This window comes from Cheilinus undulatus, linkage group 2 (assembly GCF_018320785.1).
Source record: "Cheilinus undulatus linkage group 2, ASM1832078v1, whole genome shotgun sequence".
Lineage (NCBI taxonomy): Eukaryota > Metazoa > Chordata > Actinopteri > Labriformes > Labridae > Cheilinus > Cheilinus undulatus.
The window spans coordinates 9,402,611-9,546,789 of NC_054866.1; the positions used below are offsets into that span (position 1 = coordinate 9,402,611).

At 38.8% G+C, this 144,179-nt stretch overlaps 4 protein-coding genes across 6 annotated transcripts; 2 read left to right on the forward strand and 2 right to left on the reverse strand.

Annotated features, from left to right (window-relative positions):
- Positions 1-4,947: 4,947 nt before the first annotated feature.
- Positions 4,948-17,668, reverse strand: LOC121525390 (sodium- and chloride-dependent GABA transporter 2-like). Its single transcript, XM_041811376.1, has 12 exons — positions 15,329-17,668; positions 15,116-15,250; positions 11,534-11,674; positions 11,329-11,416; positions 11,101-11,233; positions 10,886-11,020; positions 10,707-10,810; positions 8,791-8,915; positions 8,027-8,139; positions 5,684-5,821; positions 5,382-5,484; positions 4,948-5,023 (listed from the first exon to the last, which is right to left on the reverse strand). The coding sequence occupies exons 1-12, from the start codon at positions 15,486-15,488 to the stop codon at positions 5,013-5,015; spliced, it is 1,386 nt and encodes a 461-aa protein (XP_041667310.1). The 5' UTR covers positions 15,489-17,668; the 3' UTR covers positions 4,948-5,012.
- Positions 17,669-18,330: 662 nt separating this feature from the next.
- vwa7 (von Willebrand factor A domain containing 7) lies at positions 18,331-33,699 on the reverse strand. Its single transcript, XM_041795879.1, has 16 exons — positions 33,454-33,699; positions 33,053-33,286; positions 32,758-32,854; positions 28,080-28,214; positions 27,773-27,968; positions 27,463-27,632; positions 24,773-24,885; positions 24,534-24,650; positions 23,698-23,919; positions 23,142-23,274; positions 21,443-21,595; positions 21,041-21,133; positions 20,653-20,933; positions 20,435-20,571; positions 20,163-20,322; positions 18,331-18,861 (listed from the first exon to the last, which is right to left on the reverse strand). The coding sequence occupies exons 1-16, from the start codon at positions 33,697-33,699 to the stop codon at positions 18,331-18,333; spliced, it is 3,018 nt and encodes a 1,005-aa protein (XP_041651813.1).
- Positions 33,700-44,076: 10,377 nt separating this feature from the next.
- On the forward strand, positions 44,077-64,380 carry LOC121515727 (von Willebrand factor A domain-containing protein 5A-like). Its single transcript, XM_041796662.1, has 21 exons — positions 44,077-44,455; positions 47,591-47,669; positions 48,317-48,519; positions 48,612-48,834; positions 50,635-50,810; positions 50,905-51,019; positions 51,144-51,319; positions 52,231-52,319; positions 52,431-52,575; positions 53,625-53,704; positions 53,797-53,911; positions 54,010-54,168; positions 54,246-54,349; positions 56,738-56,958; positions 58,200-58,253; positions 58,325-58,363; positions 58,444-58,497; positions 58,585-58,644; positions 61,232-61,383; positions 63,571-63,694; positions 63,805-64,380. The coding sequence occupies exons 2-21, from the start codon at positions 47,624-47,626 to the stop codon at positions 63,882-63,884; spliced, it is 2,415 nt and encodes an 804-aa protein (XP_041652596.1). The 5' UTR covers positions 44,077-44,455; positions 47,591-47,623; the 3' UTR covers positions 63,885-64,380.
- Positions 64,381-78,503: 14,123 nt separating this feature from the next.
- LOC121522373 (von Willebrand factor A domain-containing protein 5A-like) lies at positions 78,504-114,641 on the forward strand. Of its 3 annotated transcripts, none has more exons than XM_041806645.1 (21): positions 78,504-78,609; positions 80,530-80,605; positions 85,249-85,451; positions 85,545-85,767; positions 90,001-90,176; positions 90,306-90,420; positions 90,545-90,720; positions 93,517-93,605; positions 93,687-93,831; positions 94,898-94,977; positions 95,070-95,184; positions 95,292-95,450; positions 95,528-95,631; positions 98,191-98,411; positions 99,830-99,883; positions 99,990-100,043; positions 101,413-101,472; positions 104,885-104,947; positions 106,244-106,395; positions 113,870-113,993; positions 114,076-114,641. In XM_041806645.1, exons 2-21 carry the CDS (start codon positions 80,560-80,562, stop codon positions 114,153-114,155), a joined length of 2,439 nt encoding a protein of 812 aa, XP_041662579.1. In that variant the 5' UTR covers positions 78,504-78,609; positions 80,530-80,559; the 3' UTR covers positions 114,156-114,641. The 3 variants fall into 3 exon arrangements, with proteins under 3 accessions (XP_041662579.1, XP_041662597.1, XP_041662588.1); XM_041806663.1 differs by having other exon boundaries at positions 106,247-106,395; XM_041806654.1 differs by having other exon boundaries at positions 78,510-78,605.
- The last annotated feature ends 29,538 nt before the right edge of the window (positions 114,642-144,179 follow it).

Below are 144,179 nucleotides of genomic sequence, written 5' to 3' on the forward strand. Positions count from 1 at the left end.
AACCAGTGACTGGACCTTCCAGACACGTGTCTTTAGACTACAATCACTTGAGACACATTTGTTAAATTGAATTATTGAAATGTTTTATTCTCCACCTTGTTAGATGTAATTTAGTCTGTTTCATTAACAAATCCAGGGACATCACACATACAATGTTTTAATATAAGTAAAGAATTCAGCACTGACATCAAAAAATGCATTTGCTTTAAATCAATCTGATTGTAGGCTAGTTATATTAAAGTCTATAATAAAGTAAAATGCTTTTGAATCTCTCCTGATGGACATGACAGAACACTCAGAAAGGTCTCCATATCATTCACTGCTCTGTATCAACTTGAGTCAGACTGCTGCAGATCTTCCACTCCAACTTGTTGAAACTCAACTTTGTTCTTTCTGCTCGAGGAGTAGTCGGGGTGGGGTTGGCACAGATGAAGAAGGCGCTGAAAAATTACGTGAAAAGAACAAATTTTATCAACAAAGAGTTTACAAACAAAGCGTGAGAGAACCTCTATGAAAATATAGTTACTTGTTAGTTGTGCATTGTACTGGCATTGCTTTAAAATATGACAATAACTAGTAATGAACAACACAGGAGAAAGGTGGTAAAGTGCAATACAATAAAACTGACAACATGAATAAATAAAAGCTAAATAAAGAACTCAATTAAATGGACAGTGGGTATATAAAATTAACATTCTGTGCAGACAATAGCAGTTAAAGGGAGAAGCATCACACAACTCAAACTCACCTCATATGAATATATTGATATGTCTCTAGCCTGGTCTTCGCTGTGGATGTTTTTGTAATCAAGATCTATCTTAATGCAATTTTATTTACACCTAACCCTTATTTACATTTAGAATACACTTCTAAATCATTTAAGTCATTTTGGAAATAAACCTTACATTTAAGGCACACCCAAAATGACTTCACCTTGAGAGAAGAGGAAATTGCCAACTGTTAGCTAATGGTAATACTGCCTTTGAATATAATCATACATATCCCCCCCCAAAAAACTTAAAACTGTCTTGAAAATTGGATGTGAGGCGTTTTTATGCTTTTTTGGAGGCTTTAACATTTTTCCAGGTTTCTTTAAGAGCAGTAGAGTGGATGGCTAAGGTAAAACCTGTTTTCTTTAATTGGCATACACTGGTTAGTCTGAACTTTGATATCAGGTGGCATGTCTGTCTGTCTGTTTTGATTTGCACACCACACCATTGTTCCAATTGTCCTTGATATTTCTAAGAAGATGTCTTGGGTGTACTGGTTCAAAACTGGTGGAATAAAAAATCATTCATCTGTACAGCACATTGTTACGCCTTTCGCTTCAGTTTGCCCCCTCCCTGTTCTCTATAACATCACTTCCCCTGTATAACAAATGCGCTCATATTGCATTCCATGTACCTTGGATGTCCAAGGGAATGACATCGCACCCAAGTTTAATGTGTTCCAGTTGCTAGAAATTCATAACTGTTTTTTTTTTTTTTTTTCTTGGGGGGGGGGGGGGGTTGCTCTGACTTTCTAAGTAGGAATTTTCCAGTTCAGGCCACATTTTTTAAGACATATCCAACTGGTGGCTTGGCATTTTAGAGTTAGGAGATTAAATGGAACCTGCTATCACTCCACCACAATACGGAAGAGAAGACAGGCTTTGCTCACAAACTTACACAAAGATTCCTGAGTCCATTTTTTCTTTATAACTAAGAGAGAGGGTGACAGAATTGAAAACAACTAAACTTTGTTGAAACACACCCAAAAGGAAACATATATGGCACGCCTGGATCTGATGATATACCTGCTCCATGACCCCTGATTAAAGTAAGCTTTTTCAAAGCTCTTCTCCATACTATTAAACAAGATAACAGGATTTGTGTCATACGTTGGTGTTAAAAATAACAGTTAATTTGTTATTTGTTGGTTGTAGTCGGCTGTGCTGCCTAATTATGTGTGAATATGTCTGTCTCAATGCAGCCGAATGGTGTGATGCTTTATTCAATCAACACAAAAAGTACATGCTCTAAAACTTTGTAAATAAGTCAGAAGGGACATTTTAATGCTTATCTGCTTTAACTTTAATGCAAATGCTAATCTTATTATGTTGTAGGCGAATCGCCACTAATATGCACAGGTGCGTGGACATGCTGAGCCATTATGCAGTTATTTGGGGGTCAAAAACCCCCTTTCCATGCAAATTGGCCTTACTGTATTAAGCATCTCACAAGGCTGGTCATGAGATGATTAACAGCAAGGCATAAATGGAGTAAAGATTAGCCTACTGACTGTGAGAGCTGATGAAAGTGCACTGCGGTTTTTATGACGCACAAACTTTCTAGAGATCAGGAAACAATTTCACCTCTTTAATGACTTCGAAATAACAGTTGATAAATGATATGTAAATAAGTTTGGTAACTAGTACTTTGACATTGCAATTACTTTGCCATAACAAGGAAATAAACCAGCGTGTCATTGTTACGCATTACAAGGATGCAGATGTTGCAGTAGTTTTCTAGACTTTTCCTTAAATTAGGGAGGGTTTCTTTTTTTTTATTTAAATATGATCTCTTATTCTGAATATTTAACATGGATTGTCAGAATCTGTGTGGGATGGGGGCGGGATAGGGCAGACCTTTTACAGGTATGGGTGGTAGTGGATGGCACGCTGTAGGAGCAAGTGGTAATGGTCTGAAATCTGACAGGAGTGGGATTCAGGATAAAGTCTTGCACAGGGCTCTGGGCAATTTTTAGTGATGTTTGATGAATGTTTAATGACAAATTTATATTACACTGCCTCCCTTTTTTCATCATATTACCTATACCCCATGCCATTTCCTGAATAAATCAGCCACTTAGTCATCCTACCTGATAGAGGTTTCCAGTCCCAGTGCCCAGTTTATAAAGTGCCACTCCTGGGACAAGCAATATGGAGGAGAGGGTCATCATCCAACCCAACACGTATGCCCAGACCGGATACACGTACCAGCGGTTAAAGGTTAAAGGCTTATACCAAACTAATGAAGCTATGAAAGAGCCCTGGAAAGAGAACAGGAAGAGAGATACTGACATGGAAACTTTAAATTATATAGAACTGAATATGCACAAGAGATTTATTAATTGCTGTGAATGCTGAGTAAGCATTCAACGAATTTCACCTGATTCAAACCATTCAAATGTCAAAATGTTTAGCCAAATTAGGACATTCCTGCTTTGACTTTTCTGAGACACATACAGTAAGTATACTTTCAGAGATATTCATCGATTTTCAAAAAAGTTGGGATGACTGAAATAAATGGGAAATCAGGCTTCAACTGCCAAATGCACACATTTTCTTCATCTTCCTTCAACTCCTAATTCATTGATACTTCCACTTAAAAACTTTATTCATACTTTAAAACATTCACAAACTATTCAGCTATTTCAGAATGACTCTGCTTCTTCATATCATTCATTGTTTCTTCACAGTGATCTTTCAAACTTAGATAACTGTTTTTCTCTTGTCACTTCTTCTCCCATTCATTTCAATGGGATGAAGCGTTTGGAGGTAAGAGTGCGCTAGAATGGAGAAACAGCAGGAAGAAAGAAAAACTTTTCCCCAACAAACTGTCACTGAAGCCACAAATCTAACACCACACACATAAAGTTAATATAAAAATGGAGGAAATCTTGCCCTGCTTCTGTCAAACTATGAAGCAAAGCCACAGATTTGGTGTCTTAGGACAAAATGTCCCAAGAGGTTTGAAATCTGCTCCATCTGCCCCCTTTATAAATTTGGGAGAAATTTCTCTGAAGACTAAGAAGGAAAGTTTTTTTTAGATTGCTCTCCTGGCCACATTTTTTTGCACAAACAACACCAGAATAGTATCAGAGCTTCATCAATGTCTGTTGATTCTCATAGTGAAATCTGTTTAATTATAGCATGTACAGGATTGGCCTGCAGAAAGGAGAAAGAAACTATGTTTTAAAGGAAAAGTACACCTAAATGTGAGCTCGGCTGCCACAGCTGTAAACTGATTGCTTTGATCACACCTGCAGGCTGTGATCACACAGGATTATCTCAGTTTAATCTCAGTAAATCCAGTAACTCCTCATTTAACCTGAATCCTTTTTTCCTCACTCACTTTAGCTCTTCTAAAATCAAGTTTTCATATTGTTAGCTATTTTCAGATGAAACATTAGCAGTTGGGCTTTGGCCTTTAAATAGTATATTCAGCTGGTTTCAAGCTGTTTTTTTTTAACCTTCTCCACAGTATTTTCCATTTAGTTCAAACTTGTATTTCTCCCATTTTCGAAACCAGCATAAGCAGTTTGGCGTTTGCCTTTCAACATTACATTTAGCTTCTTGATTCGATTTTCTAACTCAGCACTCAGCAACTCATTCAAATTTGCATTTAACTTCCTTCAGAGATTTTTCATACCCAGCGTTAGCAGTACGGCGCAGCCATTCAGCATTCACAGCACACATTTCATCAGAAATTGCATTCTCTAGTTATATAAAGAAAACCTATATGTAAAGCCCTACTTACCAAAGAGACCAGAGGTGTGAGGTAAAGCCAGCTAACTTTGAAGAATGAGTTGGCGGTCATATCTGTCATGTCCTGTATGATTCCATACAAACGGTCAGCTCCTTTATAGGATACACAGTAAAATCACATGAACAGAATATGTAGCCTACTGACCACATGAGACAGTAAAAGTGAAAGACATTGATTTTAAAGTGAATGTCAGTTATATTCTTCTTTAAAGGTTATATATTTGTTTTGGGGGGCTTCTAAGGTATTTCTTTGTGCTTTTTTCAGATCCTAAGGATGTCGTCATGGCAGACAATTAAACAAAGAAGCATTGTTACAACAAGGAAATAATCTACCAAAAACTAATTTCCTTACTTTTTGTGCTAAATTTGAAAAAGCTATCTTAAATAATAAGGTCAGGTTTAAATCAGGCTTATACACACTGTCATGGGACTGGCCGGGCTGGAAGTGAATGTGTACATTCTTGGGCAGGGTTGGGTTGGAATTTCAGATTATGGCTATGGAGTGAAAAAGATGACAAGATAAAGCAAACTGAATACTGAATACTTCATTTGACTGAAACATATTGGTTAAGAATACAGTTTCTTTGTTTCTGTCAGTTTGTTGTTTGTGCCCGTTATCATGAGTACTGTCATGCAGTTGTTATTGTTTTCCATGTTTGTTGGATTGCTCTAGGTGGATTTTTTATGAACATTTTTGTGAGACTCTCGTGAAGTAAGCTTTTGCTTTCCCTATTAGCATCTTTGTTTTGTCAGAGCAATATTATTTCTTCATTTAGGTCCAGCTCCTTATCTTTTAATTTTCTGACAAGCTCTTCTTAAGTTCTTTTTTTAAAAAACAGACCAAAGTACCTACCAAATATCCATCCCAGTGCCAGGCTTTCAAACACACAGAGAAAAAAGATGCAGGCTCCGTTTACAGCATAGTAGTCAAACATCTGAAACACATACATCCCTGCCTGGAGACAACAGCAGAGACTGTTACTTAAAATATCAGTTCATTTATATGACTTGTATAATCCTTCATTGTAAAAGGTATGGTCCTCTATATTTCACATTGCTAGAATAAAAAACAAAATCACAGTGTATAAATAGTCCTATAAATACTCTGCCATCATAGAATAAAGATCAAATATGAACATAATAGTAAACACTGACCTCAGTAATCATGACAAGCTGAGAGCAGAAACAGAGGAGACAGAAGGAGAGAAGTAACAGCTCTCGTCTGCCCGCTCTTCTCAGGATGGTGGGAAACATGTCTATGATCGACGTTATCACCACCTCTATGGAAATGAACTGTTTGGAGAAAAAGGAGGAGGCTGAACACATTTTCATGACTCTCTCTCCCTCCATATAAATATTTCTGTACAGTATATATAAAATATCTAAAGACACCAGAAAGTCAGAAGTTATCTAAGTTCCAGACTTGCTGGAAAATGTTTTATAAGAGCTACAAAGGCATGGATAGCGACATTACAACGGCACAATGCAGGGCTTTCAGAGAAACAAACAAGTAAACCAGTAAGTGACTACAAGTTATGGTTCAAAAGTTATTTAACTCTGAACAACACGTCTCTTCTTATTGTATCAAGAACGCTGGTCTCAGAGGGTTAAACAGACAAATTTAAGCTTGTGGACTTCATCTGGGTGATCACAAACAATGCTAACATATTCCACCAATGTGGACATACATATCTGCTAAAACAAGATAAACATGGTTGTCTTTATCATGTTCTTGTCTATGCCTGGTCTGAAATAGATTCCAGTTTTTATACTTAGAATGGGACATGTCTTGTCACATTCAGGCCGCCCACAGAATTGGTTGGGCCCCTGATAAACCCAGAGAATGGGCCCTCCCCAGTTTTGATTTATTTATTGCATCCTTGTATGTGTGATGAATCAGCATTGGTGCTAGCATCCTGGCTAATAGTTTCCTCATTTTGGAGCTGAAAAGTGCGTCAAGCTATTAATAGGTTCTGATGGAATAATTTATTTGCGGTTCTTTTAAACCATTATGACCAATTTTTTCATCCAATATTACCACATCTTTTTACCCAGTTTATTTTTTAACTCTTTGCCCCTTTTTGCCACATTATTAATTTTTCACCCATTTCTGCCACTTTTTCACCACTTCATGCCCATATTTGCCAATTTCTTTGCCACTTTTGCCCATTTCTGCAACATCTTTTGCAACTTTCCCTAGTATGGCCCCCCTTTTGCCAATTTTTTGCATTTTTTTTCAACTTCTTGTCTATTTTTGCAGCTTTTTTCCAAATTTTTTTCATTTTCTAAACTTTTTTGTCATCAATTATCCTGCTTTCACCCCTTTTCACGTATTTCTGTCACTTTTTAACTTTACCTCTTTACCTCTTTCTGCCCATGCAACATCTTTTGCATTTTTGCCTATTTTAGCTGCTTTTTGCCACCCTTTGTCTATTTATGCCAGTTTTTTTTGCCACCTTTAACCTATTTGTTGCTACTTTTCACCAATTTCCAGTTTCTACCCAATCCTTGCCACTTTTTCTCAATTTTTTTGCCACTTTTGGTCCATATTTTGACTTTTTCGCCACTTTTTGCTCATGTCTGCATCGTCGATTTGCAACTTTTCCTCTACTTTACTTGCCCTTCTGGCAAGTAGCAATGTCTGCATGATTTTTCCGCTTTCTGTCAATTTTTACCACTTTTAGCTGCATTTAACCAATAAATTTCTGCTTTTTGTCCATTTTTTTGTCATTTTCTGCCCATTTTTTCCACTTTTTGTTGATTTTTTCCCCTCAATTTTGCAAATGTTCTCCCTTTGAACCCATTTATGCCACATTTGGACCATTTTTTGCCACTTTTTACCCATTTTTAAAAAATTTTTTTTAGAATTGTTTATACCCATTATAGCTACATTTCACACCTTTATTTTTTATCTGTTATCCCAATTTTTCAATCATTAACTGTATTTCCAAACAAGTTGTCTCAGTTTCTTCTCTGTTATTTTCTGGCATCTTGACATTTTTGCACATCATGGCCTAGTTATAAAGTCTGACATTGTTTTCCAAATAATTCAGTGCGACCATCCACATTGGTAAATATAGTAATTTTACCAGTGAAAAGGTAATTCTGTTTGAATAAAAGAGGTTTACATTTTTGAAAAAGGCTATATTGTTCTACAGCATAAATACATAAAATTCATGTTTTGCTGTTTTGAGAAGAGTGGTTATTATTCTGGTTCAAAATGAAATACGGTTATCACAGCTTAACTTTACAATAGACTTATTTCGTTGACCTCCATGGGTCCCCAGTTTGGCTGGGCCCCAGAAAGCCTCTCCTTTATCCCCCTTATGGGCGGCCTTGTTCCTGATGGCTGTTAAAAAACAGTCATGCAACCTGTCGTTAACCAGGAAAGCCACTTTCAACAGCTTTTCTCCCTCATTATGTGAAATTCACAACAAAACAAAAACAGTGGTTAACTTTTTTTGTTTTCTGCGTGTAAATAGTTCATGTACATCTTACTATTGTGTCCACACCCAGGAGAATGAGCATGACAAAGAAACAGACGGACCACAGCTGGGGCAGAGGCATCAGGGCTACAGCCTGAGGGTACGCGACGAATGCCAACCCCGGACCTGGAAGAGAACCACAGAATGAACATTACTTTAAAGAGCTGCGCAAAGATGGTGACGCAGTGGACATCTCAGTCCCTTAAAATGGAGGGAAGTGCAAAGGGTTAAAAACACTGGAAAGCTGAGGAAAGAGGAGAAGCAAAGAGCATGGTATCATTTATGTAAGGTTGAGAAAATGGCTGGGGAATCATCAAAAAGCACACAAACACAAGACTATGGTTTTATTTGCCTGATGTTATCTTGACTACAAAACTTTCATTGTTTTTTTCAGAATGTGTGGTAATTTTCTGCATTTTTATGATTCTCTCCGGGTTATTTAGAGGGTTGTTTGACCATTCAGAGCAGTGGCTGCAGCTCTCTTTCTCTCTCTTTCTCTCTCTTACACCAAAATTCCTCAGTAAACACCCTGCTGTGCCCAATTCAGGTTACTGTACTTATATATTTTTTTTCTGTTTATAGGATGACAAATCCAAAAACGCACCCAACAATAGACTGTGCAATAATGGAGAGTGCAAAGACCTCTTCTCTCCACCTTATATCAGAGATATTCCTTGAAGGATATGTCAACATAATATATGAAAACAGTAGTGTTTTGCTGATTTATTGATTGTAGATGAATGTATCTTTCCTTGTATCTTACGTTGCCTGGATTACCTGACTCGGCCACCTGACTTATTGGAACCCCCTGCTCATGGGCCATGAATCCCAGCACAGAGAAGACAGCAAACCCTGCAACCATGCTCGTGCCACTGTTCAGCAAAGACAGCCAGAGACAGTCCCTGAAACCAGAGAACATGGGAGAACAGTTCACAGCTGATCATTTTAATATTACAGTAGAGTGTATGCAGCGCTCAAAGAACACCTGCCCTGGCATTGTTGACTTGGCTCAGACTGTCTCCTCAAAAGCAGACCAAACCACAACACACAGGTTCAACCGTATGTCGCCCCCTTCAAAGTAAACGTCAGCCCCTTTTCTCCAGACAACCTGGCTAAAGAGGACTACAGGCAGGATTTAAACCTGGACCGCCCGCACATACTGTGCCTGCCTTAAACCACTGGACCCCAGTGTTGCCTCTTTTTACCCATTTTTGCCACTTGACAGCAGTTGTGCCACATTTTCACTTGTTTTTATCATCTCTCCTCACCATTTTTGACACTTTAATCCAATTTCACCACCTTTTCTGTCCATTTCTTCCACTTTTAAGATATTTTCGTCACTTTTTAACCCTGTCCACCACTATTTTTGCTTGTTTTGCTACTTCTAAGCCAATTCTTTCCACTTTCTGCTCCTGATGCCTCTGTTGACCCCTACTGCCACTATTAACCCCCTTTTATGCCATTTTTTTTCCATTTTACCATACTTCACTATTTTTTATGCCCTTAGTTGCCAGTTAAACCCATTTATGCCAATTTCATCCTAATTTCTTTGCCTCAGTTAACTTATTTTTTGCCAGTTTAAACCACTTTTCCCACTTTAAAATCCCATTTTAAAAAAGTACAACTTTTTTCGCCACTTTAACACATTTCTGTCCCTTTAATTCCTTTTTTACCATTTTATATGCCCGTTTTTGCTACTTTAACCCATACCTGCCACTGTTTTCCTATTCTTTGCCAATTTTGTCTAATTTTGAACCTATGTCTGTAATCTTTAAATCCTATTTCACCACCTTATCCTCTTTTTTTTTTTTTTTGCCATTTTAACCCAGTTTACTTCTGTTTTTAGAAAAATGGATTTTAATTTTAAAGATGGCTGGATACTACAGCACAAATGAATATTAAAAGATAATTTTTGCTTGATAAGAGTGGTCATAATTCAGGTTTGAATAAAATATGGGTATCACAGCTTAAATCTACAATGGAACATAATTTTTCTGACCTAAATGGGCCCCAAGTTTGGCTGGACCCCAGAAAGCTCTCCCCTGTATCTCCCTTATGGGCAGCCTTGTCTCCACATGACTATTCTTGAATGTGTATGGCTGAGTTCAACCACCTTCAGGTACAGTGGGGGTCCCCGGTCTCTAGCACCTTTATTCTGGGGGTCATGAGAACCCCTGCACTAGTGAATAGTACAAACAGCTCTGTAGACTTGAGTCTTTCAACAGACTGATACTATGTCATATAAAACCTGTACTGTATCTGCTGGTAAACAGAGTGGATCATTACTGCTCTTCATCATAAACAAGACAACAAGTCTTGTTATCATTTTTGTATCACCTGTAGTCAATACATCAAGAATGAAATTTCCTCAATATCAAATGAATTACATTAAAATATGAATTTGCACAGACTGTGATTTTCACAGGATAGATCCCGAAGATCTAAGATATTTGTGCATTACTGGAATAAATGATCAGAGATGCACTCACTGTGAAAAGGCAGATAAATAGCAAATACTTGTTTCATGTATTTCAAATTAGGTTTGTCTCTTTTTCACCCTCCTTTTCCTTGTGCAAGGCACACTCAGTCTCAGTCTCTCGCTCATATGTCCCCTTATCTTTTTTCTCTCTCTCTCTCTAAAGCCCCAAGTCACACTGGGAATACAACAGCTGCACTCATAAACCAAAACTTACTTATAGCAGTTGTTGGTGTAGGAGTTGTAGCTGCCCAGAACAGTAATGCAGCCCACACCCAAGCTATATGAGAAGAAAATCTGAGCCCCCGCCTCCATCCACACCTGTAAACAGAAATTAAAAGGTAAGTACATTTTTTAACTCAAGATTTACACTGTTACAGTAGGTTCAACTCTTACCTGAGGGTCTGCAAGCCGCGAGGGTTCAGGCATGAGATAAAATAAGACCCCCTGTAGAGCCCCAGGAAGAGAGAGTCCACGGATCAGAAGGATGAGCAGCATCACATAGGGGAATGTAGCAGTGAAATACACCACCTGGAAGAGGAAAGCACCATTCATAGATGTAGAGATATAGTGTACTTATATGAACATAGTTTGAGGGAAGATACAGATACCTTTCCAGTAGACTTGACTCCTTTCCAGATACAGAAGTAACAAATGATCCACATGACAATCAGGCACAGCAGTATCTCCCACCTGATGCTTCCCATCTCCTCAATCCCTCCTGAAATGGCGAGCACTCGTCTTCTACAAGTAAAAGATATGGTATAAAGAATTCATAAGTTGGACTAATACGTACTAAGAAGAGCGTTGAGGGTTAATTTGTGAATGTACTGACGTACTCCCAGAACTCTGTAGCAGCAGAGGTTGCATTTGTGTGGTTGGTCCATTCAGCAGAGCTATTATGAGCTGAGAAGTCGACACAGTCATCTGAAGGGATATTAGCAAACATGTCTGATGATATTAAAAAACACAGCCTGAACATACCATTCAGATGTTAGTACCGTGTTATACAGGTCAGTCTTCAAACATGTGACTTCCTCTCACCTGTGTTCCAGTAGTTGTTGCAGCTGGCCCAGGGGAGCGTTGAGCTGAAGGAGAACACCAGAAAGAGCAAAGCCCAGGACAGAATAATGGAGTAGGTCATACAGCCATAGAGGAGGATCAGCAGGCCTCCATAGCCGATACCTGTGGATCCAGATCATTCTGTTACTGACAAATATATAAAAAAGACTTTCTTCATTTATTCCATCTGTGCTGCATCTTTCCGTCTGTCTGATCATTCTCGTCTTTGAGGATTATTTCAAACTTTGGACTAATGCACTCAGTCAAAGATGAACTGGCTGGATTAGGGAGGTCAAAGATCAGGGTATTTGAACTTGAGGGTTAATGATCAGATTTTGGAGGTCAGAGGTCACTGGAACATACATTTTGAGAGGTCACATTGACTTGTTACCCTTTTGTAGCATCTCTAACCTCCTGAACCACTACTAAACTTTGTCTGTCCAACAATTGTTATTGTGCCAAACTGCCAGGTTTTAGCTCTATTAACATATCAAGTAGTACACACCAGACATTTACTGCAACTTTCATGAAGAAAATCATTGAAACACAATTAGGATTCAGTGCAATTACTGAAACATTCCCCACAGCTCTTGTTTGAAAATATTCATCATTCTTTGGAATGAGAGTCACAGCAGCTATAGTTGTTATTCTTGCTAATGTTTACCTATATGACTGAAATGGATGGTAGAATGTGTGTGTTCATGTTTGTGTTTGCTCAGGTCAGTTTGAGAGTGTTAATGTGTTACTGCCACACATACTGCTTCTTAGTTTGATAACCTAAAGAAGAAACAACAGAGGTCAAGGAGGACAATGGAAATAGAGATGTTTTTGTTTTTCATCTTACCATATCCCCACCATGGCCAGGGTCATGTGATGTCACGCTCAGGGCTAGAAACTCAAATATTATCATATTACACTTCCAGGTCATTATGAGACACTGGATTTATGACATTTTTTAAAATCTCTTCTCTGATAGCTTTTCTGATAATCTCTTCTTTGAAAAGGGACTGAAAAGACAACAGATACTTGCCGTGCCCATAGAAAGTATTCATCCCCTTGGATTTTTTTTTTACCCTTTAACTGATATTATAAATCAGTCATGGTCAATATTATTTGATTATTTGACCAAAAAAAAAAAAAATTCCAAATTAAATTCAACTGAATAAAACTATGTTAGGTAAAAAAGGGACATCATAAATATAAACCCCCTTTAAGCCAGTATTCAGTAGAGTCACCTTTGGCTGCAATCACTGCACTGAGTCTGTGGATAGGTCTCAGTCAGGACACTGCAATTTTACCCCATTCATCTGTGCAAAGCTTCTCAAGCTCTGCCAGGTTACACAAAAATCAGGCATAAACAGCCCTTTTAAAATCCAGCCACAGATTCTCTATTGGATTAAAGTCAGGGCTTTGACTCGGCCACTCCAGAACATTCACCTTGTTGTCTTTTCTGTGTAGCTTTTGCTGTATGCTTGGGGTCATTGTCTTGCTGGAAAATAAATCTTCTCCTAAGCTGTTGTTCTCTTGCCTACTAAAGATGATTGTCCTCCAGGATCCCCCCCCCCTTTTTTTAATGCATTCATTTTTCTCTCTGCCTTTACAAACCTTCCAGGGCAGGAGTAGCTGACACTGTCAGAGTTTGTTTAAGTTGCCATGACAACATTAAGGGTTAAAATACCTAACTTTAATTTACATGGTTGCCAGGTTGTCTAATTTTTATATGCAGTCATAAAAAAATGTCTGCTTTGGTAATGTTTGTTACATTATTAGTGTCAGCAGTCGGCTATAACTGCTGCCTACATCATTAGTAACCAGCAATGAATGTATGCAGTCTCTCCCCTCTCAGCTGTGAAAGCTTGTAACTCCTTCAGAGTAGTCATAGGTGTCTTGGTGTAAGATAAATCTTTTCCCAAGCCGTAGTTCTCTTGCAGACTGAATGAGCTTGTCCTCCAGGATTTTCCTACGTTTTTCTTATATTTTTGAGAGACATTCACTGTACTCAGGGGATCCCCATTTCAGTCATTGTGAGACTAGTACTAATTGGCTGGACCTCTGTTGAATTAGGTCAGTTACTTTTAGGGGGATGCAGTCAGTTATTTTACATGACATTGTAACCCAGTGAATTAATTTAAATGTATACAGATTGTGCCATCCTGCCTGCCTGCAGGAGTGACCTTGTGCCCGCCATAACAACCTGGTTATTTTATTTTTTCCCCAAATTAATTTACTAATTTCCTTAAACTGTTTATTTTGTTTACAAACCGTTCATACCACACCCCAAATCCGTAACTCATTATCCAATTCGAGCTCGTCCCATAACACATAAATATCCGGTGCACAAGGTCACTTCCTATTTGGCAATCTCCTCACCTGGCGGTGACGCAGGCAGCACAGCTGGTTGGCAGCAGAAATTACGCACTATCTTCACTAAACGGTCGATTCTAACATTATAGAGACTCAGCAGTGAGTGTTGTTTCTTTTGTTATTTTCATAATATGTTCTAAGTTGATTTAAAACTCCCGCTAGTGCCTTTGTCCCTCCGCGGGACTGGCGGAGATTTCTATGCCAAACCTCATTAAGAAAACAGCTAATTTAAGCTGCGTGCGGCTGCACGCCGTTTTGTCTTTGACTTATTTGTATGTATATTTGTTAAAATTATTTGATATGTTAAAGTAAATCGGCTTTGCCGAAATGTTAGGTACATTCCATTGAAAATGAGAACTTTATTTTTTTTAAGTGAAATGCTTAATGAGATTAATTAATTTGTATATTGGATAAATTGTGTTCTCTCGTAATGAGAATTGGATGTGAAGCGCGGATTTTGTGATGAAAGAGTTTGAATTAATGAAGAGTTGTACAACAAATGTTTGATAAAGAATAGTAATTGTTTGTATTTTACTGACCCCTTTTTAGGTCAGGTTTTTTTTGTTACCCCTTCCTTTCCCTGGATTGGATCCGTCGTAAGACTGGCGAGCTACCCAAGGAACTCTGACCCCCCCCCCCTTTCCCAAAGAAGACTACCACGGTTAGGATAGGAACAAGGACTCTGGAACATAATGAACTGAACCGATTTAAGGGCGATTTAAAGAAAGAGCAGAACTTTAATTTTTTTGTATTTTTTTTAAAGGCCTCCCTTCGTTATTATTGTTGGTCTAAGGATCGGGGCAGTATTTTTGCTCCTGATTCAACTGGCTTATTGGCAGAGACTAAAATTTTAGGTGCTGGGAGTTTTGATCTCTAAAAACCTAGTTTAACGTCATTTTTCATGTCCACGCTCACACTTTAACAGCTGTTAATAAGAATGCAATTGTGATATTGAGACCTTGTGGATTTTATTTTGTAGTGACTCTGTATTTGTGATTTCTTTGTAGAAAAAATAGCCAAACTTTTCATGTATTGCACATTAGCTCAAAATATTACTGAGAAAGGATTTGTGTGGCAGACTGACTTCAAGTCATTAAGGGGAGTGCCGGCACCTCTTTCATGCTTAAAGCACTGATGATGTTGATAAATGAAACTTCTATCTGACTCATAAGGTTCTCAGTGAAGTCCTCAAGAGTTTACCTTCTGCCAGTGGACAGAGTTTCCTCCAGCAGGTGATGCTTCCCTCCTGGGTGTACTGACCCATGGTGGTCTCCAGCAGAAACAGAGGTACGCCACACGTCACCACAAACACAAGATACGGCACCAGGAACGCTCCTGCATTTACAGATTAAACGACACTACAAGCCAAGCACAGACTCCATGTATTGATTCATCTTCATCATATTTGCTCACCTCCTCCATTTTTGTAGCACAGGTAAGGAAATCTCCAGACGTTACCCAGACCGACGACGTTACCCGCCACTGCCAGGAGGAACTCCACCTTCTTTTCCCAGTGTCCTCTCTCCTCCACCTCCACATGCTTCTCTTTTTCTGCACATATTTTATTCAGCATATCCAAAGCCTCTGTCTGGACCAAATTCACCTTTTAAGCCCATGTGCTCTGTTGTCAGATGCTTTTATATTCACCACTTATGTGTCATGTAATGAACAACTGCCTGAGCAGTTAATCAGTTCTCAGTGGAAGTATAAATCATCTCCAACGTATTCATGAAAACTAAACAAGTGATGCAAAATTTAAGGTTGCTTACTTTCACAATGTCATGGGTCATGGAGGCTGGAGCTGATCCCAGCTGTCTTTTAACCAGAGGACAATCAAACCCTGGACAGATAGCCAATCAATCACAGGAATGATTCCCCATTGTATGTCCACTTTAAAGACTTACAATGTTCTGCTTTGACCTATTTTACAAAAGTATGTGCATTTTTACCAATTTAATGCACATATTTGAACTAAAGATGGACCAGTCTTACCCTGGCACTGGTCACTGTCCCGTACCAGACTCAAACATTAGGACAATGGACTGATCAAAAGGGTCAACACTTGATCTATACAGCTGTTCTATGATCTGCTGTGATTACAGCTAGCATATGCACATGCAGTGTCATTGCATGAAGTTCTCCAGTTTAGGATTGCTTGGTCTATATTAAAGTATTGTATGTGGCCTCCAAAATCTAAGAAAATATTTTTGTCATTGAAACAAACAAAGAAAAACCTCTCCAAAGGCTAGTCACACACTACTCTATGTTAAATCCAGATTTACCTCCTCTGATGATCACTGGAGGGTATCCAGAGTGGAGGTTCATCACAAACAATTTGTCTGAATACTCCTTTTGTGTGTCATGCCAACATGATTATTTAACTGTCCCAAATTGGGCCAAGAGACCCATAAACATTAATATCATACACACCTGATATTCATGAGGTTATGTTTTAATGCCTCCAATGAATTACCCACAACAACCAATGAGAGCGAGCAGGCCAGGTCGCAGTACCAGTCTTCTGATTGTCTTGTCTTCTGATTTTTGCTGCAAAACACGTCAGGACAGCCAGCCGAGGATTTCAATAGTCTTCCATGTTTGTTTTTCTTTTGAAGTCAAGTTTCATCATGTGAGATTCTGTGAGATCTTGTGTGTGGTTTCACAGTTCGGCTGAGTTATCTAGAGTGTGTGCTCAAAGGATTACAGTGCCTATAAAAAGTATTAACCCCCTTGGATGTTTTACCCTTTTATTGATTTTATAAGTCAATCACTTTAATAATATGTGGCAGCATCATGTAGTGGGGATGCTTCTCAGAAGCCCACTCTGGAAAGCCTGAAAAGGTAGAAGGTCAAATGAATGCAGCGAAATAGAGGAAAATCTTGGATGACAATCTTATGTAGTCTGCAAGACAACTATGGTTTGGAAGAATTTTTATTTTCCAGCAAAATGATAACCTGTAGCATACAGTGAAAGCTACATAGAAATGGTTCAAAGACAACAAGGAGAATGTTCTAGAGTGGCCGGGTCAAAGCCCAGATCTCAATCCAATAGAGAATTTGTGGCTGGACTTAAAAAGGGCCGTTTATGCACAATTTCCATGCAGCCTGACAGAGCTTGAGCAGTTTTCCACAGGAGAATGAAGCAGTGTCCAGTCGTGCTAGCTTGACTGAGACCTATCCACACAGACTCAGTGCTGTGATTGCAGCCAAAGGTACTCTACTAAATACTGACTTGAAGGGGGTGAATATTTATCCAGTCACTTATTTTACTGCACATACATAATTTTGTTTAGTTAACATTAATCTGACATCAAAGGGCTTTTTTGACTAAACACCAAATAATATTGGCCATGACTGATTTATAAAATCAATTAAAGGGTAAAACATCCAAGGGGGTGAATAATTTTTATACAGACACTGTAACTCAAAAAATGTGAAACTTGTTACTTAACTATTCTACATTGGGCCCTCTTATTCGTTTTTACAGCGCATATATAGGAAAGAGTGGAGTCAGATGAGCCAGTTTTGCCATATTATATCCTTCAGGTAAGCAAAATATGTCAGGTGAAAATGGCGCAAGTGGAGCTCATAAACATCAATGTAATAGAAAAATAGGGTGAAAAATGCATTGAATTGAAAAAATCAGGTGAAAAATTTATAATTTATTTTACATTTTATTCATCATTTTGTCTTTCTTTACATGATTTACCATCTACAGCTCAAAAATGTTCACTCAACATTTAAGGACAGGGCCTCAAGAGTGGAAAAAACAAAAAGTGATGATTAAAAATGAGGCGATGAAAATGTATTTAAGTTAAAATATCATGCAATAAAATTTGTGTATATGATTTGAAATACTGAGTAGTGAAAATTTTTAAGAATTGAAAAGAAAGTGATAATCCACTGATTAGATAATCCTTATTTATTACATCTAACAGACATAGTTTACAACATTGTCATTACTTTTACATTTATGGTTTATAAACATAAATGATGCTTCAATCTCCCATGCTGATGGGATCTGCTTTTACTTTTCTGTTGGCTCTTTTCAGCAGGCCATTGGGGTGGTTCACAGCCAAGTGCATACTGACTGGGATGAGGGTCAGCACCTCCAAGACTGACGCCACAGTTCTAGAACATGATGGACTGCTCATTTCATGTGTGAGTGATTCTCTGCCTCAAGTGAGGGAGTTCAAGTATCTCAGATTGTGTGCCCAAGTGGGAAGACAGCCCAGGATAGACCAAGAACTTTCTGGAAAGACCTCTGGATCTCCCAGAAGGAGCTGGAGAAAGTTGTTTGTTAGAGGAAGTCACCTTATGCTTAGTCTTCAACACTGGGATCTAGCCCTGGATGAGCAGAAGAGGATGGATGGATGGCTGGATGGATGGCTGGATGGATGGATGGATGGATGAACCTAAAGTAAACAAAACCACAGTAGACCCAAGAAGATGAAAAAGACCTCTGTTAGGGTCTTCCGTCCAGCGCTATTGGCGTCTGTGCTCATGTCTCTTAATTGTCTCTGCTGTCCCGATGTTAGATGGCAACGTTTCATATTTCCAGCTGTATCCCAAATCAGAAACTCTGCCTGAGAAGAGCAACAGCTTGAAGTGTACCTCACCCAAAGTGGCTGAGATGAACCCAGTGCCCAATCAGAAACATTCAAAGCAGGGTCTCCTTTCCGTAATCTGGCCTTGTAGATGTTGTGGTCTTCCCTGGTTGTTTGGTTCTTGTTTTCCTGTTGCTGGTCTTCACTTAAACTGTCTTCAGTAGATGGGGGAAATAGAGTAAGAATGCCGTCACCCTTCTTCAGCTGGAGAGCAGCAAGGCCAGAGCGCCCCCTGTCAGACACGACCAGGGATATAGTCCAGTTTGACTGACTGCAGATAGAACCACAGGTAGACAGCACCTGTGCTGCAGAACACGAAGGTGGGGAGGTGTCAGGATCCTACAGGTGAAAGAGAAAAGAAGTCAGTGTTGTAAAAATAAAATTCAACAGCCATTTGATCTATCGAGCAGAGATGGGCACAGCTGAGTCAAGTCAAGTCTTTGAGGGCAAGTCCAAGTCAAGTCTGAAGTCTTTTTTGCAGGGATCATCAACTCCATTTGCTCAGGGGCCAGCTTCTTCTTAAGAGGTGCTATGGGGGCTGGACATTGACATAATTAATATTAATATTTTGGTAATTTCCTTTCAAAATTGATGCAACTTTGAGCCCTTAACTGAGAGATCAGTCTCTATCACCTATACTGCAGCCAGCTACAAGGGGGCGATCAAGATATTTGAGCTACATATTTCTGGAGCCCTCATGATGCCTTCCACTGAGTTTGTTGCTAATATGCTGTGTTGTGATTGGCCAAAAACACAGCCATAAAACTGATCTTCTGTGTAGATTTTCAGAGAGGAAAACTGCACTCTCAAAGAGACTTATGTAAAAAATTGCTCCAAAAAAAATGCATGCTTTAATCAAGATAAGAACGATAAATATGCTGTGACCATGCCAAATTACAGAAATACAATAGTTTTTATTTGAACTTTAAGGAAAAAAGTTAAAATTTAGAATGCCATATTTTCCCTTCTCAACATTTTTTAATTTAATAATTCTCTGAGAGCCAGATAAGATGCCATGGGGGGGCCTAATGTGGCTCCCGGGCCTCCAGTAGATGATCACTGTTTTATTGGCAGCCATATATCAATGTCAAGTCTCAAGTCCTCCAGGGGAAGTCCATTTTTGTATCAATTCCCTGAAGGGCAAGTCAAGAACAAGCCAACATATCCATGTGGGTCCCATATGAGTTATATTCATGCTACAAATATGGGCTCCAAGTGGGTTCACCCAAAGGTTCCATGGTGGCCCCAGCTGTGATTGCCCATTTGGACTTCAAGTGGGTTTTGGATTGGGGTTACCTGGACAATCCATATGAGAGCCATTTAGGACCAATCTCTAGAGATCCCAGCTATATCCCACTTAGTCTACATGGGGAATCACAGGTGGGGCCACCATGAAACCTGCAGACAAACCCACTTAGAGCCCATGTTTGCAGACCTCACATAACTCATATGGGGTCTACATGGACACACTGGCCGGGAAGTCTAAGTCAAGTTTCTTAGGTTCATGTCCAAGTCAAATCTCAAGTCTTTGAGAGGCAATTCAAATCTAGTCTCAAATCTCTGTGAGTGTGACTGATTCTGATTCTCAAACTAAAGTCTCCATCTCTGCAGAAGCAATAAAATCTTAAGTTAGTACTCACTGGTGGGACCACAGTCAAGTAGACCACTGCATAGTTTGAGTCTGGAGAGTCATGGGCATGGACAGTCAGTGTGAGGGTGACAGTAGCTCCAGCCTGAGCTGTGGCAGGAGTGTGGAGCTCCACCTGACCATGGAAAGACCCCTGCTCTGCAACATGGAACCTAAAGGAGAGGCACTTACATTTAGGAGCTAGAAAGGTTTCTTTATTGCACAGTATAACCAAGTATGAAATCAAATAGCATGATACAACCCTCACTGTCAAATCAGCTCTACCTGTGATGTCCTTTCTTTTGAAAATATCCAAAGTCATCTTCACCAGTGAGACTGAAGAGTCGGGCTGGGCCATGGTTCAGGATGTTAAATTCCACCATGGTGCTGTGACCAGGTACCAGACATGGGGCGGTCAACACCTGAAGAGAAAGAAACACAAACTGTAAACTCTGATCAGAGCAGGTCTGGTGGGTTTGAGGTAAATGACAGTAAGAGCCTACCTGTATCTGAACATGAGTCGGATGGATCATCTCTGTAGAAGCTCGCTCCAGCTTGTTTCCTCTGCTGTCTCTGCCTAATAGTCGAACACTGAAGGGAACTCTGGGAACAGACTCCACCCGTCCCACCAGCTCCCCCACAGAGTAGGGTGATGAAGAGGAGGAGTTCATCTTCACATGCTGGATGCTCTCTCCATCAGCTCCCATCAGCATCACATGACTGAAAGACACATCCTCATCTGGAGAGAGACCAGTCACAGCCAGCACCAGAAATGCAGGGACACCTGGGAAACCAAACAGAAAAAAGATGACAATTAAAAATGGTTGGAAAGCTCATAATTACACAATCAACACACTATGACTTTAAAATCAATTCAACCGAATGCCTTACCAGCTATTGGGCTGCCCTCCATTCTGGACAGACCTGGGTGAGTCTCATTGGTTACTGTGGCAAAGTAATAGAGGAAATCTACACTGCTGTCACCTGCAGAAAAAGACAGCTCTTTTATCCTCTCTTACCACAGATGCAGTCATTTTGATTAAGAAAAGGATAAAAGAATAACCCTTTGGTAGCCAACTATATCATACACGGCTGACATGCATGCCCCCTTCGAGTGAAAAATTCTTTAGTCTAAGAATGTTCTAATTCTGTCATCTGACGTAAACAGAGAAAATAACAGAATATCTCAAAGCTATGCCAACAAAAGTTGTGAAGGAGACTGCTCACATTCCCATTATTCCACAGACCATAGCTGCAGTTATGCCATCAATGTCATCCATTCTTGCCTTTTACCTATTACACTGAATGTCAGAGGTCCATCACTCTTGGCTTGTAGTTTCCACTGGCCTGGTTGTACAGGAGAAAGCAGGGTGATACGGTAAAGACCCTCAAAATGCTGCATCTCAGCCAGAGATGCCTGATCCCCCAACAAAGACTGGCTTTGGCCTGACAAAGAAAGGAAGCTAATTAATGTGAATATTCAAATACAAAGCATTTTAGGGGCAACAGGTGTAAGAAAATACTAAGTGCTTTTCCACTGATTTCAAAAAAGAGAGAAAAATAATGTCGCCATTGTCAAGACAGGGAGATAAAGGGGATAGCTTTCAGGGGTCCAGCCAGCAAAATCATGGTCCTTGGTAAGGTTAAGCTGTGATAACCATATTTTATTTTTAACCTGAATAATAAACATTCTTATCAAAACACAAAACATGAATTAAATTTAATTCATTTATTTTCAAAATGTAAACCCCTTTTATTAGGCCATTCTGTGAGCAAATGTCAGAATGCCAGAAATAAAATAGAGGAAACAGAGACAATGTTTTTATTTTTAATTTAGTGAATAATTGGATCATCAAGAAAAGACACAAAGTGGATGAAAAGTGGTGAGAATGTGTTAAAACAGAAACAAAAAGGGCATGGGTTAAAAGTGGCAAAAAAACTGGACAAAAATAGAGTAAGGTAGCCATCAAAGCGTTAAAAATCAGCAAAAAGTGGCTAAAAAAACCCCATGCAAATCTGCGAAAAGTGGCAAAAAGGGAAACATTTGCTCAAAATGATAAAATGTGCAAAAAGTGGGAAAAAATGACAAAAGGTTACAAAAACATATTGCAGAAAATGGAAGGGGGCAAAAAGTGGCAGAAAAAATAAATGGGTAAGAAAGAGCAAAAATGGGATAATGGCAAAAAAAAACGGACAAAAAAAATAGGAAATAATGGATGAAAAAGCAGCAAAATGGGGCAAAAAAAGGCATAGAGTGGCAAATAAGTGCAAAATAATGGCAAAAGGCAGCTAATTTAGTCAATAAGTTGCAAAAAGATGTTGCAGAAATGGGCAAATGTGGTTAAAAAGTCATAAATAGGAGGAAAAGGGGAAAAACAGAATAAAAGTGGCAAAAAAAAGTTTTTAAGAAGTGACAAAAATTTAGGAGAACAGTGGAAAAATGGGTGAAAGCATCAGAAAGTGTCAAAATAGACAAAAATTGGCAGGTGGGATAAAGAAATTGTCAAAAGTGTGGCCAAAGTTGCAAATAAATGTTGCAGAAATGGGCAAAAATGTGCAAATATGGGTAAAAATTGTTTTAGAAAAGTTGCAGAAATGGGGCAAAAAAATACAAAAAATGGGATAAAAGTGGCAAAAATGGGCAAAAGTTGGCAAAAAGCAGCAAAAAACTTGATTAAAAATGGCCAAAAGTTTTTGCAATAATGGATGGAAAAAAGTTCTAAAGTGGATAAGAAGTACTTCAGAAAAATCATTCCAACATGAGAACTGAATAATAGCTTGCCACACCTTTCAGTTTCAAAATGAGGTAACTGTTAGCCAGGAAGCTAGCACCAAAGCTACTGATCAAACACACAAACACTGATATCATCAATAAATCACTGCTGGGGAGGGCCCGTCCTCTGGGTCTGTCAGGGGGCCCGGCCAGATCTGTGGGCGGCCTGGCTATTGTGAAATGGTTGTTAATCAACAGGTTGTGACGAGCCTTATGTACCTGATGGATTGGTAAGGATACATCCAGTTAGAATGCCAGCAATGTGAAGGGTGATGTTTTTTACTGAGCTGTCGACTCTGAAGGAATGGGAGGACATCGGCTCTTCATCGCTTTCCACATGGAGGAGGGTCACCTGGGGGGAAGAAGAATAAGTGCCTGTTTTGACTTCAGAAAGATTCAAAACATCTCAAATTAAACTTTCTGTATTAAAAAAAGTTACATGGCATCTTGCATGACAAGTACATGTATGATTATTTCAAACTGTTTCAAAGTAGGACTGTCATCAGCAACCTCAGACCACTATAACACTGATAAAGATAAGATGAAAGATCTGTGGGGAATATGAAATTCTTCTTAAAAACTGCTTTAGTGGGTTTAAGAACAACTTTCTTCCAACAAAATGTTGCTTAAGACCTGATAAGTGAATTATGTATCTGTAACCAGAGAGCAGGAGTCAGTGTGTGCATACAAATTGTCAGAATCCATAAACATTCAGAAGTGCTTTTGCCTAGAGATGTCCCTTGATTTGGTTCCTCACAGCATCTACCTGCCGTACCTTGTTGACAGCTGTGTTATCCTCCACTACGGTGGAGACTCTGTGGATGTCAGAATTGGTGGTGAATATTGTCAGTCCTCCTGACAGCGAGGACAGGGAAGAATAGAGAGAAAATCGATCAGGAGACTGAAGCTTCCTGCTCATTCTCCTCCTCCTCCTCCTCCTCCTCCTTCTACTGATCTCTTTGGTGTAGTTTGGGTCCTCAGTCAGCAGAAATGTAATCTGTGGGAAATAAAAACCAAAACATGAGGCTAATGCTGGCTGCACACTGAACAGTTTTAGGCCTGATTTGGAGCCTCCCAGATCTGTAATCATATCAGACTTTTTCATAGCCACTCTAACATGAGATCATAAACAATTCAGTCAGGAACACTTTTCATAAATTAAACCATTTTATTGCAAAATGGATACACAGTTCTACTTTGGGGAGAAGCTCTGCTTAAAAGATGCTTCCTGAGTTAGTCAAGCAGTATGCTTTGACCTTCCAGGGACCACATGGCAAGAAACACTCCTATTTATGACGATGCATACTGAGTACAATAAAATTAGTTCAAAATCAATTAATTCATAGTATCATGAATCTGACTATGAGGGTGCAACAAGCTTTTTGCTATGAAGGAGGAGGCTGGGGGGGGGGGGGGGTTACACTTTGCCAGCAGCAGCAGCAGCAGCAGTGTGGTGCATCAGCCTTAATGCAAGCAGGGATTAGTGAGAAGTAAGTCATATGTAAGTACACTGCTGTGTTGAAAGAAAGAGCTGTGATTGGCTGTGGGAGCTGGGAGATAACTGGACATTTGAACGTGCAACCCCGTTGAGAGCAGCAGAATCTCACCTACCTTGCTTTGTTTCTCCAGTGCGAGAGCTTTTACCGCATCAAACAGGTGGGCGTCTTTAGGAGAAGCATCAGTGAACACAAATATCTCTGATAGTGGTGGACTGTGAGTTAGGGCCAGCTGAAGAACAGCAGATTGAGTAGTTAAAACAGCATGTATCTGTAATTCACATATGGGACATGCTCACAGACTTATTCATGTATCTGATGACAGCCAAGAAAGAAAACAGGACCTTAAGTTACCTGAATAGCTGACAGACACATTTCTGGTTCATCACCTCCTCCCAGTGCCATCAGGTCCTCCATGAAGATCATGAACTGGTCTGGATCCTCAGTCTCAAACACGGGTCCAAACTCTATTGAAGGCAGTAGATGGAAAAATAAGATAGTAAGCAAAGGCTCTTCTTAGAGATCTGGATCCTTTTTCTCAACTGAGTCATGACTGAGTCTGAATGCGTTTTGACTTCATATCTTATATTACTTTTTTCTGTGTACAGCTGTTTGCCTCTGCTGCCTGTCTTGATCATGACACTCTTGAAAAATAACTTCTAATCTCACCATGTTTCCCTCCTTGTTAAATAAAGGTGAAATAAAAAGATGAGGGGCGGGCTTTCTGCTTCCAAACAGCTCTTCATTTGATAAGCGTTTTGCCTTTTTTACGTCAGCCCTTGCTCAGTCTAAACATATTGTTTATCCACCTAAGCTGGATTTTAAAATGAAAATCTCTTTAGATTAAAAAACAAACATTCACAAACTTTGTGATTATCCGAGCATAAAGCCGCAATCACAGGCTAGTGGCCTGAGGGCCACATATCTGCCCCCCACAGCTTCCTGTCCCATAAAAGTCAGAAACTGTGAGGTGGAAAAAATATGTTGCTATATTTAGGGTATCATGTTGTTTTAAATCCCTACAACTGTTACAGAAACCTCCAGAATAACCAATACTAAAGCGGATTTGTTAGAAACAACCTAACCTTTGGGCCTGAAATCAACCTGTCAGCCATACTATAGCTAAAGCAATCGAAGCCATGTTAGCTCATGTAGCTAAAGCCAAAGCTGATGAAGCTAAGTTAGCTTATTTAGCTAAAGATAACAAAAATAGCCATGTAGCATTGCATGAGGTAATGTACCTACATTTCTTATGTTGCTGTCTTAGCTATATAGCTGTAACCATGTCTTTCTAAAGCTTACATTGCTAAAGCTAAAGCTAACATAGCTAAATTGGCTTACTTAGTAACACTGCCTATGTAGCTATGGTAGCTTTAACTATGTAGCTAAAGCGAACTTAGCCAAATCATAACCATTTCTAGAATGTGAAATGTGAAGTTGCCAGCAAATTATATCACTTCAATCCTGATGGAGATGGAATCTCATTGTAATGGTCTGGAAGAGGAATTTTCTGGCTCTCTCGTTCATTAAAGGTCGATCAGAGCAACAATATCGTCATGGTTTGCATGCTCAGCTCCAGAGTAAACTCGCCATGGTAGCTGTTCCAGTTGCTACCTATTGCTGGAGCCAGTTGTTGAAACTAACGTGCAAGTACTCACCGTGTGCCATAAATTAGATTGCAGTTTCAGTCTCACTTTTACCCCACACCTCCTTTATATTTATGACTGCTGGTTCCCTAGCTTGTGGTCAGTTCATTTCCATATTGCCATGTGGCTGCACCAGAGTTTATGTTAGCCAGTATTTACTGGCTTTTGGCTGGTTTACAGTCAAATATCCAACAGATAAAAATATTAACGGACAAAATGGTTTCCAGTTAAGGCCCAAATAAAATCAGCGGTATGGAAAGATTTTGAGTTAGTCATCGCTGCAGGTAATAAAGAAGGGGAACTGCAGCTTAGCGGTTTAAACACCGATGCAGCAGCCAGGACAACGACGGGCCTGGGTTGAGCAGAAAGTTGGAGTGGACTTCGATGAGTGGGTAAGTCTACCTATGGCTATCCACAGTGGACCATTTTGTCTTTCTACACAACAGCTGGTTGGATGTGAATGTTTTAGCAGCAGTTACAGCTGGGTTCATCCATTTAAAAGGACTTGGACAATTCACCGTAAGACTCGATTTTTATTTGTAATGCTGAGCTTTAAGGTGGTGTGTGTTGTTTATGGAGCACTGGTGTTATTTGTTTGGAATATTTGTGCTCTTAATGGTGGATGTTATTTGGCTGTTGTAAGCTGCTATGTTATGGTAACAGCTAATGTACTAACAGGCTAACTTAGGGCTAACAGAGCCAACATGACTCTAGGTGCTGTTGTTTACATGCTTTACTGTAGGCACTTGTGCAAGGAACTGCTTACAGCTTATATTATGTTTGTTTAAACCATTTACATTAAAACAAATAAAAAATGTCTTTTTACAGTCATTTCCCAGGTCCGGTCATTTGTTACATGTGTCAAGCAGGCTGTAATAACAGGGAAACGATAACTCGGGTTTACTGTGGGGCTTGGTTTCTACTGTCTGGGACTCGGGTCAATCTATTTAGGGAAAACATAAAGCGGTATCACAGTGTCTTGGTTTTTGTATGTTTCATTGCTGTTAAATGCTGCAGTCACACATGGCTATCTAGATTATATGTCCAGTAGTTGTTTGAAATGGGTGGAATCCTGGAAGACTGTCTGCCATTTTGGCTGAAGACAAAAAGTCTCGAGTAAACTCTGGGTTGCACTGCACACAACATGCAGAGATTCCTAGCTTTAAAAACTCGGACGCCTGTTATTTGAATGTTTTGGGCTAATATGACTCCATAGAAGGCCATTATTGAATGTGCATTGTTGATACAGAGTGACTTACTAAAGTGCAGTCAGCTTTGTATCCAGAATCTAAAACAGGTGTCAAAGCAAAATTTAAATGGGGTCAAAGACAACATGGATTTTTCATGCACTGATGGCAAAAATTTCCAAGGCTGTAAATTTGAGATGTAGACCAACACCTGGGTCATGGAAAGGCACAAGGAGAAAAGTGCCTGGCTGTCCAGGGCTGCGAGCTCGGCTCTGGATGATCGAATGGACCCGTAGACGAGCGGCAGTTATCTCATCAAACATGCTTCCTGTGGTGTCCATGACAAATACCAAAGCAGGGACCTGCTTCACACTGAAGAGCCTGTGAAAAGATTGATATTTACAAGGCTACTACAAAGCTGAAGATATTTTAGTAATGAATAAAAATCTTTGAGGAATCATGAGAAAATAACCTATAAAGTTCAGCTCACTGTATTTTCCTTATAACCTGTCAGAACATACCTTAGAAAGGTTTTGTGGCCCACGGTGTCTCTGAGGTCTCTGAGTACGCTCAGAGTAGCTTCAGTAGCCAGAGTAGCTGCTTCCTGATGAAGGTAATGGTGAGGGGAGAAGATCGGAGAAGTGCTGTCCTTGTTGATGCCCCCTTTGGCCCCAGTAGAGCGGCTGCTGTCCAAAATACCTCCATGACTGCATTTGCCTGTGAAAAGCAAGTTTTGAAATGACATTTAGACCTGATGACCTTTTGTATGAGTCTACTGAATTGTGAGCTGGGTTGCAGAAATTTAAAGGTTACATTTCACTGACACACCCTGAGGTTTGTGAGGAAAACTGCTGAAGTAGCCCGTGGTGAGCAGCTGGGAGTCTTGCTGTGTGTTTGTCAGTCTGGGCAGGAGGTTTCCTCGACAGGTTATACTGAAGCACTCCATACAGGTAGGAGTGTCACCTGTGGATACAAAGAGGGGTGGGTTTGGAGTGTTGTCGAGTCCAGAAGAAGTGTTATAATTTATAATCACACAAAATACTTTGCTTTTATCAGTAGTGTGGAGATTGTTTATGTTTTTGGTAAATATTTTAGTAGCTGGTGTATATGTCAATCCTACTAAGCTGTATTGCAATTAAGTGGAGGTTTTAATGCTTCCACTCCAGTAATAATAATCATAAGAGCAGAGGCATAGTATAAATTTTTCCATCCACCCATAAAAACATCCATATACAGGTCATTTTGACATCACAAGAGGACTTTAAGAGGTTTTCTTCAAACTTTCCACAGATTTCCACTCTGACTTAAGGATGGACTGATTAGGGTTTGAAGGCAAGAGTTTTTTTCTAGACATTTTTGTTTTAATCTTGATGATTATGGCCTACAGCTAATGAACATCAAAAATTCACTCTCTCTTGTGGAAAAGTCCAATTTGTGAAGGTTTCCTGATCCTTCAGTCTCTCCTCTTGGCTCAGTACACACAACCACAATCCTGGGGAAGACTGCTGACTTGATAAATGTCCATGGGACAATCATTGTTGTCCTCCTCAAAGATGGTAAGCCACAGAAGGTCACTGCTGAAAGGGCAGGCTGTTCTCAGAGGCTGTATAAAAAAAAGTTGACTGGAATGGAAAAGTGTAGTAAGAAAAGGTGCAGAAGAAACTGGGATGAGCTCAGGACTGTCAAACAAAGCAGATTCAAGAACTTGGGTGAGCTTCACAGGGGGTGGACTGAGGCTGGAGTCAGTGGATCTGGAGCCTCCATACACAGATGGGTCCAGGAAATGGACTACATGTGTTGTGCTCCTAATGCCAAGTCAATCCTGATGTTATGAGTCCCACCTGAGCCCAGGAGGAAAAGAACTGGGGCATCGCTCAGTGGTCAAAAGTCCTGTTTTCAGATGAAAGTAAATGTTGAATTTCATTTGGACATCAAGGTCCCAGAGTCTGGAGAAAGATCAGAGAGGCCCAGAATCCAAGCTGCTTAAAGTCCAGGGTTGCATATGAGCATAATTTTCCAGAGGTCAACATATTCTCTTAAATAAATCCTTTTTGGACTGATGATTTGTGATATTCTAATATTCTTAGAGTGTAAACCGTAATCATCAAGATTACAACAAAAAGTCTTAAAATGTTTTACTTTATATGAGATGAATGTAGAATATATGGAAGTTTCACGTCTTGAATTAAAACATAGGAATAAAAGCTTTTCAGGATATGCTAACATTTTAAGATGCACCTTAAGAAATCCTTTCAGTGGTTTTCCTCAAACATTTTCATAAATACCCACTCTGACTTTAATTGAACATACTGAATACATTTGGTCGTACAATGTTGGGATGAAAAACTACGTGAGCTCTTCTTCTTGACCCACAATGGTGCTTTCACGGTCTTGCTATTGTATTTTGGAAGCATAAAGTGACTCCAGGCTGTGGTTGTAGTTTAACGGTGCCATGGTACCATGTAAGTCATTAGTAAAGAAGAAAACATGCTAAGTGAGTAAGTTGACATTTGTAAAGTTTCCTTCAAAGCATTCTTCAGATGCTATTTCAGAAGCAAGAGATGAGCATAAGGCCCAATGACCTTGACCCCTGACCTCAGGATTTGTGCAAGGTTTGACAAAAATTCATCATTCATTTTTTTTTTAGTTCAGTTAATTAAGTTGTGAATCATGAGTGATCTACAACTATTTACAGCACACCTTAAACTTCAGGCTTTAGTTTTGAGCTTGAAAAGTCAAACCCATGATTGGTTCTTTTTCTCTGAAGGGATGTCGACCATCTCAAACGAGACTGCCTGTATTCAAAGACATGAAGTGAACTGTTGAGGATATATTCTGTAGATAAGCTGCCTTCCCACACATCAGCTATCCATTTATTATTATAAGCCACCCTGTACAACTGTTTAAATAGTAAGGTTTTTTGTGTGTTGGCGTATTGTATATGTTGCTAGGTGTGGTTGTGTAAGGAGGAGTTCCCTCTCTGAACTCAGTGGCATGCATACTGACCGTTGTTCTAGCTGTCTTCATTGACAAATTACTGACCTTCTAAGTCTGTGGTTTAGCCCTAAGTCAACCTACTTTTCCTGTGTGCCTGCATTCAGGCTCACATTCTCCACAGAGAAAAAACAAACGACAAAAGCTCTAACAAGCTTGGTTCAAAGAGGATTAACCCATGCGAGCAGGTAAAACATCACTGCAAAAACAGTACCTGCTATCCCTGTTTCATCCCTGGTAAAACAGTGCTGTATTCAGAACCTTATTTTAATATTTCCTATGTCTAAGCCACCCTTTATCTGTATTGAACTACCTTAGTAAACTACCTAACCAGACTACCTTTGAATCACTGAAAAACTCCATCAGACTAATATTAGCTTCTGTTGCTGCTGTACAGTAATCCTCCTAAGTCATGGTCAAAGTAGCATGATTAAAAAAAAAAAAATTCACAACCTTGTACTGTTAAAAATATTTATCAAAAGTTGCAATCCGTGTTAAAATCGGCGAGGCAAATGCTAATTAGTGAGTCAAAAAAAGCAACAACGTTTCATTATGATGTGTTTAAAGAGGCTCGGACTTTTGGAAATTCAAGGAGAATAAAATGAACTTATTGTGATTTGTTCAATGTTACATGAAGTGGAATTTTAGTTTTAAGCTAGAAATCTGAAAAATGTGGTCATATAAAGGAGAAATGTTTGTTTAATTAGTAATATAAAATAGATAAAAGTGAGATCAGTTAAAAACATATCTAATTTTTCCACCCCAAATGCACCAATGTTCCTATTAATGTTACCAATGTTATCAATAAAGAGTTTGATTATTAAGGCACATTAGTTAGAGTTCCATTATGAATAAAAATGTTATCTAATATTTGTTTGTGTTTTCATCAGTTTATTTCAGATTACTACCTGTAGGCTATTAATTGTATAAAATGAGTGTTTTTTACAGTTTGGCTTTTATTTTTATTTTTTTTAAAGAAAATATGATGTGACTAAAAGTAAAGACTAAAATATAAGGACTTTTTATTGACTAAATCTAGACTAAAACTATGATGGATGAACAGGACTAAAATGTGACTAAAACTAAACTATTTTTGTCTTAAGACTAAAACTTTGACTAAATCTTAAATGGGCTGCCAAAATGAACACTGCTGGACCCTGCAAATTTACTCAACTTTGCATTGCTTAACTGCTCTGTTCTGTCATTGGCATGAACAGCCCTTTTTCAAATCCAGTCTCAAATTCTCCACTGATTTGAGGTCTGATACGGCCACTCCAGATCATTTCCTGTGCTGTCTTTAAGCTGTTTTTAGGTGGCTGTTGCTACATGCTTGAGGTCATTCTCTTGCTGGAAAGTTCTTTTGCAGACTGAATCAAATTGTCATCCAGGATTTTCCTATATTTTCTACATTCCTTTTACCCTCAACCTTTACTGGACCGGCAGAGTCCCCACAGCATGATTCTGCCACCGCTGTGTTTCACACTGGGGATGGTGCACCTGTGGTGATGTGAAGTGTTGTGTCTTGGTCATATCAGACCAAAGAATTTCGTCTCTTGAACATCACATGCCTTTTGGTGAACTCTAGTCCAGATTTAATGAGTTTTCTTCAACAGTGGCTTTCTCATTGCCACTCTCTCATAAAGCTTTGACTGGTGAAGACCCCAGGCAACAGTTGTTGTATGCAGAGTCTCTCCAATCTCAGCTGCTGAAGCTTGAAACTCCTTCAGAGTAGTCATAGGAGTCTTGGTGGCCTCTCTCACTAGTCTCCTTTTTGCACGATCACTCAATTTATGAGGACGGCCTGATCTAGGCAGATTTACACATGTGCTATATTCCTTCCATTTCTTGATGTTCAGAGCCTTGGATTTTTTTTTATATCTATCCCCTGACTTTGAATGACTTTTTCTCTGAGTTGCTTGGAGTGTTCTTTTGTCTTCATGGTGTAATGGTGGCCAGGAATACTGATTAACCTGTGACTGACAGACACAGGTATCTTTATAATACACTCCCTGTAGAATTGTGCAACTACTAGCACCAGTTGGCTGGACCTCTTTTTATTCAGGTCAGTCACCTTAAAGGGGGTGAATATTTACACAGTCACTTATGTTACATTACATATTTTAATCTATTCGACATAACTTTTAGAAATCTGTTTTCATTTTGACATTAAAGAGTTTTTGTTGAATAAGCAACATTATTTTTTAACATGATTGATTTAGAAAATTAATGAGAGGGTAAAACATCCAATGGCATGATTTTTTAAGGCATTGTGAGACATTTGTATGTCAAGCCAGCAAAAACAGGTTAATGGAAGGGAATGTAAACCTCTCTCACAACTCACATTATGTTCGGATGCCAAGAATGCAGCAGGATAAGAAAGGATCCCTTCAACTGTTAGCTGACAAACCATGACACAGCAGTAGCTAAAGATATTCAGTATAATGTTCTCAGTCTGTTATTCATTTGCTTATTGAACCATCACTTCAGTATCCGATTAGCAGACATGAATTACCTTTAGCCACAGGCACAGCAGGCTCCTCAGGCTGCAGAAGGTGGAGATAAATTTCCTGCTTGCCCATCTCAACCCAGTTACTGTGGCTGTAGAAATCCTGAGCGGACAAATGTTAAAAAATAATAGCATTGCTTCTTTTGTTTTAAATATAAACAGGAATAAGCTGTGAGTCTTTGCTGTTTCTGCTCTGTGCAAAGCACTCCATTCTTTCAGACCAACATTGATGGTATTTATTATACCACATCTATGTTTGATTTTACACTGTGAGTATTTGTGTAATAGTGTCACCATGTACCTGCAGGGAGTGAAATAGCTGTCCCAAGCTGTGATGAGCACTTTGGTACTTTTTGGCCCGCACTGAGAGCAGAGTCTGAGTCCAAAACTGGCGTAACATCCCGATGGCACTGTCCACTCTCTCTGAATCAAAGTGGTACACTGGATCAGCTCGGGTGGAGCTCAGGAAGTCCATGGCTGCGTTGGACTTCACCACCTCTCCCACAGCTCTCCAAAAGCCACGGCCCAGCCTGGTCTGGAAGGGATACAGCAATATGTTACCAAGTGTTTATTCTCATTATAAACCACTCAACTCTTTTGGAATTCAGGTTTGATATGTCAAATATGTAACCACAGTAAATCCTGTAAAATTCCAAGTTAGCCAGATAAACAACAGATATCTTGACCGCAGCCACATCTCACCAGATTTTCTTGGTTTTCTTGGTGTTTTTTTAAGTCCCTCAGTGTCTCCATGGTGACGTTGAGAATGGCCTGCTCAGTGATGTATTGATGTGTTTGTGAGTCCCAGGATAATGTCAGCACCCGAGACCAGAAGTTAGGGAGGAAGCCAGAGCATGGTAAGGCCAGGAAGAGAAGGTAGGCGAGGAAAAAACAGTACATCCGTCGCCAAATCCCTTCCCAAATTCTTTCTCTGCCTTGTGTCATCATGTGTCGGGACGGGTCAGAGGGTCACATCCTACCTGCATTAAAAACACTGCTGTCACACACTGTTGTACACAGTCAGGAGGAGGCACAGGAATTCAGGAGTCATTAGTAGTTGTGTTATGAATTAAAATACAAAACAGCCTGTATTTCTACCATGTTTTGGTCCTAATGAGCTAATTAACACAAAAGGTACTGTATGTAATAGCTCTGTAGGTTTTTATGGCTCTCAGTGGAGCTGAAGGGTTTTTATTTGTTTTCTGTCTGTATGTAGCTACAGTGCTGTGGAAAAGTATTTGCCCCTTTTCTGATTTCTTGATTTTTTTTTAGCATATTTGTGCCTTGATTTAGCTTTGTTAGCTTTAGCTGAAGCTAATCTAGCTATGCTAGGAATGTAATTAATGTCACTACATAAGCTAATGTAGCTAAGTTAGATGTAGCAACCTGAGCATTAGCAAAAATAGCTGAAGCTTACGTAGCTATGTAGATTACATAGCTAGGTATCTTACATAGCTGCTTTGTAAGTTTAGCATTAGCTAGGTAAGCCATTCAGCTAAGCTTTCCATAGCAAAGTAAGCTTTAGCAATGTGAGTTTTAGGTAACACAAGAAGAAGCTAACTTAGCTATGTAGATAACTAAGATATGATATCATGAAATGGAAGGAATATGGCATAAGGGTAAATCTGCCTAGATCAGGCCGTCCTCATAAATTGAGTGACCGTGCAAGAAGGAGACTAGTGAGAGAGACCACCAAGACACCTATGACCACTGTGAAGGAGTTTCAAGCTTCAGCAGCTGAGATGGGAGAGACTCTGCATACAACAACTATCTTCAGCAGTCAAAGCTTTATGGGAGCATGGCGAAGAGAAAGCCACTGTTGAAGAAAACTCAAATTAAATCTGGACTAGAAATCCCCAAAAGGTGGGAGACTCCATGGTCAAGTGGGAGAACGTCCTGTGGCCTGATGAGACCAAAAATGGTGCTTTTCAAACATTGCACATCACCACAAACACACCATCCCCACTGTGAAGCACAGTGGTGGCAGTATCATGCTGCGGGGATGCTTCTCAACAGACGGCCCTGGAAGGCTTGTAAAGGTAGAGGGTAAAATGAATGCAGAAACATTTGGGAAAATCCTGAAGGACAATCTCATTCAGTTTGCAAGAGCACACAGTGAAAGCTACGCAGAAATGGTTTATCGACAGCAAGGGAAATGTTCAAGAGTAGCCAAGTCAAAGCCCAGACCTCAATCCAATAGAGGATTTATGGCTGGACTAGACAGTCACTGTCTAGATGGCTAGAGCTGTATCTACTATACTGACTTGAAGGAGTGAATATTTATGCAGTCACTCAATTTACATTACATATTTTCATTTGCTTTGTAGAAATATTTTTTCATTTCGACATTATATGTTTTTATATTTTGGCAGAAAAAGCCAAATAATATTGACCATAACTGATTTATAAAATCAATTAAAAGGTAACACATCCAAGGGGGTTGAATACTTTTTCATATGCACTGACCAAGACATTCAAAACAAACATCTTCAATGCCATCCATCGTTCATTTGCTCTACCTGATACCTGTGTAGGCAGCTGTTCTCATTCTTCATAATTAGGAGCAGAGATTAAAGGATTACTTCCCAGTTTTAAATGATTGAAGATTTTTCCCACTCTCTAAAAGCGCCCGCCCAATCACCACCTCCTTTTGAAATATTTTGTGCTAAATCAGCCAGTTCCAGTCATCCATGTGCTCCTTTTTTGTCATTTCCCACTCATTACTCCCCCCTCTCACATTTTCTCAGCCTTGTCTGTACACAGAGTCCCATTGTTCCCTGTCATCCTTATTGAGATACAATACTTTGCTTTTGTTCACATAGTCTGTGCTTTCACAAAGGGAGGGGGCTCAAACAAAGCATGAGGCCTATAAATACTGGTCCCACCCCTGTGCCACGGTCTCCATTTAGCAGAGCTGTTTTAATTCAACACTGTTTGTCTTTGAATTTGAGTGTACAACGAATCAGTATTTCAGTCATAGAGGCATCTCACACTCCAACAATCTTTTACGTCACATCTCTTGTTTTCCTATTTGTACTTTGGTTCAAGTCTTTGAAAAAGTGTTGACTCACAGTAATACCTACAGTGGTTATTCTCAACTGGTTGTTCAAGACCTGCACGGGGGTTACAGAGCTGTTTACAGTGGGTCACAAATGCGCCACAAGTGTATACAGTACATACACTCCAGGCAGAACTTTCCAAATCATGTTCAATCAATTTAATTTAACATAGGTGGACTCCTGTCGAAGTGTAGACATACCTCAGCAAAGATCAAGAGAAATGGGAGGAACCTGAGATAAATTTCAAGTGTTGCAAAGGGTCTGAACACTTATGTCAATGTGACATTTCAGTTTTTAATTTTTAATAAATTGACAAAAAAATCTGTTTTCACTTTGTCTTTGTGGGGTACTGAGTCTAGATTAATTAGAATAGAAATAAATTTAATCGACTGTAGCATCAGGCTGCAACATAGCGCAACTAAAAAAAGTGCAGAGGAGGAGAAAACTTTCTGAATGAACTGTACATCCTTTTTTACACCGCGTTCCACATTATTATGCAAACAACGTTTTTCTCTGATCTTCTAAATATCAATGCAAATGACAGTCATAATATTTTTCAAGTCATCAACAGTTAGAGTATAATTCAAATGTTTTTGAACAAACTTCATAATGATAACTATTATTTTTTTTAAAATAAAAACCTCAAAATGCACTTTTCCACATGTTCTACATTATTAAGCAGGCCACAGGTTTCAGCAATATGGGAAAGAAAAAGGATCTCTGCTGCTGAAAAGTGTCAAATAGTGTAATGCCTTGGACAAGGAATGAAAACATTCGATATTTCAGGAAAAATTAAGCATGATCATCGTACTGTGAAGAAATCTGTGTCTGATTCAGAGCACAGACGGGTTTGTGCAGATAAAGACATAATGAGGAAGGTTTCTGACGGACAAATACATCAGATTAAGAGAGCAGCTGCTAAAATGCCATTACAAAGCAGCAAACAGGTATTTGAAGCTGGTGGTGCCTCTGGAGTCCCACCAACCTCAAGGTGTAAGATCCTCCAGAGGCTTGCAGTCGTGTATAAACCTACTATTCAGCCAGCCCTAACCAATGCTCACAAGCAGAAATGGTTGCAGTGGGCCCAGAAATACATGAAGACTCATTTTCAAACATTCTTGTTGACTGATGAGTGCCGTGCAACCCTGGATGGTCCTGGATGGAGGAGTAGTGGATGGTTGGTGGATGGCCACCATGTCCCAACGAGGCCGGGACGTCAACAAGGAGGGGGCGGAGTCATGTTTGGGCCGGAATCATGAGGAGAGAGCTGGTAGGCCCCTTCAGGGTCCCTGAAGGTGGGAAAATGACCTCGGCAAAGTATATAGAGTTTCTGACTGACCACTTTCTTCCATGGTACAAAAAGAGAGCTGGGCCTTCTGCAGCAAAATTTTCTTCATGCATGACAATGCTCCATCTCATGCTGCAAAGAATCCCTCTGTGTCATTGGCTGCTATGGGCATAAAAGGAGAGAAACTCATGGTGTGGCCCCCATCCTCCCCTGACCTCAACCCTACTGAGAACCTTTGGAGCATCCTCAAGCTAAAGATCTATGAGGGTGGGAGGCAGTTCACATCAAAACTGCAGCTCTGGGAGGATATTCTGACATCCTGCAAAGAAATTCAAGCAGAAACTCTCCAAAAACTCACAAGTTCAATGGATGCAAGAATAGTGAAGGTGATATCAAAGAAGGGCTCCTATGTTAACATGGAACTTGGCCTGTTAAGATGTTTTTGATTGAAATAGCTTTGATTTCAGTAAATATGACCCCCTGATGCTGCAATTTTTACAAATGACCATTTTCAGTTCTTTACAACCTATAAAATGTTTTAAAAAGCTGTTGTGCTTAATAATGTGGAACAGTGCATTTTGAGGTTTTTAATTTTTAAAAAAATAATTTTTGTCATTATGAAGTTTGTTCAAAAACATTTGAATTATGCTCTAACAGCTGATGAGTTGAAAAATAATCTGACTGTCATTTGCATTAATATTTAGGAAAATCAGAGAAAAATATCATTTGCATAATAATGTGGAATGCGGTGTATTAGGGATGCACCAATAGTAGTAGTTGGTATCGGTGCTGAAACCAAGCCAAAGTACTCACTGTCATAAAACATAGCTGCACTCTGTATCATGCATCTTTGCATTCATTAATAGGGAAGGCAGGCAAAGTTAGAGCTGTGTCCACAGTTTGATAACACAAATGATGATGACAAAAATAGAGCAGACTGCAAACTATGCACTGAGATGAGGGTGAGGAGCATCTGATGAAAATAAAATAAACTTCTGAAATCATTTTCAGAATTGTAAAGCTATAACTGAGTATCCTACCTTTTCTAAATAACTAATCTAAGTACAAGTCTTGTACTTCTGATCTGAAATAAGTAGTGCTGGTGCATCCCTACATTTCATTTTTCTATTGCAGTGATAATGAGTAATGAGTTTACTCTGCTGGTTTTCCCCTGTGTTGATTTCAGGGTGTGGGAACAGATAGTACTAAACTGAACTCCCATAACTATTACTCTCTGAACTCTGCAAAAAATTAATGGAAGTTACATCAGCTTTAAAAGCTTTGAGCTGGACTGACCAAAAAAGTCTGGCTACAGATTATAGATGTCATATTTCCTCTTGCAGACTGTTACTGTGAGACGCCGTCTCTGTTAGAAGTGCTGTAATCTTCCTATTGATAGAATCAGTGCAATGCTACTTCCTGCTCTCCAGAGTGACCACGTTGTGTCTTGAGCAACAAATAGTTAAAAAGCCATAATTTAACACATGGTTGTTTTATCCCTAATTGACAAAGGAGAGTAAAAGAAGAGCTCTGTGTCTTTATGCTTAAACTAAAGAAGACTACAGCAGTCAAATGTGTTATAATGACTTTAAGTCAGCGATCACTCTGTACCAACAGGAGCTGATGTCTGCTCCACTTCAAACAGATTTTTCACACATTCACCAGCATATTAATGACAGTTTAAAAGTTAAGAATCAACTCATTTAATAAGGTTAAAATATGTATGCATAAGGTCACATGATGGGGCCATCTCCTGTTAGAATAGACATCCATATACACTTTAAACTTTGTTTCATAGTTCTAAGAAGCCAGTCATCACTCTGAAATGACATATTTTTATGCATTACCCACTAAGTATTGGATTTGGGCTCTCCATAACTGCTAAAGCATACTGTTTCATGTTTTAAGCTTAAATCTCCAATGACCCAATCTTTCCAGTTTACTTCAAATTTTGAAGGAACATTTTCACCAAAAAAGAGGCAGGACCACCATCTTCTGAGCAAAGTATCTAGATAGGTTCAAGTTATCAGTATAATCATATGGTTACATTTGGAATTTTTAAAAATGAGAAAATTGATGAATTTTTATGTAATAGTATTTTTATTATAGGTAAATTCTATATCCACAAATGTGGATTTTTTTTAAAGTTAATCCAAATTTTATTGCAATAAAAATGACTTGAACATATTTTCTCTGTCTTTGAAAAAGAAAAAGAAAGTGCCTTAAGACTGGATGAAATTATTGATTATATATCAAATTAACCCCTTGCAAATGTATTCATTTATCTAATTTTACTTTTTTTTTTTTTTTTGTCAGCTGCCCATGCTGCTTGGAGAAATGTGTAAAATGTTCAATGCCAATTTGCCTGTTTGTTATTTGGAAAATGCTGAATAAAAGATTTTTTTAAAAAGTTATCAATACAATGTATTTCCCATTGTAGATAAAAAAAATATTCATAAACAAAGTTTGGGAGTTACAGTTATTGAAATAAGTAAATTGCAAGCATTACAAACAGAGCAACATTTCATATATAAAACAGAAAAGATCAGCGGTCTTACCCGGAAGTGAAATATGTATAAGCCTGTTTCAGAATTACACCAACAGTGTCTCGCTTTAGCTTCATTACCTTGAGCTAAAGCTAACATAGCTGCACTAGCTATGCAGTTAACATAGCTACATAAGCCAATGTAGCTTTAGCAATGAGCAAACATAGTTAAATATAACAGAGCTTCGTAAGCTACATTAGCATAACATACATAACGTTAGCTTCATTTGTGTAGATACACATGAGCATGTTGGCGTTTGGCTTTTGCTACATAAGCTACGTCACCTACATAGCTTATGCAGCTAACAGAGCTATGTAAGCTAAGTTTTCTCCATTAGTGTGCTTTCATGGAGGATGAGCTATTTTCCAGTAAGCAGACTTTTAAGTCAGATTTATTAAACATTTAGAGATCAGGTTTTGAAGGTCAGGTTTTTAAATCTTACTGTTTGGTATCCTAACTCTAAGGCTACTTGAACCCTTATCCTATGAGTGTAATCTTATTTCATTTTTAACCTTTTAAGGCCTTTACACACTGAGTCGTTTTTTTTTGGTCCAAATTTTTTTGCATGTTTTAAATTAATATCGATTTAAAATGCTTATCATATTGACACAGAAACTTTTGTCTTTCTTCACATCAGTCCAAGTCACTCAGATGGATGATTGATGATTCCAAACAGCACCTGCTCCTCACTTCTCTCTCTTCCTCTGGCTATTAGTGGATAACGTCCATGTAAATACAACAGATAAAGGCGGGAGTTTTTTCCCACAACCACCTAACGGAGCCACAGGAGGAACCAAACAAAAAATCGGCTGGCTGACTTATTATTAATAGGTGGATTATTACCAATCAAAAATAATTGCCAATCTGCCAAAACTTTTTTTGAAACTTTGTGATCAAAGATCTGAGGAAAAAAAAACATCTGATAATAACATACTCAGTGTGCTTAGACCTTAAGTGTGTGTTTCTGTTCTGACAGATGTGGTGTCTTATAGCAATGGTCTGTGAGAGCGGGCATCTGAATGCTAGTGTCTACAGTCAGACCCCTCTTGGACCGTCAGTGTGCTTTCTCTTTATCATGGTTATTTACACAACAGCTGCTTGTATGAGTGCCATACAGTGTCATACAACTCTACAAAGCCATGATTCTTGTGATTTCAATCATTTTAATGTCCAACCAACACAACAGCAGCCATTTATTCTGTACAAAGATTAATCAAGTCATTTAATTCTTCATTTGAAGCTCTGCTGTACTCTCCTGATCGTAATAAAAATGGCCCAGTTCCATGGGAAGTTCCCTATAATCCAAAACCAGTTAACAATTTAACCTAAATTCTTGTCTGCTAGGGTCTCATTTATGGAGGTGGTGGATGCTGAAGCTGGACTATAAAAGTAAAGCCACATTGTATCATCCTCTCTCTCTGTATGTGAAAAATACAGAAAGTTATTCTAAATAAATGCAGAGTTTCTGTAGGCTCAAATACAGGGGACTAACATTTGGATCTTACTCTAACAATGGAATTATGTTGGACTTTAAGTCTGCTTTAAGTAATTATTCTGGCAATATTGTTTTTTGATTGTGTGATACTGACATGATAAATGAACAAAATGTAAAGAATCTGAACATTAAATTAAGACATTTGTAGCATATTTTCTACAAATCAAGCATTTTGTACAACTTTTAAAACTATGCTCGAGTGTCAAGAGAATCTCAAAAATGAGACTGGCTTGTGTACTGTACAAAACCTGAATGATAAATTATTGCTTGTGTGTATTCCTCAACTGTTTTTATTCTGTGCAACATATTCAGGCTTTTGTCTTTTATTGCGGAAGCGAATATTTCAGCTACATACTTGTGATTTATCGTGACACCCCAGTGTGAAGTTCACGGCTTAATATTCTCAATCATGTTCCTTAACAATTCGTTTCATAATTTACCATTTAACTGCAAACGGACACCCAACCGCTCAAATGATTTCAAACAGAATATGACTGTTCTTACCTCAGTTCATCCTAAAAGTTTTGTGTCTGGATTTTGTTCATAGACTGCAGCACAGCAATGAGAAGAGCCTTCAAAGTCCAGTAGGTACAGAGAAACCCCATGCATGTATGTGGATATGCAGACTTTCACAGCAGCAGCTCAAACGGGCCCAGAGTCTGAAATTCCTCTCAGTGAATTAAAGTTATTGAGTCTTCATGCTTGAGTCTTGCCGGCTCCTTCGTGTAAGACAGATAGGACTCCAGACTTGAACGGTGGAGTCACTTGTTGCTGAGTGCATTTGGTAAGGGAGCAAACCATGAGGCGAAAGACATCTCGTCATGGCTCCCCTACAGCTTTATGCACCTCCTTAGCCCCCATTATTGCACGGGGCATTGATTCACCACAATAGGGCTGCATATATTACCAGTCAGACTGTTCAACTGAGGCCCTTCCCCTCCCCCTGCCCCCCATCTATCACCCCCATCTCTCTTTTCCTCACAAGACCAAAGAAACATTGCTTTAAGGAAGAGCAAACACTAAAACTTGTCCTAGTTACCGCATATCTTATGGAAATAGGTCATCGGTTACAATTAAACACTGAAGACAGAGCTGGGGCCCAATTTAAGAAGGAGGTCTAACAAACTCTCAGTCTAACCCTGAGCTTTGAGTTGATCAATGCTCAAATGAGAAAGTCTGAATTTTCAGTTTCACAACAGGAGATTTGAGTTATTGAAATCAACTCTGAGTAGGTTAACTCTGAGTTGTGCATGTTTAAATGTCATGGAGTAATTATTATTGCAAAACTCAAGAGCATGGCATTGATTTTTGCTGTAAAATTGTTTAAAATCCCTTTAAACTGCATTTTGTGCTCAAAACTAATTTTCTCTGCTTGTGCTCAAAATGCCTGATTGCTTGCAAATCTGTAGTCTCTTGCTCAGATTTCTTGTGCTCATTGTTTTTTTTATTTTACTGGGGAAACCGCTTCCACATTACCTCTTTTTTGCTGGAAAATAAATCTTCCCTCAAGACGCAGTTTTCTTGCAGACTGAATAAAATTGTCCTCCAGGATTTTCCTGTGCTTTGTCACATTCACTTTAACCTCAACCTTTACAAGCCTTCCAGGGCCGGCTGGCAAGATGCTTTCCCACAGCATGATGCTGCCACCACCATGCTTCACAGTGGGGATGGTGTGTTGTCTCATCAGACCAAAGAACTTTCTTCCACTTGACATGGAGTCTCCCACATACCTTCTGACTTTAGTCCAGTTTTAATGCATTTTCTTCAACAGAGGCTTTCTCTTTGCCTCTCTCCCATGAAGCTTTGACTGGTAAAGGACCTAGGCAACAGTTGTCTGCAGAGTCTCTCCCATCTCAGCTGCTGTCACTCAAAACTAGCAAGAAAGAGTGATTAAAACTTGCAAGAATAAAATATAATAAAATATAATATTTATCTATCTCTTTAGTTTTCATCTATGACAGAAACAAATCAAAAGTTGAATCAAATGAACTGATTTTTTTCTGGTTTTATTGAGGTTAGATAAAGATAAATTGCTCAGAAATGATGCACCTCTCGGCTTTTCATGAAAACAAGTGATTAGCATGATCATAGTAGATCTAAATGTCATCTTCACTGAATTAAACTATAATTTACATTCAATCAAACGTACAATTCATGTGGAGAAATATATAGTAGGAACAGAGGCTGAGCAGCAAAATACTCTAAAGACAACCTATCCATATCACATGTGATAACTTCTCTAAATTTTTATCCCTAATGCCTGTCAAACATTCAGTCAAACAAGTAAACTGGATCTGTGCCAGTATTTGAAATGTATGAAGGAGGATGAAGGTCTGTGGAAAAAAAAAAAAGAAAAAGATGAATAATTTTTCCCCAATTTTGAGAAAAAAAGGGATGAGTTCTGATTTTAATCTCAGAATTCTGTCTTTGTTTCTAATGATTTGGGAAAAATGCTTTCAATTTTTCTTTCAGTAACGATAATCCTCTTCTGTATATTACAGCTTATCGTGGTGAAAGTTAATAGCATAAATTCTGCTGTTTCAGTTCCAACAAAAATGTTTTTGCTGAAACGTGTTCATTGTTTTTATAATGAAGGAAAAATAGCTACTGAAAGTGTTTGTATAGTAAAGTACATTTATTTGTCTAAAATAATTCACACGTTCGTTTGACTAGGGTAATGATATTAGCAGCGTAAAACGAGAGGAAATTAAATACAGAGTTAATAACGCAGAAGTAAAACAAGAATATTTGCCACATAAAAAATAGAAAAAGAAACATGAAATCGTTTAAAATCAAATAAAGATATACTACAACGCACATAGCCTTCCTCAGAGACCATCAAGCAATTCGCTTTTTGTAGTCCATTCTCGCTCATTTGTAGTTTTTACACCGTAAACTGACGTCATTTCCGTTGCTAGCTATCTAGCGTCAGAGCAGTCGGATTCAGTTTCCACCACGGTTTTCCACATTTCCTTGACTCAGTGTTGTTAGTTATCGATGTTAAGGAGGGGGAATATCTCTTGACTTGAGTTTATGAACAGTTTGGCTAGCTACGAACACTTCCGGTTGCAGGTACGCCCCCTTCAGTTTAAGGCCGGGTAGTATTTTTTAGTGAAGTGTCATGCTGAGTGTTTGCAGTGTCTGTGGGTCTGTAATCTCCAGAAAAAAACACGACAAACAGCGGGGACTTTCACTTCTCAACCGTGTGACGACTGGGCGTGGCTTGACTGTAACCGTGTTTTACGCTGGTTTTATGTCGGCTGATGGCTTCCGTGTCTGACTTCTTCTGGACCCGTGTATTTTTTCCCCACTAAAGGTAGGGGGGCATTTGGTTAAATAATTAAACTGCTCTGTTTAATTGGGCGTAGAATCAATTAGGATCAATTCCAGCATGAAGGGTCTCGTCATTCGCCATCGAATAATCAGATTGGGGATTATATGATTACTAAAGTAATAAATACAGCCTACAGCGTTTAGACTTCACCTGTGCATCACACCTCAGAAAATGAATGCTCAGTTTATTCTGTTGCTGTCGCATCTCCTATTACTTTCTCCTGTAAATGCTCTCATTGTTTTTGGGAACTCCTCTGTGAAAAATAACTTCTGCCTTTATATGAAGTGAAGTTACAGTAAAAATCTGTAAAGTTTGGCACTGCCTCTTTACCATTTTGATAAACTTCTCTTGCACAGGTCCCCTGCTGTAAAACCAGACTGCAGGTGTGAACTTACGTTTTATGCTGATTTGATAAAGATACTGTTTATAAAGTGATTTACTAAAGCAGGAAGACCATCAGGGACAGACAGAGAGAGAGAAGGAAGACAGGTGAGCTGCTTTGTATGAAGACAGGGCAAAGGTGTGTCTGTAGGTGTTTGTGGTGTTGCAAGAAGAGCTTATTGAAGGTTTTGAGCCAGGCAGCTGATTAAATGGTATTAATATTACAATGAAAAGGGGATAGACACGTGGAAATTAAAGATATAACATTCATTTTTGCAAGAAGCAGGTAACCTCAAAGATCTTTCTATTAATGCGTTTGTTTCAGGTAAAAGTAACAAGACGTGAGTCTGTACTTTATATTGTAGTTAACAGCCTAGTCATAACTCAGAATTACGTCTGACATTTGTGTCTTGTCTCAACAGTTGCGCACTGTATTTATTATTAAAGTGACTTTCAGTGATACTCTGATTCGGGCTGTGTCACCAGTGTTACCAGATGTGAAAATGCTTGGCCCTGCGATTGGTGACCAATCCAGAATCTAGAAAATGGATGGATAGAAAATGGGTTTTGTTGCTTTTTTCTTCCAAGATTGCAATTTGTTGTGTGATTTTTTTAAGTTCTTCATCTTATGTATTTTTTTTAACAAACACAAGCATCATTCTATATTATAACCAACACTGGCTGCACAGTTGAGATCTGAAATATTTTCTGGCCATTAAGATTGGTTGATTCAGATATGTGTGATTTAGCAGAAGTTCAGTGTCATTTTCTTTGGCACTATATGATGACATAAGAGAAGTACTGCTCCATGAAATGATCTATCAAAACCCTGAAATACTGCAGTTGTCTGATGAGCAAAAACTGGAATGGCTATTTTAAATGAATAAATAAAAACAATTGAGGAGAGTATGTTTTGAATAGACTCTGTTTACATTATGTGTAAAGCATAACATCTCTACTGCACATGAAACTGGTATTTTGACACTGATCTTAGGTTAAAGACGTGTCGTGCCTTGGTGTGATTTGTAAGTTGGTGATTGAGTAATGATAAGTAAATAGAGCATGGTCTGGGGTGTGGTACTTAAAGGGGCCATATACAAGACATACTCACATACTCCTTGTGAAATGTCAGTGGGTAAGACACTTAACCCTACTCTGTTCCCGCTGCTGCATCCGTGGTGTTTAAATGTGAATGGATGCAAACAACTGGGATTTTCTTACACAGAATGGAAAATAAAAAATCTTACCCACTTCATTTCAAACACAACATAGCTTTGGAACATTTTTAAGAGGTGCTACTGGCAAAATAGGAGACCTTATATTTTGTTATGGTAAAAGGAGAGAAATATGACAAGATAAGTAATGTCAGCATTAAAATATACTCAAAAAAGTATAAAACGCCAATGCAAGCCTGCAGTGAAAGTATAACAATCTGCTTTTAAAAAATGATTTAAAGCCCTCCCATTAAAATGTGAAAACAACTCATTAGTATGTTGTTACATCAGTGATTTAAATGTTTTAACAGTCAAGGAAGTATAATAAAACTGTAACAAATTAAAATCAGTCATTTACAAAGATTCAGCATTTTGTCATTTATTCAAGAAACATGAGGCAATTTATTTTAACGATATTCCTAATAAAGAGCCAATGCATTAACTTGGGCTGAACGATTCCAGAAACTCACCTAATTGTGATTTTTTCCCCTAATATTGCAATTTGTTATGTGATTATTCCTTGATGATTATTCCTCATCTTCTGTATTTTCCAACAAACACAAGTAATAAATCATTATGTATTATAACTAACATGATATTAGATAAAACTAGGGCTGAACAATTTTATCTAATATCTAATTGTGATGATTTTGACTCACATTGCAAATTGGATATGAATTATTGTATTGAAGGGAATGATTATTGTTAATGCCATCCTCATATTAAATTTGATAAATGAACAAAAATAAAGAAAGTAGGATTTCTTGTAGACTATTCTAAAAAAATGTTTCTTGAATAATTGCATAATATGCCACGCATAATATCTCTGCTGCAAAAAGAAGTTTTAACCAGTATTTTGACACAAAATTCAAGTTAAAGAAATATTGCACCTTCTGCAATTTGAAAATTGCAGCAGGCCATATTGCAATTTAATCTGATTTTTCATTATTTTCCCAGCCTTAGCATTAACCTTGTACCTACTCTGCAACATTTAAGTATCCTCGGGAATAAAAAACATTACAGACCTAAAGACTTAAGACTGAGCACTTATTGAAAGTAATAGACTACATGTCAGAAGAATAAGAAATGAAGCTAGGAGTAAAAAAATGTCTAGATATTTTTTTCCTTTTAAGATACCACCTCCATAATGCCTCTCTTTGTCCTTCTGCCAATAAGAGAACAGCGCAAAATTCTAACACATTCATTTAGAGGTATTCTAAGTAATCCTTGAAAGATACTACTGAAAAAACATACCTAGCCCAATTTGACAAGTTTCCCATTTTACCACCACTCACCCTCTAACATGTAGACATGTAGGTTACATGTAGGTTGTTGTAGATACAGAGACATGTTGATATATCCCAGACTGTGACTGACAGAAAACTCATCTTTTTAAAACAATATTTTACCTTATTGCTTTCAGTCACGTAATGACAGGATTGTTACACAGTGTTCAGTGATTGCTTTGAAACTTCTGTATACCAAAGTTAATGATTTGATTTCTGTTATTGTCTTCCAACAGCTGCCTTGACTGTGTAAACTGTTACCAGGAACCATGGTGAACTGCTGCTGTGGGCTCCTGACTTTGAAAAAGGAACCAGGTACAGCTCTTAGAACTAATTTCTAACATGTGTTACGTTGAACTGAATACAAAATGTTGATTTCACTACTTTTACAGAGTTCACTTTCTATTCTAGAGATCATTTCCCTGAACTTTTTCATTTACATTCTAGCAAGCTCTATGTGCTCAACATATTAAAAGAAGAACTGTGAAAAATAAGGCATTAGGATTAAACTACAGGATTAATTAGTTGTTTTTTTAAACATACTTAATGCATGCACAGCATGAGCCCTCCAATATATCCCACAGTTCCATCCAGTCTGCACCTGTTGCTGCTTTAACACACTCAGAGGATATCAGCTATCCAAAAAACAAAGACAAACAAACGCCATGCTGAGGGGGCTGCTGTCATGAGCTTTGAATTTTAAAAAAGTTACAGCCAACAAAATAAGAGATAATAATCCCTTAACTTCAGCTACATGTAAAAGGGGTAAACATAAGTTTTAATATTTTCTTTTTAAACATTTGATGGTTTTAATTGTGTCTGATGTTGCTGCTGCAGCACAGAACGGTTTAAACAATAAACTTCAGATTGTTTCTCTTCACTGATTCCCCCTAGAAAGAATAATTGAGCTGTTTGTAAACTCTAGTTCTCCCTGTCCTTGCTCATTGTGTTTTCTTGTTCAGTTCCTCTGAAGAGCGTGGAGGTGGAGGTGGAGGTTCGAGACCATGTGGCTACAGTGGTCTCCACTCTGAACTATGAGAACCAAGAGGACAAACCACTAGAGGCTGTTTTTGTTTTCCCTCTGCCTGGAGATGCTGCTGTCTGCCATTTCAGCGCTAAGATCGGGCAAACAGAGATTGTAGCTGAGGTGAAGGAGAAGCAGAAGGTGAGTTACACAGTCAGGACTCAGCAGAGACAACGGGACGTAGAGAATAACAGAGTGAAACAATAAACACGCATGTGTAATCCTTCTTCCAGGCTCGTGAGGAGTACGATGATGCTTTGAGCTCTGGCCAGCAAGCCTTTCTACTGGAGGAGAGCGAGCAGAGTCCAGATATATTCTCTCTGAGTGTTGGCTGTCTTCCTCCAAAAGAGAGCGCCTCAATCAGACTGGAGTATGTCACTGAGCTAGCTGTTCAGGCTGACGATGGGCTGAGGTTTTGTCTTCCTGCTGTGCTCAACCCACGCTACCAACCTCAAGGTAAGAAAGCAGCAAACACATTTGTCAGGACTTACACCTTCACTTTCTGATAGTGAATGCTGCATCAGTATTAACTAATCCCATTCACAAGCATCTATACACATTTACACGCAACTGATGCAGCAATGGGAGCAAATTGGGGTTAAGTGTCTTACCCAAGGATACATTGAGATGGGGATTGAACCAACAACCTCCCAGTTAAGAGAAGACCAAGGGAGTCATAGTTGCCCCATATTTATCTACAGCATAGCTCATCTTGGGACTAGCCGATTTTGAATAAAACCACATTTGCATCTCAAAAAAATAAATCATCATGAAAAAGTTATTTCTTAAATGTTGATGATTACAGCTTCCAGCTCATGGAAAGAAACAGTATCTCAGAATATTAGAATACGTCCAAAAGGAGGTTTCATTTCATAGAAGTTTACCGTGCCTTCAGCCATAGCACTTAATAATAGCCATGTGAAAATGTCACGGTTTTTCCTCAGAGCAGACTTCAGGAGATGCATTGCCCCTCAGATTAGGATGGTGTCTGATCAGCCTGGAGAGTTGGGACTCCATAAATACTACTATAACAATAAAGTGCATTTTTGAATCGAAAAAAAAAAAAGGAATATGTCCAGTTTATTGTCAGTTATCCTTCATTCCCTCAATTGGGTTCAGTACACACAACCATAGCTATGGGATGACTGCTGACTTGACTAATGTCCAAAGGACAATCATTCACATCCTCCACAAGGAGGGGAAGCCGCAGAAGGTTGCTGCTGAAAGGAGAGGCTGTTGTCAGAGGCTGTCTCTTTTTGTGCATTTTCCCTTTCGGTGGTCCTGGCTCAACTCGTTTTGTTTTTATATTTTCCATTCGGGATTGTACCTGGTAAAGGTTAGAGGTTGAATAATATTGTTTTTTGGAACCGATTGTTGCTCACTAGGCCAACAGCTGATATTTGAAACCGTTACTCATTTACAGCAAAAATGAAAATCTTTCAGTGAAAATTCTGAATTTGAATTGGTATAGATAAATAGATAAACAGCAATAAGGGTGATTTTTTGTCTCTGAAGACTGTACACCTTTTACAGTTCATGTGTGTGTTAACCTGTAGTATAAGTCCCCCCAACTTAAGTAAACGCAGCAACACCACTGTGTAAAAATGCTCTAATACAGGTATAAGTGTTATGGAAGTGAATGTTATTATTTCAAACAAACTATACTTACTGTAACAAAAGTATAACTGCATTTCATAACAATAAATAGTACAATTTGATTAAAACTACTGATGCATTAATATTTCAATCATTTAAATGTTACAGCTTGATAAGTTGGAGGTTATTCAGTTCAACTGCTCAATCATGATATCACATGGTTAAAGTCCACGTTTTTGAGCTGAATATCATCACTCATCACTTTATTATAAGTGAGTAAAATCTGACACAGATGATTTTATGTCCAATTTCTAGATTAAAACTGTGTAAAATTCATGCCGTTCCCACAAGAGGCTATTGATGCTTTCCGTGGAGCGTTGTTTACATCAGGTTAAAGAGAATTATGGCACGAATGATCAACTGGATCTACAGTGGCTACGAGTGGCGGGCAGCTTCAGTACAGTTTAGACAACATCTGACTGGGAAAATATTAATTGTCACTTTAACTGACTTGTAATTCTGGTGCCAGGCAAAGAGCTAAAGCACATCTGTGCCGAAGCTCCATGAATGAAGCTGCAAGCTTGACATTAGACTTTGAGTTTTCTTTTTCTTGTTCGAATGTGACCAGTATCTAACTTGAGCATTTCTGGACTGCTAAAGGAAGTGAAGGTCAAGGAGGCGGCAACATCCAAGTGACATCGATTCCAGCCTCTAAGGTGCCCTACAGTCTGTCTTTCTGTGCCCGGGTGTCGTCTCCTCGTCCGGTGGTTAAAATCGAGTCCAACTGTTCCCTCGATCCTCTTCAGTATCTGAACACAGAGCAAACCCAAGCCACGGTAGCTACAACACCAATGTGTCTGTGATTGTTTCTAATACAGAGAACAAGAGTTATTGTTAGTTCATGTTTCTAAATGTGTTTTTGATCTTTAGACCAAGCTGGCTGCTGGACACAAGTTTGACAGAGATGTTGAAGTGCTGATTTATTACAAAGATGCCCACCAGCCCACTGCTGTGATGGAGGCTGGAGAGGCCTCTGCCAAACCTGGTGAGTGCATCAGTAAAGCTCCTATTTTACATTTACAAAGTTTGTCATCCTAATCCTCCATCAGATGAGTTATAGATGGTGGAGTAATCAGTAAAAGCCAGATTTGATGTTTGTTGTGTCTCAGGCACTCTGATGGGTGATCCAGCTGTGATGCTGAGTCTGTATCCTGAGTTTCCCCAGTCTGTGATGTCTTCAGTCGCTTCATGTGGAGAGTTTGTGTGCCTGCTGGATCGATCTGGGAGTATGAGTGCACCCATGAACAACAGCAAGAATCGTCAGAGTCGCATTGGCAGCGCCAGGGTATTACTGTGTATTACTTCTTAAAATCATTTAAAGCGTTTCTCTCAAAAAGTCGCTACATTTACATGCCCATTTAATCTCAGCTATGGTTTCAGTGCAATAAGGCTGTTTCACTGGACTTCTGTCCTTGTCCCAGCAAGAGCTGTAACATAATTTATATTTTATATTACAATTATCATGACCTAAAATTTTACCCTGATCAGTAATATCACTATAGGTTAGCATTGGTATAATTTTGCATTCGGGTTCAGGTCCAGCCTGTGGTACCTTTCCCACATGTCTCTCTCCCACTCTCGCATCCCTGTTTCTGATTCTTTCCACTGTCCTCCGCTATCAATAAAAAGCATGAGCTGTTTTTTTTTTTTTTTTTTTAAAGGTAGTTTGTTTAAAAATCATCAAAAATTTAAGTACTGGTACTTTGTTGATTTGCTAAAACATGCTTTAAACATGGAATAGATATTTGTATCTTTGATTTTTAAGTATCAGAGTCACTAGAGAAATAAACAGATATGCAAATCATATTTTAAATGAATAGCTCCTTATCAATCCCAGTCCTTATTGATACCATCAGTTCTTTTCTTTTGTTTGGTGGGAAAAAAAAAACACAATCTTTTTTTAACTCAAGAGTTAAAGTTAAATCTTCTGTTTTTTTTAAATAATTCTGAAATTTCTTAAAAATATAAACATGCAATCAAGCATTTTATGATGGTTTTAAACATCAGTTTGATTTTTGAATAAAGTTTATTTATTAAACCACTTGTTGCCCACCAGGGGGCAGTGGCCTTCATTTTGGGGAGTACTGATCTGTACTGTAAATGTAGAAACTCATACCTACAGCTGACTAATCTTAAATGCTGGGAGAAAACGTAGCTGGCACCCCTTAAACAAAACCTTTTCCTCTCTCCCTGTAGGATACTCTCCTCCTCCTGTTGAAGAGCTTACCGTTGGGCTGCTATTTCAACATTTATAGTTTTGGGTCCAGCTATGAACACATCTTCCCGTAAGTCACTACCTCAAATTCAGTCAACCGGATTTGTTCCTGTCATTGTTGTAAATCTGTCTACATTTTTATGTGCTCTAATTATGTGTCAATTTACTGATGTGGTGGTAGGAAGAGTGTGGAGTACAGCCAAAAGACCATGGAGGAAGCTCTGAAGAAAGTTGGAGAGATGGGGGCTAATCTGGGAGGAACGGAGATCCTTCGGCCACTTCAACATATTTACAGCCAGCCCTGCATTCAGAATCAACCAAGACAAGTAAAACACACACCCACACACAAAAAACATGTTAAACAAGTCTTACATTACATGCCACTAGCATTAACAAACTTTTCATTTACACAGAGAATCCTTTTTACCTCTGCTGGTAACTCTGAATGTGCTGGTTTGTTTATTGTTCATTCCTACTACGCCTTCAGTTTGTACTTATAAAACCATTCAAAGAATCTAGCAGTAACAACTTTGTCAGCCAATGGTTACAATGTGAAACATTTCTTTTCAGTTTCTTGATTTGTGAATCAAATTAATGCAAAGAAATGTACGTTATGATGTTGACTTTTAGATTAAATATTTAAATGAGTGCTGCACTGCTACACCAGTGTGGTCTGAAAGCATGACTTAGGCCACCCTTAAGAGGGGATAAATTGGAGCACTTTCTGGGGCCCAGCCAAACTTGAGACCAGTGGAGGTCAACAAAACCATGGTTTATTGCATAGTTGAGCGTATTTTAACCTGAATAATAACCACTTAAAGCAGCAAAACACAAATTTCAATTATTCATGCTGTAGTAAAATACAGCCTTTTTTCAACATGTAAACCCCCTTGTATTAGAAAATAATTACCTTTTTATTTGTAATGGTAACAATTTGGATGGATGCACAGAACTATAAGGAAAATAATTTCAGACTTAGACTAGACTATATCTAGGCGATGATGTACACAAATGTCAGGATGCCAGAAAATAAAATAAAAGAAACTGTGACAACTTCAGTGAATAATTGAATAGTTGTGAAAACAGACAAAAAATGGGTGAAAGTGGCAAGAATGGGTCAACATTATAAAACAGTGGTATAAATGGGTTAAAAGTGTCGAAAAAGGCAAAAAGTAGCAAAAATGGGTGAAAAGTGGCAGAACAGTGGCAAAACAATTTAATAAATTATTCTTTTAAAGGGGGGAGCCAGCTCATATGGATGATGGAGGGAATATAATAATAATAATAATACATTTATTTGTATAGCAATTTAAAAGGTTGCTTTGACAAAAGAAGACAAAAAAACGTTCAGTGACATGAACTTTCTCTCGACTAGCTCTTTGTCTTCACCGATGGAGAAGTGGGAAACACCAAACAAGTCATCGATCTGGTGAAGAAGAATTCACATCTGCACAGGTGAAACCACAGACACTTTACAATCACAGTTTATAGAATATTTACCTTCATCTCCTGATATCTGTTCTAAAAACTAAACTACTGCATTGTAGATGTTTCTCTTTTGGGATCGGGGAAGGAGCCAGCTCTGCTCTCATCAATGGGCTGGCCAAGGAAGGAGGAGGTCATGCTCAGTTCATCACAGGCACCGACAGGATGCAGCCCAAAGTAAGATAAACATTAAAAAATGAAGCTGTCAAGTGAAACAATACAACAGAAGATATTTCTGAATCAGAGTTTTCTATTTTTTTTTTTTTGATAACCAGGTGATGCAGTCACTGCGATATGCTCTGCAGCCGGCCGTGATTGACGTCTCAGTCTCCTGGGATCTGCCGAAGAACGTGTCTGTCTCAGTCCTCTCTCCACCAATCACAGCAGTGTTCCAGGGTCAAAGGTCGCTGGTTTATGCCCAGCTCAGTGGACAGGTAGGAGCCCATCTTTTGATTGTGAAATGATTTGTTTCTTTGTCTAATGAGGTTTATAAAAGTGTGATCCTGTTCAGATTCCAGAGGCAGCAGAGGGCTCTGTGACAGTGAAGTACACGCTGGCTGGTCAGCCCCTGCAGAACCGGTTTAACTTCAGCCTGAAACCTGCAGAGGACTCTGGGTAAGATAGGGTTTTTTTTTGTTTAATCTTATGCTTATAGTCTAGTCAAAACCCACTGTAACCACCATTTAATGATACAGTTTATCTGTAACCTGAGTCCAAGTTAGTCTTTGATGTTTCCCTGAGAATATAAATCTCAGCTGTGTCATTTTTTGCTTTTCTTTGACTCTGCTGCCAAACAAATGACTTCATCAAAGGTTTTGTACAAATGCTCAGTGACAGAAGTCAGTGCTCTAAATATTACCTAACTAGTGCAGCTGATTAATAGAAATTGGAATAGAAAAATTAAAAGCTGTCTGAATATATATTAAGATAATTTGATGGATAAATATTATAAACTTAGCATAAAAGTAAGGGAAATTTGTGTTTGGTAGATAATACATTGTTTGAAACAATGCTTCATGCCAGTAAATATTATACCGTTGGAAAGTGTATTTCCCTTTAGATGGTGCCACATTTTTCAGGAACATGCATTTGTGGGATGAGCAGCAGCTGAGTATGTGGGTTGAGTCCACGAAAAATTTGAACAGTCTTCTCTGCCAGTGCCACACAGTTTATTTTACTTATGCTGTTGACTTGGAAACTCTGTGACAATGCCATTGTTACAACAAAGAAATAATCTACCAAACACAAATTCCCTTACGTTAGAGCTAAGTTTATCATTTGTTCTCAACATTCATGCATACTGTTTAAAGCCTTCACTTAGAGTTTTCTGTAGCAAACTGCTGATATCTAAAGGCCAGACGAAGGATTTGATAAATCTGCAGCCTCTGGGTTTGCAGATGAAAGTAGAAGACTGCAGTTTAGTTTTCATTAACTAATATTCCATCATTTTGCAGCCTCTCACATAAATTAACCCCCATCTTTATGTCAAACCCTTTATTTAGTGTTTTACCTGTTTACATCAAAGACATCAGATAATAAAGAATCATCTTTGTGGCATAGCTTCTATCCACTTAAAAAAATGTGTCGTTGGAATACTTAAGAAAACCTGCTGCACTAAAATCTAATCAGCCAATCACATGGCAGCAACCAATGCATTTAGGCATGCAGACATGGTCAGTGATCTGCAAAAGATCAAACCATCAAAAGAACAGAGAGGTAATTTCAGTGACTTTGAATGTGCCATGGTTGCTGGTAGTCAGCAAGACTTTTATGGTTTACATCAAATTCTGACCCTATCATTTAAATATCCCTGCGCAAATGAAGACTTATTTGACAAGGACATGTTTTTCCAAACTTCTATTTTCAAATTTTCATGGCTGGCTGTGCACCTTAGCCTCAGTTTCATGTTCTTAGCTTATAGGAGTGGCACCCTGTGTGGGTAAGAAAGCAGATTTAAGACACGTTAAATTATGATAAATTGTTGTGGGTAGTTTGGCAGGCTTTCATGTTGTTTCTGCCAAAGAATGACCCCACAATTTCAATGATGCAACAGACCAGGCAAGGTTTTTATTCCCCTTTCTTCCCAATTCTGACTTCTTGACCATGCTTGTATGTATTTGTTGATCAGCTGATTAGATACTTCCTTCATGGACATGTTATTATTTAATTTCACACACAGGAGTCAAACGTAAGGCATATTAAATTTTAGAAAAACAACCAAAAAAAGGAAAAAACATTTCTGGGTACAATAGAAGCCTGTAAGTGGCTAATATGAAAAAAAAACATCAAGGAAACATCTAGAAGGCAATATAAAAACCACCATGACTAATGTTCAGTTATCACTTATAAAAAGCAGAAATTAAGTTTAAACAAATATGAGAAAAATTTAAACAAAATAAATAAAACATGCTAAGATATTAAGGAAGAAAAAAATGAGAATGAGAATTGACGAAGAAGTTTTGAACAACTAAAAATGAAGATTTCTTGAGTAGTTAATTAATTCTAATAGTTTAAATTCCTAAAAATTATTTCTAAAAACAAGCAAGTCTGGATGTTGATTTAAAACTCTAAATACAGATTTACACAATGGGGACGGCCCAGTTCAAGTCCCTTCCCCACACTCTCACCTATGTTTCTGTTTGGACACCCGGTCCTCCTCTCCCAATAAAGGCATAAAAGCCCAAAATATATCTAAAAATGTGTTTTGAACCATGTCTATAACAACAACTACAGTACAGTTTTAAAAAAAAGGGAATGAAACAGTTGAACATGTGTACCTTATAAAGTGTGTGCACATACAATTTGACTAGATGATTTCTTCACTAGACTCATAAACATAAGCAAATTCCTATTCCTATTCTCTAAATAATAAACATTGTAAAAGGGCCCAAGTTTATAAAGGAGGAAAATGTTAATAAAAGTAGAAAAAATATTATACATATATTTTTTAGCAGTTTTTCAAATGTGTATACAAATGTAATGTTATCTCCCTCTCGCCTTCAGACTAACAGTTCACAGACTGGCTGCTCGGTCTCTGATTCGCTCCCTGGAGATGGAAAACCGAGAGTCCAAAGACCAGCAGGATGAAAGTGTGAAGAAGAAGGTGGTGGAGCTCAGTGTGCAGTCAGGAGTGAGCAGTGCCTTCACTGCCTTTATCGCTGTCAACAAAGGTGATGGTGAGGCAATACAAGGACCTCTGGTGCGCAGAGATGTGCCGACACCCAGTGAGTATTTCAGGTACCCTCAAAATTTTCTAACTAGGCTGCACCCCATGAATAGAAGCTGGTCCTCCAGGCAGGGCAGGTCTGAGTCCAACCTGTGGCTCCTTTGGAGCATGTCATTACCAACTCAACCTGATTCCAACACTACTGACTTTCCTGTCTACTTCAAATAAAGGCAAAAGGGCACTCCCACCTCCTCCACAAAAATGTATATGTAACTACAACTCTAACCATCCTGTCATGCAGTGTCATGTCATGTTACAGCACCACCTGATCCCTCCTTGTACACTGTATTTCTTGTGGATGACCTCTTGTTAATCTTTCCAAGTTTGTTCAAACAGTTTTGATACACCGTTGCATTCATACAAAATCGCTCCCACAAATGCTCCACTCATTAACCCCCTGAACAGTTCACCAGTTTTACCCAGAGAGCTCCAGCTCTTCCAAACATTGGGGTCTTTTTTCCTGGAGCAGCCTTGCTCACGAACAGCACCACATCCTCTGTTTGAAGGACCGTACCGGCCCAACTATAACATGGCAATTTTGCTTGAGAGACGAAGGAAAATTGAGGTTATCATATTTAAGATGCAGACTTTTAAATACCATTATACTTCCAATTAATCCACAAGGCAGCTTTAACAACTATACTGCTTATGAAGAGCAGCCACTCACAGCTGCAGCCTCAATCTGCCATTAGGTGTTACAATAAATACGTGGGATGTGGCACAATGGAGTCAAAAATAAGACTTTTTAAAGATGTGCTGGAACATTCACAAAGGAGAAAGGTAAAGAGAGAGGAGGTGTGTGGAAATGAGAAATCATTAGACTAAAGTTTTCAAGTAACCCTAAAAGGTATGGGTCATATATTTGGCTGATTACAGCAATATTTCAACTCATGACCATCTGTCAATGAAAATGTGAGCCCATACACCCACACAGTCTTAAGAAATTGTCTGAAATACCAAAATAAGCTCTTTTTAACAATATTTTCTCAAGTTGAATGTTTATTTTCACTCAGAAGGTTAATGACGCATTAAATAATGGAATTATATTTGATTTTTAAAATATTTTAAGTTAATTCCCCAGATGATTTCAGGCATGCTGCACTGTTTTTACAATGAGATTATTCCAACTCATGCATTTCAAAAATCAGTTCTATTATGCCATTTTATATGAAGAAGATAATAGAATGAAGTATTTCATGATTCTAGGACGATTTGTAATATGTCTTTTTTATTTTACAGGGTTCGTGGCTATGAACACTTTATGCCGCAGTATGCCGCACTTTAGGTCTCAACGTAAGTAAAAAACTTTAAAAAATATTCTTTGATTTAAGCACAATTTAAAACATGTCTTTTTTATTTTACAGCGCTTACGGCTTGCAGGATGTCATCATCAAAGCCTCGACGTAAGTAAAAACCTTTTAGAAATATTTGTTGATTTAAGTACAACTTTAAACATGTCTCTATTTTTTTTTCTATCACACAGTGCTTATGAAAAGCTCTGGTTCGTCAAAAAAAAGAGTCCTGGGTGGTGGTCCTAGTAAGTACAATCTGAAAATGATAAAAAAAAGTAGTTTTATCAAATTTCTTCTTTATTAATTTTCCCTTTTTTTTTTTTTTTTTTAAGGGGTGGAGGCCTGTGCAATGCCTCCACCAGATATAATTGAATGTGATTTCGGCATGGCCGGTGAGTGAAGAGCACAACACAACTGTGAAATAATTACATTTTTAATCACAATTTATCAATGAATTTCAATGATTTGTTGTGATTAATGAGATGTTTTAATTGCAGTGTTAAAAGTTGCATTACTCTGCACCAGTTCAGTTGTGTCTGAACTAGACTACGTCTCTATTAACACGCGCGCAGAGAGCTTTCCATGACAGAAAAGATGTTTTCGCTCTACTCCCAGTCTGCTTTGGTATGGGTTTCCAGTAGGGCTGTAGTCAACCAAAGAAAAAGGTGGTTGACCAAAATCGCACTCGCGACTCGCCAACCAGGGTGATCTTGGTCAAACAAAATCTTTTCGACCAAACAATCGACCAATAGAATGGAAGCTGTCAGCCCTAGTTTCCAGGGCCTGCTAGCGCGGTAGCGGTTTGCTTGGATGTGGCTTTAGGAACGCCTGGACCATTTCTCTTTTTAAAACCAGAGCAAAGAGCCACACCAAAAAGCTTTTGCATGTCTCCTGTAGTGACGTGTCCCTTCCCCACAAAAAACAGCATAGAATAAAAGCAGGCTATTTCCTCCTCACTGTTCTGCTAACATCAGTGCTGTGCTTGACTAGACGTGTCTGTGTTGTGGTCACATGTTTATGTGTAGCCAGTCACATGTGATAAAAGACAATCAGAAAGGGAGGGGGGATGACATTGCTCAGGGCCCAGTGTACCATTCAGTCTCCACACAGACAGAGAGAGAGATGAGAACATGTAGCCATATAAATTTAAGTAACCAGAAACAATAACTTCCATATTAATAAGGACGGTACCTGGTTGTGTAATATTATTTAAAATGTAGTCATTCTTTCAGTTTTATAGTTTATTTATTGTCCCCATGCTCCATTTAGAGTTTTATTTTTTGAGAAATATTTATTATTATTTTTATTTTTATGGAAATCACAGAAGATTACTGACACTGTTTTAGGTTCGGTAAAAATAATTCCAGCATTCAACATATTAAAAGTCATAGAACTGGTGCTTGATAGTCTAAAAAAATGTAGTATTACATCAAGCAAAAGCTAAAATTCTTGCTATTCTGAGAATGAAATGATTTTGTCCAACAGTTTGGGGGAAAAAAGGTAGCATGCAGTTAAATCAATCATGGATCAAAAATATGCTTAATTTCTGTAATTTCAAAGCTGTACCGAATTAAGAGCCATTTAGGAGCTGAAAGAGCCGGCTGTTCTTTCTAAAATGAACTGAGCAGGAATTAGGACCCTTCAATTCTCAACCCACAGACATTAGGGACAGCACAGTTACAACTGAAGTCCCCCTGCCAGAACACACAATTCAGTCTGGCATTTCAACAGACATCCCAGACAGATAGATACTAGGATTTAATCTAGTGTTGTTAGATTTATTATTTAAAAGAGTGGTGCACAGCCAAAATGGGATTTATAATACAGAAATGTTGACCTTTTGTGAAATGATGCTCATTTATGCACTCAGAATTGGATGGAGGTCCTTTTACACATTTACTGCATCTATGTGATGTGTCATGGAGCCAATCAGTCTGTGGCACTGCTGAGGAGTTATGAAGCCCCAAATGCTCTAAAAGAAGCCTTCAGCTCCTCTGTATTGTTAAGTCTGGTGTCTCTCATCTTCCTCTTGACATTTCACTATTCTCTATGGGGTTAGAATAGAATAGAATAGAATAGAATAGAATAGAAGCCTTTATTGTCATAGCATAAATACAACGAAATTGCATATGCGCCTCCCAGCACCTGGGTTCAGGTCAGACCAGTTGGCTGGCCAATCAAACAGTGTTAATTTTGGGAGCTATTTTTAATTGTAGTCTTAGTTTTAGTCTTCAAATGAAGTGCATTTTAGTTTTAGTCACATTTTAGTCATTTCTATACTTTTATGTTTTGGTCGATCAAAACTCAAAACATTTTAGTCTAGTTTTAGTCCATAGAAAGTCCTCACATTTTAGTCTTTACTTTTAGTCCAAGCATTTATTCTCTTGCCTAAATCTGGTACCAAATCATGGTGGTGTGTTCTGTGTACACTGCCAAACCTGGGGTCCCTGCTTTCTACAACTGAGAGAATAGATACAAATGCATTGTTTTTTGACAGATTTATCCAAAGTGGAGAAATATCACGGATTTTGAATGTCTAGTGAAAACTAAATTACATTTTAGTCTAGTTTTAGTCATTTTGACAAAACTTTACTTAGTTTTTGTCAGTTTTAGTCATCACAGATCTATTTTTGTTTGTTTTAGTTTAGTTTTTGTCATGGAATTAAAGTCTGTCGACAAATAGTTTTAGTCATAGCTTTAGTCAACAAAATTAACACTGCAATCAAACATGCTAACACCATGGTCAGCAAACCCCTTTCTGGTAGTTTTGGCTTCACTGTGGGCAGGTGCCAAGTCCTGCTGGATAAGGGGAATAAAGCTTATCAGATTATACTGTTTACGTGACTACTGAATGATCAGGAATCCCAAAGTCAGATAATGATTTGTTTATTAATGTACATTTAAACGTAGACAACCAATGCTTTAAATGGATATAAATAACCACAATAATTATTTTATCTTTTATGTTGATTCTCTTAGTTGACATGTCTGAGCCCAGTGAGCCCCCCATGGACCCTCTGCTCCAGCTGGTCTCTCTCCAGAAGGCATCTGGCTGCTGGGACCTGGCTCCAGATCTTGCTGCTGCAGTGGGCAAAACCAGTGAAGAGGTGGAAAAGCAAAAACCTGCATCAGTGAGTAACATTGAAAAGAAATCATTACTATTAATATAAGCTAACGTAGTTATTAAAAAGCAGACAACAAAACATGAAATTAAAAAAAAACAAGGAAATTAAAATTATTTATATAAACATCTTTACATGGAAGAAAACGGAAAAAAGCTAGAATCAAAATTTTAGCATTTCTCTGCTACGCTGCCAACAATAGATCTAAAGAGAGTAGATCTGACAATAAAATTCACTTTTACTTTCTCCTTGGCAATTTTGATTATAAGCCATGATGTCATAACTACTTCTGAATGTGAAACTATGGTACAGTGGCAATAAGTCTACACGTTTAAAAATGCCACATTTTTGAGATGTATAAAAATGAGTAAAAGAGAGTAAGTCCAAGCTTTTTTCCACTTTAAATATACCCCATAGCAAATGCAATTAAATTGAAAGAACCAAAAATTTTGAGGGAGAATCTATAAAAAATTGGTAAAAACCAGGTTGCATAAACACATCCAGCCCTAGACTAAAACTTAATTGAAGCATTTTTTGATTTCATTGCAGCATCCACTCTTTAAGCGGGAGTCTTTCAGCGTTGCCTCTGTCAACTTGGCAAAACTTGCCCGACCTTTTTTTCAAGAGCTTTCTAAATCTAACAGATTATGAGAACATTTCCTGTCCATAGCCCTTTTCAGCTCAGTTTACAGATTGTCAACAGGATTCAGGTCTGGACTCTGGCTAAGCCAATCCAAAACTTTTAGGCTTCGTCCACACAGTTGAAAACAACCTACTTCTTTTTTGTTTTGCCCAAACCTAATCTATTTTTTGTACATTTTTTTCAGTTAAAATACGAGAATAATGCACTAACTTCTTAATGCTTATGTCAGTCATCACCAAACTTCACAAAGATAATCACACATTGATCCTGAATATATTCATTTATTATTATCATTACTCTTGCACAGCGCACCCTTGTGGCAAGTGAACATTTCCCTACAAATATTCAGCCCCACACACCATTTAGCCTAGGCCTATGATTTTGGTCTACATGGGTCATCATAAGACCTACAAAAAGCCTCTTGGACTCATACCAAAATCCAAACAGGGAGTCCATGATCTTCATCTCTATTTCAAAACTAGAAAAGCACTTGGAGAGCACAGACCTCCACCATGAGCCCTATCTCCCAATAGTGAAGAATCCTTAAAAAAAAATCCTGGATCCAGACGGTGATCCGGATCACTCCCAAAATCTAATCAGTTCTTTCTTATGCCATTTCTGACATTTTCTGAAAATTTCATCAAAATCCGTCCACAACTTAACGAGTTATGTGTCTAACAAACTAACTAACTAACAAACTAACTAACAAACTAACTAACAAACAATCCCTCCCAATCACATAACCTCCTGTAATAAGAGGTAATAAGACATTTTTGATGGTGCCAACTAACTTCAAGCTGTTGTAACATTTTTAGACAATATTCTATGTTTGCCAACATTGTCTGGCAACACAACAGTATCACACTGGACATGCCTACATATAAAAATCCCATTATAGTACCGCGTACTGGCAACAGGAAGTGATACAAATGGGTCATATGGTCATTCCTATTACTGTCTTTAATCTTTTAAGCTCAGATTTTTAAGGAACGGCTTCAATAATATTTCACAACACAAATATGTTGCAGTCATTTTAATACCTCACCAATATGACAGTACAAGCACTATGCCATGAAACAATATGCTGTATACACAAAATACAATGTATTACATCCTAAAGGTGTCATTAACAATGAATTAATGGAATCATAATGGATTGTGGGATGTGTAGTTCCTTCTACCTTTGTGAAAGAAAGATGCAGTCTTGTGCCTGTGCCTTTTTTTGAACATTGTTTTTGCACCAAACCAAATGTTTAACAGTCATTGATTTTCATGTAGCTAGTTGTTTTGGATCCAGGACAAGAAATACTGATATAAAGATTTTCTGAACTGTCCTTTGAGGATATGAATGGGAAATTTACTACAGGGGCCAGAGCTGATGAAAAGGTGGGCGGTCACTGTAGTACTGTGCAAAAGCCATCAGACTTCTTAAGTTAAAAGTCTATTAAGAAGTTTTTATTTATCATGCAGCAGTATTTTCCCCTTAATTTTTATACTTCTTAAAATCCTCAAATCCATATTTTATGTCATTTTCCCTGGTTTCAATGATTTAGGTGAGCCAGGAAGTATGGGCCACCATTCTGTCTCTGATCTGGCTTCATGGTTTCAAGATGGACTCTAAGGATGAGTGGGATCTTCTGGCCATGAAGGCCGTGTCATGGCTTCGTGCACAGAATGGTAATTACAATAAAGAGCGCTGATTTTAGCTGTGCTTGCTAGCTTAAATCAGCTTTTTGGCCACACTAACTCTCCTGATTTTTTCTTTGTGTTTTTTCTTTTTTTTTTAGCATCGTGTGTGGAAGAGTGCGTGGACGCTGGAAATGCACTGTTGGGCTGCAAAGTGCAGAAAGATGCCCTGGGTCTTTGACAGTTTCTTTACTGGTTTGTCCTTTAATGGGATTGCATTTGCACCAGTAGCACTATGCACCATGCATTTATACTTATCTTTGATGGGCTGCTGTTGGTCCCTCGTGCTTTTGCCAATGTTTTTGGAGATTCTGGTTGTTCGCTGTGTGTGTGTGTGTTCTGTTGGTCATATCGTTAGTTTCCAAACACTTCAGGAACAAAATCAGTTCAGATGTTTAGAGTCTTGTAATATGTGCTAGGCTTTACTTTTCTTTATTTCTTCTTAGAGCACACTTTTTGGTTTGGTTGTGCTTAATCTGTCAATTGTGTTCATAGTAGATCTGTGTCAGTTCCTTGGCTGCCTTCTCTAAGCTGACTACCATTCATCACAGCAGATAATGCCTTGACTATGTTACGTACTCTGACAAACTCACTTTAAGGAATCCTAACTAACCCCAAAGGGAAAAATGCCTTTTTTTGCCAAATGTTGCAAAAACAACTGACAATTAAACTTTGAGCTTTAAGCAAAATAAGTGTTAATGCCTTTATTTGATACACCACATGTTCTTTATTCATTGTTTTGTAAAAACTGAGTCAAACTGGCTAAATTTAAGCAGATTTTAACCTTTAGAGACATTTTCTGTTTTCTCTTTTAAATGATTTTGCCTTTGTTAATGCTAAAAACAGAGATTTTGGAGGGCAAGTTTTTTTTTCATCAAATTTTGAAATTTTACTATCAGAACCTGTAGGGGTTCAATAATAGGCTCTTGACACATTTTGTGTACACTCCTTTTTTCGCATTAAAACAAAAGGATTTTCCTCTGTTTAACTGGCATTTTAAGGGTTAAATTTCTGAAAATGAATCAAAATGTGATATTTCTTATTAGGTCTCATGTTGATGAAAAAATCATGCAAAAAAGTGTGGTATGTATGTATTTATACTTCTAGAAATATTTCTAAACATTTATATTTTATGATTATTTCTATTGCCTTTTTATGGTGTCTATTTTTGGACACAAAGACATTAGAGCATTAGAAAACCTGAAAGACTCCTCTGCCAGTAACCATGACAACACAAAGACTTCATTTAGTAGTGAGATAACCTGTTTTTGAACTGGCACTCGCGTTGGTCTATGAAAACTTGTCACATACAGCTTTAGGTACCTGGAGATTGTTTTTACTACGGAGGTTATTTCAATTTTAGAGTTTCCCTGTAATCTGCTGTTTCCCAAAGCTAAGGGAGGATCCTGGGACGGCTGGTTTTAAAGGATTCTGTCTACTTCATCCACTGCTGTTGGAGGAGTGTTCCACTGAAGGATCCTCCAAGGACTGAATTTTTCCAAGGACTGAGTCCTTCAAACAGATGATTTCCAAGGATGCACATATGTATTATCCTCTTGCAGGAATTACTCACAATCCAATGCACAACGCTTTCCTTCTCTTCAAAAATAAATAAATAAAATATAGCGAAATACCAGGAGGAAGCTGGGTCCTCAAGCACTCAGTACACTTTTAAATTTCCTGTTTCCACCCTAAATATAATATTTTGTGACATCAAAGTCAAGCTGGTAGGTAAAAGTAGTGTCATTAGAATGTGATTATGAGTATATAATATAATTATACTGTATGATGAATATGATTATATGATCAAATTATTACATAGATATCTGGACGGGTAAAAGTTGTACAAGTTGTGCCCGTCCCTTTTTGATTTCTGCCACCGCGTATATGAGCTCAACCATCCCCTATGACGTGATCACGTCTAGGATCACGTACACTAGCCAGCCTGTTCCAAATGTGTGTTCAAGAGTTTCCAGAGAGGACTCTGGCCTCCCAGCAGAGGAAGGATCCTGGACTTTGAGAAACAGCTTCTGTCTATAAACATGACAAGCAGCAGGAAAACTTCCCCTCACAGCCATGTGACCAATGGGCGTGGCTTGGGTTTGACTGTGTTTATCAATGGTTTTATGTAGGCTAATGACATCAGTGTATCTTTTGGACTCTCTTGTGCAGGACAGATTTTCTCCCCTAAAGCCAGTTTCAGACTGCCTGCATGTGCGTCGCGTCTCGTGCAGCTGACACGCCCGGCTCAGGCACGGAGGGTTGAGAGATTTGAAGTCTCACCTATTTTTTCCATGCACCACGTGTGGCTGTGGATGATATTAGACAGGTAAATGGAGAGCCATATTTACATCGTTGTGGCAAATATGCACATTGAACATGTTTACAGTGTGTTTCTTGATAACCCTGAGGAAGGCCACAAGCTTAAATGCACCTGTTTGATTAAGTTGTTCTCTAGAGAGCAACTAGTGAAACTTTTTGTCCTCACACTGGTTGATTATGTCACAGGAAAGATAAACACCATATGAACGCTTTTCTGGTGTGTGCAAAGTAAAAGCCCAGTTTAGCATTTCTATAGAGAAACTCCTTTCACTTGTACAGAATGCTTTTATTGTGAATAGTTGCCAACAAACTTCCACTGTACACTGAATCAAGTCGCTTTTAGGGGGGTTTATTGAGGTAAAGCTTACCGTAAAATACCAAATAATAGCCCGGGCATTTATTTGTCTAAATCACTGCACAGACCAGGCGTTTATTTGGGACCAGGCAGCTATTTGGAACAGGCGTTTAATTCCTTTCTCACAAAAATCTTGCTGAGCAAAAATTGGAAAAATATGGTAAATTTAATCAAACTAGTTATTTACACCAGTATCAATATCACTTTTACATTTTTAAAACAAGATTACAGTACCATAGTTATACTTTTGTCTTCTTCTGTCAACTCTGAGGCAGCAATGATGTAGAGGTGCTTCGGTGAACGTCACAGCAGAGCCTGCCCACAAGTCCATCACAAGCCCCCTTCCCCAGAAACACACAGAGAACCTCACAGTCTCTGTATATTTGAGACACCTGTTTGACATGTGAAATGTGAGACCAGAAGAGGAGAAATTCCAGGTTGGTTTAGATCACTGGCTGTGTCTTGGTGAGAACTGCTGGTTTAGACTGGGCTACAAGCCTGAAGATATTGTGTGTGTGTGTGTGTGTGTGTGTATACTTTCAGAGAAACTGATTGGTTATTGATTTGGTTATTTCAGTCATGTCTACACCATGCTGAGTATTTTGTACTAAAAAACACTTGATTTATTGTTATTGTGGTAATTCCTTTGTTGCCATGGTAGATGATTTATTTCATATTCAGTGTAATATCTTAAATAGTGAACATGGATTCAGATACTCTCTAAAACTCTCTAAAATTCTCTAAACCCAATTGATTTTAAATGCAGTGCAGTAGAATATAAATAGTCACATCACATTGCCCCATTTGTTTTTACATCAAAAGTATTCCTGTGTTCAAAAGTATTTTTCTTGTGTTTATGGTATCCTTAATACAGAGTAATATATGTGCTGTCCAGATGTGCACTTAAAACTGAAGAGACTTGATGCAAGTTACTTGATATGCATAATTTAATCTAAAGGACATTTAAAAATTTGATTACATTTAAGACTTTAATATTTTTTAATGAAATGTTCTTCATATTTTCTTCATACGTTCATTGTGTGTTTGAAAAGGCATAAATAAAGAACTTGAAATGTTTTAATAATTTTGTGATTGCGTGGATGAATGAATTAACATATAAATAATAATTAATATAATTTATTTTGAAAAAAATATTTTAATCTGATTACAGCAGTATACTGTAAATCTAGTCTTTTTACAGTAATGGTACCGTGTTACAGAGGTTTTAGGATTCTGTTCTGTGGAGCAATGAAACAAATCTGGAACTTTTTGGCCCATAGGATCAGCGGTATGACTGGAGGAAGAAGAATGAAACATTGATGAAAAGAGCACCGTGCCCACAGTCAAGCATGGCGGTGGTTCGGTGATGCTCTGAGTCTTTGCTTCCTCTGGCACTGGAAACCTGCAGCGTGTGGAAGGCAAGATGGAATTGTTGAGAGAATTGACTTTGTGGTGTTAGTAAATTACTTTCTTGAAGCTGAAAGAACAGTATCATGGCTTAATGCTCCTTTATTGAGACTAGTTAAACAGTTATCCTAAGGTGATATAACATGTATAGTATAACATGTCTTCAATCTGCCCTAGCAACAGGCGGGTTTATTTTTGTATGTTGTTTTAAGTTGTTGTTGTTTTTTCTCTCTCTATTGTTCTATGGCAGTAGAAGGGTATGCAAAAGTTATCCGCTTTATTAAAAATAAAAAATAATAATATTAATGATAAAAAATTAAAAAATAATGGAGACAAGTCAAGATGAAACCACAAGAGACCTTTTGGTGAACTTCTTTTACCTCGGCAGGTGACCTTTTGGATGAACTTTGAGTTCCAGTAAACTATAGTGACCTTCTAAATACTAAACTTAGATTCAACAAAAGGTTTTCCCCTAAAGTCTGGTTTCTAAAATTAATATAAAAACAAAACAAACAAAAGAAAAAAAAAGCACATAACATGTTATGGATGAGGCATCTGTATTGGTATGTGTTTAACATCTGTAATTGTATTTCACAAAGTTAAGGCTGATTGTATGATAATTTAATTAATAGTTTTTATTTTTTTAGCTGGAAAAACTGCAGATGCTGGGACACAGAGCTGTGGTGTTTGTTGCCAAACCAGGCAAAAAGTCTGCCACTTAGGTCGTGCAACCCAAGTGACAGCTGACGGATCAGGCTGCAAAGTGCCTTGACTGAATGAAGGCCTTATATGAGGTGCTGGGCACTGGTAAGCCTGTCTATCTGCAATCATTTTTAATTTCAGCATAGATCTGATTCTATTCTTAATACTCATCAAAAATTCATGAAAGCTCGATGATATGACAATGCATTCATTATTTGACACTTTAACTCTAGATAAAATACATTTTAATGATAAGAAATTGTCATCTGTTTACAGTAAGTAAATCCATTTAATTATCTCAAATAACAATGCTAGCATGCAAAACAACCTTACTTTGCTCATTTTGCCTTTTTGTTCCATTAAGGTTGGATGAACCAGCAGCCCTCCACTGCCATTGACCCCTCGACCACCTCTGCCATCCTGCCCTCCACTTCCCCTGTCATCCAACCTTCCACCTGTCCTGGCATCCATCCCTCTGCCATGCATCCTGGAATTCAGCCCTCTACCAGTCCTGTGCCTGTGCACACAGTAGCAAAAAGAACCAGGGTATGGTGTAGTGACATCTTTAAATAGTGTCTGTATCCACTTAGCAGTGTAGTTTTGGTTTATCATGTTATTTTCTGTAGGAATGCCAACTTATGACATTTTAATATTGTGGTAAGAGACTCCGTTGCCGTACAGGTTGCGATGACAAAATCTTCTCACATATAAGGAAATGTCACGTCAAAATGACATAGTTTTGGTTTGATATCACACTGGACACACCATCAGCTTCAATGAAATGATCACCTATTAGATTATTTGAAATCAATCCAGTCCAATCCACTTTATTTATATAGCCCATTTTAAAAATATTCAAGTTTACCAAAGTGCTGCACAGTAAAATCTAAGAGATCAAGCTCTACAGAAGTAAAAACATTAAGAGAAAAGAAATAAAAGCAGGCAAGAACAACATAAAACGATTAAAAAAAACATATAAAAACATGAAATAAATAACAGCCATAAAACACAGGGGTTAGGACCATAAAAGTCATAAAAAGATAGAGATCACACAACTCTCAAGCTGAATTAAAAGCCAAAGAGTAAAAATGAGTTTTAAGATGCGATTTAAAAGTTGGTAGGGTGGGGCATGTTTTAATTTCAAGTGGCAGTTCGTTCCACAATTTTGAAGCCACTGCAGAGAGGGCTCGATCACCTCGAGTTTTTAATCTGTTTGTTGGGAAGACGAGGTGAAGCCGATCAGTCGACCTCAAGGACCAGGAAGGGGTATAAGCATTTAAAAGATCAGAGATGTACTGGGGTGCTGATCCGTTTAAAGATTTAAAAACAAACAATAAAGTTTAATTTTTAGAATTTTAAAATGAATTCTAAAATGAACAAGAAGCCAGTGGAGGGACACCAGGATCGGAGTGATGTGGTGCTGTTTTCATGTACCTGTTAAAAGACGAGCAGCAGCATTTTGGACTAACTGTAAGTGTGCGAGGGAAACCTGGTTAACACCAATGTAAAGAGCATTACAGTAGTCCAACCGTGTAGAGATAAAAGCATGAGTTACTCACTCAGAGTCGTTAAAAGATAAAACCGATTTAATCTTGGATAAAAGCCTCAGATGATAAAAACTGGATTAAACAACTGAACTGATTTGTTGATCCAATTTAAAATCATTGTCAACTTTTAAACCAAGATTTAATACTGTTGGTTTAAAATAAGGTAAAAGAGGGTCCAGGTCCCTGAGAGGTGCCTCCTGGGCTCCACTGGAGCCAAAAATGATCAGTTCTGTTTTCTTTTCATTAAAATTTAAAAAGCTAATAAATGAATTATTACAGTATTTGGTCCAAAATAAAAATAAAGCTAAAGGAAATCTCTCCAATATTTATAAAATATTGCAAAAGCAAAGTTTTATAGAAAATAAGGTAAGAGAAAAATGGGAAAAAGAATTAGATACTAATATAGAGGCAGAAGAGTGGAAAAGGTTTCTGCAAAGAAATTCAAAGATAACATTTTCTAAATATTGGAGAGAACTGGTATGGAAGGTAACCATGAGGTACTTTATTACACCCTGACAATATGGGAAGTACTCCGCCTGAGGTGCCAATTGCTGGAGAGGGTGTGGAGAACAAAAAGCAAATTATATACATATGCTTTTTATGTGCCCTATTGTGAGCAAATTTTGGAAAGAGGTTGAGAAGGCATTGATGAATATTTTTGAACTTAATGGAAATCTGAAACTAGAAATCCTTTTGGGCATTAATTTACCTTTGACAATGAACAAAGCTGATATCCCTCTCTTTAATGTTATGTATTTTATGTTATGTTACAGCCATGAAGCAGGTGACAAGGACATGGAAACAACAAAACCCACCTAAAATAAATATTTGGTTCAAAACAGTAGAACATACATTAGATGTGGAAAACGTAACATTAAGAATTAGCGACAACTTACAAAACATGAATAAGATTTATCCTGAAAGTAGACTTGGTAGACTGTACCATAACATAAAGGCATCAAAAGATGTGGAATAAAAAAGCAATTATCCTGTTCACCTACCCCCCATTTTGTTTTATGTATATTATATATATGTGTATATATATATATATATATATTTTTTTTTTACCTTTTCCTTTCTTTCTCTGCTCTTTTCCCCTTTCTGAATGAGTGTGGGTCTGTATGTTTTGTTTTTTCTGTAATTATCTATTTGTTTAAAAATGCAGTGTACTCTTAATGACAGCTGTCTGCTATAATTTTTTTTTTTTTTAAACCACTGAAATAAAGTATTAAAAAAAAAAATTTAAAAGCTCAGGGCCATCCAGTCTTTAATGTCTTTAAAACTGTCTAGCAGATGTTTCAGAGAGCTGCCATCATTTTTCTTAATTGGCAGGTAAATCTGAGTGTCGTCTGCATACAGATGGTAAGATATGCCCTGCTTTTTGAAAATCAGGCCAAGAGGAAGGAGGTAGAAAAAAAAGTTTCCCTTTTTTAAGGTTTTCTAGAGGAATAATATTTCAAATTAAGACATAAAAGAGCCACAAATCATCGCTAAAGAGCCACATGTGGCTCAAGAGCTACATGTTGAGTATCACTGATATAGAGGGGCTGTAGCATTGGCACATCTCTCTGTTTCAATCTCAGATTTCTGCGCTAAAGTCACTGTCAAAGTGCACTGCTGGCTGTAACGTGATCCACGGTATCGTGAGTTTAAAAAACACGCTATTTCTTCTTTCTGTGTGTAGATCAGTGATGAGAAATGTTAATGTTTGCGTGCCGCAGCAGCAAAGTCCAAGAGTACCTGGATGCAGTGGAGGACCTCGACCTAGTAACCCTCAATGCATTACTTCATCGTCACCTTTGATGTCATCACGTCCGCTTTCAAGAAACAGGAAGTAAACAGTACGCTACGAAAATGATTCTGAATGGATATTACTCATTTAAAATAAAGATTTATATATACTTTTTTGGTTAATATATGGATATAATTCATGTTTTAGTTGCTATCATCTCCACATACAGCATCAACATGTTTCACGTTCAAACATGCATTTTCTTTGTCTTTAATCATTGTATTCTCTTCAGGATAACTAACAGGCTAACCAGCTAGCGCTGTAAGACGTTTGCTACTAATGAACAAAAACATTTACTGAAGTTGTTAGCATTTATCTTCAAAAATCTATTACACTATAGTTTGTAAGTGTAACACACTCAGAGATATATTAATCTGATTTTGTATAATCAATGATTAAAATGCATTTTTTATCACATAAAATTCAACTTTTAATCTATTCCACTTACATTGTTGTTAAGCCTTCAGTTATGATGATTTTTGTCAGACACTCATTGTTCCATTTAGCATTTCTAAGTATTGTTTTATCGGTGGGTTGCATGCTATCTCTTTCGGTGCTATTTTCCTCATACTCCACAGGTTTCATCAGAAGGGTAAGGCAGCGTTGAGTGGGTGATGCCCAATGTTGAGCATCGCCCACATTGGGCTCCACCCCCTATTGCACACTGCATTGAGGGGCTTCTCACCTTAACCCCATACCAGAAGTCAAGCAACTTCCGCCATATCTTGTCTTCTAATACCGGAAGTTGCTTGAACTGAACGTCTTCTTCGTTGTTTCCTCCGTGTTGCCGCCATAAGTCCACCAAATAAGGAAATACAAGTAGTCGAAAAATATGTGACTTTTCAGACTAAGAAGTACAGCGATTACATAACATTAATTATAATAAATTAATTTATGGTCCAAATTCAAGTATCACTGAGCACAGACATCATATAAGACGGGTGATTGGCTGCCTGGCCAGACACCGATGTCGCTGCCATGTTGCCAGAGGCAAGTCTCTACTCATTCAATACAGTAGACAAGGATCATGCAAGTTTTTGGAATAAATAGCTCAAACAACAGAATTACATGGATTTTAATTAATCATTTATTATAAATGATCCATATTTAAATAATAACTGATAGTGAAACATAAAAGCAGAATCCTCTTTCTTGTATTTCACAGCTAAATAAAAACATGTCATCCATCCATGATTTAAAATAAAACTATTGTATATATAAGACAGTTTCAGTGTGTGTATATATATAAATATATATATGTGTGTGTGTGTGTGTGTGTGGGTGTGGGGGGGGGTGTGTGTGTGTGTGTGTGTTAACCAAATATTCTCTGTCTATATTTTTTTAAAGGATGACGGAGAATTTTAAAGGCTGTCCGTCATTTTAATGGACTGGAATAATGAGGATGAACCATAGACTGTAAAAAGAAACCCTGAGTGACGCCATCTGCTTACAATAGGCAGACTCAAGCGGTTCTTGAAGCCAATTCATGGAGGCTTCCATATTGAAATTGCGGTCTCAACCGAACTTTGGATCAACCTAACAGCCCGCCCACTAAGCATGACTTCATGTCAGCCTGCTAGGTAGCATTCTGGTTGATAGAAATGGAGCCTCTGCCTGCTGAGCTATCAGTCAAATGAGACACGCTAATCGGCTTTCATCCTAAATATAATCCAAACAATCGTGGTACAAATAAATTCAGCCATGGGAGCACAATAAGACACTAGCTAATGAGACACTTTTGGTGTTTTCAACCAGGCTGTAAACCAGTTTATTTCTAGAGTAAAAACCGGCTGTTTAGCATGTGTCCAGACGGGACTTCAGGTGTTCCTGCAGCCAGCCTCAAGTTGACACCCGCGATATAGCAATTTTTTGCACTTCCGCATTGGCTTCATTTTTCAGGACCGGAGGTTGCAGCTTGTATAAAACGGAGGGAAAAATACGGTTCCGTCATTAATATAATTCCCCCTAGAAAATACTTTTCATTGGTTGGTTCCGGTTTTTCCTGTGGTTGTCTTTGTATGAGGGTAGAGCCTTGTTTTAGAGCTCAGAATATTCAGGATACACCAACATTATGAGCGCCTCCATTGTTTGCTTAGACCCATGAAGCCTGCTTTTTCCGGGTTCTCTCCCTCCTTTGAAGTGATTGGCAGCTGCCAGGCGGCTGCAGCCAGAAAGTTCAACGCAGTGAACTCCGAGCAGCAGGGCAGAATCTGTGCTCGTTTTCGTGGGCGGCAACTGCTTCTGGGTCCAACCGCCGCGGTTAAAACCGCTTCCTGTCTGTCACCCGTCCCTCATTAAAATGACTTGAGGCGGTGAGTTGCCGTACGGCGGTGTGAAAAGGGCTTTAATCAAATTCATGTTTAGGGGTGTCCTGTTCCTGCTATCACTGCTTTCTGCCAGCAGATGTCACCATTTCAAACGTTTCTCCCAGACTGATGGATCTGAATAAATTCTTTATCTGTGAGCAGGAAACCAACTTTGAAATTCTCACAGAGAGAGAGAGAAATAAAGTTGACTCTCACATTTGTTTTGATTTTTTCTGAATTTCATCTTCAAATCTATTTTCTCTGTTTTTAAAATACTGCCCCCTACTGGACAGGAGGGTGGAGCACTCCAAAGCCAGATAAAATGTTCGCTCTGAGAACACTGAGTTAGATTTCTGTTGAATTAAAGTTTTAAAGTTGAGCTTTACTCGGCTCTGTCTGCCGTGTTCATCTTCATTTTAGAGGATTAACCCAGAGAGGGATTTTCTGTTTAGAAGATGCTCACAGCAAGTTTAAATGTCAGAGTTTTCTCTTAAGAACTTCCAGTTTGGTTCCATGCTTGATTATTGATTTATCTGTGATATTACTGCTAAATCTGGCCAAAACAATCCAACAATCGACCCTATAAAAACGTCCACTTTGAATGTGTTTTCAACAGAAATCCTCACCGGGAATCTTTCTGTAAGATGGACAGCCCCAATTATTTTGTCACAAGACTATTTTGATGCCAAATCCACCAATCTCAGTTTATATGATGTTTTTTTATATTTCAGAGGATGACATGTTTGTGTAGACGGGATTTATGTGAGCAGAGATTTCAGAGAGAAGCTGTTAAAAATATCCTTTAATCCGTTCAGCTTTAACATGAACATGTTTTTAACATTTAAAGATGAAAATGTATTTTATGTCCCGTTGAGGTGTGGTATTTGTATTTGTATTTGTGGTATTTTATCAGGATTAAAGTGGTTTAAATGTGTTCTCAGATGTTTAGAGCTGATTTGAACGTGTTTTGAACCAAATGTTGTTGAAATCATGGCTAGTGCTCTTTGGGTATGTGCTCCACCACATTAGTTCAACAGATGATCTCAACGTTACCATGAGATCAGATGAACTCAGGGTTTAAGAGAGGCTGCTTTTTGATTTCTACTCTTGCTGTAAACCCAAACACACTTCTATTTCTGTGGTGTTGTACATGTAGCTGTGGCGCTCTCTGGTGGTCAGGAAAGACACTTTACAGCTTGGACAGCCCTATCCCCCATGGTGGAGTTCAGTCCCAGAGGGATGGAGATTGAGTTTTTGGAGCACATGGACTGAGCTGTTAAAATCCTCAGAAATAAAGACCTATTCCTCAGATATTTGAGCTGTCTATCAACATTATTAACCCTGAAGCCCTCCTATAACCCTTAGGGCAGGGGTCATCAAATAAAATTGCACAAGGGTCAGATTTAGTTTTGACAGAGACTCTGGGGGCCTGACTTTAAAACAAACAAATATTTAATAGATATTTTGGGCTAATTAACATATTAATGTATAAATATTAGTATTAGTATTTTCTTTCAAATCCTGGGGAATGGGCCTTTTCCAATTGTAAATTTAACACCAATATTAACCCATTTGACACTTTTTCATCCCGTTTCACTACATCATTTGGCCATCTCTGCAACATTTTTTGCCACTTTTAAACCATTTTTTAATAATTTTTGCCACTTTTAAACTAAGTTTTGCCACTTTTTGCCCATTTTGCCACTCTCTAACCCTTTTTAGCCACTTGCCTGCCAAGTATTTCCCCTGTGTGCTACTTTTTAACCTCTTTTCACTACTTCTCCTCGCTATTCCCTCTATATTTTAGTTAATTTTTGATACTTTTTCCCTTTTTACCTCTCTAACCCAATTTTTGAAGTTCTGTAATCCCTTTTTACCACTTTTCCTTCATGTTTTATCCCCTTTGTGACACTTTTTTATCCATTTTTGCCCCTTTTCAACCATTTTGCCACTTTTTTAACCCGCTTTCATTATTGTGTTTACACAGTTTTTGCCACTTTTAACCTGTTTTTGAGACTTTTTGCCCCCTTTTTAACTTCTTTTCACCACTTCTCCAGCCAATTTTTGTCCCTATGTGCCACCCCACAACTCATTTTGCTGCTGTCTAAACCCTTTTCACCTCTTTTTCTGGCCATTTTTGCAACATTTCCACCAGTCTAAATCTATTTTTTAAATACATTTAAAAAAATGTACTTATAATGGCTGACAAGTGAATTTCTGTAAAAACAGATCTTATGTTTAATCATTCTAAAACTACTCAATATTAAATGCTGTAATATTAATGTTGCGGTGGGTTTAACAGCTGCAGACATTTAAAGCCAAACAATATCCTTATAACCACAACATCTTCTTTTCCTCCTTTTCTGTATTTAATGATCTTCTGGGGCCGGATAGGAAGCTTTGGGGGGCCTGATATGGCCCTTGGGCCGCCAGTTGATGATCAGTGCTTTAGGGGCTTTTAATTGTATTCTTTGCTTCTTAAATTGGCAGTTCTGCTGAGATGATAATATCTGACAAAGTTGTTCATTTTTATGAATTATGGAATTCCAGCATCCACACTGAGTTGACGATATTTCCATGGTGTAGACAAAAATGCTGAAAGTCCCTTTTTGGCTGCACTGACTGTCATTAAAACCACCTATTTTCAGTATCTACAGCTATCCTATCTTAATAAAGGCAAAATATTCTCCCAAAATCTTCGAAACATTGAGTCACACAGCTTACTTTTAAGCAAATTTTAAGTCATTAGAAAAACTGAAAGCCATAGTTTTTTAGGGAGAAAATTTCAGGCTCAGAAAGGCTCCTCTGCCAGAGAACATGACAAGAAGACTCCCTTTAACAAGTGTGAGATAATGACCTGTGTTTGAGTTGTCGTCTTGACACTGGTGTTAGTCTGTGATGAACTGTCCAAACAGCTTTAGGTATCTGGAGATTGTTTTTGCTACAGTGGTCACATTATTGTTGTGTTTCCCTCACATGGACATAAATCAGCCCAAGTACATTTGATGATACAAAATGAGACGTTCTGAAGAGCTCATTGACTTCAAGCGTGGCACTGTGATGGATGCCACTTTTGCATTAAGACAGTGCATGAAATTACATCCCTGCTTGATATTCAACAGTCAACTATAAGTGATATTAGAAAGTGGAAGTGTTAGGAACAACAGCCACGAAGCAGAAGACCATGTGCCAAGTGTCAGATGGAGTAGTGTAAAGCACTGGACTGTGGAGCACTGGAAACATGTTCTGTGGAGTGAAAAAATCATGCTTCTCTGTCCGATGGGTGAGTCTGTGTTTGGTGGATGCTGGGAGAACGTTACCTGCCTGACTGCATTGTGCCAGCTGTGAAGTTTGGTGGAGGAGGGGTAATGGTACTGGGCCGTTTTTCAAGGGTTGGGCTAGGCTCCCTTATCTAGACATTTTGGACAATATTTTGCTTCCAACTTTGAGACAACAGTTTAGGGAAGGCCCTTTTCTATTCCGACATGACTGTGCCCCAGTGCACAAGCAAGGCCTATGAAGGCGTGGTTTGATGAGTTTGGTGTGGAAGAACTTGACCGGTCCACACAGAGCCAGCCTGAAATATTGGTGAAATTCTTCCAAGAAGAGTGGAGGCTGTTATAGCTGCCAAAGGGGTGCTAACTCCATATTAAAGTATTTGAATGCAATGTAATAACAGTCCCTGTTGGTGTAATGGGCAGGGGGATGAATACTTTTGTCCATACAGTGTATTTCAATTTAATAATTCTGATTATTGGATTTTTAAACACTACATCTGTCAGCTCACAACACTTCTGTTAAAATATACTATTCACCCATCTTTCCATGAAATACTAGAAAATATCAGTATTGTTATCAAAAAGACTAAGGTCATTATGGAGTACTTATAAGGGTATCAGTATAAGAAAAAAATAAATAGCACCATTCCCAGTATTTTGTATAATTTGTTTCAAAATATGTTATTTTCTAATACCTTCTTTGGTTTGAGGCTGCAATATTGCTCAAAATCTTTATCTATCTTAAATATAATTATGTAAAAAAACTGTAAAATAAGTTAGAGCCTTGTAACCAAACACAAGTAAATTGCTTTTTTTTCCCAACTTAAACTTTTTCAGTAGAATTTCCTTCTGAACAAAGCCACAGGTCTGAGGCTGGAAAAAGACAAACACTGTCTGAATGCTAAACAAAACCAGTAGCAAGCAGCTTTCATGAACAGCTTCACATGAGATACTGGCAGTGATTTTAAAAAAAGCTCCTGGATCCTTTCCAACAAGTTGAGTCACTTACATAGAAGAGTTAAAGAAAACCCAGATGAGCACTTTCCAATGAAAAGCCCCCGAGGAGTTCGGCAAACATCGTGTGATAAGTGGGCGTGGCTTGAGTTCGGCTGTATTTCATTTGGGAGGGCGACGTCCCTGTCTGACATCGTCCTCTGAAGGCTCTCGTGCACGAAAGTTTTTCTCCACCAAAGGCAGGTAGGCCTCGATACAAGTTTTCTTTTATGGGGTTGTTCGACGTCGATACACGGAGCAGATGAGCTGCTGTATAAATACTGGAGAGGGGTGTGTCTGTGTGCGAGTAGGAAGAGGAATAGCCCCCAACGTTTTGTTTCTGGGGAAATTGACAAAAAAGCTGATAAAGTGGTAGTAATGTTTTGATTAGAAAAGCTTGCCTACTTTATGCAGTGAGAAACATTTTTTAAAATTTCCAGCCCATCTAGTAGTAGTCACCCAATTTTTTAACCAAAAAAATCCCCTCTTTGGTATCAAAGTAAAAACAGATTTCTACAAAGTAATGTCAGTTAAATAAAAGTATGTAAACTAAGTGACTGCAACCCCCCCAGGCAGTATTTAGTAGAAGCAGCTTTAGCTGCAATCACACACTGAGTCTGTGTGGATAGGTCTCAGTCAGGCTTGCACATCTGGACACTGCAGTTTTACTCCATTCTTCTGAAGTTCTGTCATGTTGCATGTGGATCCGGTGTGAGCAGCCCTTTTCATGTCCAGCCACAATTCTCTGTTGGATTGAGGTTTGGGCTTTCGCTCGGCCACTCCAGAAAATTCACCTTGTTTTCTTTACCATTTCTGTGTGGCATTCACTGTATGCTGGGAAAAAAAAAACTTATCTCAAGTCGTAGTTCTCGTGCAGATTGGATCAGATTTTCCTACAGGATTTTCATTTATTGTGCCACATTCATTTTACCTTTACCTTTTCGGCTGTTGATAAGCATCCCCACTGCATGAGGCTGCCATGGGGTCTCCCATATGCCTTTTGGTGAACTCTACATGAGATTTAATATGAATTTTCCTCGACAGTGCTTTCTCTTTGCCACTCTCCCTTAAAGCTTTGACCAGTGAAGAACCAAGGCAACAGTAGTTGTATGTAGTCTCAGCTGCTGAGGCTTGTCACTCCTTCAGAGTAGTCATAGGTGTCTTGGTGGCCTCTCTCACTAGTCTCCTTCTTGTCTGATCACTCAGTTTGTGAGGACGGTCTAATCAAGGCAGATTTACACATTTGCCATTCAGTGCTTTGGAATTTTTTGTTTTTTTTTGCATCCATCCCCTGACTTGTACTTGTCAGTAACCCTTTCTCTGAGTTACTTGAGGTGTTCTTTGTCTTCATGATGAAGTGGTAGCCAGGAATGTTGATTAACCAGTGGCTGGACCTTCCAGACACAGGTGTCTTTATACTACATTCCCTGTGCTCAGGTGGTCCGCATTTCACTAACTGTGAGAATACTAGCACCAACTGGCTGGACCACTGTTAAATTAGGGGGTGAATATTTATGCAGTCACTTTTTTTTTCATTACATATTTCTATTATAACTTTGTAGAAATCTGTTTTCACTGTGACATTAAAGAGTCGTTTTAAAAATATTTTTGTCAAAAAAGACAAATTATTTTGACAATGATTGATTTGAAATATTATTTAAAGGGTTCACACCTTTTATAGGTGCTGAATAAACCAATCAACAACAGAACGCTATCATTCCACTTACTTCTGTGACTTTGTGCTCTATTGTCTCTTCATGTCATGTCCAAAAACTTGCATTTGATCACACTTATGAACTTTTCTCCTTTTCAAAACTGTTTGTTTTGGGTTATCCTAACTATTTTTGTCAGAAAATGTGCCTGTCCCAGTTTGCCAAGTGTCCCATTCTACCAGTCCTCACATGTAGTAATGTTGGTTACTGATACAAGCTTGTGTAATATGTATGGGCTCTCATATCTCATACTGTAATTGAAAGATAATCAACATCTCATCTTTGGAGAATCAGATTTTACCACATTGCCTACAGTCACACCATAATCATATTGCTTGATCAGTGGTTGCTTTGCTTTTGGTTGTAAGCATACCAAATCCATAATTTAACTTTTGTTATTGTCTTTCAACAGCATCCTTGACTGTGTGAGCTGTAACCAATCATGGAGCGCTGCTGCTGTGGGCTGCTGACTGTAAAAGAAGAACCAGGTACAGCTCCTAGAATTTAAAATGCTGATTTCAGTGCTTTCCCCAGGTTTCTACTTGACAGATCATTTCCAGTACATTTTCGTATTACAGATTAGTCAGTATGACAGCTACACATTGCACCCATACACCGATAGGCTATGTCCCTTTCTGTGGAGGTGTGGTGTCATACACACATGGTACTGCCCCCTGGAGGGCCAGAAAGGCTTCCTTCTGCTGTACTCGGTTGCCCTCTTTGTGTTTTAGCCAGTTTTATTATTTTTTTAAATGGGAGAAAATTGTTGTTAGGAGAGGGCGATAGTGCATTAATACAGTATCCAGGGATATTTAAAAATAGCCACAGTGTTGATTTAACACCTGTCATGAAGATGTGCAATGTACATGCTTGTAATAAGTGTTTTAGGAGTGTGTGTCCCTTTCTAGCAGCAGCACTGCCTGTATGTAAAAATGCTTTGAAACTGATTTCAGAACTCCCTTTCATGATGTCAAACTTATTTCATTTATTGTAGCAGCATAGCATAGCATAGTCAGGCTTTTTTTTATTGAAGGGAAAAGGCATCCAAACCTTCCTGGTTCTTTGTGAAAAAGTTCCCTCCCCCTAAACCTGCTAATTGGTTTTGCCACCCTTGGCAGCAACAACTGCAAGCAAGCGTTTTTTATAACTGGCAATGAGTCCTTCACATCCCCTTAGAGGAATTTTGGCCCACTCTTCTTTGTAGCATTGTTTTATTTCAGCCACACTGGAGGGTTTTCCGACATTAATGGCCTTCTAAATGTCACGCCACAACATCTCAATCAGATTTAAGTCCAGGCTCTATGTCACTCCGAAACTTCTCAGATTGTCCTGCTGACCCATGTGCTCTTGAGCTTGAGGTCATGAACTGATGGCCAGACTTTCTTTTTCAGTATTTCCTAGTAGACAGCAGAATTCATGCTTCCATCAATTACAGCAAGTGGTCCAGGTCCTGAAACAGCAAAACAGCCTCATACCATCACACTGCTACCACCATGTTTGACTGTCAGCATGATGTTCTTTTATGGAATGCTGTGTTAGTTTTACTCCAGATGTAACGGACCGCACGCCTTCAAAAAGGTCAGCTCTCGCCTCGTCAGTCAACAGAATATTCTCCAAAAGTCCTGGGGACTAGGATGTTTTTTGTCAAATATGAGGCGAGCCTTTGTGTTCTTTTCCATCAGCAGTGGTTTTTGCCTTGGTACTCTTCCATGGATGCCATTTTGCTCAGTCTCTTTCTGGTTTTGAGTCATGACCTTTACTGAATCAGCTGAGGCCTGCAGGTCTTTAGATTTTGTTCTGGGGTCTATTGTGACCTCCTGGATGAGTCGTTAAATACTTTGTGGAGTAACTTTTGTAGGCTGGCCACTCCTGGGAATTATTTATTTAAATTAAAACCACATTTTGTATTTACTCTGGTTATCTTGATGTGGAACATTAGAGTGTAGCAAATATGAAGAAAAAGTAAGAAATCAGGAAGGGGGCAAACACTTTCTGCACAACACTGCGTGCTGTGTGACGTTACAAATAGGCTATCAAACTTCCTCATGCAGATAAACGGGAGAGAGAGACTGGTGAGCTGCTGTATGAATAGAGGAAAGGGGTGTGTCTGTGTTGAGTGTCTGGTTTGTGGCAAGAAGAAAAGCACAATGAAGGTTTTTGTCTTGAGGGGAACAGACGGAAAAAGCAGATAGCTAAAGTGGTATTGATGTTTTGATTAAAAAACTATAACTTTATTTAGGTGGGCCCTCATTGTAATTTTATAGTAATAACTGTTATTATCTAGTAATTTCTCAAGATAAGTTGGTATTTTACCAAGTAATAACCTAGAAATATGATAATATTAAGGAAGTATTTACCGAGTTATAATGAATGAGTTATCAAGTTCCTTGTAATATTGTGACAATTCTCTGGTTATTAGGTGGTACTTTACTCTACTGCCCAACCCCTGACCCCTTACCTTAACCATAAAAATTGGTTTAAAATTATTCAGGAAGGACCCACTTTAATTAAGTAATTAAATTTAAAAAACACCTCTTTTGTAAGGAAATAACCACAATATTACGGGGGTAAGGGTTAGGATTAGAGGGTTAGAGTTGTGGTAAAATACTGCCTTTGTTATCGGTGAATTACCACAATATTACAAGGGCTTTCACAATACTGTATCTGCTGTGTCCTGCAGCAGCAACATCTGGCACAATTAAAATAACTGAAATTTTTTAAAAAAAAGCATTTAAACTATGGTTCACCCGTTTTTATGCGAATGTAGCCAAAACTGGCGATTTTGGGTGTCAAAGTAGTCTGTAACTTTTAATAAGATTCCCATGTGAACTCCAGGCTTGACTTTGCCATTGTTGCACAATGCAAAAATAAATGTTTACCATCTATTTTATCTGTTTAAAATCCCTTGAAAGACAACTTTTCACATTCCTAGATCCTGTCTGATATTAATTTGTAGGTTATGTGGTTACCTGTGGTTAGGAGGTTATGTGATCGGCAGGGTTTGTTTTTTAGTTTGTTAGCAACATAACTCAAAACGTTATGGACGGATTTCAGGAAATGTCAGAAATGGCATGAGGAAGAACTGATTAGATTTTGGGAGTGATGTGGATCACCGTCTGGATCCAGGAATTTTTTAAACGATTCTTCACTATTGGGAGATAGAGCTAATGGTGGAGGTCTGCGCTCTCCGAGTGCTTTTCTAGTTGATTATCATAAACACTTTCTTACTTTTTTATCACTCTCTCTTTCTTTGCACCGTTACAAAGAAAGAGAGAGTGAGAAAGATGGTGAGACCAACCTTTTGTTTGTCTGCTCTGATGTAACTCCTGTGTAGTATGAAAATAATAGTGCAACTATTTATCACTTTCTTTACTGGACGTCTTCATTGCTTTTGTTTTACGTTTAACTCTAAGCATTTTGAAAAAGGATTAAATGAAACACCTACAGACGTGCACGCTATACTGGCTGTGCTTGTGCGTACACACCAGCAAGTGCTTGGTCCAACCTGTTTGTTGTGTAATGATGTTTTAAACACTGAATAGTAACACCGTATACCATGGGAAAAGAGTGGAGAGGTAGAACTTATTAAAAAATGACATTGCCCAATCTTAGTTGTCATTCAGCTTGATTAACTACCTCGGCCTTTCCCACCCTTTGTGTGCCACAGCCTAATTTTAAACCTGAAAATCTTCTGGGGCAAGCCAAAACCTTCAGGGGTTTGCTGAAACCTTCAAACAACAACAACACAAGAGTTATGAAATGTCAAGTTTTAACCTCCATATTTTCTTTTCATAAACAGACTTTCTGTTTGAGTGCTTAGTTTTCAGAGACATTAGTGTCACCAGAGAATAATAAACAAGCCTCCACCGTTTTTGTTGTTTTGATCAGGCCTCTGCAAAGCCACCTATATTTTCATTCCTAATATTATCGCTTCAAATGTATTTTGTGACTCCTCAAAATCTCTGTTCACAATCTGGTACTGTTGTCTTGCCAGAAACTGTAGAAGAACACAGAATATTTTTTGCAAAAGTTACAGCAGGTTATAGTCTTTTGGCACCACCAAAAATGGCTTATTTGGAACTGAGATGAAGCTGGTGGACTTCCTGTTAGGATTTGGTTAGGGGTCCAAAATGTTCTTTATTGATCCATGACCCATAAGCAGACCGAAGATCAAAAGCCTGGGTTTGAATATTTTAAGTTGTTTTGGAGGAAAAAGAAAATTTAGAGGAGGAAATTTCAAATTGGCAGAAGGGGGCACTGTGACAAAGTAATAATACTGATGCATGAATGTGTTCAGGATCATTGTGTGATAACCTCTGAGATGTTTTTTGATGAGTGGCAAAAGCACAAAAGTCTAAGTTTGGGCCCTAGTAACAGATCCACTATAATGTTGAAAATTCAAATTTTTGATAAACATTGATCTACATCTTGTCTAGAATGAAGGAAATTCTGGAGTCAATCAGATAAAATCCCTCGGACAAGGTTGTCAAAATGTTCAATCTGTCGATCAGCGAAAACGCCAAAATTCTGGTGGCCCCCCCACCCCCATTACAAATAATAAGGGTAATTATTTATAAAGTCTAGTCTAGTGCATGTTGTCATGTTAAAGCCAAATTCTGATGGAATAATGAAAACGCCTACAGTTTCACCAAGGTCGGTGCTCGGGGCCTAATAACCCAAATGACCTGAAATTGTCATTCAAAGCAATTAAAAAAAAAAGCTCCAGGTGATGTAATGTTGGTCAGTCTTATGTTCCCACCAATGTCACAATTCACACTATGACCTTGATGCCGCCACATTATGTGAGAGGCCAGTCAGATCAAGCACTTTCCAGCCTACATATGCAAGCTCAGATAAGCAGAGTGCACACCTCAATCGAAGGAAATTTATTTTTTGTCCCCACATGTCTGTCTGATCTGCTATTTTGTCCTGGAAAACAGTAGCACCCTTCAACCCTGCAAAATCGAAATAGAATCATATCAAAGTTTATAATTCTGGTGTCATCACAACCATTTTCTTTGCAGAAAAATTACAGATATGCTCAAATAAAATATATGGAGATATGATTTTTTGACCCATAAAGCCCAGCCCTAGTTCTCACTGTCTGTGTCAATTGTGTTTTCTTGGTCAGTTCCTCTGAAGAGCGTGGAGGTGGAGGTGGAGGTTCGAGACCATGTGGCTACAGTGGTCTCCACTCTAAACTATGAGAACCAAGAGGACAATCCACTAGAGGCTGTTTTTGTTTTCCCTCTGCCTGGAGATGCTGCTGTCTGTCATTTCAGCGCTAAGATCGGGCAAACAGAGATTGTAGCTGAGGTGAAGGAGAAACAGAATGTGAGTTATGCAGTCAGGACTTAGCAGATACAGTGGAACTTACCAAATAACAGAGTGAAGACAATAAACATGCATGTGTAACCCTTCTTTCAGGCTCGTGAGGAGTATGATGATGCTTTGAGCTCTGGCCGGGAAGCCTTTCTACTGCAGGAGAGTGAAGAAAGTCCAGATATATTCTCTCTGAGTGTTGGCTGTCTTCCTCCAAAAGAGAGCGCCTCAATCAGACTGGAGTATGTCATTGAGCTAGCTGTTCAGGCTGATGATGGGCTGAGGTTTTGTCTTCCTGCTGTGCTCAACCCACGCTACCAACCTCAAGGTAAGAAAGCAGCAAACACATTTCAGTCAGGACCGCTTTGTCTAGAAACACACTTGATTTGCAGCTATAAGTAAACTTTTTTTTTTGTCAATGAATGATTTTTTTTTTTTTTTTTCACTTTTTGGTCCCCAAGCTATGGGACTACAATGTTGAGCAAAACAATCTCTTAGTTATTATTGTTTATTTTGTGTAGCACATGAAAATCTTTGAGGTTTAATTTCAGTTTAGATTTTAAAAGAAACAGGTCCTGGTGTTAAATGAGGCAAGAAAAACAGCATTAAAGCTCGAATTTCCAATTAACACTCGCTAGTGATGCTGATAAAGCTAAGCTGATTGACATGTTATTTCCAACAAGTTCTTCACAGTTAGTCTGCTGTTGTTCTTTTGCTTGAGTGCTTTTATTGTGAATGCCCACATCAGAAAATATGGTGTCAGTGGCAGCTTAACACATCTCAGTAAAGGAAACTTAGAACTATAGGTGTGATTAGAAAGAAGAATTGAACAGAATTGAAAAGGGCCTATTAAAACATTTCTGTGATCTTCTGCTCAGACATGAGTTCATGGCCATCACAGGCATCACCATTTTCTTCCCCTTATCCAAGGTTGGGACGCGATGGGAGCAAGCTGAACAAGTCAGCCCAGACATCTCTCTTCCCAGAAACATTTTCCAGATCCTCCCGGGGGATTCTGGGGCATTTCCAGGCCTGATTAGATATTTAATCCCTCCAGTGAATCCTCGGTCTACCCCGGGGTCTCCTCCCAGCTGGGTGCACTCAGAAGACCTTCAGAACTAGGCATCCAAGAGGCATCCTAATCAGATGCCCAGACTACCTCAACTGGTGCAAAGGTACAATGGCTCTACTTTTGAGCTCCATCCAGATGTCTGAACTCCTCACCCTATCTCCAAAGCTGAGCCCAGACACCCACCTGAGGAATCTCATTTAGACTGTCAGTCTCATTCTTTTGGTCATAAACCAGAGTTCATGACCATAAGTTAAGGATGAAAGAAAATCAACTGGTAAACTGAGAGCTTTGACTTGTAGCTCAGCACAACAGTCTGATGCAACTTCTGCAACACTGCTGAAGCTGCACCAATTCACCTGTCAATCTACCTGTCAATCTGCCTGTCAGGATGGCGAGCGTCTAGTGACCAAGCTCAACCCGAAAGAGTAAGAGCCACCACCCTGTGGGCCCACCACCTTCAGGGCGTTGCATAGAGGTTGGGTGCACTGCAAGCTTAACCTCGTTATATTGTACTTAAATAACAACTGAGTCAGAGCCAGCCATTTTGATAAGAAGTTGGCACACATCCAGCTTTAGTGGGTGTAACTGGTGCTGACAAACCCTGTGGGAATTTCCATGTAGCTGACTGAAGCCTTGTCAAACCTCGCCCTTCTTGGTTGATATTACTAGGTTAGAAAAAAAAAATTCTGGGCTCTTTTCCATTTGAAATCAATGGAAATACCTTGGAATTTGACTAACCTTTATCTGTGTTTGATTTAGTTTTGTTTAACTTGGCCTCAGTGAAAGAACAAAGACACAGTAGCGAGTATAAGGATGATGCGAAATCTCTAAAAACATATTAAAACGGTTAAAAATATTACCAACATCACGTTCTTGTGACATCAGCTAATGTTAGCTGTCCTTCTACGGCACACCAACAAAGTATTTGTCTTGCAAAAAGAGATGAAAAAGATTTGGTATGCATTCAATCTGCCTTACTAGACGAGCCTTAACATTAGGCTATAAGCTAATGTGAACGCTTGTTCACAGATGTTGTGAATAGCAACATTATCTTTACATTATGCTTGCATCTCCTGTGGTATAAAGTTTGTAAATTTGCCATTAAATAACATTATACTACTTAACATGAGCAAAACAGCTGGTCAGCTGGTTTTCTCTGACCTTCAAGCATATTCTTAAACTGATAGCGTATGTCTGTGAATGGCTATGCACCTACATGTGGGTGTAGCTGTGCCCACAGTTTACAAATCTGTGCACAAAGTTCAGACAAAGTAGATAGATAGATAGATAGATAGATAGATAGATAGATAGATAGATAGATAGATAGAAAGATAGATAGATAGATAGATAGATAGATAGATAGATAGATAGATAGATAGATAGTCGTTTATTGTCATTGCATTGTAAAAACACAACGAAATAACATTTGGCAGTCTCCTCTGTAGCAGCAAACACAGTCGTCCAAGTGGTGGTTAGAAATCCACAGCCTCACGTTATCCATCCTGCTAGCGAAGGAGCAGGCACCCAGGAGAAAGAAGTTTGGTACGGCAGGTTTGTGTGGGGCTGCTCTTAGCCTAGCCTGCAGCCCGGCTTGTTTGCCCCACTTCCGCCTTCTCTCAGAATGCCGTCTCTGCCTCCTACCCACCCGGCTATAGGTTTGCTGCTCCGCGTCATCCTCCTTTCAGTCACCGAGCGCCCCATTCTCCAGATAATCTCTGTCGGGAAAGATGCATGCCTCCTTTGCAGTAGTCGAAGGAGCAGTCTCTTGTACACAGAATGTCAGTTCTGTTATGAGTGTAGGGGCTTTGTTTTGCTGCTAATGATGAAGCGCTTGGCCGCTGCATTTGTACGTGCTGCACCATGGTACCTCAACAGGATTCAGTAGTCTCCTGTTGATCAGGGAGTGTTCCATGGCAGGTACTGGCAGTTGTTGTTAGCTTTTAAGCTAGCCAAGAGTTGTAGTTGAGACTGAGGTCTTCTTCTTTTTCTTTCTTTTTTCTTTTTTTTTTTTTTTTTCTTGATGGAAATTTCCTATTCTTTCTCCCAAAGGTGTCCTGGACTATCCATCTTCTTGTTGTCATAGATTTCAACATATGTCATCAACTTAACTGTGAAATAACACTACAATTCAAAGATATAACTCAAGAGTACATCTTTTCTGCTGCCAACTGCTCTTATTGCCTGGCAACAAGTTGTAGCAATGTACCTACAAACTGAAAATCCTTGTGCTCACAAACACCTTTTTTGCCCTCATGAACCTTTGGAGTGTTGATAAAACTGTGCAGGAATCTATGAATGCAGGATTTAACTAAAGGCTGTTTTGAACTATTCAGGAAGAACTCACTGCAGAGAGTGGAAATCTTAAAGCAAGCTGATGTGATGAGGGAAGCTTAAGCCCCATGTGGCTGATTCATAGTGGTCCCGATCAGTGCACTGTTGAAACGCACTGTCTGCAGAGTGCAAGGTTTAAGAAACTCCTTTGAGGCAAAGTGAGCCATAGGTTTCAATTGCCAAACACAGCTGTATTTTAAAGGTTTGATATCATCAGGCAATGTTTTTGGCAGAAACTTGACAAAATTAATATTATTTTTTAAAATACATACATGAATAATGACAGTGATTGATGTGTGCTGGGACTCTTACAATGCTTTCTATTTGTAATTTAACTATTTTCTCTGATTCTGTGCATAAGCATTCTCAGAGCTGAGCTTAGATTTACATAAAAATCCTTAGTATGAGTACAAATAACAACTGCACTGCTGCCCTTGGGATATTAACAGCACTACCAGTGGCTCGTGGTAACCCGCCTGGATGGTACCCTTAGCTGTGCTTACTCTGCCTGAAAAGTGTGAACTTTGTTATTTTTTCATTAAATTATTTTCCCATTCTTTTTGAAGGACATCCAGGCCACTAATAGAGTTGTGCCAATCCTTGTCAGATGGTGCCTCAATTTTTGGCTCAAACATTCCTAAAAGTTCTGCACAGTACTGTAGCTGTATAGCTGAAAATATTGGCCATACGAAGAAATAAGACGGTGGAGTTTTAGGCTGAACTAACAGACCTACATCTGCTGATGTCTTTTTCTTTATTCATCATTACTTACACTTTAAACTTTTTTTTGTTTTTTTTGTTTTTTTGTTTTTAAGTACTGAAATGTTAGGCCTGAGCGACATTTCAATATCGGTATTGATATCAGTATTGGCTAAAATTAATTTGTGAATATGCGCATATTGGATATCTGCAAAAATCCAATATCCTGCATCCCTAAAAACTATGTAGAGTATCATTGAAATGGTTACCGTTACACTATTAATAGTAAAATGTTATATTACAATATCATTCAAATATTTGTCAGTTTGCTGCTATGAACATGGAAAGATGCAAACATGCTACGTTAGCCTTTATGCTAAAGCACAACTGTGCCAAAGTTCTTCCAGCTGCAAGTTTTTTCTTATTTGAATGTGACCAGTGTCTAACTTTTGTCCAAAGGAAGTGGAGATGAAGGAGACGACAACATTCGTGTGACATCGATTCCATCCACTGAGATACCCTACACTCTGTCTTTCTGTGCCCGGGTGTCGTCTCCTCGTCCGGTGGTTAAAATAGAGTCCAACTGTTCCCTTGATCCTCTTCAGTATCTCAACAAAGAGCAAACCCAAGCCACGGTAGCTACAACACCAATGTATCTGTGATTGATGGTGATAATACTGATAATACTTGATAGTAAATGTGAGTGATAATACTGACAAGAGTTATTGTTAGTTCATGTTTCTAAATGTGTTTTTGATCTTTAGACCAAGCTGGCTGCTGGACACAAGTTTGACAGAGATGTTGAAGTGCTGATTTATTACAAAGATGCCCACCAGCCCACTGCTGTGGTGGAGGCTGGAGAGGCCTCTGCCAAACCTGGTGAGTGCATCAGTGAAGCTCCTATTTTACATTTTCAAAGTCTACCATCCTAATCCTCCATCAAATGAGTCAATGATGCCGGAGTAATCAGTAAAAGCCATATTTGATGTTTGTTGTGTCTCAGGCACTCTGATGGGTGACCCAGCTGTGATGCTGAGTCTGTATCCTGAGTTTCCCCAGTCTGTGATGTCTTCAGTCGCTTCATGTGGAGAGTTTGTGTGCCTGCTGGATCGATCTGGGAGTATGGATTCATCACTGAACAACAGTGAAAATAGCCAGACTTGCATTGAAAGTGCCAGGGTAATAACATGTTTACATCCTAATTTTATTTTAAGTGTTTCTGACACAGTACATTTACATGCACAGTTGATTCCAGCAATGGTTTCAGCTCAGTTAGGGTATTTAAATGGACTTCTGTGCATGTCCCAGTAGACACGCACAGTGGGAGAGTTGATTTATTGATGGGAGCAAGTTTGCCTCCACTACAGAGGATGGCGACCTGGCCTTTTTCAGCTTAATGCTGTGGACTGTCTTCCTGAACACCAGAAACATGGACAAGCATTACAGCTCTGTATATTTTGTACACACTGTATGCTCTACACCATACCTGTAGATTATGGTAGTTAATGATGGCAGATGACATTGTACTATATTTTGTGCTGTTTGACTTCCAAGTCAAGCAGAGAGAACTCTGGAACATGCACAGAAACTCTGATCCAGCCTTGCACCATATCAGATTAACAGACTAGGCACACTTCAGGTGTGATTCAGACCGCTCATCATGTGCCCATGTCACCACAGTCACCACGACTGGGGCAGGTCGAAGAGTGTCAATCATTCTACAACAGAAGTGGTCTTTTGGCTCATAAAAGAGGAAAATAACAAACAAGAAACAATTATGGATTATAGATAACAGTTATGGATTTATCAAGTGGAGGATAATATAGACGAGCGTTTCTCAACTGGTGGGTCTGGACCCAAAAATGGGTCGCGGAGCAGGTTTCAGTGGGTCCTGACAAGGTGTCTGAAAAAAAAATGGTGGCAAAATTCCTGAAGTCCTTATTACATGCATCAATACCTTTGATTTTACCATGTTTTATTGTGAAATTTGGTAAATTTAAATGTTTGATCAATATTTCAACTAATTTATCTCCTCTTTTTTCAATAACTGGCTACTTTTTCCATGATAATGAAGTAATTTCACATGGTTTCTGGAAAACTGGCAAAAATTGACACATAATGATGGAGAAAGAGGGTATAAAATTTTTCAGTTTCATCCCTTTTCTTTTTGATATCAGGTGTTTTGATCCAATCATGCTCCAAACTGCAACATATTTGATTAACTTAACATGTAATTTTGAAAAGTTTTGGAAACTCGGGTCATGATCTGTTGTAGGACGGACTGGTGGGTCCTGAGGCTGGACTGGTTAAGGACCACTGATATAGACTGACTCTCCTTCAGATAGGGCTTAAGGTATGCATGTGATAATGTAAAGAAAATTTGAAAATAAAGTGTATACATTAGTTCCCTGGAGGGAGATAAGGTACAAACGCTCTCTTGTTTGTTGTCAGGATTCACTTTGTTGACATCAGGTCAGGATGTCAAACTACAGGAAAATGTAAGAAAATTTCTGACATTCTAGTCCTGATGAGTTGTGGTTGTTGGGCATCTTGGATGAGCCAGATTCAGAAACATCTTTACTGGCCAAGTATGCTTACGCAACAAGGAATTTGGCTCTGGTTAGCTTTGCTCGCAATGTACCAGAATTAAACATTAAATACAAAAATAATTAAACTTACAAAAGTATTAAGATTAAGATTCTGATATGTACAAGCTTTGTTGGTATTATTTCTACTATATACAAGTCTGTGTGCATTAAAGGTATGGTTGCAAGATGAGTAAAGGGTGCAAGGATGCTGACTAGACATGATTAGAGTATAGAACTATGAAAGGATATGGGCAGATTTACACGAGGGAGATAAGATAATTTAGAATAGTTGATTAGTGCAATGTACATAAGAATTGAGGCCTATAATCAGGCCCAAGGTTTGACCATGAGCTGTGACGATGCAGTCGGGCCAAAATCTGGCTGAATGCGTGGGGTCTGAGACCAGCTTTGGGGTCATGGGGGGTTGGAATAACCATGCAAAGCAGGTGGATGCACCCGTTTCCGTGTTTCATACTGGCGAATCCATCTTGCAAAGCTCCTGTCTGAACCATTTATGCCGGGTTAGAAAGTGACTGGACCAATCAGCGTCGAGGGACAGTACTTTCGGGCGCAGCTGATCAAGCAGCAACAAGAGGCCAGTGCAATTATGGTGGAACAGCTTAGCGTGGATACTGCTTAAGTGCAAGTTTTATCTGAACTTGATGACATTTCTTGGTTAAACGAAGAACAAAGAACAGCAGTGAGTTGTTTTCTTGTCAAAAAAGCCAAAGTCATGTGCTGATATGTCTGCAGTCACCATGTTTCACTTTATGCAGCTCTCTATGGAGTTCACTCCTTGGTAGGGGCACATCTCAGTTTGGGGCTACGACGTCACGTGTTTTGTTGATCTGATTGGCTCGTAAAGATGTGACAGACAGAATGTTCATCCAGTCACCCTCCTAGGTTTTGTTTCCAGATTGATGTGTGAAACAAAAACATCTGGCGTGTCAGATTAGGGTTGGAGCTGATCCCAGCTGCCTTTGGGTGGTGGCAAGGAACACCCAGGACTGTTCACCACTCAGTTACAGTACTGACATACAGACAGCTACAGACAAATACAGTACAACTGTGCAAGATTCCACGTCTGTCATCAGGCAGATCAATCTCACAAAGCTTCAGTCTAAATGACTGCAATTGGCAGGGGTGTAATGAGATCTTGTGATGATATCGAAAAATTGCAAGATTTCTCATCAAGGTTAAAACTGTCTCGCAGGATCAAAATGCCACAGAGCAGCAAATACCATGACAGAATACAGTATTGTACTGAAAATGACAAAGATCACAAAGGTGCTACTGGCACTTTAAAATCATTGGCATGGCAGCTGATGATGAAACAGCTGATCTGTGACCCATTTGTACTTTAGGAACTTTTCCTTTCTCCCTTTAGGATACTCTCCTCCTCCTGTTTAAGAGCATACCAATGGGCTGCTATTTCAACATCTACAGTTTTGGATCCACCTATGAACACATCTTCCCGTAAGTCACTACCTCAAATTTACTTTACATTGTACATGTTTGGGTGCTCTAGTTATGTGTAATTTATTGATGTGATGGTAGGAAGAGTGTGGAGTACAGCCAAAAGACCATGGAGGAAGCTCTGAAGAAAGTTGGAGAGATGGAGGCTGATCTGGGAGGAACGGAGATCCTTCAGCCCCTTGAACATATTTTCAGCCAGCCCTGCATTCAGAATCAACCAAGACAAGTAATACATGAACACTCACTCTCACAGAGAAAAAATTAAAAGTCTTACATTCCATGCTATTAACACTATCATACCATTCAGTCTAGCTGTGTATTTCCCATAGCCTCGCAATACGACACTTACCATGATACAGAGGCTGTGATATGATATGCATCACGATAAACGTTGAGTCCTGACTGCATTATGCCAACTCTGTCGTTCGGTGGAGGAGGGATAATGGTATGGGGCTGTTTTTCAGGGTTTGGGCTAGACCCCTTATCTCCAGCGAAGGCCAATCTTAATGCTTAAGCATTGCAAGACATTCTGAACAACATGACTGTGCCCCAGTGCACAAAGCAAGGACTATAAAAACATGGTTTTCAGTGTGGAGGAACTTGACTGACCCACACAGAGCCCTGACCTCTACCCCATCGAGCACCTTTGGGATGAACTGGAACAGAGATTTGAAGCCAAGCCTTCTTGTCCAACATCAGTGCCTGACCTCATAAATGCTAGAAAGAGTGAATGGGCACAAATTGTCCAAAAAACACTCCAAAGTCTTCTGCCTTCCAAGTAGAGTGCAGGCTGAGAAATGAGGTTGTCAGAGATTCAAGACGTAAACTTGGTTTTCATACAGCAATAACACTCTGGCTCCACTTGGTTTTGCAAGGATGCCTTTTTTAGCTTTACATCTACATTAAAGATATGTACCGTAGTTTTTGTAATGAACTGATGAGCAGGGATTAAACAATAAGCAGCTGATCAAATAATAAGCAGCTGTCTGAAGACTTCATTATCAGCTGCACTGTATGTTCTTAAGTCTTTACAGTTCAAGCAAAAAAGTGCTTCTTTTGCTCTTTATAATGTAAATGTATAATGGTCGCTGTCATGAGAAGACACAACAATGAAAATTTTGAACTTCTTTGGCTTTGACAACAGTTGGAAATACCTGAAGTAATGGACATACACAACTTAAACAAACACATCATAGGTTCAGTCATATTTTGTTTACCATAGATGTTTTAAAAAGCGTGCAAAACAATGTTTATATTGTTGCATTAAGTTACGTGTACTTTCTCTTGACTAGCTCTTTGTCTTCACTGATGGAGAAGTGTTTAACACCAAAGAAGTCATCGATCTGGTGAAGAGGAATTCACATCTACACAGGTGAAGCCACATAAACTTTACAATCATGGTTTATAGAATATCTACCTTTATCCCCTGCTATCTGTTCTAAAAACTGAACTGCTGTATTGTAGATGTTTCTCTTTTGGGATTGGGGAAGGAGCCAGCTCTGCTCTCATTAATGGGCTGGCCAAGGCAGGAGGAGGTCATGCTCAGTTTATCACCGGCACCGACAGGATGCAACCCAAAGTAAGATAAACGTTAAAGAATGAAGCTGTCAAAGGGAAACAATTCAACAGAAGATGTATCTGAATTGAAGTTGTTGTTTCAAATCTCTTCTGTTTTTTCATAACCAGGTGATGCAGTCACTGCGATATGCTCTGCAGCCGGCTGTGATCGACGTCTCAGTCTCCTGGGACCTACCAAAGAACGTGTCCGTCTCTGTCCTCTCTCCACCAATCACAGCAGTGTTCCAGGGTCAAAGGTCGCTGGTTTATGGCCAGCTCAGTGGACAGGTAGGAGCCCATCTTGTGATTGTGAAATGATTTGTTTCTTTGTCTAATGAGGTTTATAAAAGTGTGATCCTGTTCAGATTCCAGAGGCAGCAGAGGGCTCTGTGACAGTGAAGTACACGCTGGCTGGTCAGCCCTCACAGAATCAGTTTAACTTCAGCCTGAAACCTGCAGAGGACTCTGGGTAAAATAGTCGTTTTTTTATAATCAGTCCTTACACATGTCATTATGTAACAAACCCCATCTAGTGCGGGGAAAAGAAAAGCAACATAAAAACTGTTTTATAAAATAAAGTTATAATTTTCAGTAAAATATTAAAATAATAAAAGCAAAGAGGAAACTAAATGGACCAGTGAGGGTTGTGTATATTTAAACAAAAGGAAATCAAATAGAGATTCTGAGCCAGAGTTGCACAACCCCAGTTCCAGAAACAGTTGGGGTGCTGTATAGAATATAAATAAAAACAGAATGCAATGATTTGCAAACCTCATTAACCCATATTTTATTCACAATAGAACATAAATATGAACATATCAGATGTTGAAACTGAGATATTTTACCATTTTGCCAATACTGTCAAGAGTTTCGGGAAAGGAATGTTGTCCCATTCTTGTCTGATGTAGGATTTTTGCTGCCCAACAGCCCTGGGTGTTTTAGCTGTGTTTTTCATTTTCTCATGCTCCAAATGTTTTCTATTGGTGAAAGGTCTGGACTGCAGGTAGAATATTTTCCTGAAATTGTTCCACAATTCTTAGAAGCAGTTGGTGAACTCCTGCCAGTCTTTACTTCTGAGAGACACTTCCTCTCTAAAGTGCTTATTTTATGCCCTGTCATGTTACTGACCTGTTCTCATTTGACCCAACTAGTTGCAGGATGATCCTACACTTGCTTTTTGGACTACTGATGTAGAAACAAAACCTAAATTTGGGGGTTAAACTGGACTCACCATAGCCTTTAGTGAGTAGGTTGGCTTAACGAAGCTTTAGCAGTAGTTAAATATATCTGGTAGCATAAGCTGGCTATAAACTTTATAATAATAATAATAATAATAATATCTTGAATTTATATAGTGCCTTTCAAGAAACCCAAGGACGCTTTACGGGAACATACAGACATGGACAAACTATGCAAGGGGTAGGATGAGTGTAAGGGGTGGTTTAGTGAAGACTGTAGGCTGTTTATCTGTTAACTCAGGCTTTCTGCAGGCTCACATAAACAGAGGCACATAGTTTGCCTTCTGACATTTTTTTCTGCTTAAAAGTGAACGACCAGCCTCTGTCTGCTGTCAGTTAAGATTGTCTTAGAAGCACCAGCATCAACTTTTATTGTGAATGTGAACTCCTAATAATGTAACATATTTAATGCTCAAAATATTTATAATTTTCTTAGTTTAGCTGAGTTTTTTTAGAAATTAGAATTAAAAACATGGTTAAAAGCTATCTGCATTCATATCTAGATTATTTAAACATAATCCCTTTTCAGCATTTCATGTATACTAGGAATGGGCAACTCTGGTTACTAAAAGGGCCACGTTCATTTTTTTCTTATGACCAGTGACCAGCAAGATTTTTACAAACTGCAGGATACTCTCAATTTAACTATTATTATCACCTATAATATCACATAAATAACAAATGTAACACTTTAATCGTAGCTTGTTTAAGACATTTTATATTCTGCATTTATATGTTGACTTCAATGCAAATATTAGTACCTAATTTGATCATCTAAACACAGAACTTAAGGCAACTGAAACTGTTTTCAATGCGATTAACTCAGTATTGGTTGTTTTAGTATATCTTACATGCGTATCTGCCTTTTTTCTGCAATTGCATATAAAAGATCTTTACAGCAATGATTACGACAAATTTTATCTGTTATTTCTTGCTGAAAACTTAACATTAAATAATCAAAAATAACTGTAGAAATTTTCTCATTTATACTATTATATTTTCTTCAAGTTTACAGTTATTTATTTATTTTTTAAATTCTCTTGTGGGCTGAACTGAGTAGGGAGGAGGGCCATATGTGGCCCATCACAGGAGTATATTGTATAGAGCATGCACTTATGGTTTTCTGTAGCACACTGCTGCCATCTAGAGGACAGATGTGTTCAATCTCTCTGATGTAAGAAAACCAGTTGTTCTGAAGTAAACTGTAGCAGGCGGCAGTTTTGTTTTGATTGAAGATCATTACGCCACACTGCTACTTCTCATATTAACATCTAAATTAACTCCTATCATCTTTACATCAGACCCTTTCTTTAGTGTTTTTCCTCGTATGTCAAAGACATCAGATAATACAGAATCATCAGTTACACAGCCTCTTTTTCACCTTAAATGAGCAGTGAGTGTATATAGAGTTTAAACATCATAAATGCAAGTTTTTTAAACATTTACAAGCTGATGGTTTTGCCAGATTTAAAATCTGTCGTCAGGTGGATCCATCTTTCAAGGCTTTGATCTGAAATATTTGTTCCCTGTCAGAGAATGATTGTACCAGTCAGCGTCATTTGAAGAGAAGTAATGGTAGCTGCAGGTGTGGTTTAGTTGTACTTCAAGTGGGTAAACAATGGTGGCTGGAGCAGAGATAAGCATGGAAGCAGCTATAGCAGCAGTTCTGTCAGAACTGGACATTACTTTATTAAAAAGGAGTAAAGAACTACACTGAAAGCCTTTTTTGGTGGAAGGAAAAGTTTTATCCTATATATACAAATGTTTTGTCATCTCTCTCTTGCCTTCAGACTAACAGTCCACAGACTAGCTGCCCGGACTCGGATCCGTTCCCTGGAGATGGAAAACCGAGAGTCCGATGACCGGGAGGATGAAAACATCAAGAAGAAAGTGGTGGAGCTCAGTGTGCAGTCAGGAGTGAGCAGTGTCTTCACTGCCTTTGTTGCCGTCAACAAAAGTGATGGTGAGGCAATACAAGGACCTCTGGTGCGCAGAGATGTGCCGACACCCAGTGAGTATTTCAAGAACCTTCAGTTTAAGGTAAGGGAGGGTTGGGTCACGATCTCAATTCTATCACAATTCATTTCCATTCTAATTTTCAGATTGATTTCCAGGTATGTGGTAAAAATAAAACATATTTTATTATTGAATTTATTGAATTTTTAATACACAGATTTACAAGTAAAGTCTATTCAAATTTGTTCATTGTCTTGTGCAACAATCTGTTGGTAAATGCATGACATTTTTTAAACATTTGCCATTTCATAGTTTGCACAATCAGAATGGAGATCTGGAGGTCTTCTCCCAAAATATGGTGCCTATAAAAAAAGTATTCACCCCCTTGCAAAACTGCTCAAGCTTTGTCAGGTCACAGCAATAGTGTGTGACCAGCTCTTTTCAAATTTAGTCACAAATTCTGTATTAGATTGAGGCCAGGGCTTTGACTTGGCCACCCCAGAACATTCACCTTGTTGTCTTTAAACCATTTCTGTGTGGCTTTGGCTGTATGTTTCAGGTCATTATCTTGCTGGAAAATAATCTTCTACAAAGCCATAGTTCTCTTGCAGGCTGAATAAGATTGTCCTCCAGGATTTTCCTATATTTTGCCCTATTCATTTTACACTCTACCTTTACAAGCCTTCCAGGGCCTGCTGCTGAGAAGCATTCCCACAGCATGATACTGCCACCACCATGCTTCACAGTGGAGGTTGTGTGTTTGTTGTGATGTGCAGTATTTCCCTCCGGATTAATACATTTTCTTTCTTTCTTTCTTTCTTTCTTTCTTTCTTTCTTTCTTTCTTTCTTTCTTTCTTTCACCCTCCCATGAAGTTTGGACTGGTGAAGAACCTGGGCAACAGTTAATGTGTGCAGAGTCTCTCCCATCACAGCTGCTGAAGCTTCAAGTTACACTAACTTATTGGTCTAATCATTTTTGCAGTGTGCACACTGAATGAGAGGAGAGAAAGCTGCAGACTGAGATCACTTTAAGCATTATGCATTTAAATGATTGCAGTATCCAGACCTGTCAGACATCCCTATCTCCCTCTGTAAAAAAAAAACAAAAAAAACTCTGCTATAAAAAGTTTCACCCATGACTCCATTATTGTGATAGGAATGGAAGAATGAGTGATCATAGATATACAAAAAATAGAATGTATGCTAGAGATGATTCTACGGTCTCTTGGCTTTTGATACATTCTACTTCTTCACATTCTAAGACCATCCTTTTACACATCCCTAGTTTAAGGTGTACTAAGCTATTATGAAGAAGAGTAGCATAGAGAAGCATGGTGATTTGCTATTTTTATTTTAATAGATCTAAACCTAGTCAAATGTTCAAATCAGTGTTTCAATATAAAGATAAAGCTAGAATAAGTTGTTTTATGATCTCATGACAAATTAAACATGCCTCTATTTTTGTCATCCCAGTGTTGATGAGCTGTGGTATGTCAGGACCTCCTCCTCGTCCCCTTGCTTATTCTTGTGAGTAAAAAACCTGAAAATATACATGAGAAGTTTAGTCAGATTTCTTCTATGATGATTTGCCTGTAATATCTTGATCTCTCTCTCTTTTTTTTTTTTTCCAAAGGTGCGATGACCAGATGTGCAATTTCAATTGAACCCGAGCTCTTATGTATGGATGGTGAGTACAAAGCACAACACAACTGGTGCACATAATGTGAATCCATGGTTGTAAATATATGCAATGCTGAAAAATTCTGTTATTGTTTTGCATTTGAAAGCAGGCTATAGTGACTGTCAAACTGTTCTTACCAGTGTCTTTCTTAATGTAAAGATGTACGATGAGAAAATGAATGAAAAGTACTTTTTGATGTTGACTTTAAGACTTATTATTCTAATGAGTGCTGCTATTTGACACCAGTGTGGTATGAAAACATGATTTAGAGGTGGGAGGTAGTTTCAAGGTGTGTTTTCTGTGAAATACAGAGGTAAAAACAATTAGACATTAGGAAATATGCAGGAGCACATGTACAAAATGACCCTCATTTGCAAACATTGGTGATACAAAAGGGGTCGTCCTGAAGAGCTCAGTGGCTACAGGCATGGTACTGTGGTGGATGCCACCATTGCAATAAGATGGTTTGTGAAATGTATCCCTTCTGGATATTTCACTGTCAACTGTAAGTGATAATATTAGAAAGTGGAAGCATTTAGGAACAACAGCAACTCAGACATGAAGCAGAAGACCACGTAAAATCACAGAGCAGGGTCAATGAATGCGTAGATAGATGCATGGTGCATAAACGTTGCAAACACTCTACTGATTCCAAAGCTGAAGAGTTCTGAACTTCCACTGGCATTAATGTAAGCACAAAAATTGTGCAGCGGCTGCTTTGTGGACTGGAACCGTGGAGCGGTGGAAACGTGTTCTTTGGAGTGAAAATCACACCTTCGTTTTACAGTCAGATGGGTTAGTCACAAATACACTTCAAAATCTTGTGGAAAGTCTCCTAAGAGGAGTGGACGCTGTTATAGCTGCAAAAAGGGGGTATTCAAGAACATGAATTTGAATACAATTTAATTACAGTGTCTGTTCCTGTAAGTTCAGACAGCCAAATACCTTTGTCCGTATAGTATATGTTGCAGTTACATTACTGCTCAGTGGTATCAGGGCACCTGTATTGATGTGATACCAGGCAAGAAAACACCTGCATGCTCCTGGTCACCTCTAGCCAGTCACGGTGCAAGAGAGGCTTTCCAGCTAACACGGTCTTGAAAAAACTTTAGGCAGAACGGAGGCTCAAACAGTAGAGTTTAGGCTGGATAGAGATGCAGGCCGATAAAAAAGTAAAGCTACAGCTCGGATGAATCTGATCGATTTGAGCAGAATGAAGACATCATGCACGACTTTTCTTAACCTGATGACGTTGCCTTTGACAAACCCATTTGCACTAAAAGGTCATTCATAACAGCAATTCGGTCCTCTCTCCACAGGCTTCCCATACATTTCAGAATCCATTTCAAGATTCTTGTTTTTACTTTTAAAACAGATGCCAGCCTACCTGTGGATGGCCTCCAGCCTTATGATCCCAGCAGTGCTCCTGATGAGGGTTTGTTGGTTGTTCCTCATTTCAGACTTAAAACCAAAGAAACAGTGTGTTTAGGGTCATTTCTCCAACTCTTTGGAACTCTCTTCCACTGGGTTTAAAGGTCACATATTTTACTCTTTTAAGACAAGTTTATCTTGGTCTCAGAGGTCCCCGAAACATGCTTTTGAAGAAAAAATACTCCAGTATTTGATTTTTGCAAGTCTTAAAACCCCTCTGTTTCAGTCCTGCTCAGAATGACCTTTTTCTGTGGCTTTAAATGTTAATGAGCTGTCTGACTACACCCCTCTCTTTAAATGGATGTGGCTAAATGCAGAGCAGTTGAGAGAGAGAGTTACGAAACGCTTTGATCTGGCTGCCGAGTGGCCACATGGTTCACGTTGCTCGAAGTAGTTCCAAACATATCAGAGCTGTTAGTCTGTTTGAATGATTTTGAGTGGGAGAGACAGCAGGAACTAGAGATTTAAGTAAATATTAGCACAGTGATTGTTATTTTGATTATCATATACTCATATTTATCGAATATAATCAAAACTTTTAGTAACAGATGCCATTTTAGTGATCGAAATACAGGATTGTTGAGTTTGTTTGTGAACAATTTTGGGGCAAATAGGAACTACATCGACAGTAGCAATAATTTTTGTTGCTGCTAATATATTAGAGGCAATTTCAAGTGAATATAAATGCACAATGTGTACTAATTATGAATTTGACCACACATATAATAGTATCTTTATGTGATTGGAGACAGGATTCAACATTTTGACTGTTAACTTTTTTGATGGAACAGGGAATACATTTTTTTGTCAGAACTATACTGTTGCTGCTAATGCAGTATATAAGGACATTTTCTGTTAATATGAACAGTACATAATGTGCATTAATCATAACTATGCCTTTGTGTATAATATTGTCAATGGGGTTTGCTAAAAGACAGATTTTTTTTATTTAGCTGGTTTTAAATTTTGGAGGTCCACATCCCCACATTCCCACCTGAGCCTTGCCTCTATGCCCACTTTTTGTTAACTGTTAAATGTTCCCTTTACAGAATATTGTAGGAAATTTTGCAATTAAGTTTTGTTTTAATATTAGCTTTGCAAGGATTACCTGTACATAGAGAAAATAACACATGAACAACTTTAACTTCTAAGTGCATCAGCACTGCCTTCTAAAGTCACTTTACCAGTAAAATAAAAACAGAGTCAAAGCTGCAGTAAAGACATTTATTAATACGTAATAGTTTTTCATTACATGTTAAAGTTTTTCAAACATGAGCTGTAACAGCTATAAAAATAGGATCTATTTATTAAAAACTTGTTTTGACATTGAAGATAACATCCACCTACATAATGGGAAAAAACCCACTACTGGCTGTGTAGTCACATAATAGGAAACCAGGTGTAGGAAGGCAGGTAGCCTGCTGGAAACCCAAGAGAAGAAGTACTAGTATGTGACACCATCCTATCCAGTCTGCTAGAACTCAAACACAGAGGCGACTGTGAAAGAGAGCAGAAAAGTTATTTTCTACTTTTCATACAACAGTATAATTTTTTTTAACAAGAAATATAAGTTGTTTATTATGTATTTTTCCTCAATATTTTACTTTATACAAAAACATTTTCATTTCAGCTGATGTGTGTTTTGATTTTAATTGTTTGAATAGATAACCATATATTGTTTATCTGTACACATTCTTCTCAATTATTTGTTCTAAAATTATCCAAATATTTACAGAACAAACAGAGTCAGAGGCTGGGGTGGAATAATCATTAATTAATTGTAATTGAGGTTAAAAAGTTCCGTTAATAATGATTTTGATTTTTGCCAAAATAACCCAGCCGTTACATATAACGTCTGTTAATCTCCAAACCCACTCAATGACCCAACAATACACTCAGTAAGTGAATATACTTTGCCTATAAAAATATTACCTGTATTACAGCCTTTCATTAATAGCCACAACACAAAAACACCCTGTCTGCTACTGGATCTGCCCTTCTTCAGGACAAGAATGACACTGCAGCAGAGAGGGGAGACACTGACAGGTTCAAAGAATAAGAGCAAACTGCAGGAAGCTTTCAAACTTTGTAGGATAACTATGTATTATTTTTAAATACACATTAACTACAGCTGTCTATATATATATAACACCTATGTTGCCTTGGCTAACGAGATGTCAGCTCATGAGACAAAATGTAAAAATAAACCGTAATTTTGTATACTTACTCAGTGAGTTGGCCTCGGGTATGCTGGAAACACAGGCTGGAACTATTCTTATTCTTTTCTAGGCTTATGGCAGTTTGCAACCAAGCTGGAACTATTCGCCGTTTGGAACTACTGGGCTCCCCATGAGGTGCATCACGTCCACATTCCTTAATTTCTATTGGAGTCAATGAAAGTGTCGTAACTCTCTTTCTCAAATCCTCTGGCTAAATGGATGTGGCTCTCCTGATCCTTTTCTCAGCTGGCGGGACTTTCTTCCAAGTGGGGAAGGCCAACTGAACCAACTGGGGGGGGCTGAGTCTTGGGGGGTTGTAGACAGGCCAGGGGTACATATTCTTGTTAGAAAAGCCTGAAAAAGTATATTTCGCATAATATGTCACCTTTAAGATCAGTGGACACTGCTGAATCTTTTAAAAAGAAACTTGAGGCCTAAACTTGTTTAGATGGGCCTTTACTCAATCTATTTGTTAGCTTTAGCCAAAGCTAATGTAGCTACACTAGCGATGAAGTAAATGTTACTACATAGGCCAACATAGCTATGTTAGCTTTAGCTGAGGTTATTCTGACAAGGAAAGCCTGAAAAGATACATGTGTAGTTTATGTTATGTTTGTGTGGTGGTTGAACCCAGGATGCGGAGACGGAGAGCAGTTTTAACAGTTTTATTGTGCAGGTAAGTGAAAAGGGGAGGGGGGATTCCAAGAGTCCAAGAGGGAGTGAGAGTGTGCTGGGGCTGGCAGTGGTGATCTGAGCAGGAGGCACTGGAAGAAGGAGGAGAGGCACGTTAGAGGTAAGCACAAAATATACAAGCACTGGAGATTACTCGAACAAATCATTAGAAGAGCACGAGAAAACTTCTCTGGAGGATCTCGAGAAGGAGCCCAGAGCAGACGTTTACCGTGTGGTAAGGTAGACAAGACTCAGGCGCTGTAGAGAGCTGCAGCCGGTCTTAAGTAGCGAGAGTCAATGAGTGATTCGCTGCAGGTGTGACTCTCCACAGCACCAGGGAGGGGCGGGGTGAATGCCTCAGGAGACACAAGAGGAAAGTTAACAGCCAGCAACCAACTCCGGAAACCAGAAGTTAGCAAAATAAAGCAGTCAATACAAAATAAAACACCACAGTTTAGTCAGATTACTTCTATGACAGCTTGCCTGTAATATCATGATCTTGCACTTTTTTTTAATTTCTCAAAGGTCAGATGATCCAGTGTGCATCTTCAGGTGGTCCACTTCCCTTCAGAATCGTAGGCATGGATGGTGAGCACACAACACAATACAGTAGGAGCAAACAATGTGATTCTGTGGCTGTAAATATAAGCAGGACTGAAAAATTTTGTTATCGTTTTGCATTTGAAAGCAGGCTATAGTGACTATGTCAAGCTGTTCTTAACAGTGTTTCTTTTTTCAATGTGAAGATATCAGATGAGAAAATGAAGGAAAAGTTTATCATGATGTTGACTTTCAGATTTATTAGTCAAATGAGTGCCACTCTTTGACACCAGTGTGGTCTGAAACCATGGCTTAGAGGTAGGAGATAGCTTTAATGACTTAAAATTGAAAGGAAACTGCATTTAGGGTCATTCCTCCAACTGTTTTGAACTTTCCTCCTTTGGGTTTGAGATCGGTGGACACTGTCGACTCTTAAAAAGAGACCTACTTGTTTTGAGGAGCTTTTACTCAAGCGGTCCGTAAGCTTTAGCTAACTAGCTAACTAAACTAGCTAGTAGTTAAAATCACCACATAAGCTAACAAAGCTATGTAAGCTTCAACTTCAGCAATGTGATCTTAAGCAATTTAAGATTCAGCAAATGTAGCTAAAGCTTATGTAGCTACACTAGCTACATAGTTAACATCAATACACAAGCCAACAAAGCTATGTAAGCTTTAACTTCAGCAATGTGATCTTAAGCAATGTGAGCTTCAGCAAAGGTAGCTAAATCTAATAAAGCTACAACAGCTACGTAGTTAACATTAAAGCATAAGCCAACAAAGCTATGTTAGCTTTCACCGTAGCAATGTTAGCTTCAGCAAATGTAGCTAAAGCTAAAATAGCTACACTAGCTACGTAGTTAACATTAATACATATGCCAAAAAAGCAATGTTAGCATGAGCTTAAGCAATGTGAGCTTCAGCAAATTAGCTAAAACTAACATAGCTACACTAGCTAGTAGTTAACATTAATACATAAGCCAACAAAGCTATGTTAGCTTTAGCTTTAGCAATTTGAGCTTTAACAACCAGCAAATGTAGCTAAAGCTAATGTAGCAAAAAAGCTATGTAGTTAAAATGAATACATAAGCTAATGTATCTATGTAAGCTTTAGCAATATGTGCTTTAGCAAAGTAGTTAAAGCTTATGTAGCTACTTAAGCTACATTGTCAGCTAAAGCATATCTGATCACGCTGTTTACTTGACTATTTGAGCGATCAGTTCACTCCATAAGCAGTTGATAAATGGTTTACTTATTAACGTGCATGTAAACATGTTCAATGAATGCTTTGATTGATCTTAATACAATGATTATTTTAACTTTTTAAAATTTAATTTTCTCAGAAGAATTGTCTGTGCCCAGTGAGCCCCGTGTGGACCCCATGCTTCAGCTGGTCTCCCTCCAGAAGGCATCCGGCAGCTGGGACCTGGATCCAGCTCTTGCTGCTGCAGTGGGCAAAACCACTGCAGAGGTGGAAAAGCAAAAGCCTGCACCGGTGTGTAACTGTGAAAATAAAACACTCACATTAATATAGATTCTCAGTTTAAAGCATTTCCTAGCATGGTTATTTAAAGCAGAGACAGGAAAACATCAAATCAACAAAACATAAAATTAACAAAATCAGTCAAACTACAAATCTCTACTAGGAAAAACAAATAAGAAACCAGGAACCAAACACTAGAGGTTCTTAGTTCCTTCAGTACTCACTACACTGCCAGGGTTAGAGTTCAACAGTTTAGTTCCATATGAATATTAGCCACATTGATATAGCTACTGGCTACCTGAGCGTGAAATGATGGTACAGTGGCTGTTAAAAGTCTATATGTACCTGTTAAAATGGCACATTTTTAAGATCTAAAAAATGAGGCAAAGATGTGTTATTTCAGAATTTTTTCCACCTCTACTATAAGCTATACCAAATACAATTCAACTAAAAAACAACCCAAATATTTTAGGAGGAATTGCTGGTTGCATAAAATGCACATCCCTAGACTTACACTTCGGACTTACCATGAGCTACCTGAGTGTGAAGGGATGATATAGGGGCATGAAAAAAAAAACACAAAGAAGGAGTCTGGAGTCGGAGGTCGTTGCTCTCAGCTAGGACCAGTAAGTTGTTTCAGTGGATTTATGATGAAAATTGTCAAAACATCAGTAATCTGTACCTGATTAAACTGCAAAAAGTGACTAGTGTGCTCCAGCTTCATCTTTGGATTTGCCTTTCAGAAAGAATCCATTGAAACCACTTTCCTACACAGTTGTGCATGTTGTCAACCTTGTTTTTGTCACTAGAGACATCTCTGATTGGCAGATCCTACCTTCACCCACCAAACCTCCATATTTTGTCAGTTTCTGTTGACACTAGTGAATCTAAGATATTTTTTCAACAACAAATGTTTAAATGGGAAAATGAGGAAGTACATAAACTCATGTAGAGAGCATAAGTTTGAACATTTAACAGCTTTTGTTTTAAGAAATCTAAGGCGATCTGAGGCAACAGCACCACATTCCCCACAGTTCTAGAGATAAATCTATGAAGATTATCTTTATGAAAACAAGACTAGGTAAAAACCTAGTATATGGCTGACCGCAGCTATCTGGGATGCCTTTTGTAATGCCTGACTGAAATGTGTGTTCTGGCAGAGTGATTTTGTCATGATTGTTATTTATTATTTTGAGCCAAAGTTATTGTAAGTGGTTACTTAAATGTAAAAAACTACATGTTGCCCTCTGTCTCTGTCTGTCTCCTTCTGTGTGTAATGAAGCCCTGAGCAGCGTCATCCCCCCTCCCCTCCTGCTTTTCTTCTACCCCATCTGACTGGTTAATCACACAGACACACATCGAGCCAGCTGCAGTTAGAGAGCAGCGCGGAGAAAATATCATCCCTTTATTCTGTGCCCTTCTCTGTATAAGACAAGCTGTCGGTGTGACTCTCTGCTCTGGTTTTAACAAGAATTACGGTCCAGTGCGGAGTAAACTGCAGCAGTCCTACAGCAGCCGTTGTATACAAGCACAACAACTAACCCTTTCCCCTTTAAGTATCACACATTTATGCTGAAGCGGTTTGGCTGAAGAGAAAAAACACCGTTTCTGTTACAGAAAGCTTTTAGTGTTGCTGTTTTCTTTTGTTGTAATGAAGAAATGTCGTTTTGACTAAGTGCTGCTGTGACAGCCATTGTCCACAAGCATTCGCACAAGTTACCTTTTCCCCCCTCAACTATCGCATAGTCATGCCAAAGCAGGTCAGCAGAGGAGTGAAAACATGAAAAGCTAATAGGGTGGTTGTATTCTTTTGTCATACAGAAACGTGGCCCAGTTCTGGTGAAACAGAGGCTAAAGCTATATCTGAGTATTTAGAGCAGTGGAGGCAGCCATTAGAGGGCTTTTACTCCCACTAAACCCCGCCCATAGCGCAACTCTGTATGTATGGCTCTACACCGCTTTCCACATTATTATGCAAATGACATTTTTCTCTTATTTTCCTAAATATTGATGCAAATGACAGAATATTTTCAAGCCATCACCTGTTAGAGCATAATTCAAATGTTTTTGAACAAACTTCATAATGATAGCAATTTTAAAAAAAAAATAAAAACCTCAAAATACACGGTTACACATTATTATGCAAAACAGTTTCAAAACATTTTATAGGTTTTAAAGAACTGAAAATGGTTATTTTTTGAATCTGCAGTATTAGGAGGTCATATTTACTAAAATCAAAGCTATTTCAAAAAAAACATCTTAACAGGCAAAGCTACATGTTAACATAGGAGCCCTTCTTTAATATCACCTTCACAATTCTTGCATCCATTGAACTTGTGGGTTTTTGGAGAGTTTCAGCTTGAATTTCTTTGCAGGATGTCAGAATATCCTCCCAGAGCTGCTGTTTTGATGTGAACTGCCTCCCACCCTCATAGATCTTTAGCTTGAGGATGCTCCAAAGATTCTCAACAGGGTTGAGGTCAGGAGAGGATGGGGGCCACACTATGAGTTTCTCTCTCCTTTTATGCCCATAGCAGCCATACATAATGCGGCGTTATTACATAATGTGGCGCTATAAACCCTTATACTTTTAGTCGATAAAAACTCAGTGACAGTTTAGCCCAGTTTTAGTTTTAGTTTTCAGTCTTTAGTTTCAGTCATGGCATGTATTTTCTTTGAGTTACTTCAATAAGCCATATCGTAAAATTCATATAAATGTAAAACACGTATTAATTCACTATGAATACTTAAATTGATTTGAAATATATAGAAGAAAATAATGACATTTATGCACAGTGGAGAAATGTCAGACTGTAAATGTTTAATATTTTTTCTAGTTTTAGTCTCCATGTCAAATCCAATTTTAATTTTGGCACTACACCCTCAGGTATCTGCCTGACCCAAAGCATGCATCCAAATCTGCAAATGAATGGCTTCACCAGAAGAAAATAAATTCTGTGGACATGCCCAGCTAGAGTTTAGACCTAAGTCTTGCTGAAAATCTGTGGTGTGACCTGAAGAAGGCTGTGCACAGGAAATTCTCCTGTAATCTGTTAGATTCTGAGCACTTTTCTTGGGGAGAGGGGGCAAGTTTTGCAAGTGGATCGGCTACACTGATTGACTGCTACTCAAATAGGTCGTTTCCACCAAGCAGTCTGGCTCAGTTTGGTGCAGTATGGCACGCATTTTTTTGCGTTTCCATAGAGCAAAAGTTGGAAAGGGTCCCAAAAAACCGACCCATACTGTCCCACTTTTCGGCACCCTTCCGTAGGGGTGCCAATCTTACCTACTCGTACCAAAAAGGTGGAGCTAAACACACAACAATAGGGGCTGTACTGACGTCTTGTCAGCGCGCGACTCAGCTGCTCGCCTCCGGGCTTCAAACACGGAAAATCTGCACTGTGAGAAGTGGGTGAAAATGAGAGAAAAAAGGACTAGTATCTGCCTAAATGGGAAATATTTGGACTCGACGGAGATCCAAATTGTTTCCTAGTCTATGGATATTGGTATCTGGCCACAAATCAAGTTTCCTGACGTTTATCCGGACCTGATTTTAAGAACACAGAGCAGAGTCTAAAGGCTCACATCAGCCTGATCCATCCATGATGGATGAGAAACTAAATTAATGCTTAAGTTTTGTGAATATGAAGCCTTAGAACAGTTCATTCTCATCTGTAACTAGTTATTAATCTACTTCTTATGTAGATAACCTGTGAAAACATCGCTCTGTGGTCGTTGAACGTGTTTGTAAAACTTCAGGCTGCAGACTATTTTAAAACGAGATCAGCGCACCCCGGATTTCTGACTTAATCTAGCTTGATTTTAACACCAGCTGAACTTTTCCTTTATTTTTAATGCGGCTAATTCTCACAGTACAGCTCTAAACTTTCATATTTTGTCATATAGACTGTTATAGACTAGACATATTCACATATCAACATACTGTTATGACTCAAACCGTCTCTGTACAAGTATTCTATCAGCTGAGGAGCTGTACTGACAGATGTTAACATCATTAAAATGTTATTTTTTTTTAAAGTACTTTCAGCTGAAATAAACCTGTTTACTGCTTATTCCCGACTGATTTCTGTCATTCATCCTTTCTATAACTCTGCGGCTGGACCAGCAGACTCGCGCTATCTGTGACTTCACATGCATGCCTTTACAGCCCCGCCCACCCAAGTGAGAGCACGGGTGTCTGTGGAAACGCAAACTATTTGGGGGTTTAGCGTACCAAACCATACCAAACTGAACTGAATCAAACCAGACCCCCTGATGGAAACAAAACCATTTTTCTATGGAAACACCCTTTAAAATATATATATAAAAAAAATCATGCCAGTCAAAATCTATTGATAAAAAAAAAATAACATTCTACATTCCTATGGTTGTCAAGAGATTTATGTAGTAATGTGATTAACAAACCATTTTTTAAGCAATTTCTCAAAACAGTTTAAATGTCTACATATATTTCCAGAATGGTTGTGTAGACCTAAAAACACACTTTGACACATTTTGGCACACCTGCTGAGATGGCATAAGCCTCTTTATCGCTGATGTGATTACAGGAAAAGGGCATATGAAACTATTTTGGTTACTCACACCTGGACCGCTAATGATCTGCACATTCAGAGTAATTTGTGGTTGATTAAAAACATTCTGAAGACACCCCTGACAGTGCCAGAAGGCAGCCCAGGGTGCCATGAGAAATGGTGCTTTAATGGAGTAGGGGTGTGCATATTTATGCCACCATTTTTTGAACGAATTCCTCCTTAAAGCCCTTGCAAATGTCAGCCGTCAGGTGTTCACTACAGAAGCTACTCACCACAATATACTGTATACCCAAACCACAATGCAGTGCAATATAAGCTATTGTTAACAATGAATAAAAGGAATGGCATTGGGCTGTGGGATGTGCTGTTCAGTCAGGACCACTTTGTCAAGAAACACACGACTTGCCGCTATAAATATTTACAGTATTTGTTAGAAGTTGCTTATTAGTGCTTATGCTGTAATTAATGTTTGGTGGTGTGGCTGTTCTGGGATCCCTCTGCCATTTCACAAGCCTATCTGGAAAGCATTAAGCATTAGGTTCCTGCTCTTCCTATGCTGATAAAAGAAAGCCTAAGGCAGGTAAAGAATCAGCAGAGCAGGCAACAATGACAACAGAATAACACTGTTAAAGTCAGAAGCAGGATAAAGGAGGAGCTGGGGTGGAGGAGTGTTACAGGAGTAGCTTGCAGAGAGAGCAGCAGAGCCGAACCAGGCAAGAGCAGTTTAAATAAGGCAGCATATGGCTGATCATCGTCAGCTGATGATGACCTACATGAACTAAGCTACAGTGGCTTGCAAAAGTATTCATACTGCTTGAACTGTTCCACATTTCTTCACGGTACAACCACAAATGTAAATATATTTTTGGGAGATTTCATGTGATAGATTAATAGAAAGTGGTGCATAATTGTAAAGTGAAAGGAAAATTATAAATGGCTTTAAAAATGTTTACAAATGAAAATCTGAAAAGTGTGGTGTGCAAAAGAATTCAGCCCCTTGGTGTCATTACTTTGTAGAGCCACCTTTCGCTGCAATTACAGCTGCAAGTTTTTTTGGGGGGGGTTTGTCTCTACCAACTTTGCACATCTAGAGACTGAAATTTTTGCTCAGTCCTCTTTACAAAATAGTTCAAACTCAGTCAGAATTGATGGAGAGCATCTGTTAACAGTTTCCTTGTTTCTCACTGGCTAATCCATCTTGTTGAGCTCCCATTTGAACTGTTTGGGCCTGGTTAGAAAGTGACAGGACCAATCAGCGACGAGGGGCAGTACTTTCAGGCACAGCAGAGTCGTGATGTAAACAAGCAGCAGCAAGAGCTGGTGCAGTTATGGAAGAAGAGATTAGCATGGATGCTGCTAAAGCGCCAGTTTTATCAGAACTGGACAACATTTCTTCATTAAAAGAAGAACAAAGAACAGCAGTGAGTTGTTTTCTTCTCAAAAACAACAAAAGTCAAGTACTTACATGTCTATAGTCGCCATGTTTCGCGTTATTCCTCAGTTGCTGTGTACGCCCAGCTCGATTGCAGCTACTTCGTGTGTTTTGTTGCTCTGATTGGCCCATAGAGATGTGACAAACAGAACATTCATCCAATCACACTCTGATTTTTTTTCAAAGCCTCTGCCTTTTCTCAAACGTTTCCTATTGAAGCTTTCCCAGATGGATGTGTGAAACAAAACCATCTGGTGAGTCAGGTTATGAATATGGTTCAATCTAAATAATTCCATTGTAGCTCTGGCTCTATGTTTAGGGTCGTTGTCCTGCTGGAAGGTGAACCTCCGCCCCAGTCTCAAGTGTTTTGCAGATTCTAACAGGTTTTCCTCCAAGATTGCCCTGTATTTGGCTCCATCCATCTTGCCATGTTTCACTGTGGGGATGGTGCGTTCAGGGTGATGTGCAGTGTTAGTTTCAGCCACACATAGCACCTTGGGTTTCGGCCAGAAAGTTCAATTTTGGTCTCCTCTGACCAAAGAACCTTCTTCCACATGTTTGATGTGCCCCCCACATGGCTTTTGCAAACCCCAAACAAGGCTTTTTCTCAACAATGGTTTTCTTCTTGCTACTCTTCCATAAAGGCCAAATTTGGAGAGTGCTCGACTAATAGTCTTCCTGTGGACAGGCTCTCCCACCTAAGCTGTAGATCTCTGCAGCTCCTCCAGAGTTCCCATGGGCCTCTTTGTTGCTTCTCTGATCAATGCTCTCCTTGCTCAGCCTCTAAGTTTAGGTGGACGGACATTTCTCGGATGATGGATTGAACAGAGCTCCCTGAGAAGTTCAAAGCTTGGGATATGTTTTTATAACCTAACCCTGCTTTAAACTTATTCACAACTTTCTCCCTGACCTGTCTGGTGTGTTCCTTGGTCTTCATGGTGCTGTTTGTTCACTGATGTTCTCTAACATATGTCTGAGGCTTTCACAGAACAACTGTATTTACACTGAGATTAGATTACACACAGGTGGACTCTGTTTACTAATTAATAGACTTTTGAAGGGAATTGGTTGTGCTGGATTTTAATCATGGGTGTTAGACTCCAGGGGGCTGAATACTTTTCCACACCGCACTTTTCAGATTTTCATTTGTAAAAAATATTGAAAGCCATGTATAATTTTCCTTCTACTTTACAATTATGTGCCACCTTGTGTTTGTCTGTCACGCAAAATCCCAATGAAATATGTTTACGTTTGTGGTTGTAATGTCAAGAAATGGGGAAAAGTTCAATGGGTATGTATACATTTGCAAGCCCCTTTATATACTCAATTTCTTGCACCAAACCAAATGTTTATTAGTCATTAATTTTCAGTTAGCTGGTTGGCTTGTTTCCAGCATAAGAAATGCTGATATAAAGATTTTCTGAAATGTCTTCAAAGATATTTTATTCTTTTAAACCTCTAATGCCTGCTTTATGCTCTTTTCCTTAATTTCAATGAATAGGCAAACCAGGAAGTATGGGCCACCATTCTGTCTCTGATCTGGCTTAGTGGTTTCCAGATGGACGCTAGGGATGAGTGGGAGCTTCTGGCCATGAAGGCCGTGTCATGGCTTCGTGCACAGAATGGTAATTAAAATAAAGAGTGCTGATTTTAGCTGTGCCTACTAGCTGAAATCTGCTGTACACTAAGTCTTCTGTTTTTTTTCAGCATCACATGTGGAGGAGTGCGTGGATGCTGGGAATGCACTGCTGGGCTGTAAAGTGCAGAAAGATGCTCTGGGTCTTTGAGGGCTTCTTTACCAGCTTGTCCTGTATTGAGATTGCCCCCACTAATAAGCAGTTTGCACAATGATATGAATTTGTCTTTGAGGGGCTGCTGCTGGTCCCTCATGCTTTTGCCCATGTTTTTCTCTTTGTACTTCCTCCTGGGAAATCAGACTTGAATCTTATAAACTGAGACTACACGATAGGGGCTGACTGACTATGGGCCTGGCCCGTTGGTGGTGATTTGGAGTTCTGAGAGTGGAGGCTCTGGTTGTTGGTGGATGAATCTGTCGGTGTGTGGTGTGCTGGGTTGTTAATCTGGTTGCAATTAACACACTATAAGAACTAAGCAATGAAGTCTGTCATTATTATTGTGAGGACTCTCAAATTTTCAAAGTCAGCTCAGATTTTAAAAATATTTAAGTGTGTGCTTGACTATAATTTCCTGTAATTCTTCTAGATTATGCCTTTTTTGTGTGCTCTGAACAACTGACAATTAAACTTTGAGATTTGGAGAAATAGGTGTTGACTGTTTTATTTGATACTCCACATGCTCTTTTCATTATGATGTAGAGAGGTTCTTTGCAGATGACATGCGGCAGCTGAGAACTCCTGTTGGGGGGCAGGAAATGATTTCTTTACAGAGAAACGCTGCCAAAAAGGCCATGTATTGAGCTGTCAGAACTAAGCCTTCAAAGTAAAAAAGGCCTAACTCTTAAGGTGCTTTTGTGTCCTGAGAGTAGTGAAATATTCAGGCAAAAAAAGGTAAAAAAAATTCTCACTGAGAGATGGCAGCAGGTAGGAATTATAAAAGCCTCAATCTTGAGCCAGGGTGAGGGCTTTCATGCAACACTTGTGTATGGTCTGTTTCCACAAAGTGGCATGGTTTTGCACATTTGAACTCTGATCTTGCTCATGTCAGGGTAAGGCTGTTATTGTCGCATGATTTTTTTTTTTTATTATTCTTTTAATTCTATGTACAGCACATTGAAAGTGCTGATCTGAGTCCTTATCGATACCACTATTGATACTTCCTATAGTTTGGTGGGAAGACAAAATAAGGGCAAATATTTAAACTGTCAGTGGTCTTAGCTGAGTAGTGCTTGAGTTAAAAAGCTATGATTCAATCTGTCACATCTGTTGTATATCCCTCAAATATAAACACATATTCACCCTGTATTTATTACAGTTTCTCATCAAAAACTAGATTTTCCTATTTTTAAGTGACATTAGAACACATCATAACATATAGAATACAGTCCTCTCATTTACTGAGGTTACCTGAACGCATCATATATTCAGTCTTCAGCTCGTAAAGTTTGCTAATTAACTTCAACTTTGCCGATTTACCGCAGATTTCTACACTGGATTAATATTGTTAACAAACAGGACTTGCTACAAAGTTTGGAGCATTTATCAGCATTTATCTGAGCAGCTGAAGAAGAAAACTGTCCTGAAGCAGCTGAAGAGAGTGGTATGACCATAGCTTGATCCCGTGTCGTTGTTAGCTTTGCTAACATTAGCAAATCAAAGATGCACTTTGCTCGAAGGTGGAACTTCAGACTCCCTGTACTTTGGTGTAAAGACAGTTCATCACTGCAGCATGTGTCCACAATTCTGGTTTTATCTTAACTAACATTCTCCAGCTTTTAAAAAAAAGAAAACTGTCATTAAGCAGACCTGGGTCTGTCTGCTCACTCATCACTGCTTGCTGTGTCTGACCCTCTCACCTCTTCACCCCCAGGCACATCATCATCCACGCTGGAGGACTATGGGAGCAAGTTGTGGACAAACTTAGTCATATGATTTGGCTATTTAACCTCCTGAGACCTGAGCTTTCATTTGTTATGCATTTTTGATTTCTCCTACTTACTCAGGATTAGATGGACAAGAGAAACAACAGAACACCAAATGAAAGAAAATTTATGGCAGTTGTGACCATAAACTTATCTCTTATTTTGAGGTATAATAGCATAATTAGCATTAGCAGATAGGTTGGTAGTGAGATAGAGAGAACTATTATTAAGTAGTTTTGCATTTAGATTCAATGAAACTGCTGTAGTAATGAGTACAGAAGTAAGAGTGATGTTAAAAGATGAGGCAATGATCACTGTAATACTAGCAACAGCAAAAATAATGGCTGTGAAGAGAAAGATGTATACATTATAAAAAGGTGACCATTTGAACAGTTCTTATATTTACTTTAAGATATGAGATAATTATAGCAATAATTATAATAATAATGCCAAGGATCCAGATGAGTCCTTGCAGCACAGGGGCCAGAAAGACTCCACAGAGACAGCGGTATGGTGACAGAACACATTTTAATTTGAAAATGTGAAAGACCATCAATGTTTTTTCAGTACTTAAATTTTTTAAGATAAACTGAAAAAAAAAATAGTGACACACCTTGAATGTGTGGTTTAATGCTTACAGCAGGGATAGCATTGTTACTTTGTAATGATTGATTACAAAATATTGTAATAATTGATATCCTTATTCATACATCCTATCTCTCCACATTTGTGATGATAATATCAATACTGTTCCATCCTTGAGGTAGTCTATGTTGGTGAAGACCACATGTCTTGTCATGTTAATGTATGCTACTGATCAATTATAGACACAACTAAAGCATTCTCACGTTCTTCTGATTTAAAATGGACTCTGTGAGTGTGATTTCAACTCGCCATGGGCAAGACAGTGTGGCATTCCCGGTATCTGAGCATGCAGGTAAAAGTCAGTCTTTTGGTCCTCCCGGTCTTTCTATGTTCTTGTGAGGCCTGGATGCTGGCTGATGGTCAGAGGAGTTCGCTGAACTCCTTTGTGACAATTTCTCCTCTGCGTATTTATGGGTATCATGCTGTCTAAAGCCAACATGCTCAGGATAATAGGGATAAAAAGGGTCTACAGCGCCTGGCATGCCTGGGCCTGATCCACCTCACCCAATACTGCATACCCAGGACCCAGTGGGCTTGCCCAGAGGTTGGCAACAGTTATATATGCATGGTAGAGGAGCTTGGGGGATACATGAGGAGATAGACGACGGTCATCCAAAGTTTTTCCTGCATATTAAATTGCGAGGCGGCTGCCTCCAGCAAATTTCCCGCTGTCTCCAGCTCTCAAAGCTGTGACGTCATGAAAATGTATTTTCTGAAAAGCAATGCACCAAGAGGATGTCATTTTTAACTGAAATTGCAGTATTACACCGATGTGGTGGCGCTGTATCAGCAACTGTACACCCTGAGTTGCTAGCAAAAATACCAAAGAGGAAGAAAAGATCCCCAGCAGATACATCGGATGGACACAGCAAGGATGAACGTTATGCTGTAGGAAGTATGAAAGCGCACTGCATCCACACATGCACGCTATTCAACTGTCTCTGTCTGTCATACGCGGGCTGGTTAGTGTGGTACATTTATTTTATTTTAATTCATTTTTTAAGTATTTCTGTAATATCGTTGTCTTAAATGATGAAACCTCTTTGTGAGTGCGTGATTACTAAGGCTTAGTGTCAAACAGACCTATCACTTAAAAGGAAATATAAATCAAGTCAAAGCCCTGTCAGTTTGGCAAGTTAAGGTCTGATTGAGGTGTATACATGCTAGAGAAAGTGGATCTCCAACCAGATTATCCAGGTGTGTCTGATTTTGAGAAATTTGATTCAGTATGATCTTAGTCGGACTAATGTGTAAACATAGTGATTTATATTTTAAATACAGGGAGAGCCAACACAGCCTAAGTAACATATATTCTCAGGACACCTTAGTGATAAACACTATAAAATTTGTAGTTATAAGGGAAAGTCTGGGTCTGAAAATTACTTTGGTACATAGCTTTGTAGGTAAAAAAGTTGCAGAAATTTGTCAAAAAAAAAAAAAAAAAGAAAACATGAACAGTAATATTTTCTCAGACTTTCTCTTCAGCTGCTGGCCTTTTTGCCTTCATAACAGCTCACCACTGTTGGAATACTTTCTCTAATGATTACAAATATCCATGCTGTGTTTTTCAGACGGATCTTGTCATTAGAGGAGCTGGCAGTGGTCTCTGTTGACTCACAGTCTGTCCAGCTTGAAAGTGGCAGTGCTCAGTCTGCTGGTGTCTTTTCTTGCCAACTAAAGGTCATTGGCCCCGAATACAGAGCTGCAGCTAGAACTAATCACTTAATTTCTCCAAGATTCTTTAAATCTTCTTTGGACAGAGAAGTACATTAAGATGTAATAAAAAATAGCCAATCACAGCTGACTGATGTCACTGACCTACACTCTCTTCTGAGTTAGTCTGTGGTTGTCTGCAGATGATGTGAGGAACCTCAGATATGGTTCAGGAAGTGATAAGACAACGTTTAATGTTTATGGCTCTGACAGCTGTTCAAATTGTGGAACAACGATCTAAGCTTCTTTTGAGTCTGGAGTCACACAAGACTCATGTTTCGTAACCTTTCAAAGCAGATGGATTTGCCAGACTCCATGTCTGTCATCAGGCTAATCCATCTTGAAGAGCTCCAGTCCACAACGTTTGTGCCACACCAAGCACAGTTCAAACCAATCAGCATCAATTAAGGAGAATGAGGCATAAGCTATGGGTAGGTTTAGTTATACTAATTGTTCGTAATATGTAGCTGGGATGTAGCTTTAGTGCAGTGTCACCTTTACTAGAACTGGACCATGTTTTTTCCGTTTTAAATAAAAATGTGATGTGAAAGATGTTTCGTTGTTCTGCCCATCTGCGTCGGCACGAGTATGTGAGAGTTACGGGGGAAAGGGTTAAGTGTTGTGTGAGTGGTTGTTTACAATGGCTGCTAGTCAACTTCTGGGATTTTTTTTAAAAAAGTCCTGCCCTTCCCAAATTCTCTCTATGGGAACTTTCCTAGATGAATGTGAAATATATTCATGCAATGGTACATGGATGGTAGTCGGATGCATGGTCCATTTCAACTAAACGGTCCAGTTTGGTTCAGTATGTTTTGTCACAGTAAACCCTGATCTTGCATGTGTAACACCTCTTGCTCATCACAATGGGAAATCTGTCTCTTTTTAGATACCTGTATCATTTGACACAGCTCAGTAATAAGAACGAGTGTATTGACTCCCAGACAGCTCTTCATTTGCTACCAGTTATGCTTTTAAATGTGTATTTAACTGAAATGGAAGAAGAAAAACTGACCCCAGTGGATATTAGCCTCCTAAGACTGTGCATCTACATTTAGAACATAATATCTTGGCTCTCCTACCACATAGTGATAACTTTTTGGGGAAACTTTTTATTAATTTGCTTCATGCTTGTGCATGCTTTACATGTTCTTTTGGTTCATCATCAAAGTCCAGCAGAGTCCTGATTTTATGATTTTAACTTTATACAACCTGCAAAGATAAGAGGTAAAGGAACTGTGAATAAGTCCAAACCTAGGAATTGTAGTCTCAAAAAAGACCATCACTCGAGCCATGCACAGGAATGGACTGAGAGGTTAAAGATCAAAAGTCAACTTCTGCAGAAGAGACACCTTCAAGCCAGACTGAAGTATGCTGAGGACAACCTGGAGAAAGATTCTGCAGACTGGAATCATGTACTTTGGTCAGATGAGACCAAACCAGAGCTCTTTGGCCAGAGTGACATTGCTTATGTGTGGAGAAAGAAGGGAGAGGCGTATCACCCAAAGAACACCGTTCCCACAAGGAAACGTGGCGTTGAGACTATTATGCTGTGGGGGTGCTTCAGTGTATCTGGAACTGGGAATGTCTTTAGATGGAAGGAGTCATGAAGAGAGAAGGATATGCGAAGATGTGGAAGGAAAACCTGAAGCAGTCAGCAGCAAAACTGGGTCTGGGTCGACGCTTTGTCTTCCAACACGACAGTGACCCCAAACATACGTGGCACATGGTGAAGAACTACCTCCAGAAGACCAAAGTCAACCTTATTGACTGGCCTACACAAAGCCATGACTTCAATCCCATTGAAAATCTGTGGGATGAACTGAGAACCAAGCCTGAAAACCACCAAGTCATGTCAAAGACTTGTTGAAAACTACAACAAATGACTGGAGGCTGCAAAAAAAGACACAACTGACTATTATTACTAATTATTTTAGGAACAACTAACTTGAATTTCAATCCATTACATTACTCTTTTCAGGATTTCCACTCTTCATACCGCCATGGAACCAACCCCCACCCCCCTCTAGTTTAAAATGTAAATAAGATGGCATGACTCTGAGTCAGAGGACCATAAATAGCAAACCTTTTTTTTCTCTTCTGTAAGCATCGCTATTTCAATCATCAGTTTAGTGTCAGTTCCAGTAGCCCATTGAAGCCAATTTCATTTGAACCTTTGGCAGACCTCCAATCAACTATCTCTAAACTGGTTTCCAAGGCAACCATAATGGCAAAACCAAGAAGAGCTGACATAGGATCCCCCTGCTCTAAAGTGCTTTGAGATCAGGGGAAAAGACGATATAACAACTGCAACAAATGAAAAGAGGGCGTTCTGATCTCTGCATGCGCTTGTCACAGAGACAGTGGCTCCACTTTCACCTGGGAGCTCAGCTACGTCTGCGGCGGTTCATCCATTTAGGCAGGGAGATATGATTAACCTAGCCATCTTTTCTTTCCTTCCCCTGTCTCTCTCTGCTCTGTGTCCGTCTGTATTTTTTATTAAAGCCAGAGGCAGGAAAGCAGATCAATAACAAATAGTTTAGAGAGGGCGTTTTTTTTTTCAGGCCATCAAGGGAGCACCGTGGCCTCTGACCACACATCAATCACGCTGTGTGTGTTTGTGTCATTGATCTCACAGCCTTTGTACTTCAGCTGGGATCTACTCTATTGAATAACTGACACCTACAGTCCCATGGCATTTGTTTCTTATTGTGTAAATGTGTGTATGGCAGTTTCAGGGTGGATGTGTCCATTTCCTTGGGTAGTGACCTTTACTGTAACCTTTTTAGCACACTCCTGTGAAAAGACAGCAGGCTTCTATTCATCGTATCAGTCGTGGTTTTATTTATCGTATCAGACTTATCGCTTTCCAAAGAGAAACATACCAAGCATGAACAGTCAAAATGGAGTCAGGAGCGCCATTTAACCCATGATGTCTGCTGGAGGGGAAGACAGAACAGGCAGACCATTTTGATTCAAGACGTTTTTCATGGCTTGGAGATGTGCACACTAGCCTACAAACCACAATTCCAAAAAAGTTGAGACATTGTGCAAAACTCAATAAAAGCAGAATACAGTAGTTTTCAAATCCATTTCAGCCTATAAGCATTGGAAAGACAAGATATGTAATATTAGAAATCATTATTTTATTTGCAATATACACACATTCTGGATTTAATGCCTGCAACCCATTTGAAAATAGGTGGGACAGTAGCATATTTACCACAGTGTCACATCGCCTTTTCTTCTAACAAAACTCTGTAAGTGTCTGGGGACTAATGAAATACTGAAAGTGGAGTTCTTCATTCTTGCTTGATGTAAAGTCAAGTTTTAGGCAAGTAGGACACCAAAGATTCATCACGGGGCCCAGTGTGCCACAATCTTGTGCAGAGTAAAACTCGACATTGAGCTTGACCTTGGCAGCCAAGGTCAAGCTCGACTGCATCTCTTTTGTCAGGGCCATTTCACCCCTGATAATACGCCTGGAGACCACCAGCTGTTTTTGAGCCCTTGGGACATCCACAGCTTGACCAGAGCTTGTAGCATCCACGCTACCCACCTGGATGGTAAAGGCCAGCTCAGACTGCACGAATTCAGCCAGATTTGTTTTCTCAGGAAACTGGGTGAATCAAAATGTATTTATGCATCTCCTTCTATAATTTTTTAAACATGACTGTTTTATGTTTTTTTCCATTAAGAGTCCAAACTGGAACATTATTCACTGGTTAAACATTTTTGAAAATTTAGGTCATGATTTCTCATAAGGAGTTGTTGGTCCTGATGCTTACTCACCACATCCACCCCTTACTCCACCTTGAAGTTGTGAACTTTGTTACTGTTTCAGCAGATTATTCTCTCATGCCTTTGGTAGTAGGACATCCAGAGCTAGACCACAGTTGCGTCAGTTCTCAGCCTGCCCATTGGAGCCTTCAGATGGCTTACTCGCCCCATCTACGCCTTACTTCAGCCTAAATTTTAGGCCCAAACATACCTACAAGTTCTACACAGTACTGAACAACTTAAATCACTCAACACTGTTAGGTTTTATGTTGTTGTATTTGCACTTCATAATACACCTTGTACTATATTTTCAATGGGAGAAAGGTCTGGGCTGCATGCAGGCTAGTCTGGTACCCACACTCTTTTACTGTGAAGCCATGCTGTTGTAACCCGTGCAGAATGTGGCTTGGCATTGTCTCAGCAGTGATGTCCCTGACAAAGACCTAAAACTTGTATGTGCCTCTCAGTATTAAATATGTACAATCCAGCCACCAGGGGGCTCTCAACCAAAATGATAGCACAATACAGCAAGTACAGACCTGACCTGCATTTTTATGTATGAATAAACAGCTCATATTGAGAGAGAAACACACTCAAAAGTGCATTTCCGCGTTCATGCTGGAAACGGTCCCAGAATGCGGAAGTATTTCAGGGAATTTTTCAGTGCATTTCTCTCTCAACTTGACAAATTTATGAATGAAAACAAGAACTCAGTTTTCTGACACCACGTAAGGAACTATTTCAGATGCTGTAAGACCTTGATTTAAAAAATATATACGTTTAACATGGGGTCGGTCACTTTTGATCTAATACAGATATTGCAATGCAAAAAAATCCACAAATTGTATCTGTAATGGTGCCTTCACAGATGTGCAATTTACCAATGCCATGGGCACTAATACACCCCCACACCATCACAGATGCTGGCTTTTAAACTTTGCATTGATACCAATTTAGATGGTCCTCTTCCTCTCAGCAGATATTATTTCCAGAAACAACGAAATTCCTGCTTTAAGTTGGTCCATTTCAGATGAACTTAAGCCTAGAGAAGTCAGCTGCATTTCTGAATGCTGATGACACTTTGGTTTTGATTAGGCCATTTATTACGCAAAATACACTTTTTCAGGCTTTTCTAACAAAAATATGTACACCTGGCCTGTCCACAATCCCCTACCAAGAATCAGAAAAATCCATCCCCACTCCCCTTCTCTATCTACACCATTCAGAAAATGTGTGCTAAAACAAGCCGTTCTCAGATTTTCCCCTCATGATGTCATTTGGGGGGTTAGCATCGCCCCCAGTTTGGTTTGCCCTTTCCACTTCAAGAAAGTTCTGCCCTCCACTCCTGATCCTCCTCTCAGCTGCCAGCTGAGGAGAGACACATCCGTTACGCCCCATCCATTTCCTGAGAGGGGCGGAGTCAGCCAGCTCATTTACATTTAAAGTCACAGACACAGAAACAGCTCATTCTGAGCAGCGCTGAAACAGAGGGTTTTTAGGCATGTAAAAATCCAATACTGGAGTGTTTTTACGGCAAAGAACTTCACCTGCATGTTTTGGGGACCTCTGAGACTGATATAAACTTGTCTTAAAAGGGTAAAATATGTGATCTTTAATTGCCACTCTGATGAGAGGATACACTTACAACATTTGAAAAGTCAAGTTTTTTGAGTACCATGTGTATCCCTCTCTTGTGAACAGGACATCTTAAAATGGTTTGAGGAACACTTTTTACATTTTGCACAAATGTCTGCTTTGATCCAAGGATGATCTAAATACTGTTTCTGGGTTCAAAGGTCAAGTTCATTGAGCCTCATGATCATCACCCCTGCTGGTGAATGTGGTATCTAAAGAGTGCTTTAAGAAATTTCTTCAGGTTTTTTCATACATGTCAGCTCTAACTTAGAATGATCTCCTTAGAATTTGAAGGTCAAAGATAAAGGTCATATTTAGCACAAATGTTGACTCTGACTCATTCAATGAGAGGCCAGATGTTAAGGCCACTAAGCCTCATTTTCATTTCTTACATATGAATGAACTAAGGTTGTCAAAAAAGAAAAAGGTACTTCCGTACTTCCATACTTTTTAAAAACAAATTTTAAGAGAATACAATACCATTTAGTTTTCCATTTATTAGTAGTGAAAGTGCCAAAGCCTACAAAATAAAATCCATGATCAGATTTTTTGACCCAGGGCTGCAAAGATAAATGACAAAGAAGATCAGCTGATGATGTGCAGCTGCAGCATCATATGACTGGGTTCAAAGGTTCAGGCAGAAAGATGAATGAAACACTTCACAACAAGAAGAAAACTTACAAAACATGACAAGTCTGACTTTGAAAGTAGTGTTAGTGAAGAAAGAAACAGGACTGTTTAGTGGGAATGAGAAGGATGCTGAGGGAAATGCAACAGATTTGCAGAGGCTTCCCTGGGTCTTCTTTGTAGGATGTTTTTGTATGATGCCCCAAAAGTCTTCTTTGGTTAAAGCTCGGGACTACAGTTCAGCACTTGAATTCTCCTACTCATTGAAGCCTTTCCTAAAAAAGACATTGTCTGGGTTCTGATATTCAATACACTTATTTGTGCCACTTTTTAACCCCTTTTCATCACTGTTTCTGCCCACTTTGCAACATTTGTTCCTATTTTAACCCATGTCGCCTCTTTTAATCAAATTTTGCCACTTTTTAACAGTTTTTCAGCATCTTCTGGCTAATTCACCCCCCTTTTGCACCTTCTTAATCCATTTTTGCAGTTTTATTTCATTCTTTTTGCCTACTTCAAACAGTTTTTGCCAATTTTCACATTTTTTCTTTTTGCAATCTATTCATTATTTTTTTCTTTCTTTCTTTCTTTATTTTAGTCCCCTCTTCTTTATTCTTTGGCACCCTAGTGTTTGTGCAGATCATGGTTTAGCTACGAAGTCTGACATTATTTTCCAAATGGTTCAGTCCATGTGCTCATCCACATTAAACTTAGAGAAAGGCAATTCTATTTTCAGAAAAGGCATTCACATTTCAGAAAAATACTTTAGGCCTTATTGTTATACAGCATAAATCAATACAATTGATCTCATGTATCTTTGCAAAGAGTGGTTATTCTTCATGTTAAGTTTAAAATATGGTTATCACGTCTTAATGGATCATGAGTTTGCTGACCTCCATAGGACCCCCTTTTGGCTGGGCCCAGAAGTCAATGTGCCCCAGAAAACTTTCCTCTTATGGGCAGCCTTGGTCAAAGGTCACTGCCCTCTGAAATATTGTGATGTAGACGTGACCTCGTACTATAAGGATGCCTCTGATGAGCAATACCTTTTTGTATTGTCTTTTGAAGTTGTAATGCATTTGCACTTTCTTGACCCAGAACTTGGTTCTGATATTCAAAATACTACCCTGCTTTTAACAGTTACTGTGTGCCAATTTGTGCCACATTTTCTTCCAATTTAACCCAATTTCACATCTTTTAACCTATTCTTGCCACTTTTTAACTGTTTTCACCATTTTATGCCACCACCCCCCAACCTTTGCCTTTCTTAAACCCTTTTTGCAGCTTATATTTCATTTTTTGAGTCTTATAATCCATTTTCTGCCACTTTTAAAACATTTTTGTAGATCTTCACATTTTGTTCTTTTTTTCCCAATTAATTAATTATTTCCCCTAAAAGTTATTTCAGTTTCCTCTCTTTTTTTCTATGGCACCCTGACGTTTGTGCAGATCATGGTCTAGCTACAAAGTCTGACATTAATTTCTAAATGGTTTTGTCCAGTGGGTTTCGAATGGGGTGGCAGAGCACACTGGTGTGCCTTTAGCAAAGTCTTGGTGTCTTGTAGGAATTTGGACAATACTGTACATAACTACAACAACTTACCACTTTGTCAAGAAACACACATAATATTTAGTTATAAATAGTTTTTCTTTCTTTGCACTCATTGCTGTTATTAATAACTGTTCTAGGATCTTTCTGCCCTTTCATGAGCCTACAGGGAAAGCGTCAAGCAGGAACACACGTTCTCTTTCCTGTGCCTACAAATAAAACCCGAGGCAGCAAGAGAAGCAGCAAGATACTTAGAGCAGAGCAGAGCAGAGCAGGCATCGGTGACAACAGACTGGCACTGATAAAGTCAGAGGAAGAATAAAGGAAGAGCTGGGGTGGAGGAGGGTTGTAAAAAGCGGCTTGCAGAGGGAGCAGCAAAGTGTAACCAGGCAAGAGCAGTTTAAATATGGCAGCATGAGTGCGATTTGCCAATAGCATGCTTAGAGTCAATCACCTTGCTAGCTGATGAGGACTGGTGTGAGATCAGCTGATCAATTGCATGAATAAAAACAAACAAACAAACAAACAAAAACAGTTTTTGTTTCTTTGATAAGAGTAGTTATTATTCATGTTTAATTTAAGATATGGTTATGACAGACTTACTTTTCGACAGATTATTATCTTGCTGGCACCCTTGGGCCCCTGTTTGGCTGGGCCCCAGAAAGCTCTCCCCCTTATCCCCTTATGGGCAGCCTTGGTTAAAGGTCACTGCCTTCCTACATACTGTGAGGTAGATGTGACCTTGCTCTATATAGCAGCTTCTTAGGAGTGATACCTTTTTGCATTGTTTCTGAAGTGTCTATCTTGACCCACAACAGTACAGAACAATTGTGTACTTCATAGGGATGCCAGGTGGTAGTTCTATTTTGCTTTATTTCACCAAAAACCTGCCTTTTGCAGTCTGACTTGCTCTTTCAACTTCTTTTTTTCCTTTTCATCCTGTGGTCTTTAAAGCTTCAGAGGAGTTTAGGCATAGCCCTCTCCATGGTAACACCAGCTCCCATCCTTACATACACTTTCTAGCTGCCTCTCATCTCGTAACTCTGCCCTACCCTTTGCTTTATCTCTGTACCCTCCCCCTATATGCACTCTCTCTCTCCCCCTCCTCTCTCTATCTCTTTTATTTTCCCTCTGTCTCTCTCTCTCTCTCACACACACACACATACTCACCCTCTCCGGCTCTGGCAGCTGGTGTTCTGCTAATGCTGCACCATCTACTGCAAGATGTTCAACCCCGTGTGTAAGGCAGAGCCAAGGTAAGGGTTTGACACTTGTTTCCTCTGCGGCTGAAACAGAGCCTACTGCTGTTATTTGCTGCTAACAAAAGCTGTCTGAAATGTGTGTGCATGTCAGTGCTGACTTGTGTGAGAACTCTCCAGCTGGAGTACAGAGCCGGTGTTAATGTGCTGGCTGGCTATGACACTTGTTATCTGCAAACACATGATCAAGTGAAGTGTAAATCTATTTCCAGAGTTCTTTTCCTGTAAAAAGTGCTCATTGTGTGTGCATTTGCTTTCTTTGCATAATTTTTGTGTACATACTATTAAAGAGCCGATCATTTTTAGCCTGAGTCAAATTATCTCTCTCAATGACACAGCGGGGCTGTGATGTCTAAATACGATACTATGCTTTGTTTATGGCTCCTCATTGTGTTTTCTACAAATGTATCTTTGATTTTGCGGGGCTGGTGAGTGAGGGCACGAAGTAAGGATTCTGCATTGGTGAGTGGGAGGGAGAAAACAGTGTGTCTTAGTATTTTTATAAATTCACAGGAAGATCCCCAAGTAAAACAGCAGAGAGTACAACTTGTAGACATAAAAACAAGAATTTCTCTGTGTTTCATTTTGTCACCATGAGCTGAAGTATGTGAAGTGTTGTGAACTGTATGTGAGCCAGTGGGTAAATGTCATCATGCATGCATGAATTTTCATGCCTGTTTGTGTGTCTTCTTTTTCCCTTTGCTTGCTTGTTGGAAGCCTTTGAACACAAAGGATCCCCTCTGAGTGCAAACCGACATCTCTGACAGGTTAAAATTAGAGCTGCTGGCATGAACATGTTAATTGTTATGAGATTAAGGCCCCATATTAACACTGAGTTGGTTTAATTGCATTAATCATACGCTTTTGTGTAATACGTTAAGCTACAGTAGCAGAAAGAAGGATGCTCTCACCTTTCAATCTCTAATCAGGGATGCACAATATTGGATTTTTCCTGATATCCGCTCATTTTAGCCGATACAGATAGATTCACACCTTTTCTACTGTAAAAAACACAGAATGTCTCCAGACTGAGTCAAGCAGAGCTGAGAGAGGAGCAGGAGAGTAGGCAGTCTGGTAGGTTTTTTTTTTTTCCTTATGTTTGGGGCTTCATTCAAAATGGTCAGGGCTAACTGCACCCTCACAATGACCTATAACTCATGGTTCAGTTGTGCAGACCAATCAACCTAAACTTGTGATCTTTGGCATGCAGATGCATCTTGGACCCATACCAAAATATCAACAGGAAATCAACCAGCTCCATCTGGATTTAAACACTAGGCGCACCTGTGTAGTGTTGGGTTCTGAAGTAGGTATACTCTTACTTTATGTGCTCTTTAGAAGTGGTTATACGACATATACCTGTGTATACCTTGCACTACACCACTGGTATCATGACTTCGACCTGTTGGAACCTTTGTAAACATTATCCAATTCAAGACAACAGAATCACACTGGACATGACTATCTGCAAAAAACTTGTCAAAGCTCCTGCTGTTGGTGACAGGAAGTGACACAATATGGCAATTTGTTAAAGCCTCTCACTCACTTGAACCTGTCAAGCTCTGATTTTGAAACTTAACCTTCAGTAGCATCACAATGTCTGTCCATTTTACTGAAATGTTTTATTAAGGGCACCTTGGTTGCGATGGTGACCCTCTCAATATGATAGAAAGTTGCCCTAACACATGAAACATCTGATTCCACATGTATGATCAGAGTCTGACCCTGTACACCTCTAAACATCAACTGGAGGCCGGGGGCCACATCAGACCCCCCACAGCTTCCCATCCACCCCCCAGAAGCTCGATTAAATTCAGAAAAAGTGCTGAAAAAAATACTGCAGTATTTAAGGCATCTTTTCTTTCCTTCCTTTATGATCTCCACAGGTATGTAAATAACTCCAAAAATAAGTGAGATTGAAACTTTTTTTAAAGATTGGTTTAATGTTTAATCAGTTTTACAAAAATCCAACTATAATTAACCATTATTAGCAAATTAGATGCATGACTACTCATAAGTCCATTCTTGATTAAAGCAGTAGATTTCTGCGTAAAATTAACAGTTCTTCCCAAGAATTAAAACAAAATATCTTTTTCCTTCATAGGTTTTTCATGAATGAAAACCCAGCGCAGTCACATCAAACTACATGGCAGCCCATGACAGTCTGCCGCAGATCTATGACAGAGTATTGTCCTGATTCTGATAATAATTGATGCTGATGTGCCAAAAGATGAAGTATTTCCTTATTTGTGAAACCGATACTAAAGCATAGCTTCACAAGATGCTCCACATTGCTCATTTTAATGGAGGCGGCGCCCCGGCAGACTTTCTTTCTTGTGATATTTTATTCTCATAATATTACGACTTTTTTCCCGTAATATTACGACTTTTTTCTCGTAATATTACGACTTTTTTCTCGTAATATTACGACTTTATTCTCGTAATATTACGACTTTTTTCTCGTAATATTATGACTTTATTCTTGTAATACTATGAACTTATTCTCGTAATGTCAAAAAAAATATATATATATACTTTTTTTTTCTCTTTGTGTGGCCCTAATACTCTGTTGTATATATGAAACTGTAATATATGTAAAATTATTTATTTCAAATCATGGAGTACATCTTTTCATTTAACTGAGAAAATACAAGAAAGTGGATTCTGCTTTCATGTTTCACTGTCAGTTATTATTTTAAAATGGAATATGTATTATAAATGATTCACTGAAATCCATGTGATGTCGTCGTTTGAGCTTTTTATTCCGAAAACTTGCAGAATTCTTGTCTACATTTAATATCTGTGCTCAATGATATGTGAATTTGGATCAAAAATCAATTAATTAAAATTAATCGCTGTGCTTGTTAACCCGAAAAATCATCTATTTTTCATCTACTTGTATTTCCCTATGTGGCGGACTTGCCTCTGTTAATATAGCGGCGACTCATGGAGAGAAAAAATGAAGAAAATGTTTAGTTCAAGTGACTTCCGGTATTAGAAGACAACATATGGCAGCAGTTTTTCGACTTCAGCTGTGAAACTGGGGTCCTCCGCTGCACCCAGGTACTCTTGTAGAAATATGTGGCTTAAATGTCTCAATCGCCCCCTTGGGGTTTGCTGCAGGATAGTGATTTAACTGTGTGAACAAGGACTGAGTTCACTGCTAAAGGTTACGAATAAAGTACATTTTAAAGTAAATACAATTATTTAGACAAAAATATTGCTTTTATTTAATTCATTTAACGCACTGGCCCTCACAATGTCTGCATAGACATAAGCTGCACTTGTACAAATGTAGTTGATGACCCCTGCTCTACACGTTAAATGTTAATTTCATGGGTTTTCCATTGTGCCACCTAGCAGAAGCCGGTAACATCTCTGACATTAAATGTCTAGTATTCTTTATATTTTACTGGATAAAATAAAAATATCAGTGGCCTCATTACTTCTACATGTGCGCATCATTCTTTGCCATACTGCCTCGTAGTGTTGATGACAGTACTACCTCATGTTAAACAATTTGGTCAAATTTAACTTGAAGGGGTATGCATAGGATTGACATGACATTGTCATCATCATGGCATGACACCTTCATTTACATAGAAGAGGCTTTATTAACTTTTATGAATGCTGTCATAAAAATAAACTTTGTTAATGAACTTTTCTAGTCATCTGACAACTCAAAGTGCTTTTACACCACAGCTCACACCTACACATTCACACCCTTTCACTCCCTTCGCACACTGATGGTGAGGTTGCTATGGAAAATTGTCCATAAGCTAATTCCATTCAACCACATCCACACTCCTTTACACAACACTGATGAAATAATGAGAGCAAACTGGGGTAAAGTGTCTTGCCCGAGAACTCACCAAAATGTGCCTGCAGGAGCTGGGGATGGAGCCCACAACCTTATGACTGAGAGGTGATAAAGTCTACCTACTGAGCCACAGCCATCCCACAGTGGAGTGTTACCATTCACCATATTCTTTCTAGTCTTGATGAGGGTTGACCCAGCCATCAGTTATACTGGAGAGGCCATGTTATGCTCAAACCTCTCATCTACTGTTTTCCAAGGTGCATCTCTCCAGAATGTGGCTGGAGCAGTCTACTCATGTTGTTTGCAGATGATTTCATGTCAGCTGAGAACCCCAAACCAGGGTCAGGAAGTGATTTCTGCATTGAGAAACACTATCAAGATGCCAAAGTTTTGCACAATTAATGTCTGTGCCAACCAACAAACCCGAGTCTACAGCCTGAAGGAGAAGAATCAAACCATGTTGAGTTTAATCCATTTAGAATTAAATATTGCAAAGCAGAAGAAAACAGTTATAAAAAAAAAAAAAGATTTAATAGATGTTCAGTTCCTTAAATGAATAAATAGTCCCTAAATGATCCAGAGTAAAGGGTACTGACAGTAGTCCTGGGCTGAGCGGCCTACCAGAGCACAGGTGCTCAGTGTTGAATGGACAGCTGGCCCTGACAGCAGCGTTAGCTACGATCTGCTGCTCATTCCAACTCAAAATAGAAGAAAGCTAATCTCTAACTCTCAGCTGGAGCGAATTCAGGTGTTATCTAAGCCACAAAAAAATGTGTATGAGCATGTACACAAATTTTCACATGCAAAAACTGCCCATGGTTGCATTCTGTGGTGATTTACTGTATGACAACACTGGAAAGAGATTTGCATGAGTAGCAGAAATTTTTCCTAGCAGAGTCAAGATTTCTGAGTCTGCCACAGAAAGCACTGTGGTGGTTGTGTTGTTGTGTGTGTGTTTGTGTTTGTGTGTGTGCGCGTCGGGGGGGGGGGGGGGGGGGTGTGTTTTCCCACATATGTGGATCTTATTTGCCATGTCTGCCCATGACAGCTGACAGTGATCCTCATACTATGATTCAGTAATGTAAATTAGCTTATATTAGTTAAGCAGCTCCTACATGCTTCAGTGATGAAGAATTTCTTGACCTTTACTTCTCAAAGGGAAACATTATTGATCCAAAATATAATGTAAACACAAAACACTGACCACACTTTTGTAGACTTTCATCCTGGTGGCAGTTTTAAGGAAAGAGTTAACCACCACTAAGGAAATACCTGGACATAAACAACACTGAAGCTAGGTCATGACTGGAACTTTTCTCTTCTTATCGATTTAAAAAATATCACTATGTTGGGTAACAGTCCAGAGTGACATGAACTAAGAGTTAACACTAACATCTCCTTTCATCTCCTGCCCTCTTTATAAAGTGTCTTGAGGTCACAACTTTGAATTGGTGCAATACAAAGACTACATCCGTCCATCCATTTTCTATACTGCTTATCCCACTGGGGGTCGCTGGGGGCTAGAGCCTAACACAGCTGTCATTGGGCGAGAGGCGGGGTACACCCAGGACTGGTCAGCAGTCAATCACTGGGCTGAGACAGACCACCAGGCATGCTTACGGCTAATTTAGTCACCAATTAACTAGGGCTGGGCAATTAATCAAAAATTAGAAAAAATTGCAATATGGTCTGCTACAATTTTCAAATCGCAGAAGGTGCAATATTCCTTTAACCTGAAAGTTGTGTCAAATAGTAGTTGAAAACTTTTTTTTTTCAGCAGAGATGTTATGCATTACAGATCAAGCATTTTTTTAGAATAGTCTAACAAATCCTACTTTTTTTGTAAAATTATAACTGCCTTAAATATAAAAATTCCCATCCAATTTGCAATACAAGTCAAAACCATCACAATTAAATGTTTCAATTTTCAGCTCTAGTTTTATCTAATATTTTGTTGGTTAAGATATAGAATTATTTATTTCTTGTGTTTGTTGGAAAGAAATAATATAAGGAACTTAGAAAAAAAATAGCATATCAGATTGCAATTGTAATACTGGGGGAAAGCATCGCAATTAGATTATTTTCCCCAATCATTCAGCCCTACAGTTAACCTAACGAGCATGTCTTTGGTGGTGGGAGGAAGCCGGAGTCCCTGAAGATAACCCATGCACGCACGGTGAGAACATGCAAAGTCCCCACAGAAAGGCCCTGACCGGATGCAAACCAGGAATCTTCTTGCTGTGAGGCAACAGTGCTAACCCCTGTGCCGCCATGCAGCCAAAACAAAGACCGATCGATTTACAGTTGATCCACAGCAGTGTTAATTTCGTCAACTAAAACTATAATGAAAACTATTGGACTGCCTTTTATTCCCATGACAAAAACTAGACTATGACTAAAAAAAATAGATCTGTGATCACTAAAATTGACAAAAACTAAGTTTAGTTTTTGTCAAAATGACTAAAACTAGACTAAAATGTTATTTATATAAAATGTTATTTATGTTATTAAAAATGTTATCTACTCTTGCACTGTTGGGTTCTGTTGATGTTCTGGGTATTATTGTTCTTTTTCTTTTCTTAGTTGCTTTGCTCTTAACTATGTCAAAGCACTTTGTAAACCTTTGTTTTTAAAAGTGCTGATTTTAAAACTCTGTTGTGCATAATAATGTGGAACGATGCATTCTGAGGTTTTATTTTTTTAAAATTATGGTTATAATTATGAAGTTTGTTCAAAAACATTTGAATTATTCTCAAACGGCTGATGACTTGAAAAATATTCTGACTGTCATTCGCATTAATATTTAGGAAAATAAGAGAAAAATGTCATTTGCTTAATAATGTGGAAAGCGGTGTGTTGAGTTATTTTTTGTTTGTATTTTCTGGCAGTTCCTGGTGTGTCTTGTGTGTTTTGTGTGTATTTTTGTGCACATTTTATTCATTGATTTATTTGTTTTTTATTGGTGATAAAGTGAACATACACGGGACAGTAAGAAGAAAACAGCAAATACACACTCAGACACAAGCACACACACACAAACCCCAAAATGAATAAACAAATAAACAAACAAACACACCTACAAAATTAAGTAATTAATACAAATAAAATCATACATTATTATGGCCTTGGTGTTGGATAACCTGTGGTGTGGTAAGGTTTCCTGGCTTATACAGTATATATTATTCCAGTCTTGTAGGTAAAGGGGAAAAGGGGCTTGTTATAAAAAAAGTAAAGTTATCCTAAAAAAGAAAAAAAAAAAAAGAAGAAAAAGAAAAAAGAGGGAATAACTAAGAAGGAATGAACTAATATGACTGGCAAATCAGATTAAGATAATAATAATAATAATAACTAGAAAAACACTCAGAGAGTGCAGAACTCTGCCATTAGCCCTATCTCCCAATAGTGAAGAATCCTTTGAAAACATTTCTGGATTCAGACAGTGATACGGATCACTCCCAAAATCTAATTCGCCGATTACTCCCTCCCCTGGTGGGGTGGAGACACGGTGAGGCAAAGCATTGGCTTCGCTACGTGTGGACTATCATGGCAGAAGCAGCCATGGTCTCACCGGATGACTGGAAGTCATGGCAGAGGGTGAATATTCCTCTATTCCTCCCAGCATTGTGAGTATTCTTGCTACAATTCGCTGTCTTTCTCTGTGGTCTTGGTCTGTTTTGGAACAGACATGGCAACATTGTTGCACTTTCCTTTGGTTTGATTACCATTCACACTGCTCTCTTGGTCAAACGGACCAAACCATCTGAACACCTACAACCTCTGCCCGCTAGGGCCACAAAGAAATGGTGACCAAGAAGAAAAGAAGGCATAGAAGAAGACAAAACTCCTTCCGCTGGTGTTTTGTTCCATATAAACAATGAAACAACAAAGAATTTACGCTGTCTTGTGGTTTCTGCTCTTGCATTTTGGCATTATGAGCAGCAAGGTGGTGAGCTGTCCAGCATGTCGTCCTTTACACGAGACGAATAAATCGGCACGGACTACGATGTGTTGCCATGGCTACCCAGACGCCAAGGGAGGTACTGACATGTATTTGAGCGTATTATATCACATATAAATCTGTATATCATTGCGGTTTATACCTCATCCTGCCTTTGGTTCACAAGTTGGTCTGCTTTGCGTTCACACCTCCAACGAACCACACAAGGGTTCGTTAGGGAGCGGACCGAGACCACCTGTTTCAGGCAGTCCAGAGTCCGCTTGTTTGGTCTGCACCAGAGTTCGTTTGAGCATTCACACCACTCAAAACGAACCGGACTCTCCGGGGAAACGGACCAGAGTTTGGTTAAAGTGGACCAAACAGCTCTGGTGTGAATGCACCCTGTGTTACGCGCCGACTTGTCTCCTCGACCGGGTGTGTGTCTTACAAAGTCTATACACTCCAAAACTTTGAATAAGTTACTCATGTCCACCATCTCCTGGTGTAAAGTGGTAACAGAGCAGACCTATCTCCCACTAGTACAGAATCCTTTAAAAAATTCCTGGATCCAGAGGGTGATCCGGATCAGTCCCAAAATCTAGTCAGTTCTTCCTTATGCCATTTCTGACATTTCCTGAAAATTTCATGAAAATCCGTCTGTGACTTTTTGAGTTATGTTGCTAACAAACTAACAAACCCACCCGATCACATAACCTCCTTGGTGGAGGTAATAAATAACAGCAATTATAGTAGACATATAATAATAGATTAAATAATAGATTGAATAATACTCTTAAGGTAAATCATAATAACGGTAATTATACATATAGTGCTGAACAAATGTATTAGACCACACTAACCCTAAACAAAGTAAGGTTTATGCCACAGCTGCCCTAAATTAACAGCATTGGTAATTACAAAAAATCATTTTTTTATGTTTCTGCAATGGTTAATACACCAATATGTAGAAGCTCTTTAACCCAAATGATATTTTAATGCTAAAATATAATTATTATTGTTATCCATGAATTTTCAAATTACTGGTTTACAAAGAAAACTGAAAAAATAGTAAAGCACATCAATATTTCTTGATTAATATGTCAAATTATAGTTATTTACTTGCATTCCTGAACAGAAAAATGAGTTTTAGCGGTTAAATTTTGTGCTTAATTAATTTCTGACTTCTCAGAGAAGCCCAGTGAGCCAGCTCAAATTTGGGTGAATTCAGTTTGAAATCCCTCATTCCTGTTCAAAATGGTAAAACGTGGCGAGCTGACTGAAAATGAAAGAGTCCGCATTAAACCACTTCATGATGCTGGATGGTCTCTGAGACAAATATGACAGGTGGTCTAATAAATTTGTTAAGCACTGTACATGGGTATACATACACCTTCTTACATGCTACATGTATATAACACACATTTTATGATAAATTACATCTTTAGTGGTTCTTGTTTTATTTTGTAGTTCTCTTGTTTCATGTCTTTCAGTTTCTTCATATAGTCATTGATAATTTTTCCCAATTTAAGCTTTCAGTATTCCCAGAAACTGATTTTTATTTGAAATGGGAAATTCAAAGACAAGATGCAAGCTGCTTTCCAATTCCCATTTAAAAACAGGAAAGCAAAACAGAAAAAAACCATGCCCTTGGAAAATCAAAAACCTGATTCCAGGGTCTGATGTAATATTATTTTTTCCCTTATTTCTGCGATCCGGAGCAGGTGTTGTGCAAAACTTGTAGGCTGGTGTTTTGCAGTTGGTAAAGATATTTTTACAGGTTTGTACCCAGAATGCAACACTAGTCCAGATGGAAAGGTCTTGTTCACACTTAGAAATGTTGAGAGAAACTGAGGTGTCAGAGAAAAATGTTTATTCTGAGAGTAATTTCTTGTGTCCAGCTATTTGAAAAAATGTTATATTGTGGTGGATTCAGCATGACTACTGAGAGTGACAGTAAGTTTTGCTAGGATGGTGGCTCATCTGCTGGATCAGATGCTAAAAACTAACAAAGTGAGAGTCTAGGATGCTAAGGTGAAGATGTAGGGTTCATTTGTCTTTCCAGGTTTGCTTTCCTATTTTTTAACAGTGTCTGGAAAAACAGCTGTTGTCTTCATTTATAATATATAATATAAAAAATACACTGTGTCAGACACTCGGAGGCATGATCTGAGTCTTTAAAGCTATGTGGACATCAGTCACATACGAAAGTAGAAATGAGGGCTAAGGGGTTGCCATACTGTGGGTGGGTGGGTGTACATCAAGCCAAACATCTCCATGACCTGGCATGGAGCTAACACCAAGAATTTTGGATCCATTTGTTAATCTGTGTTTAAACAGAAGAACACAATGTTGTAACCAGTGGACAGACCACATTAAACGAAAATATGTTCCTACTTATGTTTGGCAATTCTAATATGTAAGAGAGCATGAATTATCATGTTTGCTTTGTATTGAAATGCTTATATGTAATGAATTAATTATCTTTTATTGTGCTTCATGTGGCCATGTCCTTTTTATTTGTCATTGCTCTTATTGTTAAGCTGACACTGAAGTCTTTTCCCCAGCTGTTGAATGCTCACCACAGTCTTAGCATTCACATGCAGCTGGTCATATGTGTAGACCTTTGCAGGTGGCACGTGTCAGTCTCTGTGAATGAGCTCAGTGAGGAGAAGGTGGTGATAAAACCTGGTGAAGTTTTCTGACTTTTACCTGGGGAAAGTTGGGTCCCTCCCTGCCAGACTTTTGTGATGAGAGTCATCATTTTGATTGATACTAATACTCTTTTATGATCACTCTCTTTCTGGATTCCATCAGCAATTTCTCTAAAGTCCCTGTAAAGTTATTCAACTTTTTTTGTCAGGGCAAATAGAGGAGCCCATGATGTCACCGGTGACCCTTGTCTATTTTTCACTTGAACCAGATGCAGCAGAAACAAATATATTTCCAGCTGAAGGTGTATTTTTATCCATATTTTTCTTGTCTTTAGTCATGGATGATTAAATGAAGCTGACTGTGGCTTTGTCTCTCTCAAAGCAGCAACAGTCCAATCCCTCATGTCTGTTAGCATAGCGATGCCTAAGTTCAGTAATGTATCCAATGATAGACACATTAAATTCTTGCTGATTCTGTCACAAAGCCAAAGAAAATTAGATATAAGTACGACCTAAAAAGTTACATACAGGATGAGAAAATGAAACTGAGACTTTTTTTTTACCTCTAAACTGTATGTCTGTCATGACATGAATGTGATTGTTCCTATGGTGGCTGACCGAGTCAGCTGACAGGTCCGGCAGAGCAGATAGATAAATCCTCCAGTCATGTTTCTCATGACTGAAATTTGGCCTGGAGGTTGAGAACACAGTGGCCTGGCCTACAACAAACATAAAATGCTGATTTTTATCACTTTATTGAGTTCAGCACTGACATTTCAGTCTTGTCTAGTCTCAGTAACAAAAACTAATTGTGCTTTTCTTTGTTTTATTTTTATCAGCTAACTTTTTTAACCTGTCCTTGTCTCGTCTTCCTCATATAGAAAAGTTTGTTGACAAATATCTTTCCTCTTCATTTTTGTTGACCAAATCAACACATCTGATGGTGTGATTTGTGTGAATTTTACAGACTTATGCAGCATAAAATGGACTGATTGGCTGGTTATGACTTCACGTATGAAAGCTGCATAATTATAAGGAGTTTAATGTTTTGAAAGGGGAAACTGTATTTTAGATGTTACATAGCATCTAGATAGCTATAGCTATGTGAGGTAGGGCTTCTATATAATGACATTGCACTTATGTGAACCATGATGTTCACAGTCACACTGAGTGTTGTATGGGGAACACTGCATGTCACATGTGTTTGAATGGCACTAAAGATTTCGTGAGGACGTCTTAGATTATGAACGTTCTATGCGTCCATGCACATCAGAAACTTCTGAAAACATTCAACAAATTAAACAAATCCTTCGAGATGATCGATGATTGGTGTAAGAATGATAGCTGACCATGGCAACAGTGTGCCAAAGTTGTCCCAGAGCTTCGGACACCTCATCAAAAGAGAACATGCAAACAAACGTGGAGACATTTTGGAACAAACTGAAGGAAACCCACATTATTTTAGAAGTGATTACATGTGATGAAACTTAGATCTCTCAGTACAGTCGGTGCATTGGAAAACACCTTTGCCACCAAGGATGAAGAAAGCACCACAAAAGCAAGTCCAAATTCAAGGCCATGTTGATTGTTTTCTTTGGCATTGAGGGTATAATTTTGGAGGAGTGGGTTCCAGAACAGTGAATCAACACGACCAAAAACAGGTTCTAGAAAAAAAAGAGAGAAAAAGTCTGAATAAAGAGACCACAACGGTGGAAAACTGGTTTAATTCATCAAGACAACATGCCATCTCACACTGAGCTCTCTGTAAAGCAGTGCAGTACACAGGGCTTGATCACCCTCCCTATTCACCTGATCTAGCACTGTGTTTTTCACCTTTCTTAAGATCAAATCTGTGCTCAAAGGTTTTGAGTCTTTATCAGAAGTTAAGAAAAGAACAACAGAAGTTCTTAGACAACTGTCTGAAGACCTACTGCACTGCTTTGATAAGACCTGAAGACCTGAATGCAGCGGTGTGTTGATGCAGAAGGAGAGGAGATTGAAGGAGAAAGACATTGAAAAATGTTTTTGTTCAGTGAAATTGTATTACAGTGATAGTCTTCTGTTTTCAATAGCCATACTTTGTATAAAAATCAATAAAGGCATAAGCAAGTAGCTTGCCTTGTAGCTTACCTCCAAATGGACAAGTGGTTGGCCCAGACCCGTAATTCCTAGCCTTGCTATCAAATGTCTGTGAATGCTTCATATTGTCTACCCATTCCTTAAAAGTCACAGGAGTGATCACATCCTTCACTTTGCGCAGTAACAGATAACTTCCATATATTTCAAATCTCTGAATCTCTCTAATTAGCAGGTTTAGCGTACTATGACTATGGAAAATGCTAGCTCGGCATTCAGTGACAGATGCCACCAAAGTCAGGTATCATGGGAGCTCGGAAATAAAGTGGATTGAAATGCACTTTCTAAATTGCAATAAAAATGAAATAGTTGTGACATCCATCCATGGACAAATCTTTCAAATGCGGAATGAGATAAAACACATGCTCCACTCTTCCTGATTAAGGTCAGCTGTCCTTTCTTAAACATTTCTCTTTTCACATACAAAGTACTGCTGAGAAATGTGTCTCTCTTTGCTGTGGTGTCAGGCATTGAATAATCTTGCTATTTGTCAGTTTGAAGCACAAGTCCTGTGCATATAAGAGTGTCTGTTGACAGCCTCAGGAAGCCATTTGTTTAGTTGGATTAGTGAAGAGTTATTGGCTTCTGTTGTTTGAAAGGGAGACACATTTATTCTCTAAGCGTCTGAGCCCTCCTGGCTGCAGGCATGCCTTTAATGAAACATTTATTAGAGTATCTGTCTGGTAACACCAATTCATTTCACTTTATATAAGGTTTTTTTTGTTCCCATGCCTGTGTCTTCTCTTAGGTCCTTACGATCTACTATGGCTTCTTAAGTTCTATTATGGTTTTAAAACCTCTCCTTTCCTCTTTCTTCTTCTGCTCATAATTAGCCATCTTTCATCAGTTTGCCCTTCTCACTTCTGTCATCGGTGTCATCCCTCCTTCCTCTCTCTCTTACACCTCCACGCATCTTTCTTTCACGTCGCCTCATTAGACTAATTTCCAGCCACGTCTCTGATTGAACCTCATCCCCTTTTGTAGATCATAGGGCATACATTTCAAAGCCTTTGTTTCTCTTTTCTTTGGCTGTACCTTTTTCTATTTCCTTTGGCACTGACTGATTCCAAACAAAATCTCTCCCCCTTCATTAATCTACTTCATTTTTAATTTTTGCTTTAACCCTGCAGGTTGTGTTTGTGCTGTGGTCTCCCATTATGTGGAAAATAAAGTGATTGAGGAAATTGCCATGTTTTCAGAGTGTACCTGATTTAATTGTTTTGTGTGGGCTGGGCATTGCAGTTTGCCCTGCGGGGTGTTTCTCATTATGGTTCTTTGGTGTTTTGATGCTCTTTATAGCCTGCCAGTGCTGCAGTGAAGGGGAAGAATTCATTGAATCTTTGCTTTTCTCTGATCAATGTCGTACGCAAGACTGAACACCGGGGGAGAGTAGGGATGGAACTGCCGTGGGTGTTCTGCGTATCAGTGTGATCACTTGTGCCTGTGCTTATGAACATGTGACAACATGAGTAGTACATGCAGCTTATGCTATATCCATCTGTTGTCATGGTACTTATGTATGTGGATGTATGCCTTCATTTATACATGTCTGCTTTATTTCTGTGGTGATTATATATTCAGTTTTACACAGAACTGCCAGTGTTAACGGGTGAAACACAACGAGGTCAAGACCTGAAAATAACACATTTCATACAGTACCATAAAGGAGTATTTGTCCCTTCCTGATTTCTTATTTCTTGCATATTTTCACATTTAAATGTTTCAGATCATCAAACAAATTTTAATACTAGACAACGATAACCCAAGTGAATAGAAAATGCAGTTTTTAAATGATGATTTCACTTTCTAAGGGAAAAAAACACCCAAACCTACCTGGCCCTACGTGAATAAGCACTGTTAAGTGTAAATTAACTGTGATTAACCAGCTGAGTTTAATTTACCTTTCTACAATCAGGCCTTATTACTGCCAGACCTGTTGAATCCAAAATCCCTTAAATGGAACCTGTCAGACAAAGTGAAGTAGGCTAAAAGATCTCAAAAAGCAACACACCATGGCACAATCTGAAGAAATTTCAGAACTGATGAACTGAAACTTGGTCTCAAAGCCTTAGAAATGGCATTGAGTCCCAAGCAAACCACAGTGAGAGCCATTATCCACAAATAGGAAAACTTGGAACAGTGGTGAGCTTTCCGAGGAGGGGCAAGCCTACCAAAATTACTCCAAGACTACATCGATGACTTAACCAGAAGGTCAGAAAAGTTGTTGTTCATGATTCAGCAATAAGAAAGACACTAGGCAAAAATAGCATCCATGGGAGAGCCACACAACCTCTGCTCTGCAGATGTCTTTTACCTCATTTTGTCTTGTTCTGATTGGCCCATCATGAATATAACAGAATGTTCATCCAATCATCTTCAGATAATTTTTTGAAAAGTCTTGCCCTTCCCAAACACTTTGTGTGGGAAGTTTCCCAGATGAGTGTGAAATATATATCCATGCAATGGATATATGAGACAGTCTATCTGGCGTGTCAGGTTAAACCTGCTCTGTTGAGTGAGGAAAGTGACAGGAAAATCTTCTAGACACTCCTGATACCTTGTAATTCTTCTCTTTCTTTGTTCCTTGTTCACGCCAGTGTTAGTGCCGTAGGTCACACACTTTCACACTGCTTTGTGTTGCATTGCTTACAGGCTTTTAGTACTATAGTAGGAATGAAAGTTATTGAGTTAAAGCTTCTTGTATTGCATACAGTTGGAACATGCCATAACAGATTCATTAACCAACAAGTATCACTCTTTAAATGAGGCTACCTGCTACATCCAATGCAGTGGTCATTTTGGTCCAGCTTCTCTTTGTCAGTCTGATTCTGGCATGTTTTACTGGACAGGTGTAAACCCTTGTGTTATTGCCACAAATCAGCAAGTTGGTCCTCCTCTAATTGGCCATTATTTTATTCAGCATGTGTGTGCCTGGCTGTTTTTAGTGTTCCAACCACTCAACAGGATTTCTGATTTTAGACAAATCAGACAAGGAAAGATCACAAAGTTATCTTACACCACAGGAAAATCTGTCAAGAGAATCATTAGAACCATCCAATATTCAGGCCTTTGCTGACTTTGGTTGTGAGGAAGGAATACGTGGTACGCCACTTAATAAAGTACAAGTTACAAAGTAAAGGCATGACAAAGAGCAGCTTATAGAGAAATTCTTTTTGTGTAATTGTAAACCTAGACTGTGTTGCTGACACAGAGGAAGCTACTAAACTTGAACTCCTGAAAACTGCAAATGCTGTCATTTTGTACATGCACTACTGTATATTTTTTAATCTGTAACACTGATAGCTGGCATTGTGCAAGACAAGAAGAGACACAGGTTACAAAAAGTTGAATAAGTTTTGAACCATAAATTGTTGTCTTTTTCCACTGGAAGCCCTCTGATTTGTCATTCCAATGATGTTATCCATACCTTCGTAACTCTAAGAGAGGCTTTTCTAGCAAGCGTTGAACTTGATGACTTTCTAGGTTATTTTAAGATTAAAATCCGTACCAGTAACCCTGATACTTAACATCTTTTTATCTATTTCTTAATCCATTTCTCAAACATTCCCCTACGCTAGTGGCTAATGCCATTCAACATATCATCAATTTGTATCCCACAATGCCGTGTGACTGGGCTGGGATACCAATGGCATGCTGTTCTGTCATACTTCGTCAAACTGTGCATGTATATCCTGGAGGAGACTGAATTTGTTTATAATGGAAAGGTATAAAAACAGAAACTCTGTGATGTGTCCCTCTGTGTCACTGCAGACAGGAACTGCTTTGAATAATGTCTCAATAAAAAGAAGTGCAAGGAAATTTTTGTATATTTGTGAATATGTTGAAGATTTTTTTGTCACAGAATGATTATTTTTTCACTTTTTGAATGCATATCTTGAAGCCCGGTTGTCCTGAATTTTTTTTTTATAGAGCTTGACTGTGCATCACAGGGGTGATATTTCCCAAGTTTTTTAAGATAAAAAGACGAGACGAGACACAGGCTGAAAATAACTTAGGGCTCACAACTCTGTATTTCACAGAATGATCTTGTCGAAACGGACCTTGAACACTGTAGATAGTTTTATCTCAAACAAATTTACTATTAATTTCATTTGACTATTGAAAGTCAGAGATTAATCACAATGTAAAAATTATCTGCTCCCACAGCCCTGGTTACACTTAAAATATTTCTCCTATATTTCTAATGATCTCTTACACACTGACATCATGTAGCTATAAGATGGTTAGTTTGCTCCTCCTAAACCAGCATATTTTTACTTTTGCAAAGCTACTCTCACTTTTTATACATTCTGATTATATTCCTAATAAAGTTAACTTTCTTTAGTCATAGATTTGAAAATATCATTCTTTTTTAAACTAAAAGCCCCCCTGATTATCATTGAGGTATAGCATCGGCAAAGGCAACCAACGGGAGACAAAGGAAAGATGAAGTGATGGAAGCGAGGAAAGATTCATGAAAGCAAGGGCAAAATCCTGCAAGTC

Excerpts from the sequence above, each read along its gene's own strand:
- LOC121525390 (XM_041811376.1), bottom strand. The coding sequence starts at position 15,488 with ATGCTGAATAAAATATGTGCAGAAAAAGAGAAGCATGTGGAGGTGGAG. Across the intron at positions 11,417-11,533 it reads CAACAACTACTGGAACACAG|ATGACTGTGTCGACTTCTCA; the intron begins GTGAGAGGAAGT and ends ATATCCCTTCAG. Across the intron at positions 11,234-11,328 it reads GCTGCTACAGAGTTCTGGGA|AAGACGAGTGCTCGCCATTT; the intron begins GTACGTCAGTAC and ends TTTTACTTGTAG.
- vwa7 (XM_041795879.1), bottom strand. The coding sequence starts at position 33,699 with ATGATGACACAAGGCAGAGAAAGAATTTGGGAAGGGATTTGGCGACGG. Across the intron at positions 21,596-23,141 it reads TATCCTTACCAATCCATCAG|GCCAAAGCCAGTCTTTGTTG; the intron begins GTACATAAGGCT and ends TTTCTTTGTCAG. Across the intron at positions 21,134-21,442 it reads TCTGACATTCAGTGTAATAG|GTGACAGCAGTGTAGATTTC; the intron begins GTAAAAGGCAAG and ends CTTTTTCTGCAG.
- LOC121515727 (XM_041796662.1), top strand. The coding sequence starts at position 47,624 with ATGGTGAACTGCTGCTGTGGGCTCCTGACTTTGAAAAAGGAACCAG. Across the intron at positions 52,320-52,430 it reads AGCTATGAACACATCTTCCC|GAAGAGTGTGGAGTACAGCC; the intron begins GTAAGTCACTAC and ends ATGTGGTGGTAG. Across the intron at positions 58,645-61,231 it reads ATGTGATTTCGGCATGGCCG|TTGACATGTCTGAGCCCAGT; the intron begins GTGAGTGAAGAG and ends TGATTCTCTTAG.
- LOC121522373 (XM_041806645.1), top strand. The coding sequence starts at position 80,560 with ATGGAGCGCTGCTGCTGTGGGCTGCTGACTGTAAAAGAAGAACCAG. Across the intron at positions 95,185-95,291 it reads CCGACAGGATGCAACCCAAA|GTGATGCAGTCACTGCGATA; the intron begins GTAAGATAAACG and ends TTTCATAACCAG. Across the intron at positions 99,884-99,989 it reads TCGTCCCCTTGCTTATTCTT|GTGCGATGACCAGATGTGCA; the intron begins GTGAGTAAAAAA and ends TTTTTTCCAAAG.